This window comes from Myodes glareolus, chromosome 26 (genome assembly GCF_982192425.1).
Source record: "Myodes glareolus chromosome 26, mMyoGla1.1, whole genome shotgun sequence".
Classification (NCBI taxonomy): domain Eukaryota; kingdom Metazoa; phylum Chordata; class Mammalia; order Rodentia; family Cricetidae; genus Myodes; species Myodes glareolus.
The window spans coordinates 1,824,785-1,968,963 of NC_142051.1; the positions used below are offsets into that span (position 1 = coordinate 1,824,785).

At 42.6% G+C, this 144,179-nt stretch overlaps 3 protein-coding genes and 1 long non-coding RNA gene across 6 annotated transcripts in view; 1 reads left to right on the forward strand and 3 right to left on the reverse strand.

Moving 5' to 3' along the window:
• Positions 1-2,180, reverse strand: part of Slc35e3 (solute carrier family 35 member E3) — a 15,802-nt gene extending 13,622 nt beyond the window's left edge. The window contains exons 1-2 of one of the 3 annotated variants that reach the window (XM_048418931.3): positions 1,618-2,178; positions 706-816 (exon numbers count right to left, since the gene is read on the reverse strand). In XM_048418931.3, the coding sequence (XP_048274888.1) occupies positions 706-816; positions 1,618-2,019 (513 nt within the window). In that variant the 5' untranslated portion in view covers positions 2,020-2,178. Of the gene's footprint in view, positions 1-705; positions 817-1,617 lie in introns of all 3 variants that reach the window. The other 2 variants (XM_048418929.3, XM_048418930.3) reach the window with 2 other exon arrangements.
• A 1,867-nt stretch (positions 2,181-4,047) lies between these two features.
• On the reverse strand, positions 4,048-47,780 carry Nup107 (nucleoporin 107). Its single transcript, XM_048418302.3, has 28 exons — positions 47,598-47,780; positions 45,783-45,874; positions 45,275-45,361; positions 44,089-44,204; positions 41,683-41,827; positions 38,096-38,199; positions 35,239-35,366; positions 34,605-34,653; positions 32,064-32,135; positions 31,537-31,625; positions 29,125-29,203; positions 26,547-26,660; positions 25,545-25,638; positions 25,373-25,449; positions 23,702-23,761; positions 22,966-23,111; positions 22,808-22,856; positions 18,567-18,636; positions 18,205-18,323; positions 16,908-16,946; positions 16,279-16,429; positions 14,821-14,933; positions 14,109-14,211; positions 12,957-13,117; positions 11,895-12,020; positions 11,114-11,227; positions 4,901-5,068; positions 4,048-4,352 (listed from the first exon to the last, which is right to left on the reverse strand). Exons 1-28 carry the CDS (start codon positions 47,603-47,605, stop codon positions 4,245-4,247), a joined length of 2,781 nt encoding a protein of 926 aa, XP_048274259.1. The 5' UTR covers positions 47,606-47,780; the 3' UTR covers positions 4,048-4,244.
• A 14,690-nt stretch (positions 47,781-62,470) lies between these two features.
• Positions 62,471-95,664, reverse strand: Rap1b (RAP1B, member of RAS oncogene family). Its single transcript, XM_085683203.2, has 8 exons — positions 95,513-95,664; positions 71,779-71,860; positions 70,132-70,200; positions 68,634-68,690; positions 67,329-67,469; positions 66,521-66,664; positions 65,568-65,684; positions 62,471-63,792 (listed from the first exon to the last, which is right to left on the reverse strand). Exons 2-7 carry the CDS (start codon positions 71,833-71,835, stop codon positions 65,598-65,600), a joined length of 555 nt encoding a protein of 184 aa, XP_085539329.1. The 5' UTR covers positions 71,836-71,860; positions 95,513-95,664; the 3' UTR covers positions 62,471-63,792; positions 65,568-65,597.
• Positions 94,811-110,223, forward strand: LOC125389593 (uncharacterized). The gene is made up of 3 exons (XR_007228494.3): positions 94,811-94,968; positions 106,310-106,438; positions 107,046-110,223. It is a non-coding gene; the product is annotated as an uncharacterized LOC125389593 (long non-coding RNA).
• Positions 110,224-144,179: the final 33,956 nt, after the last annotated feature.

Here is a 144,179-nt window from a genome sequence, read left to right on the forward strand (position 1 = left end):
GACAGAGGTAACGTTGGTTACATTTTGGCTTTGATTCCCCATGCAGGCACACCCTGAATGTCCAGACGGAGGTTTTTAGTATAGAGAACACTGTTTCACTGTTCCCTACGCCCTGCTATTTCTCCCCACTAAACAGGGCACAAAACCCAGCTTGTTGGGAATTTATGGTAATGAAGTGAACCCATGAAAAAAATTTAACCATATCCTGGCTAAAGACAAGGTACTGTGTTTGTACAAGAAGTTAAAAACCTAGAAATCACTCTATTGACCAGACAAGTTATTAAAAGTCAATCAGAGTTGTAACACCAACACTTCTTTTGAGTTTAAAATATTTACACCTGATTTTTTTTCATGTCCAAATGTTTACAAATGTATGCATTTCTTAAGAGCAATGACAAATATAATCAATAAACTTACGAAGCATAGCCTTATTGCTTTTGTAAACACTTCCCTGGAAAAAAACAAAACAATAATAACAAAAAATTGTCCCAAACTCTGATGGTTAAGCATGGATATTGCACACTTACAAAAAGGTATCACATACCCAAGTTTCTGTCTCCTCTTCACCAGAAGTTAAGACAATTTATCAATTGTCTTTCTTCCCAACAGTTTATTGTCTCTGTACTGTATTTTCTAACCTGGGGATAGAGCTTCAAAATTTAAGAAATCTGCTAACAAGGCACATAAAGAAAAAACATTACCAACCACTTGATAAAGGGACGTGACTAACACCCCAAGGGCAGCAAACACCATGCCAAGGGCGTGGAACTTCACGTCGTAGTAAGAATTTAGGATTACACCTACAGTTATAGGGATCTGCAAAGAAAAAGAGGCAAATGCTGTTGAGATTAAATTCAAGAACAGTGTCTTACAAAACTAATGAAACACATCACTGGGAACACTGAACTGTATGTTTTCTTTGTTGGGAAAACTGACAATCCTATGTAAATTAGTGTAATTTCTCTGCAGACATTCACATACAACTCTACATCTGGGAGAAAATCATGAATCCATGCACTGTGCTTTCCAGGGAAATACTATATGCATTTCCAGGTATGTAAATGGACCACCAAACTAGTACTTACAAATGTAAGAGGGAAAGCATTAAGACCTGAAATACTAAGAGCTACTAACCGCTAACGTCATTTTAATGACTTTTATTTAAAGGTACAAGTATCCCAGCAGTATGTTGCTGAAGGCATATTCTGAGATATTTAATGCTACACCATTTCACGGTTATCATACGTGGTTTGACTCCCCGTAGGTAGAAGGACCTTTTTTTTTCCTTTTCAAGTTAAGCTTTCGCAGATATCCTGACACTTTGAACTGTACCATCTAAGGCAGCTTTCCCCCCTCACCATTTAAAAATTTCCATCACATAGTAGTTCTAACCCACAGGAACACACCCTTTTACTAAGAGCCAGAGGAGTGCCAAATGGCTTTTTCCACTCCACTTCTCTCTAAAATAGGCCAGGCAGTCACTATCTTAAAGACTCATGTGGAGTCAAGAGGATGGGAATGAGTCCGGGGCGCCAGGCTTATAAACAAAGTGCCTTCAATTTTCCCGGGAAGCAAGACAACGAGGTAGGTGGCCAGGGCGCTCGCGCAGCTACTCACCATCGTGAGCTGTATTCTGACGGAGAAGCTCTTTTGGTACCAGAAGGTCTGGATGGCTATGATCACCGGCGTGGTCATGGCCTTGGCCAGCTGATAGGTGCCTATAGTGTTGTTTTGAAGAGAAAGGTTGGTGAAGACCACAAAGCCACAGAAGCTGAGGGCCAGGAGGAGGAGCTTGGAGAGAGGCAGACTTTTGGGAGCAAAGAAGTCCAGTTTCTGGCAGATGTATAAGCCCAGCCAGGTGACCACGAAGTGCACCAGGGTCAGGCTCATATTGGGGAAGCCGTGGTGTACATAGATCCATTTGTTGAGGAACACGATGCAGATGGACACCAGCAAGTTGAACAGGAGCCCGGCGGCGATGCGTCCGTTGCCCCGGACCCGGTCGGCCAGCGATGCCATGGTGCTGGCAGTACCCTCGGCCAAGCCCGGGCTGTCCAGCCTCCCGGGTTGTCCGGGCCCTGCACCACCGCGTGCCGCAGCAGCCCGCCTCGCGGTCCGGTCGGAGACAGGCGTGCGCCAGGAGGTCCCGGGCAGCCGCACGGGGCCGTCAGCGGCCGCTCCTGCTGGCCCCGCCCCGAGCGGCCACGTGACCCCCCGCTCGCACTTCCGCCGCGCAGGCGCAGTAGGCGCCGAGCGCTGCCCGCGCTTGCCTCTTTCGGGGTGCAGGGAGGGAAGGGGGTGACATCTGTGGCAGACCACCAGACTTCTAGACAACGTCTCTCGAGCTGGTAGACCCAGCGATGCAGACTCCCGCCAAGTTTACACACCATAGGTGCAGAACGATTTTAATCCTCTGCAGAGGGGAAAGCATCACACACTTAAAGCGCATTTTAAAGTAACTTTAAAGGTCTAAATACACGGAAGAGCGGAGAGACAGTACAGCTGTCATATAATTAGAATGTACTAATTTGAAAACATTTTGGCTTATTTGCCTCGAAAACTTTTTTTTAGGTTTTTTTTCCGATACAGGGTTTCTCTATAGCTTTGGAGCCTGTCCTGGAACTAGCTCTTGTAGTCCAGGCTGGCCTCGAACTCAGAGAACCGCTTGCCTCTGACTCCCAAGTGCTGGGATTAAAGGTAGGTGTGCGCCACCACCGCCTGGCACCTGGAAACACTTTTAAACCACAGATACTACATCTTTCACCCACAAATTCTTTGTAAACCTATGTAAACTAAAAAGCAAATCTTGGTCCAAGATAATTATTTTGCACTGCTAAGAGGTTTATTATGAACCAGGCGGTGGTGGCACACGCCTTTAATCCCAGGATTTGTGCCTGGTCCGCAGAGTAGCGGTTTATTACAACAGCATGTAAGAAGTACAACTTCAAAGGTCTGGAGTTGGAAAGAACTTTTAAGTTTTGTGTGTATTATTATTTGGAAATAAAAAATTTATATTCACTGTCGTTTCTTTTTCTCAGCTGTTACTGATTCCCTGTAGATTTCACATCATGCGTTCCCGATCCTGTTTGCCCGGGCTCAGAGTTCCATAATGACCTGCATGCATACTCGGTTCTTCTGCTATAGTTTTTTCAGCACCATGTAAACCTTTTCTCTTGGAAAAAAATTAAATGTAAAGGGAAGTTGAAAGATTAGTATGATAAACATTCCTTTGCCCTTTAGACTGTTCCTATTTTACCACATTGCTTTTACTGTGTAGATTTTATTTTTAAAGCTAAACTATTTCAAGAAAGTACAGATTTTATGACTTTCAACCCTAAATATTTCAGTGTGCATCTACTGAGGATGAGTGAGGGTACTCCCTACTCTGCCACAACTCCAAGGATCATACCTAAGAAAACTAATATTTGTTAAACAATACTGCTATATAACCTATTTCTAGATTTAAAAAAATATGTATTTTTAATCATGTTGTGCGGGTAAGTGCACATTAAGTGCAGGTGCTCTTGCCAGAGGGGTCAGACCATTCATTTGAAGATGAAGTTACAAGTGAGTGTTTCTCGGCCCATGTGAGTGCTAGGCTAATTTTTCTTTTCTTTTCTTTTCTGTCCCCTCCCTAATTTTTATTTTCATGTGGATTTTTGGCTTGAATGTATCTCTATTCATCATGTGTGCGCCTGGTGCCCACAGACGCCAAAAGAGGGCACCAGATCTTCTGGAACTGGAATTACAGATGGTTGTAAGCCACTCTGAATGCTGGGAAATGAATTCTGGTCCTTTGGAAAGCAGCCAGTGCTCTTAACTGCGGAGCCATCTCTCCAGCTCCATTTTAAAATACTTTTGCTAGATTCGTCTTAACTTTACTATTTAGAAAAATATTAAATTTTTTGATAAATGAGAAATTACTTGCCTGGCATAAAATAAACCTATTCTTTATTCTTTTTAAATTTTAATATGCCAGGAATTTATGATCATAAGAAAAAATAAAATATTAATTCATTTATTCTATTACATAAGAGAAAACTAATATTTGTAGAACAAAAATTTATTTTGTATAATTTCATTTAAAAATACTTAAAGAAATACGTAAAAATAATACAAAATTCAAAAAACCTAAATTTTACATTTTCCCCCACAATGCCAAAGGAAAAACCCATAATTACAAATATGTATATCAAAACCAAACAACCAAGCAGTCCCGTCAAGGGCATCAGAGAGTGGATGAGTTACGACTGAGCTTCATATCCAAGCGGGTCAAGCCCCTGATCTAGAAGCATCAGAGAGGATTCTCTTAACTTCTGCAGCAGTTTCCTTAGTTCTTCCTTAGAAAATACCTGACATTAGGAAAAAAAGAAAAAAAAAATCAAAAACGAGAATATCAACTTTTTAAAATCATAATCAACCTTAAGAAGAAATTTTCCAGGGGGCTGGAGAGATGGCTCAGCGGTTAAGAGCATTGCCTGCTCTTCCAAAGGTCCTGAGTTCAATTCCCAGCAACCATATGGTGGCTCACAACCATCTGTAATGAGGTCTGGTGCCCTCTTCTGGCCTCCAGGTATACATGCAGAAAGAATATTGTATACATAATAAATAAATAAAATAAATAAATATTTAAAAAAAAAAAGAAGAAATTTTCCTTGAAGATCTGTGTGGTTCAGAGACCTCGTGCTGGTTTATAGGACAGAATATATACTTCCATGCATATACAGAGACAGAGTTTACAGGACAGAATATATACTTCCATCATATATAGAGACAGAGCTTTTAAGAAGCACACTAAAACTGGAACATTACTCTATAAAATGGAAACAAGTATTCCCAAACATCATCGTCCAAGCGTATCAACAGGTAACTGGAAACCTCCAGACAGCCCGGCACTCACCAGGTAGAGTCTGTGGCGCTCCGAGGACACCATGTCGGCCAGCTGCAGGCTCTCCTGGTATTGACCAGTGCTATGCAGTACGGTGTGAAGCAGAAAGCACAGCATGGGCAGACAGAGCTTTCTGAGCAAAGCCATCTGGTGTGTTCTCTCAGGGTCTTCCTCGGCATCCTACAGACAGACACCAAGCCATCACTCCACAACTACACAGGTATGTATGGAGGCTCACACCCGTGACTCCAAACTCCAGCACTCAGGATGACAAGGCAGGAGCCTAAGTGCAAGTTCAGGGCAAACCTGATGGACACTGTGTGCCAGGCTGCTACAGAGACCCTGTCTCAAAAATATAAAACAACACCACCACCAAAACCAAAAAGTAAGCCATGTTGGGAGCCAATAGATTTAATGAACAACAAAAGGAAAATATTTGGGGGGAAAGTCGCATCTGTACTAAACATGTATACATTCTGTTCTTGTTATAACAATTGTTTAGACAGCATTTACACTAAATGGGTAGAGATGATCTGAAGAATATTTACCAGACAGGAGGGTGTGTGAGGATTACATGCAAATATCATGCATGCCATTTTATGTAATGGAAGGGGGCAATCTTGTATCTCTCAGGTCCTAGAATCAATGCCACAGGAACGCTGAGGGTTGACTACTGAGTCGAAACCAGAACAGGAAAACACGAAATTTCTTTTTCTAAAGCTTATCACTCCTATTTTTTTAAATGTATGTGTATATTTTTATATGCGTGCTGGTACACATGTGTATAGGGGCATGCATGAGTGTGTGCCCAAGTACTGAGGCCAGAGAATAACCCTGAGCAACATCCCAGAACACCAGCTCCTTGGTCTGGAGCTCTCCTTTAGGCTAGACACCTGATTGACAAGCGCCAGGGCTCCTGCCGCTCCCTCCTTGGTGCTAGCACTACAAGGGTAGCTTCTGGGGACCAAACACAGGACCCCGTGCTTCACAGGCCTGAGCTTTACTGACTGAGCCATCACGTGAGCCCTCATCAAGCCACCAAAAATTAAAACAAGCTAGCTTCGATCATAATATTATCTAGTCTACTAGACTAGATTTTCTTCTTTTTTTTGGAAATACGATTTTAAGGCTAAAGACACGAAGATGAACTTTTAAGATATACTAGAGGAGACAGTATGGAAGTAAAATGCTGCTGAGTGTGTTTCTGATGCATCTAGACTAACAGCACACAAAAGAATCAGACTTAATACCAATCTGGGTAAAGAAACACAGAAAATAATTACCACTGATTTCCCTCCATACATGTAGACATCACCACATGTATCTAAGATCTGAGAGGGCTTACCAACCTGACTGCGGTCAAGCCAGGGACGGTTGAGTAAGAACTTGTAAACTTCTAAGAGAACAAATAATTTTTTTTGTATAGTCAGAAATTGGTGGAGGTGGGAATTATAAGAACCCGAGGACTTGAGTAACACAGAAGAGAGGAGGCGAGAGGAGAGGAGGGTAGGGGAGGGGAAGGGAGATCATGGCTTAGCTCTTAGGAGCACGGGCTACTCTGATGCCCAGCACCCACTGAGTGTCTAATAACTGTCTGTAACTCCAGTGCCAGGCAACACATTCACACACATAAAATTAAATATAAAAGCTACTTTTAGTAGGGCATGGTAGAACATGATAGCACATGCCTTTAATTCCAGCACTCAGGTGGCAGAGACATGTGGATTTCTGAGTTAGAGATCAGTATGGTCTACAGAGAGTTTCTAGGGCAGTCAGGGCTACAGATAACCTGGTCTCAAACACAGATATGCACGCATACATGCGAGAGAGAGAGAGAGAGAGAGAGAGAGAGAGAGAGAGAGAGAGAGAGAGAGAGAGAGAGAGAAAGAGGGGGGGAGGATCTGAAGCCATTTTGTTATAGCAAAAAGTGTCTCCAAATACAAATGGAATCTTTCTAAAAAATTATCATCTGGTCATGCCAGGCGGTGGTGGCACACGCCTTTAATTCCAGCACTCGGGAGGCAGAGGGAGGCGAATCTCCATGAGTTTGAGGCCAGGCTGGTCTATAAGAGCTAGTTCTAGGACAGGCACCAAAAACTAGAGAGAAACCCTGTTTCAAAAATAAAAATAAAAAAAAGAAAAGAGAAAAAAAGAATTATCTGGTCAGTAAAAAACAGAAAAACCACTAGCCTTTCTATTTCTGCTACATTTTCTTGTAACAAATGGGAAAATTAAACTCATTAAAATAAGTTTTAAAGCCAGGTGGTTGTGGCACATGCCTTTAATGCCAGCCCTTGGGAGGCAGAGGCAGGTGGATCTCTGTGAGTTCGAGGCCAGCCTGGTCTATAAGAGTTAGTTTGGACAGGCTCCAAACCCTGTCTTGAAAAACAAAGAAACAAAACAAAACAAAACAAAATTTTAAAAGACACTCAAACACTACAATTCCTGAAATAATCTTTAAAACAGGGGGCTGTCTCATAGGTAGAGAGCACATACTACTGCTGGGGAGGACCCATGATGGGCAGCTCACAAGCACCCCGTTCCGAGAGGTCCAATACTCTCCCCTCTGGCTTCCAGGGACAACTACATTCAAATGGACACAACACCATACAGACAGAAACACACACACATAAACAGTTTAAATGAAAAAACTTTTTTTTAAGGAAGCACTGGGTGTTAACTCAGGGGTAGACACTACCAATCATGTGCAAGGCCCTGAGTTTAATCCACAGAGCACACGGTGCAAAGGGGAACAGATCAGCAGCAGCCAATAAACCCTAGTTAACAAATTTAAGGCAGGCACAGTGGAATGGCTGAAACTGCAGCCCCTGAAGGCAGAAGGAAGCAAGAGGATTAGGATATCACATCAAGTCCTGACTCAGTTGGCAGGGGAGGGAGGAAGAGAATTCCCTTCTTGTGTAAGGCATTAAACGACGTGTGAAACACTTCTCAGGGACAGATACTGGAGGAACACAAAGGATGTGGTGATCCCACCACTAACAGCCAACCCTTTAATATTGTTTAGAGGTACAAATACATAAAACTAAATATTAAAATGCATACCTCATACACTTTTTAGCTTTAAAATGGAAGCACTTCTATTTTCTCAAGATAAGATAGGACTATCTTCAGAGACAGACTTGAGACCTTTTCCAGCTTGGGGGTTCGAAGTGGAGACCTTTAAGACCAACTGGACGACTGCTCCCTGGGCCTTCCTTTCCCTGTGCACCGTCTTCTAGCTCCCAGACTCCTTCCTGCCTCTAAGAGGTGCACGGGGATGTGCTGTATAAGTATATAAAGACAGCCAGCCAAGCAGGCAATGGAGCTGAAATCTGAGCTGAACTTCAGTCTACTGTGGTGTGGGAGAATTGTCTGTATTCTGTCAATCATATTTTAATAAAACGCTGATTGGCCAGACAAGCAGTATAGGCGGGAAAGCCAGACAGGAAGTAGGGGTGGAGCAAAGAGACTGGGAGTATTCTGGGAAGCAGGAAGCTCCCTCCGCCATTCCTGCCCAGACCACCGAAGAGGCAACATGTGAGCTGCCCGCTGAGAAAGGTACTGAGCCGTGTGGCTAACATAGATAATGATAATGGATTAATATAAGTTACAAGGACTAATAAAAAGCCTGACCTAATGGGCCAATCAGTTTATAACCTTATGGAGTCCTGTGTGTGATTTTCTTTGGGATTTGCCGGTTGTGGGGTACCAGGCGGGACAGAAACCCCAACAAGCTGGACCCTCATGTTACACTACTGGTCATGTACACATGACATGACTATACCTGTGTAAAGAAAGGGGTGCACTTTTCTAAGTAGGCAGGCAGGAACTACAGGCAGGGTGACTAGAACAGGAGAATTCTGGGAAGAGGAAAAGCTCAGTCTGCAATTATTACCCAGATGCAGAGGAAGCAAGATGAAAATGCCTCACTGATAAAAGGCACCAAGTCACGTGGCTAACACAGACAAGAATTATGGTCTAAGATGTAAGAGTTATTTAATAAGACAACTGAACTAATAGGCCAACTAGTTTTGTAATTAATGTAGATCTCTGTGTGTTTCTTTGGGACCGAATGTCTGTGGGACCGGGCAAGACAGAAACCTCTGTCAACAGTACACTGATGGCTGAGGATGGAATTCAGTGGTACCGCACATGCTAGCATGTGTGAGGCCTGGGCTCAATCCTAATACCATGAACAAATAAACAAAAACTCAGAAGTGGACCTAACAATCCTGTTATCAGTAGCAGCATTCCCTGTTAATATTCATTTCCTGGCAGGAAAGAGAAGCTAGAGGTAGGAAAATGTAGCAACTAAGCTGCTTAAAGAAAAGACATAACTGTGACATGAGGGCTGGCAGAGGGAACCCCAGTGCACACACACAACCTGACATCCCAACTATCCAAGACACAGGGCTCCGGGTCACCATTCTGTCACATCTCAGGATCAGACTTGCTGTGGTTTGAGTGTAAAATGTCCCTCCTAAGTTCCCCAGAGGGTAGAGCTGTTTAGGAATGTTCTGGAAGCTTTAGGGAGGTGGAAACTTGTTGAAGTAGGTAATAGGGTGGGCGAGGGCTTGAGGTTTTATAGTCTGATTACACTTCTTCCTTTCTAACTGCAGACATACAAGCTGCCTCTTACCCCTGATACCCAAGACTGTACCCTCAAGACCTCAAGCCCAACCAAGCCCACCTTACTCTAAGTTGTTTCTTACTAGGCATTTGGTCACACACCAAAGGAATGAGACTAAATACCATTGGAGTGAAAGTTATTAGGGAAAATATGTAGTTTCTCTGGAAGGAGAAAAGGCGGGGTTTATGTATCTGCAGACGGTCCTGAGGTTTGAGAGAACATACCAACCTGACAATAAGTGAGAAGGATCAGGTAGGGGAGGGGTAAACAGGAGAGGAAATGGATCATTTTCTTACGCAAGTTAAAAATGGAAAACTATATACAGGAGGATATGAGGGACGGCAGAAGAAAAGACAGCAGAAACACTACCAAGAAGAGGAGGTGACACCGGCCTCAGTGCCCTCCCTTCTCACAGTCACCACTTCCTTGGCTCCACATCCCACCTGCATCTCTTAGCATTCTGTCCAGATCCCTTCCAAGTAAAAGCAAACTTCTTTTTCCTTTACTGATATGCTGTGGCCCCATCATGCTAGGCATGTGCGCTATTAAAGTGATCTCTTCCTCTGGACTCACAACAGATCCACTGTGTTTTCTTTCTGCGTTAATTCTCTTGTGGGGAGGGACAGCTGAGGCTGTCCGTGACTCCTAATCCTCTTGCTTCAGCCCCCTAAATGCTGGGGTCACACACATTGGTTTGTGCTACTTAATACTTCTGCAGCTCATTCTTACTCTGGAAGCCTGCATTTAAGAACATGCTGAGTCATGTAAATGGGTGGCTCAGAGGGATGCTGCTGGTTTATGTCTCACAGTATTAGACTCACCTATTTCTAAGTTAAATACACACATCAAAGCTTAGACTCAGGTTTGGTGGCATGTATCTGCAAACCAGCAGTCAGGGGAATTTCAAGTTCCAGGGCAGCTGGCACACAGCGAGTTCAAAGTACGCTTCTATTATATAGTAAGGCCCTAACTAACTCAACAACGAGGAAACAAATGAAATTTAGATCTAGAATTTTGAAAAATTACATTTTAGTTTCCAAGGTAGCATTTTCAAGCTTAAAACACGGGGAGGTTTAGTTATAACTACCAACTTTATATATAAAAAAATCTGTAGATGTTCTTATTTAGAGAAAGAACATTAGAAGATACAGTGTGTATGGTTTTTGTTACTGTTGTGGGCTTGTTTTTTAATTGTTTAAGAAAGGGGCTGGAGGAATGGCTCAGATCTAAGAAAAAAGAGAAAAGTGGAAAAAAAGTGGAAAAGCACTTGTTGCTTTTCCAACAGACCCGAGCTGGAACCCAGCACCCACATGGCTGCTCACATCCATCTCTAACCCTACTGTCGGGAATAGGTGCCCTCTTCTGTTCTCCATGGGCACCGGGCACACACATGGTGCACAGACTGGGTGCTCACATGTGGGTCTGCATGTCAAGGTCAGAGAGCGACTCACAGAAGCCGGGGTTTTTCCCAACCATTTGAACCCTAGGGACTGAAACCAGGTCGCTAGGTTTGGTGGCGAGTGCCTTTACTGGCTGAGCCATCTCTCTGTTTGTTAATCTAATTTTTAAAGCTATAAATAAAACGTATAACTTACCTCTCTGACATCTACCATCCACCCTCCATCAACAAACAACAAGACGTTGTACATTTTCTCCTTTACATCAGCAGTTAGGGCATCTAAATGTCCTTTCCAAATACTATGATCCATCTGCAGAACAAACATACACAGATATAAAGGACTGAACAATAGTCATCCCTTTATTTATGTATTTATTTGTCTTCTTGAGACAGGGTCTCTCTGTGTAACAGCTCTGACTTTCATTGGAACTTGCTCTATAGACCAGACTGGCCTTGAACTCAGAGATCCACCTGTCTCTTCCTCCCAAGTGCTGGGATTAAAGGTGTGCACGACCACCACTCCTCAACAAGAACATCAGTCTTAAGACTTGGTAATTCAGCCAGATATGTATATAAAGAAAAACTATTAACCAATAGGAGATAGATGAAATACTAAAATATTAATTTAGCAAATGAATACTAATGTCAAAAGGCCTTCCTTCTTTTCTTTTTCTTATTTTTTTTTTTTTTTTTTTTTGCTGAGACAGGCTCTGGCCGGCCTGGAATTGAGGATATAAAACAGGCTGGCCTTGAATTCACAGAAATCTGCTTGATTGTGGCTCTGAAGTGCTGAGATTAAGCACTGCCACCATGTTCTGCAGCATTTTTCAGGATTAATTAATAACCTACATAAAAGTAATCATGATTCAAAGTAGAATGTGAAGCAGGAAAATCCTACTCCAATCAGAACATAAACGCTAAGAAGACCCTCTGAATAAAAGATAAAAGAGGCTCACCTCAGACTCCCTTTAACTTACTTCATATTTCTTTTCTTTGTGTTCAAAAGCCACTTTCTCTGTGAAAGTTGGTTGAGATATCAATGTAGGTTTTTGAGGAGCTGAATTCATATGCTTAAACCACTCATTGAAGGTTTCATGGGCTTCCTAAAACACAAAGTTAAACAAAATGAAATACATGCTTTTACATTTTGCTTTGAGACGGGGTCTTCTTCTTTAGACCAGGTTAGTCTGAAACTCACTAAGAAGCCCAGACTGATCTCAGATTCATGACAATCCTCCTGCCTCAGTTTCCTGAGTGTTGAGATTACACAAAGTTTTTTCACTTTTATCGCTCAAAAGGCATTTAAAAGTTCTAGTTCTTAGAAGTAATTCTTACTCAAAAATTATGAATAAGCAAACGTTCTGTGAAGTGACAAATACCGACAAAGTACTTTGTGTTGTTTTCGGCAGCGACTCTTACCCCTAGCACCACATATGCCCATGTGTATCTTGCATCACTCTCTGTGAGGCGGGCATGCGCATTCATCTTCTTCATTAGCCTGCTCCACGTTACAGCTAAAGACAGAATTCTGTTCTCAAACTGAGCCCTACTATGTGTCCACAGCAATCACTTATTTGCTGAATAAAGCTTGACTGAGATATGTTGTTAATTTACACACGTGCACAGCAATCTTAGCGAAGCTCCAGGCATCACACACTGCTCCTGCCGCCAGCAAGGGACAGATGCACGCCAATGACAGGGTCATGACAGCAACCCCTCTCAGTCAGCACCGGCACAGGGAGCTTAGATGGCTCAATCACCACTCTTGGAAAAAGTTCAAGGGCTAGAGAGATGGTTCAGCGTTTAAGAACATTTGCTGCTCTTCCAGAGAACCTGGTTCAGTTCCCAGCACCCACAACAAGCAGCTCACAACAGTCTGTGACTCCAGTTCCAGGGATTCAGATGCCTCTGGTCTCCACAGGACCTACATTCACGTGCATATACCCATCTGCAGACACATACCTACACAAAATTAAAGATGAAAAATTGTACATACAATCGTTTCGTGAGCATGACTGCAGTTTTCTTTGCAGACTCACCAGATAGGCTCTGATACACAAATGCTCTCGGATAGCGTTGTCGTCCTCAGCAGGAAGTGGGCCCTCCATGCCTTGCTGCTCCCACTGATTGTAGATTTCTGCAATGGAATCCTGAGGAATTTTCACAAACACTTCTTTTGCAGCTTCATGTTTTTTTGATGCTGTGGGGAAAAAAAACAAAAACATTCAAAATATATGGACTTCTATGTACTTCTGTCCTGGAATTCACCATGTAGATCAGGCTGGACTGGTAGTTAAGAGATCTGCCTGCCTCTGCCTCCCAAGTGCTGGGATTAAGTGTCAGCACACCTAATCTGTATACTGGTGCCTTATAGTACCAAATCACTGACTTTAAGTTTTACATTTCAGATCCCACACTTCTCCAAAGGTCTTGGAGATCCCTCGAGTGGGCTGGTTCTTTCCCAGTATAAGGTAATACAAAGGCAGTTTCTCTCTCTCTCTCTCTCTCTCACACACACACACACACACACACACCTACACCTTAAAGAAATCATATTTTCCTAAGTCTGAGAATATGGCATTATATACAAAGCTGATTACTATAGTAAACATTTACTTTTAAATGGGTTTGGTTTTGCAATACAAAGCCTGATAGAACAGCTGATTCTATCCCCTTTGGTGTGAACATCAAAAGAAATGAGTAGGTTCGTGTGTTCTGTCTGAGGCACTGGCCATGGCAGGCAGCTGACTAGAAACTGCAGACTGCGCCTTCTCCCAGCACTGGGCAAGTCAGTTTTTCAAGGCTTAACTAGTGATATGGCAAATTCAGAAGTGCCCCTGGCCCATTATGGATGGTTGTGAGCTGCCACGTAGGTGGTAGGAATTGAACTTGGTTCTTCTAAAGAGTAGCAGCTCTCCTACCTATGAGGTCTTTGCAGCCCCAGTAAACAGTTAATGAATGGACGACTACTCAGTGCTACAGAGGGTGGATAAGTGGGCCACTAGGCCGCTGAGGGCGCACAGGTGAGAACAACTGACTGCCCAAGAGCACCTGTTCCCCAGAACTGATGGAAGCTTAAAGTCCTTACCAAGTGTCCTACCTTCCCACTTATTTATGAACTAAATGAAATGTTCTGCAAGAATAAAAGTTAAAACTTACAGATCTGATAAAAACGCAAGAATCCAACCCACCTAGGAACTTCCTCATGATGGCGTTGCCCTGCTTCAGAGCTTCTGCCCTCTGCGCTGGGTCAAACACCAGCCAGTCAATCACATCCACCTTCACACGGTCCTCCTAGTCATTGAAAGCACGGAATAGCCATTTTATTTCAGTTACTTTGCAAATGAGCGGAACTTATAATGCACTCTAAATGAAAAACATTTTCTCCTCATCATATAAAATTATGAAAAAAGTCAACTTTCCCCAGTTTGTTCTACTTAACAGATCTCCACTAAATTATTGAAAAAACTCACTGGCCTATGAATGTGGAATCATTCATTGTCTGTCTTGCCAAGCAATCCAGGAAATAACCCTAGGGCACACAAATGCTGGGTGAGCCCTCCGTCACTGAGCCACACTCCCAGCCCCAAGTTGTTGCCCTTCTGAAATTTCATCTTCTGTCTTCCTAAAGACAGAAGTCAGCAGCTTTTAAAGTATCCGGTGGAACCTGATAAGCAAAAAGCCAATCCTTATGTCTGTTGTATAAGAGAATCCTTTGTAGAATATTCCTTTAACATTGTATGAATATATGTCACTGTGATTGGTTTAAAGGCCTGTATATATATATATATATATATATATATATATATATATATATATATATATATAAAATTAAAAGACAGTCAGAAGACAGATTATAAGTAACACAAAACTCTCACCCCCCTCACCCTCAGCACTACTCACCTCAGTGGTGCCAGTGTCTAAGGACGGAGCCAGGTCATGGTGACTAAATTCACCGTTATCTTTCTTTCGAATATTCTCAACTACAGTTTTTGTTATTGTTGCAACATCCAAATCTAAGGAATTTTTGAAAATGACAAAACAAAAACCAAAGAGTAGTTATTAATATGATTATTATCTAAATAGTTACAACAATTTGATAACATTGAAACAATTCTTTCTCTTATTTTTGTCACTGAGGATTGAACTGACAGCTTTACAGATGTTGGATAAGCATCCTGCCACTGAGTTTCATCCTTAGACTCTAAAACAACTTCTTAAAGACATAATCCCTAGGGCCAGTGAGATGGCTCAGCAAATGAAGGTGCTGGCCACCAAGTCTGATGACCTGAGTTCAATTCCCACATAGCAGAAGAAAAGCAACCGAATGCTGTCTTCTGATCTCCACATGAGCACCACGGGACCTGAACATGCTAAAAGTTTATTTAATACAATACACACATTGAAAAATACTATAGAAAAATATACTAACTAAAAATATTTTAGGCTGGGTGTGGTGACTTATGCCTGTCATCTCAGCAATTGGTAGAGGAGTCAGAGGACCACAGAATCTGAGCTAGCCTGGGCAAGTTTCAGGCCAACTTGGGCTATATAGTAAGAATTTTTCTCCAAAAAACAAAACCAAAAACAGAAACAAAATTTTTATACAAGTTAAAGTTATTTTCATTCTCCAAAAGAATTTAACTGAGACGTTTACTCCTGTTTTTCTCCCTCAAAAAAAAAAAAAAAAAAAAAAAAAAAAAAAAAAAAAAAGACTTAATACTAAGACACATGCCAAAATGACAATCTGCCCAAAGCCAATTAGGGAGCTGGCTCGTGTGGCAAGAAAACAGATGCTGCCTAAAATAGGGTGGAAGGTGGGGACCGACACCTAAGCGTGTTCTCTGACTCCACACCTGTGCTGTGGCATGCATGTTCTGGTATGTGCATATCTCCCCCTTTACTTTTAGATTTATTTCTTTTCTTTATGTACACTGGTGTTTTGCCTGCATGTATGTCTGTTCAAGGATGCCCAATCCCTGGAAGCAGAGTTACAGACAGTTGTAAGCTGCCATATGGTGCTAGAAATTGAACCTGGGTCCTCTGAAAGAGCAGCCAGTGCTATTAACCACTGAGCCATCTCTCCAGCCACCCTGTCCTTTCTTATATACACAAACATATTTTTTATATGAATAGATATGTAATAAATATACTCATTTGAAAATGTCACAACAAAACTCATTATTTTATACATTATACCTAAAAAGAAATAATAGATGAAATTCTTTATTTTGGTTTTTCGAAATAGGGTTTCCCTATGTAGCCCTGGCTGTTCTTGGACTCAGAGATCCGCCGGCTTCTGCTGGGATTAAAGGTGTGTGCTACCATCACCGGCAACAGATGAAATGCTTTACATTTTACCTGCTTCTTTAGCCAGTTCCAGGCACTGATGCCGTTGCTCAAACTCTGTAACACCTTCCAAAAACAATGCGTACTGGGCAACAGCAAGGTCTTGAGGCAAACGACAGGTGTAAAATGCAATGAGGTTTGTGTGCTTCTCACTTATTAGAAGCTAAGAAACACAAAAATCAAAGTAAACCAGACAAGTTAACAGTGCTTTGAAAAAATTTTGCTTTAAAATTTCAAATATATTTAGGAAAGACTCTTAGATATGTGCTTCATATCAAAATACTTTCAAATTCTAGAAATGTATTTAGAATAATTTAAGATCTCTATGGAGCCTGGTGGCTTCCAGACCACAGGGTATTAAAATAGTATCACTGAGGAGCTAGGGAGATGGTTCTGCAGTTAAGAGCGCCTGTTGCTCTTGTAGAGGACCCAGCTTGGCTCCCGGCACCCACACGATGGTTCACAACCACTCCTCCAGCACCCTCTTCTGTTCTAGCACCAGACACACATGCTGCACATAGAAACATGCAGGCAAAACGTTCATATACATAAATTTAAAAATCTTTAAAAAAAAAGGACCATTTTAATTTTGTTTTCATTAAAATAGAAAAAAAATCAAATTATAGATTCTAAAAGCTTACCTGTATGTATGTCTTTAAAACTTCAATGGAAACTTCTTCCTTCATAGAAAAAAACATACTCCAGTTATTAACACAACTTCTTATAGGTAGGTACAATAATATAGTTTCTAATAAAAATTCTACTTAAAAAGTATTTTAAGGAATTTAATATTTACACTAAGTGGTAAGTACCCTAGCTACATGCTTACCAAAGCTCATGTAGTGTAACACTACTCTTTTTTTCTACTTAAAATAAAACAAAACCTTTTTTTAAAACATTATTTATTGTGTATACACTTGTAGGGTTCAGTTCTCTTGTTCCATTATATGGGTTCCAGTGATTGATCAAGTCATGAGACTTGGTGGCAAATGCTTTATCTGCTGAGACAGGTAACTGGTCCTCTCACCATAACTTTATGGGTAGACACTGTCCACGCTTCACAGAGGAAAGAAAGAATTCTTACATACCTGGGTAGATACTGCCCACACTTTATAGAGGACGGAAGGAGTTCTTACATACCTGGGTAGATACTGCCCACACTTTATAGAGGAAGGAAGGAGTTCTTATATACCTGGGTAGACACTGCCCACACTTTATAAAGGAAGGAAGGAGTTCTTATATACCTAGGTAGATACTACCCACACTTTATAGAGGAAGGAAGGAGTTCTTATATACCTGGGTAGACACTGCCCACACTTTATAAAGGAAGGAAGGAGTTCTTATATACCTAGGTAGATACTACCCACACTTTATAGAGGAAGGAAGGAGTTCTTATATACCTGGGTAGATACTGCCCACACTTTACAGAGGAAGGAAGGAGTTCTTATATACCTGGGTAGATACTGCCCACACTTTATAGAGGAAGGAAGGCGTTCTTATATACCTGGGTAGACACTGTCCATGCTTCAGAGAATGAAAGGAGTTCTTAGACACCTAGACTCACACAGCTAGAAGTTACTGAGTAAGGATATGAATTCAAGACTCTCAACTCCAAAGCCCAAGTTTGCCAACTGTCATATTACTATGTTGTTGTATATGCTAACATCAAAATGTCACCAAACATTTAGAAGAATGAAAAACAGAAAGAAAAAGAAAGAATTTTAATTCCCACAGAATTTTGGTTCCATTAGCTTAGCTGGGTACCAACAAGGACCAAATTCTTCAAAATTGGGCAAGTATCAGCATTCTGTGGCCACAGGCCAGACCCTAACCAGTCACTGACAAGGCGTTACCAGTAGGTGACCAAGTGGGACGGTCCTGACAACAGGTAGCTACCGCAGGCGCGCAGGGCAGAAGACGCCGCTCACTTTTACTTACTTTGGTCTGCAGTCCCAGGGTGCGGAAAAACAAAATAAGGTGAGTCATAAATCGGAGCAGGTGTCCAGGTAGATTGCTTCTGCTCTTGGAAAGCCATTTGCTGAATTCATCCATCAGACCTACAAGACGTCAGAGGCTCGACAGTGAGAGCACAATCGGAGAAACAGTATTGCAAGGACACCCCAGGACACCTACAGTTTCTGGTCTCACTGCCAACACCCACTGTGGAAAACTCTCCACCTCGAGACACCGAGGTTCAGCTCAGATTTGGCCTTGTACACTTGAGGAGGTGGATGTCAGTGAGTCAGGACAAAGATGACTCCCAGAACGAAGAACTCGGGCAAAGGAGAAATGCACCTTACCGTCGATGTCTCCCAGGATGAGGAACTTCTGGACTATATGATAATGCTCTTGATTTTCTTCCAGAACTCTCTGAAAAAGTTTTACATTGCCATAAGTTTTTTGTGTTCACTTTGAAGAATGTATTCACTGCTACGCTGAAAATGTCAAATTTTGAAGGGACATATATGAAGCTAAAAATGAAGGCTTTAGGAAGATCAAAAAACCACGGAAGAATGCTGCCTTTGGAACATATTCATGGCGCACAAACCTAAAACTGAACAGCATCTTCCAGAAGACAATCTACTATTAGGGATTGCTATTCTATTTATTATCTTCTTAAAATATCTATTTATTCATCCTGTGTGTGTACACGTGCCTGTGTGCCATAGTCCCACTCGTGATCAAAGGACAACTTGTAGGAGTCCACTGTGTCCATCCACCATGAGGGTCCTAGAGAGAAAACTCAGCAGTCAGGCCCAGCTGGAGTCTTTCCCTGCTGAGGCACCTGCGGGTCCCAAACTTACGATTTTTAACATTTTTTTTTTTTTTACCTTGGCATACCTCAGGAAACTAGAAAAGAGCCAAGGGGCTTAGGCAAAACCAACTACAGGATACTCTTTCAATACAAGCGACACCATTCAGAATCATTCTGAAGCTGTTGTCTCCTACACGTCACCGAGTAACAGAACACAGTGGTAGGCAGACACAGATGAGTGAGCGTGACAGCCGGCCTGTGCTTTGTTTTTTTGAAAAGTAGGTCATTATGATTTTTTTTGCCAAATATAGTTTAATTTTTTTTATCTGTCAATTGCTTTTAAATGTTTTTTTTTTTTTTGGTATATTCAAAACATTCCCTGTCTAGTGTTTAGCTCAACTGCATGGCATTAGTCAAAGCTGTTTCCTTCTGGATGGAAGGCCAATTCTGTCAGGACCATTATCTTATACAATCACTCCGTTTCCTGGGAAGTGGGAGGTCAGACCTGCCACCTCTCAGGCGCACACACGTGTTTGCTCTAATTTAGACCTCTGGGTCACTGATCTGTGTAGCCCACTCAGACGCTGCACTGTGCTGCTGTGTGCTCCCCGGGTGAGGAAGTGCCCTGCTGCTGTTTCAGAATGTTTTGGCCATTCTTATTTATGCTTCTACTTACCGTTTTACCTTTTTTAATAACACAAAAACAATCTCTCCAAATTATTAGAGTCCTATGTCGATTTTAGAAAGACTGATATTTTCACGTCTTCTCATTCAGATTTATGTTTTATCTATTTTTCTCGTATCTTTATGTCTTCCAACAGAATTCTACTGTTTTCTTTGTGAGAGTACCGAAACCCTGATTAACTCCATTTCTAGCCTTTGTTGCACTTACACAGGACTGTGTGTGAGCAGGGTGCTGCCCCTCTAAGTAGCAATAACAAGACAGACGCTGTGTGACTCTAAGCTCGCCCAGCTACTCTGACCCTAGCAACTCCTTCAGTCTTCAGTGGCCAGGATTGTATCTCGTTGTATGTAATGTCCTCTACCCTTGAGACACTTACTTCTATTCCTGACTTGGTTTTATCTACTCATAGAATTTCCAAAGTATTTTCCAAAGGACATAAGTCCTTGGCAGAAAAAGCATTAATTTTACTTACTGTACAAAGTATAGTCTACCCAATAATAAAGAAAAATAAAAACCAATAGATAATTGTAATGAGATATAACAGGAATTCATAAACAAATGGGCCAAAGAGACAGCTCAGCAGCTAAGAGCAAAGGCGGTTCTTTCAGAGAACCTGGGTTTGATTCTCAGCACTAAGATGGCAGCTAATAACTGTTTGTAACCTGAGTACCAAGGGGTCTGATGCCCTCTTCTGGCCTCCACAGGCACTGTATTCATGTGGTGCACAGACACAGATGCAGGGAAAACACCAATAAACATAAAATACAAAATAAATAAAAAAATTAAGAGACATTTAAAAATAAAGGGAAGCACACTCAGCCCTGTTTCCTATACTGATAGGCTGGCAAAAGATACCAAGTGTGCTGTTCAAGAGAGAAACAAATGCAAAATTAAAGAAATTACTAGCCAGGTGGTGGTGGCACACACCTTTAATCCCAGCACTCGGAGGCAGAGGCAGGTGGATCTCTGAGTTCAAGGCCAGCCTGGTCTACAAGAGCTAGTTCCAGGACAGGATCCAAAGCTACAGAGAAACCCTGTCTCACAACAACAACAACAACAACAACAACAACAACAACGAAAAGAGAAATTACTGCAGCAGTGCTCATCACTAGAACCAACACTTTCCTGTTGTCATGTTTCACTTTCATTTACCTTTAATTATGTAGCTTGAAAGTATACCCTATGTATGGTAACCGTCAGTAATTTAGAAACCCAGACAATGTAGCTACACATACGAAGGACACATTTGTGTTTTTTAACCCAGCAACCCTGTCAACACTGTTAAGAAACAAGTGTTAAAGAGACTGCAACAGCAGGAAGTTCCTGCATCTTCACACCCACAGATGTTCTCTACAGCACCAGAACCAGACTGAGCACCCACAGATGTTCTCTACAGCACCAGATCCAGACTGAGCACACGCAGATGTTCTCTACAGCACCAGATCCAGACTGAGCACCCACAGATGTTCTCTACAGCACCAGATCCAGACTGAGCACCTACAGATGTTCTCTACAGCACCAGAACCAGACTGAGCACCCACAGATGTTCTCTACAGCACCGGAACCAGACTGAGCACACACAGATGTTCTCTACAGCACCAGAGCCAGACTGAGCACACACAGATGTTCTCTACAGCACCAGATCCAGACTGAGCACCCATAGATGTTCTCTACAGCACCAGATCCAGACTGAGCACCTACAGATGTTCTCTACAGCACCAGATCCAGACTGAGCACCTACAGATGTTCTCTACAGCACCGGAACCAGACTGAGCACCTACAGATGTTCTCTACAGCACCGGAACCAGACTGAGCACACACAGATGTTCTCTACAGCACCAGAACCAGACTGAGCACACACAGATGTTCTCTACAGCACCAGATCCAGACTGAGCACCCATAGATGTTCTCTACAGCACCAGATCCAGACTGAGCACCCACAGATGTTCTCTACAGCACCAGACCTAGACTGAGCACCTACAGATGTTCTCTACAGCACCAGAACCAGACTGAGCACACGCAGATGTTCTCTACCGCACCGGAACCAGACTGAGCACACGCAGATGTTCTCTACAGCACCAGCACCAGAACCAGACTGAGCACACACAGATGTTCTCTACAGCACCGGAACCAGACTGAGCACACACAGATGTTCTCTACAGCACCGGAACCAGACTGAGTACCTTCTAAAGGAAACAAAACAAAACCAAAAACCTCTACAGCCAATTCTACAGAACATTATACATCTATTGAAAAGAACAATGGAAGGAGAATGACTAAGCACAAAGAATAATGACATATATATGAGGAGACGACAATAAAATCCACCACTTTGAATGCTAAGCTAGAGAAAAAACATATTTTTTAATATAAAGAGAACAGTAAAGTCAGGTATGATGGCACACACCTGAAATTTCAGCACTTGGGTGTCTGAGACCAGTCTGGGCTTTAATTGTAGTTAGTTAGTTAGCAGGTAGTTAGAGCTATTCAGTAAGATCATAATTCTCTTAAAACAAACAAACCCAAACAAAAAATAAAAAACTAAAAATCTGGCTAAAATACAGCAATTAACTGGGAGAGCAGCATTAAGTGGAAAACAAGTGTGGCGGAAGGTGACCTGGAAAAGACCAGCACCGAGCTGCACATCTGCACCACTTACACTTATCTGAGAGGCCTGGAGAGGCTACCGGGTACGTGCTGGTGTGGTTTACTGTCTGAGGAAATAAAGATAAGGGTGTTGGAAGGAGTTACATAGGTCGTACCGGTAGACACTAGGATGGTTTTAGAATTGCGAGTACATATACACTACTTTAGTTATGAGGAAAAAAGTACTAAGAAAGTGTTTTTCTTTTTGTTTTGAGACGGTCTCACTATGTAGCCCAACCATTCCTCAAACTCATAATGATGTCTTGTCTCAGCCTTCTGAGTGCTACTATTATGCCCTATCCAATAAATATTATTTTTAAGGTCTCCTATTTTGATAACAGTGAAGAAAAAAATGAGAAAGGAATACTCCAAATTCTCCCCCTTTCAACTACAGTGTACAACTATATAACATTAATTTCATATACTACATGTAAGAGGGTTATATTAACATTTACCTTTTTATCAGTGGCTTGAAGTTCTTCAAAAACCTTTTCTAAGGTCCAACTTCAAAAGAGAAAAAACAAAAAGGGACAGAGATGGTAACATAAGTGTTGCAGAAGAGAACTTCGGAGCCACTGGGACCACCTGACCCAGATCACGCTGCCACACTCACTTGGCTTCCGTGTACTCTCTCGGGAGCTCTTCAGTTTCATCCAGTGTCACCACAGATGTCCGAATCTCCTGTTCAACCAGGCTGTCCACCATCACCCGGAAGTAGGCCCACACTGTGTCCTCCCAGGTGTCACAGACAGGAAGAAGCTTTTCATTCATTTCAAAACAGAAACACAGACACAATTAACAAAACAGAAAAGGAAACCAATTATATCCATGGATAAAGACTTTAAAACTATCTTCTAATGACAGAAAACACTATGGAATTAAAAAATTACATCAAATAACCCTCTTTCTCCTAAACTTAAAGACCCACCTGGCTCTGCCCCCACGTGCTGGGATTAAAAGTGTGCACAACCACCACCTGGTCTGGCTTCATTTATGTAATCATCATGTAAGAGCCAGGTGCAGGCCTATAATCCCAGCACTGAGGAGCGTGGTCTACAAAGCAGGACCCTAGCTTCAAAATTCAAACAAACCTAAACAGCAAAAAAGTATGAGGCTAGACTAAGCTATATATCAAGCAAAATAACAACAAAAACAAGCAACCAATAAAAAAAGCACAGAAACAAACAGCTGAAAACCATGCGTGCATGGGAAGCGTCAGACAAGCAGGTGGGCACCGCCCTGCTTTCGGACGATCTCTGGCTCGGCTGCTGCAGAAAGCAGCTCAAGTCTGCAACGTGAATTCCAAGACTATTAAGCATGTGGTTCATTCATATCACACCAGTGCATACCTGCTTGAGATTCCCGCTCAGTGATGCATAAATTGCTCTTTCGTATTTATTAAAAAGTTCCTAAAAGACAATGAATAAAAGGATTGGATAGTATTCCTTTCCCCAGCATGTTAGTTTTCGTCATAGTTCTTCTAGATTGAACCTGGTCACTTAGTCCCTAAGCTTCAGTGACAGAGCAAGGGGAGCAGGCAGGAAGGACTTTTAGTTTGATGAATTAACTCCAAAATCGTCAGAAAAAAAAAAAATCAAACATTTAAATACCAAATGAAAGCAAGGCCAACTCCGATAGTATTTTAAATATTTATAGTAAAATGTTCATCTACACAGAACCTAAGCAGGTATTGCTCCAGTTTCTTGGTACCAACCCTCCTGCTGCTGGCCAGGGGCCATCAGTGTGTAGCCATCCCAAGAAAGCTGCACTCATCACTTTACTCTGCTTTAAGGGCTTTGTCAATGGCATTTCAAGATTTCTTGCCATCAAACGAGACACTCAGGAGACTCCCCTTTCTGCTACTACTACGACCATCATAGGCAGGCCCTCAGCAGTGAAGAAGTCTCACAGGCTCATCACTTCTGCGACTCCAGACCTATCAGGTCAGGTTACACGGCCACGGCACTGCTCTCAATCACCTGTGCTCAGCTTTCTAAAACCAATTCAACACGCAAATTCCAGTTCTTTCCCAAAACAGGTGCCCAATTTATGGTACTACTATATTTACTTATCTTTATTAACTCTCTGACAGGTGGGAAACGCCTCTAAAACAGCTTAGCTCTCATCGTTAATATTCTGTGGAGAGCGTGTGTGATGCACACGCTACAGTGCGACATGTGTGGAGGTCGGTCCTCTCCCACTTCTAGGGAGGTTCCAGGTACCAAATAAGGGCTGTCAAGCCTGCTCAGCAAGTGCCCGCATCTGCGGAGCCATCTCTCCAGTTCTCATTTTTGTTCACCACCGATGACATTTTAATGTATTTTTGTAAGCCCATTCTCCCATAAAGCCTGAGATTCCCTGTCCAGCCGTGCAGCCTGTGGTGACTTTAGGAATGAGCTCACCATGTCCCAGCAGCACTGGCACTTCACTTCCTTTATGAACTTTCTATTCCGTTTCAGACCTCCCATCCTATGAATTTACCTCCAACTCCTTCCTCGAGTTTCCACTCCCAAATCTATTTATTAAGTTTTAAAGAGTTAAATGGAGGGCTGGAGAGATGGCTCAGAGGTTAAGAGCATTGCCTGCTCTTCCAAAGGTCTTGAGTTCAATTCCCAGCAACCACATGGTGGCTCACAGCCATCTGTAATGAGATCTGGCGCCCTCTTCTGGCCTGCAGGCAGAATACCCAGAATACTGTACACATAATAAATAAATAAATAAATCTTTCTTTCTTAAAAAAAAAAAAAAGTTAAATGGAGAAGTCCTCTGATAAGCCAGCTTTCAGCTTTAGCCCCCTAATCTTCTCTAAGCTGATGGGGTCCATCCTTTATGCTTCTGTCTCAGCAATGCTAATTCTTAGCACCCAGTGTCTGAACAATCTGCTACGTCACCAGGCCTATTGCTAACGTGACTAAAACTTCTCCCAATACAGAGACCCTAGTCATACGTTACACTGCTCCTCAGTACACCTTTGTTTAATAAAAACAAAGTGAGTCTCAATGCATATTTCATTATCTTACATCTTCCGCCATTCTCCAGCAACTAATCTTCCAAATCCGTCTGTATGGATTCCCTTCAACAGGCTCTAGTTCTGTTCCTACAAAACAGTTAAAGAAAATTCATCATTTAAAATGAAACATGTCAGCCACTTCTACACAGAAAGGCTACCATTCACTAGGTGACCTAACGTACCGCTTCCATTAACATTAGGGTCATGATATAGCTTCCAGCCTTCCAGTGTGGCAGCTCGCCATGCTTGCCCACAACGTTTACAGAGCCGTTGTGCCTTGGGAAACAAAAAAGGACAGAAGTGAAAAGCACCATGCTCTTTAATAAAGCAAACCCAGTATCACAAGACCAGCTTTCAAGTGACAAACACAACTGGTAATGGCATTCCACTTTCCCCACAAGCCAGTACTGTCTGTGGCTTTCCTTTCTTGTTTTGGCTAGGCTGGGGGAGCGGGGTCAAACCCAGGACTTCATACGTGAGGTAATCACTTCATCAACTGAGCCTTATCCCAAGCCCCTTAGTTTTCTAGTAATTTTTCTTTCTTCATTTTAGCCTTGCTACTAAAGTACCAGGGTACTCACTCACTAACATGGAATTTAAAATAAATAAAAATAAATAGATTTGATGACCTTTGATTTTTGGAATACAAAATTATTATTAAAAAGTCTATAAGCTGGGCAGTGTGGCGCACATCTTTATTCCAAGCACTCAGGTCAGGAGGCAGAGGCAAGCAAATCTCTGAGTTCGAGGACAATCTGGTATACAGAGTGAGTTTCAGGACAGCCAAGAAACTCTTGTCTTGAAAAACAAAAACAAAACAAAACAAAAAAACCCTTAAATGTCTCTGTCTATAATGAGAAGAGAGCTATCATTCAATTAGTCCATTGGTATTTCCTTAAATTCAACATAACCAAGGAGAAATGACAGAACCAATGTAGCCTACAGTGCAACGGAGTAAGGCAAAGCTTGGCTTGTTGAAGAATTGGCTAAGAGTTCTGGAAACCAGAATAAACTGCTCTCTCCAGCCTCACAGCCACGTGCTTTTCTGGGCATGCTCCATGGAGGCAGAAACAGCACACTGGATGGGATCACAGCACAGAAGCATGGCCAGGGCCGTGAAGACTCTTCTAACTTTAGGTCTATGGCACCTGGAACCCGAGCAAGCAGGGAATCACATGACTCACCTCTTCTGTCATTCCAGCACGAATTAGAGTGAAAAGGTACTTGAGTAACCTAACTTCATCTTCTCTGTCCAGATCATCAAGTGGCATTTTCTGTCTAATAGGAGCATCAGGGTCCTATAAAAAAAAAAAAAAACAAAAAACCTCACCACTAACTGTAGATATTTGGAACCTACATACATTTAAGTTTTTTGTTTGTTCATTTGCTTATACCTTAGTCAGTCATGTATATGGTGCCAGGGACCAAACTCAAGGCTCTAATGCTAAGCGTGTAAGCTACAAAAACCTGACCCTATATACATTTACATACACGTTTTTAAAATCATGACACGATGAAGCTATATGGTAGTTACATAAGAAATAAATTCCTGGGAGCTAGAGAGATGGCTCAGTGGTTAAGAGCACTGACTATTCTTCCAGAGGACCCGGGTTCAATTCCCAGCACCCACATGGCAGTTCACAACTGTCTGAAGATCCAGTTGCAGGGGATCTGACACCTTCACACCAATGCACATAAAATAAAGTTAAATAAACCACAAAAATATTAAAAAAAGAAAAAGAAATAAATTCCTTTAAAATCTAGTTAATAAAGAAATTAAGTATTATAAGGGTTCCGAATTTGTTTGCTGCCCCCGCCTCTGGCCCAACATGGTGTATGCCTACCTAGTGAGCCAAGCATAGACTACCACTATCCCAGTCCAGTACAGCCAGCTAACACTACATTATCTGAGCTTATTCCATAACTGTCCTTAGACGAGATCTAGAGCATGGACAAACATGTAGGAAGAAAGAGCTCTAGTCTGACTAGAAAGCATGAACTTCCTTAGAACACAGGGCAAGAGCTTACCAAGTACTCCCTGTGAGGGACTGCTAAGTGCTCCCTGTGATTACTAAGTACTCCCTGTGATGGACTGCTAAGTGTTTCCTGTGATTACTAAGTGCTCCCTGGGTTACTAAGTACTCCCTGTGATTACTAAGTGCTCCCTGGGTTACTAAGTACTCCCTGTGATTACTAAGTGCTCCCTGGGTTACTAAGTACTCCCTGTGATTACTAAGTGCTCCCTGGGTTACTAAGTGCTCCCTGTGGTTACTAGGTGCTCCCTGGGTTACTAAGTGCTCCCTGTGGTTACTAAGTGCATCCTGTGATTACCCCCATATTAAGCACAACAGGAGCTGGAGGCATAGCTCAGTGGTAGGGAGGTTACCGAGTATGCACATGGGCTCAATCCTCAGTAGTGTAAAACAAAACAACCAAATACAACATCTACCCCTTCAAATAAAAAAAAACCCTAAACACTAGTTACTAATAAATAAGTAAAATTTTTCCAGAACACTCAGAAAGAGGGGGAAGGGCCTCGAGTTCAAAGTCAGCCTGAGTCATAGAAAGATCCTGTTTCAAGGGGGAAAAAAAAACCCAGACCAAAAATGGGGCTGGAAAGATGGCTTACCAGTTAACTGGCAGTTCTGTTGAGTTTGGTTCCCAGCACCCAGGCTGAGCATCTCACAACTTCCTACAACTCCAGGTGACTGTCCCGGTCTCTGCAGGCACGCAGGCACGCGCACTCACAGGGTCACACAACACACACAGACACACAGACACGCAGGCACGCGCACTCACAGGGTCACACAACACACACAGACACACAGATGTATAAATAAAACAAATATTTACAAACAAACAAAAATCTACAAACTTCTAAAAGTATCATTCCTACTTATCACAACATTTGTGTTTTTGAACATTTAGCATTAATACAGACTTCACTTTAGCAGTAAATAGCACACACAATCACGATGAATTTCAAACAAAAATCATTTTAATGTCACTTAGGAAATATCACTTTTTTTGTTTGTTTTTTTCAAGACGGAGTTTCTCTGTGTAACAGTCCTGACTGTCCTGGAACTCAGACCTTGAACTCACACAGATCTGCCTGCCTCTGCCTTCCAAGTGCTGGAATCAAAAGCCTGTGCTGGCCACCACCGCTCAGGCTTGATAACATTTATCTTTAAAGACAACCTTCATTTCCAAGAACACTTCCTGTTCTGGTAGTTTTATCTCAATTTGAGACACAACCTAGAGTTATCCAAAAGGTGGGAACCTCAATTGAGAAAATGCTTCCAGAAGATACAGCTGAAGGTTGGGCGGTGGCAGCACACACCTTTATTCCCAGCACTCCGGAAGCAGAGACAGGCAGATCTCTGAGTCTGAGGCCAGCCTGGCCTATGGAGTGAGTTTCAGGACAGAAACTACAGAGAAACTCTGTCCTGAGCCCCCCCCCCCCAAGGTACAGTTTTGGGGCATTTTCTTAATTAGTGATTGATGGGTGAGGACCTAGACATTGCGGCATCCCTGGGCTGGTGGTCCTGGGTTCTATAAGAAAGCAGGCTGAACAAGCCATAGGGAGTAAGTCAGAAAGCAGCATCTCTCCATGGCCACTGCATCAGCTCCTGCCTCCAGGATCCTGCCCTGACTTCCTTTGATGTGAGCAGTGATGTGGAAGCGGAAGCCAAATAAACCCATTCTCCCGAGTTGCTCTGTCACGGTGTTTTGTCTCAGGCTGTCACCCTACCTGGAACTCACCAGTTCAGTGACAAGAGGACGGACACTTCCTATGTAAGACAGTAGCTGTCGTTGTTTTAAGGTGTGGAGGGTATTCTCCCTGGAAGAAGAAATATCAGTTTCTAAAGGAGCAATCTGAAGACTATTTTTTTTGTAGATAGCAACAACAAACCCCACTTCCCTGCCCCCAAGTACACCTGTGTGTTCAAAACAAGGAAAAGACAACAATGTAGAGAACTGCACAAAGTCCTTAACACAGAAAGGCAGTTTGAGTGACGGGGAACTGTTTTCAAGCCTGCTTGAGGCTTATGTTTAAGTCCTTTCACTGTGGTATCTATGTAGTCCTGGATGACCTACAGCTCATGTAGACCAGCGGGCGCCCTCCTACCTACCAGTTCTCATTTCTTTATTATAAGTATGTATACCATATATAAATCAGAGTCCCTTTGGACTGGAGTTACAGGTGGTTTTAAGTCATCTGTGGTGGTTTGAAAGAAAATGCCCCCCAAAGGGATTGGCACTATTAGAAGGTGTGGCCTTGTTGGAGGAAGTGTGTCACCGTGGAGGCAGGCTTTGAGGTCTCATATATGCTCAAGCCACACTCAGTGTCTCGGACCACTTCCTGTTGCCTTCAGATCAAGAGGTAGAATTCTCAGCTACTTCTCCAGCACTACGTCTTCCATGCTCTCCGCCATGCAGATAATGGACTAAATCTCTAAAACTGTAAGCTGCCACCTCAATTAAATGTTCTGTTCTGAACCCTAAGACGTCACCCAACATGGGTAGATTAACTCAGGTGTTCTGAAAGAGCACATGTGCTCTGACTTCTGATCAGAGTCATCTCTCCGGATCCCCACTTATTAATAGTCTCTCTCTTTCTATTGAGACAGGGTCTCACTATGCAGCCTTGAATGGCCCAGAGTTCATTGTGTAGGCCAGGCTGGTCTTGAACTCAGAGAAATCTGTCTGACTTTGCCACTGCTTCTCATGTGTTGGAATTAAAGGCATGCACTACCACACCCATTGTGTGTTTAAATGAGAGGTTTCCAATCTTTTTTCCTGAAAATTTATTTATTGTGTATACAGTGTTTTGCCTGCAAGGCAGAAAAGGGCACCAGATCTTATGGTAGATGATTTGAGCCACCATGTGGTTGCTGGAACTGAACTCAGGACCTCTGGAAGAGAAGCCAGTACTCTTAACCTCTGAACTATCTCTCTAGCCTGGAGGTTTCCAATTTAGAATAATATCTTCCTGTTTTCTATCTAAAGCATCTTGAATTGCTTTTAAATTCAGAACTATAACCTATGTTAAATTTATGGTTGGCATAATGCAAAGTGATTCTTTTTGAACATGTTTTTCTGCAGTTTGTTAACACAGTCCAGCTCCCCAGCTGTGATGTCTTGGTAAAAAACAAACGATCTCATAAGTTTAGGGCCTGTTTAGGGTTCTGTATCACTAAAGCTTTAAGAAATGGAGACCAGCTCATGAAAAAAGTCTTTATCAGGTAAATTTGCCCTCCTCTCAACTTCTCTTTCAGAAAAAAACAATTACTAAACTATTTCTTCTCCCTGTTTTTGAGAGGGAATTTCAGTAGCCCGTCTGACCTTGAATTGAGTGTCTTTCTGCCTCAACCTCCTGAGCTGTGAATACTAGAGATTGACACCCGCCTTCTCTTTATGCAAACACTTTACTTTTTCAGGAATTTTGTGCTGTTCTTATTTGGAATATGTGTACATCAGATTTTTTTCCTGGTGTGCCCCTTTGATCTCTTTCCTTCTTTTGTCCTTCCTCCTTTCTTCAGACAGGCATTTGCTATGCTGGCCAGGCTTGCCTTAACTCTGGGGCTCAGGTCCTTTGCTTGAGCATCCCAAGCAGCTAGGTCTACAGGCGACAAACCAGACCAGGTCTCCTCTGTCTCTTAAGTCTCTTGCCGCTTACTTCCTTTTTAAAGAGGCCCAGTCTGCCCAAAGATAGGACTCATTATCATCTTCCATTCATTAATTTTTCCCCTAAGTTAGGGCTTTATTATGGAACCAGGCCGGCCTCAAACTCACAGAATTCACTTGCCTCTGCCTCCCGAGTGCTGAGATTAATGGCATGTGCCACGATGCCTGGCTTATTCATTAAGTTTTATTAACAATTTCCCCAAAGATCTTATTTCCTCCAATTCTCAGTACATGCATGAAATTGTCAAAGAATAAAATGCATTCTTTTTGATGTTGGTTTTATTTAATTTTTTTTATTTGCTCTTTTTTTGCAGGGGGGGAGAAAGGGTCTCACTATGTAGCTCTGGCTGTCCTGGAACTCCCTCTATAGACCAGGCTAAACTCAAACACAGCAATCCATCTGCCTCTGCCTCCCAAGGAATCAAGGCATGTGCCACAACATCTGGCATAAAAAATGTTCTTAAAACTAAATGCTTAGTTACTCACCAATATACTGATTTTGCATAAAACTCAATATTATCAGAAAATTCTCCAATTTCATCTTTGGCAATACTTTCTAACCAATCTACCACGAGCTACGAAAGAAACAAAAAAAAAATAAAAATCATTTTAACTCTAAAATCTGTTTTAATAGTACTTCCACCCCTTAATCTGAAGTTTTGGTATCAAATAATAGCTTTACCCAACCACCATTTTTATTTTTTAAGATAAACATCCAATGATAGTACTTCCTATAGGAATAATGCTATTTTTAATAGTCTGTCCCTGGAAACACAAAGGTTGTTATTTAAAACTTGCATACCAGTATCCCAGATTTCTTTTAATCACACTTAAAAAAAAATCAAGTAGAAAGGATATTAATTAAAGAGGTAAGCTAAGAAACAGAACTGCAATGCTCTGTGTGTCACTGCCTTTCCTCCATGTTTCCAGGATATTAATTAAAGAGGTAAGCTAAGAAACAGAACTGCAGTGCTCTGTGTGTCACTGCCTTTCCTCCATGTTTCCAGGCGCACCTGACTCTGTCGGACCAGTGAGTCCCTCTGAAACAGCGCTTCCACAACTGTCTTCTCGCTGGCGTTGACAGCCTGGGACAGAAAGTTACAGGAGGGGAGAGATGAGGGTGTGCAAGACTTCAGAAAGAAGGTCAGCTACAAATAAGTGCATTTACCTCAGCTCTACAGGGTTTTCCTTTCGCTTTCAGACATGGTCTCTCAGTGTAGGCCTGGCTGACCTGGAGCTCACTGTGGAGATCTGACTGCTTCTGTCTCCCAAGTGCTATATCAAAGGCATGAATCACCATGCCTGACTTTATATGTATTCTTAAAAAATATTACTTTTATTTTATTTATTTATTTAGGTTTTTCAAGACAGGGTTTCTGGGGTAGCCCTGCTATCTTAGAACTTGATCTGTAGACCAGGCTGACTTTCGACTCAAGAGATCTGCATTCCTCTGACTCCTGAGGGCTGGGACTAAAGGTGTGCATCACCACCTTCTGGCTCCCTAAAAGTTATTTATAAAAAAAATTTAAACTATACACAGTTTACTTCTTTTTTAACCTGAAAATTTAGTTATACTTGAAATTTTAAAATTCTGTCTCTGAGCTGGGACATGGTATTTTAGGAAAAAGCACACACAGACGTTCATGGAAAGAAAAGGTTGCTGGTCACTTTGCAGTACGTCTATGATCGCAGCAGCCAGGAGGCGGAAGCAGGAGTTAGCCAAGAATTCAAGGCTATCCAAGCTTACAAGAAAGACCTGTTCTCAAACAAAACAGCTCCTCTCCTCAAATTATATGAAGAGCTGATTGTAGTCATGTCCCCACATCAGAAAACGAGTATTTCAGAACTTTGAAGTATTTCCATTTAGAGCAGCTGAAGTTAATAGGTAATAAAACCTAAGTGCTACCCAAGGCTGTTGAAGCCGACGAGGGGACACAGCTGCAGTCCGGGTCCTCGGGAGCTGTGGCAGGAGGATCAGGGGATAAACTACGCTGCACAGTAAAACCTGACTAAAAAGAAAATCAGAGGCTGGAGCGACGCCTCGGCAGTTGAGAGAACCTGCTGCTCTTGCCGAGGACTGGGGTTCAATTCCCAGCCTCCACATGGGGATCACAACTTAACTCCAGTTCCAGCGGAATCCAGCACCCTCTTCTGACCTCAGCAGGCACCAGACACACAGGCGGTACACAGACATATGGTAGGCAAATGCATAAAATAAAAATAAATCTCAACACTTTTAATTGAACGAAAAGGATGACACCGATGTAATAGGTTAGCTGGTTAAACCAAATGCCTGATAAACACAACACTTGCTTTAAATCTAGAATCCAGGGTCTGGAGAGACGGCTCAGCAGTTACAGGGCCTCCATGGTGGCTCCTAACTGTCCAGAACGCCAGTTTCCGGGAATCCTCAGGCACACGTAGTGCACAGAAAAGTATGCAGGTAAAAATGCATAAAATTATAAAATAATTTAAAGTATTTGTAGCCTGGGCTACAATAACTATACTTTATCTCAAAAGTAAAAACAAAAACAGAGGCTGGAGCTGTAGCTCTGGGGTAGGTAGAGGAAAAGCAGCAGCAGATCTGATCCCTAAACACATACCGAAAAAAAACAAAACCATATCCAGTCCCCTTTCAACTATTAGCAGACCACTGACTGTACCTAGTCCCCATTCAAACTGTTAGCAAACAAAACTTCCCTCTTACCAGTGACTGAGAACTCACATATTAAAATGAGGTATTTTCCTCTGGAGAAGTAAAATATCTCAAACAGTTATGATACATTTATATCTTTACATACAAATAAAAATAAGAGGTTAAGGGACAGAAAAAAGATAGCGCCATATAAAATTATTAGAAGTAGCACAGAAATTTATTATTAACAAATTTTTCAAAAGCAAACAAAAGAACTGTGGGCTGGGATGTGATGCAGTGCGGCTGGGAGGGCGCTTGCTGAGCAGGTGTAAGGCCTGGGTCTGGCTGATGCCTAGCATGTGTAAGGCCAGGGTCTGGCTGGGGCTACAGGGCTCCCTATGGTCCCAGCAGTTCTGAGCTGGGACCAAGATCAGTTCAAGGTCCCCTAGACAGTTCTATGCCAGCCTATACTTTAGAGACTGTCTCAAAAATGCTCACTAATAAAGAAGTAACTAAAATTAAAACAATACAAGGCTATATGGTGTGGTGTTGCACACCTACAATCTCAACACTCGAGAAGTAGAGACAAAAGGATGGTGACTTTGAGGCCATCTAGACTATAAAACTACACCTTGTCTCAAAAAAAGCAAAACAAAAACCAAACCAAATTACACATGAGTAGTTTGATTAAAATTATGTACAGAAAACATATGACAGACACAAACCAAGTTATGATGTCAAAGAATTAAAGGGATAAAAAAGAACTTTTACCTTTACCCACAGATCTGAATATTTGATTACTTTGAGTGTCTTTTACGTACTTGTAAATTTTCTAAGTGGGAAATGCAAAAGGAGGGTTGAAAATCCAATCTTCTAACTATAAGCACTCCTAATGGAAAAAAATTAATGAAAAACTTACAGCAACTGCAAACATGTTTTCCTCTTCTAATGAAGACTGTATTCTGTCTCTGAGGAAAATGATACAAAATGAAAAAGCTTTATTTTACACATATGTATGAAATTGCCTTTTAATCTGTTCCACACTCTACTAGGCAGAAACAAATAAGTTGCCAAATAACTTAATCACCACATTTAATTTACTAGATGTAGTAGTAAACATGATTAACCTAATCGCGACAAAACCATAGCTACTACTGTAGCCTTTAATGGCACCTTCTAAGGCCATATGGTAAAGTTAATCATGATTTTCTTTCAGTATTTCATAATATAACCAAAGCCACCAAGTCTCTCCCTGTTTTCTGCGTTAGTTCCGACGTGTCTCAAACTTTCAATCCTTCTGCCTTGGCCTCCTGAGATTACAGGAGTATATTACTTTGTATGGCTGAAGACTGATTTATTCTGTAGCTACCACCTTTATGTCCTGACAGGTCCCCTTCTCATAATGACTCTCGATATCTAAAGTATTAGAAATGATAAATCTCAAGATTAGCAAACCTATTCAAAACATATCTCTCACTAAATTTAAGTTACTTTGCCTAACTGGCTCGTTTTACCCTATGCTTCTTTCACTTATGAGCTCCACACAACTTTACCTATACAAAGACGCAAGCAGCCTCCACGTGACCATCTCTTGTTGAAGAAGCCAGAGCATACTGGCTGTCTTTGAAAACTTCTGCAGTCCAGGGGTTGCTCGGCTCACTATTTTACTCAGTATATTCACCTAAATTAAAAACACAGATGCAAAAAGACTGTTTTTTCTATAATGCAAGTTACTAGTATCTTTGTGTTTAAGTACAGAATGCTAACAGGAATGCTATGCAGTGTAACCCCAGGTATATGTTTTTTTTTCTCTCCACATATCTACCCAGAGGATAAGTTAAATTTATACTTTACAAAATCATATAAACCAAGAAACACTTTTTTTTAATGATTGGTACCAAAACATGTTATTTCTTAACAAAACTTTGAAAGTTCCTCCTTCTCTAACTGGTGATTAGAACCCATTCTGGAACCGAGGCAGAAGAGAATTAATAAAAACTATACAAATATTTCCCCAGAAAGACACAAAATTGTTTGAGGGAGGTGAAGGCCTGGAAGTGAAGGAGCCCCGTGTAAAGTGGTGAGTGATCCATGAAGGCGCACTGAGAATCAGGGCATCCTCACTAGGACACAGAATCACACTGACTTACCTGTCCTTTAGGAAAAGGATCATCTGTAGACTATTCATTTATTGACCCCTCAACTGAGGGCTCATTGAGACGGGTGGTCTATTTGGAAACGGTGTTTGACACCAAGCCTACCTGCTTGACCCACACAGTGGGAAAACTGACTCCTACAAGTCGTCCTTTGACCTCCACACAAATGCCCCCTTTCATAAAATAAAAGAATGTTTGAAACTACTAAATGTTAAAAGATATATTGGCTACTATTATTCTGACTTTAGGAGTACAGGTGTGTGTGTTATATATTTCCATGTTTGTGCAGGTGGAGGTCGAGTCGATTTAGAGTGTCTCTAACATTCTCACTTTATTTACTCAGGCAGGGTCTCAGTTGTAACCCTGACTGGCCTTGAGCTCACAGATCAGCTTGCCTCTATCTCCCAAGTGCTGGAATTAACAGTGTGTGTCACCAGACCCAGTTTTCCACCATAATTTTTGAGAAGACTCTTCCTGAACCGAGAGCTCACTGCCCGGCATCCTCTTCACACCACACCTCTGCCGTGTGCTGAACTCAGGGCCTCACACTGGCACGACAAGCACTTTATTGGCTGGGCTGTTTCCCATGCCAACATTCCATTTTTTGAAGTATTTTCTTGTTTATGAAACCGAACAAAAGCTAGGGAACCCGTTACTGCTCCCACATTGCAAGACTACCTCATTATCAGCATCTTGCAATGAGGGGGTGCATCTAATACCATCAGTCAGTCAATCTCTTGGCCCAAAGTTCATTGTTTACATTAGGACTCACATATGGTGGCATCCATGGGCTTTGAGACATGTCTGTTGAGATGCATCCACTATTACAGTACCACAGAGAACAGCTTCAGTACCCTAAAAATCCCCCTCTAGTCATCTCTCCTTCCTGCCTCGCTAAACCCTTGGCAGCCGCCAATCCTGACACTATCTTCTTGTGCCTTTCCAGACTATCACAGTTCGAATCACATGTCATACAGCTTTTCAGACAGGCTTCTTTGACTTAACAGCATGTATTTAAGGTTTCTGTGTCTCTTCATGACTAGAGAGCTCACGTCTCCATGGAATGAAATTCCATTTTCTGGATGTTTGATTCATTCACAACTAAAGGACATCCTGGTAGCACCTACGTTTGTGTGAACAGAGCTGCCACCAATCCGCATACTTTAAATTCACTGGAGTAAATACCAAAGATTATACTGGTGTCGCTTTATGTTCTAAGGCCACATTTAACTTTGCAAGAAGCCAACTGACAGTTTTCCCTTATGGCTGTACCACCATGCATTCCCATGGAAGAGTGGGAATTCCTGCTGCTTCACACGCTCACTACCCTTGGGTGGTATATTTTGGACTGTTTTCCAAGGATTAATTTGGGTGTATGTGTGTGTGCGTGCTGCTGTGAGTTTATGGGCACCACCTGTACATAGGTGCTAAAGGAGGGCAGAGGCTATTAGATCCTTTAGAGCTATAGTTACAGGCAGTTGTGTGACACCATGGAGGTGCTGAGAAATGAACTTCAGTTCTCTAAGAACAGCCAGTGCTCTTAACTGCTGAGCCATCTCTCCAGGCCTATCTTCAAGAGTTTCACCATTTTAAAAGGCTGCAGCTTCCCCCTTGCTATTTAACGACATAAACATTCTCTGCACACGCTTATCTGGTGTTTATGTTTCTTCTTTGTTTAGCTGTCTAAATATTGTATGGTTGAATTTTAAGAGTTCTTTATACATTGTGGACTTTTTTTTTTTTTTTGCTGTGTGTGCACATGTGTACGTGGGGGTACTCACCTGTGTATGTGTGGCTGTGCTCATGTGTGAGTGTATATGTGGTGTGTGTGTGTGTAGAGGGTAATAACAGGCCTCTTCATTGTTCTATCTTATTTAGTGAGACAGGGTCTTTACTGAACCTGGAGCTGCTCTTTGGCTATACTTGATGGCCAGCAAGCCTCCGGGGTGTGTCTGTCTCTCCTCGTTGCTCTCCACAGCTAAGTGCCACTGGGTGCTGGGGATCTGAACTCAGACCTCCATGATTACAGTCAGCCTTTAACTAACTGAGCTGGCTCTCCAGTCTCAGACTTTTTTTAAAAAGCTGACTTCTCTTTTCCTCCAACTAAATCTTCCATGGACCTGGAATACATAAAAAGCAGAGGTCCTCTGACCGGTTTCCCCGCCCTCCACCAAGCACCCTGGGTAAGCACAGAACAGGAATTAGCAGGATAGCATACAAGACAAGCACTGAACCATGGAATGGAGATAGTTACCTGACTACCACAGATATTTTCATACTCTTCTACAAGATCAAAAACTGTGGTTGAAGAGTGCTTCAAGAAAGACTGCAGGAAATCAGAGAACATACTCATGGACGCTAAAATATGGACAAAAAGGAACAAAGAGTGAGCAACATATTTTAGGGAATCCTATTGGTTTAAAACCATAAAAACAGCTGTTAAGTCTTTTCCCTCCCTCCAACACAACTGTATTTTTAAGAACTAGTGACTTGGGGCTGTAGAGATGGCTCAGTGGTCAGCAGCACTTGCTGTCCTTACAGAGAACCCAGGTTTGGTTTCCAGAACCCACACCACACAGACACTCACAATTATCTGTAATGGCAATGCCCTCTTCTAAACTCCAAGGGCACCAGGCACTCATGTGGTACACATACATACACACAGGCAAAACATTCACACACATACAATTAAAAAAAAATTTACAAGTTTTTAGCTGAGCAGTGGTGGTACACGCCTTTAATCCCAGCATTCAGGAGGCAGAGGCAGGTGGATCTCTGAGTTTAAGACCAGCCTGGTCTACAAAGGGAATTCCAGGACAGCCAGAGTTACACAGAGATACTCTGTCTCAAAAACAAAACAAACAACCAAAACTTTACAAATTTTTTTAAACTATTTTTAAGTGTGTTGTTCAGTGGCCTTAGGTACATTCCCATTTGATGTGGGATTTCCCTCTGTATGCTGTGATTACCATTAATGAATTAAAAAAACCTGCTTTGGACCTATAGCAAGGCAGAACTTAGGTAGGCACTGAAAGCTAGGCTGACTGCTGGGAGAAAGAAGGGCAGAGTCAGAGAGAAGCCATGGAGCCCTGGAAGCAGCAAGACAGAACTGGTAAGCCACAGCCATGTGGCGATATACAGATTAATAGAAATGGGTTAAATTAATATGTAAGAGTTAGCCAATAAGAGGCTAGAACAATGATTTAATTAATACAGTTTCTGTGTGATTATTTCGGGGGGTCTGGGAGGCCAGGAAACGAACAGGTGGCCAAGCAGATTTGTGTGATGCTGCCTCCACCAACACCCATCCATAAAACTCTTCTTTTCACAAAATGTAACTCTGTAACTAAATAATCAGTAGCCCTCCAACCCAGATTTCCCCTGGTAACCATCACTCTACTTAGTCTCTGTAAGTGTAACCACTTTAAGTACCTCATGAAAGTGGAGTAATCCGTCAAGGCAGCATCTCCTGCAGCCCCACACACATAAGAATCCTCCTGCTTCTATCTCTGAAGGGCTGGGTTATAGGAATGTGCTATCCTGCTCAAGGGCCTTGGTATGTTTAGATTTCTCCATTTTTACTAGCAGTTGTTATTTCCTGAGTTTGGTTCACACACACACACACACACACACACACACACACACACACACCACACCACACCACACCACACTTTTTGAGAGAGGTTCACTAGGTAGCTTTGGCTGTCCTGGAACTTTCTATGTAGATCAGTTACTGTGAAGCCTTAAACTCAGATCCACCTCTGCTTCTGTATGCTGGGTGCGCGGATTAAACATGCAGGCCACCACACCCAGCACCGATTTATTATATTTTTGTTGATGGTGTTTAAGTTTCATGTAACCCAAGCTGCCACAATTCTGCTACATAGTCAAGATTTGCCTTAAACTCTTACTTTTGCTTGTCCCTCCTAATGTTGGGGTCACGCAGGGGATTTGATACTGTAGATCTTCATTGCACTGAACTGATGATTTGTTGTTGAGCTAGAAAACCTGTTTTGTGTGTGGGATTCTAAAGTTTCACTCTGTAGCTCATGATAACCTTGAACTCAAGCGATCCTCCCGTCTCAGCATGAAGAGTGCTGGGATTTATAGGTGTGAGCCACACCCAGTTAGGAGTTCTTTATATATTTTGAACATTAACTCCTTATCAAATGTACACATTTTCATCAACTGCCTTTTTACTCCACTCTCATACTGATGTACAAATTTAAATTAATTATATAACCCAGCTTATATACTTTTAATTTTCTTATATCTTCTTAAAGAACCCAAAGCATGTCCTAGAATTTTCTGTATTTTCAATTATTACCAAAAAAAGGGGGGGGGATTCAGAATAACTGAATATATTTTAAGTGTATGACAACAAAGCAACTAAGAGTTAGGAGAGCAGCAAAGCCCGGGAGTGAGGACAGGTACCAAACAGCATGCTCTACTGGGGGGAAGGCAGACATTCTAATATTACCTGTATGATATTTAAAATGAGGACAGGTACCAAACAGCATGCTCTACTGGGGGGAAAGGCAGACATTCTAATATTACCTGTATGATATTTAAAGTCGTATCTTTTAATGGAACTGCTGTATCTTACATATGAAATGGAAACTATTTCTGAGTCATTCAACACATATATTACTTGGACACTGTGGCTACCAGTGTATGCTCTGGAATCACACAGCTTAGTTCCCACCTGGTGTCACCACTGCCTGGCCAAATGCTGTCAAGCAAGTCACCTCTTCGAGTAGCAGTTTCCTTTCTTCTAAAATGGGAATAATTATCCTAACAATTTAATGGCCATGACAGGAATCAGTGTTTATCATCTGTGCTAGTTACGATGAAGGTAAAGATGAAAATGCCACATATTCACGCATAGTATAGACTCTACAAGTAAAAGCATTTCCATGGGGAAGAGGAATAACCAACCCAAACTAGCAAGTTATAGTAACACCTGAAAACCAAAATCATTGCCTCGGATTCAAACATATCAATAATGCTAGCTTTAAATCTAAACAAAAAAATAAAGAGGAGTTCTCCAAGTGACACACAAAATAAAGATGAGAACTGCAGTTCTACAATTTGCATTAAAATGGCAAGATACGGTTCAAAATGAGCACTAGGACAAGGCTCACAGCGGGTGAAGGTGGTTCCGCAGCTAGGAAAGCTGGCTGCTCTTTTATAGGGCCCGGTTCAAGCCCCAGCATCCACACAGCTGCTCATAACCAACCACCTGTATACTCCAGTCCTAGGAAGTAAAATACTCTTTTCTGGCCTCCACAGGTACTAGGCACACAACTGGTGCACAGACATACATGGAGGCAAACCATCCAAACACACTAAAAAAAAAAAGGTACCTATGACTACCTCAACAAAAGTATACAATAGGAAGAGGACCAAGCAAGATGAGGGAGGAAAGGAGCCAAGGAAAGAAGCAGGCCTTAAAAGATCTAATCTTGCAATGCCTTCATTGTAGACTTCTTAGTGTCTAGAATTTTGCAAGACCATATTTGCTTTTTTAAGCTACCTAAATCAAATTAAAACACACACACACACACTTGATGAGACAGAGTTCCTCCACTATGTAGCCCAGGCTGGATTGCTACATAGACTAGGCTAATCTCAAACCCACAGAGATCCACCTGCCTTTGCATGGATTATAGGCCTAAACCACTATGCCCAGCAAAAAAAAAAAAAAACAAAAAAACAAAAAACAAACAAACAAAAAAACCAAAACAAAAAAAACAAAAACATTTTGAAGATATTCAAAAATAGTTTTTCTTGATCTCAGTAAGTAAAATAATAAGCTACTTAAATCTCAAAGCCGTTTACCAGCCTCTCCAGGGTCGTCTTCACGTAACATAACAGCACTTAGGTTTACGTCCTCGCTTACACCGTGGGGCTCCAAGTTTGTGTAGAACCCTGAACGTTGCGATGAGAATGCTGCTGCCCAGTTACTATCATCCAGATTAGTTACCTTAAAAAATAAACAAATAAAGGAATAAGGAATAAACCTACTGTCATTGAATAAGCAAATAATGACTATAGTCCCCTCCCACCTTACATGTTTTTTTAAAAAATATTTATTTATTTATTATGTATACAATATTTTGTCTGTGTGTATGTCTGCAGGCCAGAAGAGGGCACCAGACCCCATGGCTCAGATGGTTGTGAGCTACCATGTGGTTGCTGGGAATTGAACTCAGGACCTTTGGAAGAGTAGGCAATACTCTTAACCTCTGAGCCATCTCTCCAGCCCCCACCTTACATGTTTTTAACTTTAAAAGACTATAATCTTATTAAAGAAGCTACAAGTTTTCTTTACTTTCTATTTTATGTGTTTGGATGTTTTGCCTGCATGCATGTCTATACACCACTTTCATCTGAGCCATCTCCCCATACCAATATCTGAGGATAATTCTTTTAGCTTTTAAAAAATGTTTGTTTAACAATAGGGTTTTTTTTTTGGGAGGGGGGCTTAGGGGATGAGATGGGTTTTCTGTAGCTTTGGAGCCTGTCCTGGAACTAGCTCTTGTGGACCAGGCTGGCCTTGAATTCACAGAGATCCGCCTGCCTCTGCTTCCCAAGTGCTAGGAGTAAAGGTGTGCACCACTGCCGCCTGGCCACAACAACAGGTCTTAGGTAGCTCAAGCCCACCTCCAAGCACTATTTGCTGAGGATGACCTTGAACTTCTGACCCTTTAGTCTCTATCCCCAAAGTGCTGGGATATCAGGCATACACCACCATTGAGACCCTGGCTCTGATTCCCAAAAGGGGGTGGGGTGGGGTGGGGAGGAGATGAGTTTAACTTTTAACAAAGAAAAGCTAAAAGGCAAAAACTACCCTTCAGGAAGTAACTAGTCCAGAAAACTTCATATGTGCATAAAAAATCTCCATGCCTGTTTAATAAACTACAATGCCAAAGATAGAACCATTTTGATTTTGTAATTAAATATGCATCGAGTCCATTAGTATAGCATAGTTGTTGTTTCCCTTTAACACAATGCATATTTCCCTAGCTGGTATATTCAATAACCAGAAGTCACCACACATTATAGTGTATATAACATGTCTTCTGCTGTTTTCATACTGCACCAGAGTGATTCCTAGACATTGTCTCATCCTTCCCTAAAGTGTTCTCTTCTGTCTTGAACAGAAAACCACAGCTTAGCTTCTCTTGTACTTTTACAACACAGACCACTCTGGTCACCAAATGTGGAGAAGTGGATTTTCTTGACAAAAGCCAAGAACCAATTCAGAGGCAGACACAGGTGGGGGTCATTAATTCAGTTCAATTCAGAAACTGCCTACCATCCGAGCCCACAGGCGGATCCTTATTCTTCCTTGTGATGTCTCTCATCTTGTAACAGTCACTTTCCTGTCTTTGGTTTCAGACAGGGCTTCTCTGTGCGGGCCTGCTGTCCTGGAATCACTTCGCAGCTGTCTGTCTCCAGTGCTGGGATTAAAGGCATGACAGCCATTCCCTGGCTCGTCACCTCATTTAAGACAGGTCTCTCACTCAGTCTGCAGCTCACTGCTTTGGCTGCACTGGCTGGCAGGGAATTCCAGGTTCCACTGTCTTCCCACGCACCCACACCCCACAACCTCCAGGTCTAGGGTTACGGTGTTGGCACACACAGCTTTTACTGTGCTGGGGATCTGAACTCAGGTCTGAAGCTTGTGAGGCAAGCAGTTATTATTCCACTGAGCCACCTCTTCAGGTTTCTTTGTAATCTAAAACAGTCGGGCAGTGGTGGCGCACACCTTTAATCCCAGCACTCGGGGTGCAGAGGTAGGTGGGTCTCTGAGTTCAAGGCCAGCCTGGTCTATAAGAGCTAGTTCCAGGACAGGCTTCAAAGCTAACGTCTCACCCCCTACCCCCCAACCCTCCCCCCCCCAAAAAAACAAAACCCTGCTGTTAAACAAAATTTTTTTTTTGAGAGCTGTCTTGGAAAAACAAAACCACCAACCAACAAAACAGGCTTTGGTTTTAAACAGCCATCAACAGTTTTAGAATGCATTTCATTTGGTTAGCAAACAGCCAGATTTAGGTATTTTACCTATATCTAATGTCACTGCTGTCATTTTCCTTCTGGGAAATGACATATCCCAACATTTGATTTTGTTCAAATGTCAACCCAATTATGCCACTTCACACAACCTTTCCTGATGAATATAATCAATTTTCATTAAAAGGCTTTTAAGCCAAGTATTAAAGTACATTTATTTACACATACCATGGACAGATTTCCCAAGAATCCAGAAGACTGTGTGTGCCGGGGCGACCTCCCATCTGTTCCAAGAATGCAGGAAATATCCGGGTGTTTTAGTAAGCTTCGACTTGGTGGGGTAACTACAAGGGAAAGAGCAGGATACCATCAACACAAAGCAAGGAAATGAGCAACAAATATCCTTTTCAGGGCGCTCAGTCAGTAAAGTGCTGAGGGCCTGAGTGTGATCCTTAGCATCCAGGTAAGGTTGGGGAGAGAAGACAGGAAGAAGACCCAGAGTTCCAGTCAGACAGTCTAGATAAATCAGAAAGCCCGGGCGCTGGTGGCACACAGCTTTAATCCCAGGACTCGGGAGGCAGAGGCAGGTGGATCTCTGTGAGTTTGAGGCCAGCCTGGTCTACAAGAGCTTGTTCCAGGACAGGCTCCAAAGCCACAGAGAAACCCTGTCTCGAAAAACCAAAAAAAAAAAAAAAAAAGGCTGGACAGCTCCTGGGGAATAATACCCAAGGTTCAACTACAGGCACACATACTCCCCCAGACACACATAGGAACATGCATATATACATGCACCTATATTACATAAACACAAAACAGCTACACATAAAAATAAAAGGTATTTTCAATATGAATGTAACTGCGCAGACTTAAAATTAGAAAAACCAAGGTGGTGCCAGTCAGCAGGTCCTTCCTTGTCTGGCTTCAGAGAGCACAGCGACGTATACAGTGTAGTGGGCCTGAACTTCAGAGCAAACTGACTGACGTCTGAACTCTGTTTTCATTGTCTAGTAACAGCACACTCTCACACTGGCTTCTCCAGTCCACCTTCTAGCTTGGAAAAGCACGTAACAATATATTATCACTATGTATTGATATAAAATACAGTCCTTGCAGCCGGGCAGCTGTGGCGCATGCATGCCTTTAATCCCAGCACTCAGGAGGCAGAGGCAGGTGGATCTCTGTGAGTTTGAGACCAGCCTGGTCTACATGAGACAGGCTCCAAAGTTACAGAGAAACCCTGTCTTGAAAAAACAACAAATACAGTCCTTGCTCACAAGAGTTCAGATAACTATAATCCTTACTATTTATGCTTACTTCCTGATACTGTAGCTACATATCTTACTATGTAAATTATATAAATGTTAGCTGGTATTATGACTATTAAATAATTTAAAAGCAGAAACAAGAATCTTACAAGGCTGTCGAAATGAGCTTGGAGTTCGAGGAATCATTTGGCTTCTTGGTGTAGTATTACCAAAATTTTCATCTTGGTTAGCCTGGACTTAGGAAGAATTAAGGAAAATTTTTTATGTGGAGGGAAAATATCAGTAATGTTAACCAAAGATTTACTGCACAAGATGCACAAATACCTTTTTTCAAAACCAAAGACTTTTATCGCTACCACCTTTCCTGTGTACACAGCTATTAATTCCCTGTCATTAAATTCCCAGGTCAGAATTAGATTAACATGTACTGACTACTAGTTGGCTACAATGACGTGCTAGTAAGAAACCCAAACATGCTTTCAGAGAAACAGAAACCCTAATGCACTAAGTCCACTGAGAGCATATAGCCATCAAGTAAAACACCCGTGGAGAGCTATCACTGATTTTACCACAGTCAAGTTTCAATGCCTCAAACAAAATTCTGCAACACTGAGTTGCATTCTGCAATTTATAAAATTCTTAAAATACAAAGGATACTTAAGACTCTTTTTTGAGCACTTTGCTTTCTTGCAGTCCGTGTCACTTCTGCCTCCCGGATCACAGGGGACGACATCTCCCCGAAGATACTCCTAAAATGGTATAATTAAGCTCTTAGACGGTATTTACAAAACCTTTATCACTACAGTTAGAGCAAAGGATCCTGAGTCAGTCAGGGGACAGGTCATTCCATCAGCCAAGGGACGGGTCACTCCATCAGTCAAGGGACGGGTCACTCCATCAGTCAAGGGACGGGTCACTCCATCAGTCAGGGGACGGGTCACTTCATCAGTCAGGGGACGGGTCACTCCATCAGTCAAGCCTTAAATGTTTTGGCAGGAATACCCTATTTCTAAGTCTTGATCACTCTACCAAATCCCACTCAGTGCTCAGCCATGAACCCTCTCCTTCACTTTCTAGTACCACAATGGTCTGTTTCCTAGGCAGTTATTTCAGAACCTGAAATCTGTACTACAGCATCTGCTTCATGGAGGCAAATCTTATTTCCTCCTATAGACCAAAGAGCTGCTTAACTGAAGAATTCTCTACAAAGACTTGCGCAGTCTCTAAAACAGTGCTGAGTTAGCTGTGTGACAACCGGTAGGTGTTAGGTCAGACTCGCACCTGCAATCTAAACTGAACTACATAGGAAGTTCCAGGCTAACCTGGATACAGAGTGAGACCACTGAATTACATGCTCAGCCCCTTAACTTGGGTCCTTAACCTCTTCCAGGCTCACTGTTCTCTGACAAAGGATGGCAGTGAGGTCCTCATAGGACTACAATCAAGCCAAATTAAAAGTAAAAGACCAGCTTTACTGGGCAAAGCACTCCAAAGTGACCTTCCAGCGCCCAGAGATGAAGAAGGGGACAGAAGAGAAATCACATAGTCTTTCTTAAGAAGGGGGCTTAATACCCTGTAGGAGCCGGGGTGATGACGTGTCCTCCACAAGCTGGGTTTATGCCCAATTAAAGCTCTTTGGGCAGAAATTGGGGACCTGGCATTCTCAGGGGAGTAGCTGCCGCTTGGCGGTTTTCCTCAGAGGACCGGGTTTGGAGAGGGAGGAGCGGCACAATCAAGCAGGGATGAGCTGGAGATTCCAGCAAAACAAAATGAACCATTTAAATCTTAAGGAACACACCAAAATAAACCTAGCACAATGTTTTCAGTGTTAATTCTTACTCAAATGACCAGCTAGCAAGTTACCTCTGACAGGTTTCCCTGATTCTCCCGTACCAGGAGAATTTCACGTCCCCTTCATTTATTTTCTCGCAGTACAATATAACACAGCGTCTTCACTACCCAATCAACTCCGGATGCCAAGGTATGTGAATAACCCATTTTTGTCGCAGGCTAGCATAATTACCCGATCACATGAGAAAATCAACTACCTGGTGCTGGCCCTTAAAAGTCTAGGCTGATCAATGACATCTACATACGTAAAATCTATATGAATTAATAACCAGAATAAAATCGCTCTTAAAGTCTGTACTGAGATGTCAAGCATTGCTGACTACTGGCTGTGACCTCGGACTGCTCACTTCGCATTTCGAATGCTGTACTGCTGGGAGAGAGCGCCGCACAGACCCCCGGAGCCCGGGCGTGGAACGTGGGGGATCTGCACCTCTGCATCCGGGTTCCCCAACTCCTAGCGGTCTTTCCTCCAGGAGGAGACAAATCCCTGGCCAGGAGAAGGGAGGAGAGAATGGACATCCCTCGGCTCCACCTCCGTTCTCCGCGGAGCTGGTTTCACCTCCGTCGTCCCGCCAACAGGCGAGAGCCACAAGTCTTGGAGGCGTCCCCACCAGGACTGACCTGTCCATGGCTGCGACCTCCTCCACCTAGAAGCTTGCAAACTCGACTGCAACACGGCTACCACGTTTCAGCCTTCCCGCTCTCCGGAAGCAAACCCTTCGACCCGGAAGCATGCCCTGGATAAACCAGCCCCTGCAAAAAGTAGTGGGAAGGCGGAAACAGCGTTCCCACTTGGCGCCTGCGCGATTTCCGTCCACAGCCGCAGGTCCAGTTGGCGCAGGCGCAGAAGTGTGCCAGAGCATGACGGCGTGGCTGGGCGGTGCCGGCAGGGCGGGAAGGGGCGGGGCTTGGCGCGTTGCCCCGGGAGGTTTGTGGGCGTGGTCTGGGTGGGGCGTCGGTCACCTGGATTCTGGTGAAAGATTCTGCCTTAGCTTTCTTACGTGGAGTTCTGCCACACTCCACAGGAGCAGGCCTATTTCGGGGGCTTGTGGTATACTCTCAGTGAACGGATTTTGAAGCTGTTTCCTATCATTGTTATTTATTTTTCCTTTACGGAACTAGCCGTCTTTTTAAAAATCGAAAAGTAGTGCATAAGCTTACTCCTATAATACCAGCATTTGGGAGGCTGAGGCAGGAGGATCACCATGAGTTTGAAGCCAGGCTGGACTAAGAATAAAACTCTGACTTTAATAATAATTATTATAAAATAATAAAATTAATAATGGTAATAATAGTAATTTTAAGGTGTGAAGATACCTGTCCCAGTATTAGGTCTCAGGCCCTCCATATGTCTAGAAATGAGCTCAAGCTGAATGATAGGATTTCTGGCGGTTAGATAAATGCCAGCATCCCAGCCTGGCAGTGGTGGCACACGCCTTTTATCCAAGCGCTCGGGGAGGCAGAGGCAGGAGGATTGCTGTAAGTTCAAGGCCAGCCTGGTCTACAAAACGAGTTCCAGGACAGTTACACAGAAAAACCCTGTCTTGAAAAACACGTGACTCTCATACAAAACAAGGAAAATACACACAAGTCCTGTTAATGAAAGAGTCCCACACTTTCTTTAGTTCTCTGTGACTATAATTCCAGGAGATATCCTGATAGAAATCATCCAAAGTAAGGCATGGTAGGACACTCTGTAATCCCATCACTTAGGAGGGAGAGGCAGGAAAATTGCAATTTTTAGGCAAGGTTGTGAGTTCCTGTCTCAAAAATAAAATAAAATAAAAGCCCGCCATTTGAATGCAGTTAACTGACAGAACTAATTATTATTTATGCCAGCATGTTTAGTGTTGTTTTTTTTTATGTAGTGAAAACAAACTGTAGCGATGCCTTGTACACCATTTCACAAGCTGTTTATTCAATTAACACGAACATCTTTTCATCTCGGAAGCATTCAGCTACATCTCTGGTAACTGGGCTGACTACACCGAGGGTAACATTCCTTTAGTTTCCATTTCCATTTCTCTGGTTTCACCCTATACTGTGAGTGGAAACTGTTCTAGAAGAGGTCACCAAGAGGCCCTGCAGCTTCCTCTGCTTTCCTCCCTGTGGAGTCAATCTGCCTACTTCTATGGTTAGAGACCATGATTGCCTAGTGGTCTTTCCTGCTACCTAGGCTACTCTTGGCCTGTTTTCTCTGTAGTCTGGGGAAGTCTGCCTTTCCCTTAAATACTCCCTTCCAGACAAGCACCAAGCCTTCTTCAGCTCTCTGCTATTTTTGCCTTTAACTGCCACAAGTCTCCAGATAATGCCCTTGATTTGTTTTCCAAACTCACACACACAGCTGCCTATTTGGACATACTGCACACAGTCACCAGACAACATAGTGGCAAACCTACCTCTCCCATAGTTTCCATTTTGACAGATGGTCGGGTCGCGCTAGTCTGTAATGTAACCTCAGTAGAACTGCAAGTCCCTGAGGGCAGAGGTTCTGGCTAGGGCTCTACCCAAATCTCGAAGATGTGTTCCATTGTTACAATGCTCTAGCAGCACCGCCCTGAGCATCAGCCGCCTTCCAGGTTCCTCTGCATCTCAACCTTAGCTTCAGGCTGCTTGATTCTGTTTTTTTTTTGGGGGGTGGGATTTGCCTGGTATCATTTTGGTATCTCTGCCTCTGATTTTAAATTCTATCCAGTCTCAGTCTCATTTCCCCAAACATTCTATGGCCATTTGATACATTTTTGTCCCCTCCTTCCAAAGATAGACAGAAAGAACAGAAAGAGGAAAACTTTGTGGAATCCATTTTGGGGAATTAAACTCTGATCTCCAGGCTTGCCTGACAAGTCCTTTACCCGTGGAACTATCTCGTGCTACTATCATGAATTTCAATGTAAATATCTGTGTTTTCTAATGGTCTTAGGCAACCCCTGTGAAAGGATTGTTTCACCTCATGTTGAGAACCACTGATTTAAAGACCACCCTGATTAGCACAGAAACATACATGGTACTCGATTAATATGTATAACTTTAATGTTTTTACTTATAAGTTAAGTAATTTAGGCCTGACTTGGGGCACATACCTATAATTCCAATTATCAGAAGGCTGAAGTAAAAGGAATATAAATTTTACACCAGCCTGGACTACAGCAGACCCCTCAAAAATAAATTTAAAAAATAATAAAAAGAAAAAACCCAAATAGCTGGCTATGGTGGCATATGCTTGTAATCTTCGTGATTAGGAAGATGAAGCAGGGGGATTCATCAAGGTCAACCTCAGCTACTCAGTGAGACTTCGTCTCAACTTTAAAAAGATTTTAAAAGATTTAATTATTTTTCTCTTTTATTTATTGTTATAAGATATATATTTATATACATATATATATACACATGTGTGTGTGTCATTTGCATGTATATATGTGTGCCACATACATACCTAGTGCCAATGCCAGAAGAGGGCATCAGATTCCCTGGAACTGGAGTTTTAGATGGCTGTGAGCCACCATGTGAGGCTGGGAACCAAGTCTGGGTCCTCTGCAAGATCAGCAACTACTCTTGACCACTGAGTCATATCCAGTTACCTCAACTTAAAAAAAAAATGTATAGAAAAAAAAGAAAAAAAGAAAGGTGTATGTATGTACATTGTATGTGTATGCATGTGTAAATGTGTGCATGTGCATAGAGGCTGGAGACTCTCCTCAGGCACCCCACATGCTCCTTTGAAACAGGGTTTTCTAATGCTTGGAGCTGAGCCGTCAGGCTAGACTCACAGGACAGCGAGCCCTAGAAGTCTTCCTGTCTTCTTTCCCAGCTCTGGGGTCACAGGGCTACAGCTCCTCTCTGCTCCAGGGTGCTGGGCCAGCGTTCAAATCTTCGCCAGCTGAGCCATCGCCACATCTTCCTCAAACCTGTGGCTATCTCCTGTCTCAGCCTTCTTAAGGCCAGGGTTACAAGACTGTCACCATAATTACAAGACTGTCATCAGAATGGTTTTAAAATGTTAATACATGCCAGGCGGTGGTGGTGCACACCTTTAATCCCAGCACTTGGGAGGCAGAGGCAGGCGGATCTCTGTGAGTTCGAGGCCAGCCTGGTCTACAAGAGCTAGTTCCAGGACATGCTCCAAAGCTACAGAGAATCTATCTCAAAAACAAATAAACAAAAAAGTCAATAAACAGTGTGTGTGTGTGTGTGTGTGTGTGTGTGTGTGTGTGTGTATAAAAGCAACTGACATTTGTGCTGATCAAGCTTTTGTCAACTTGACACAAATGTAGACATCTCTGGGAAAAGGAAACTTCAAGCTAAGGGACCATCTCTGTTGGACTGGCCTGTGGGCAAGTCAGGGGCGGGCATTTTCTTGACTGGTGGATGTGGGAGGGCCCAGTCCCACCCCCAGGCAGGTATTCTCAGAGGGTGTAAGAGGCTAGAGTGGTAGGCTCATGGGCTAAGAACACACACATATCGGGGAGGAAAGCACAGACTGCTCCTATAGAGGATTAGAATCTGATTTTTAGCACTGCACCAGGTGGCTCAAAATCACCTGTAACTTCAGTTCCAGGGGGATCCAACACTCTCTTCTGGGAGGCACTACACTCACCCACAAACATAATCAACAAATAAAGAAATAACATTTAACTGAAAAAGAGAGGAGCCAATTGTGCCCAGTGTTTTTCCAAGGTCTCTTTCTGCTGCAGTCTCCTGTCTCCAGGCACTTGCCTTGGCTTCCTTGGGTCACAGACTGGAAGTTGAAACAAACCTTTCGTGCTGGTTAGTTTTGTGTCAGCTGAAAGGAGGGAACTGCAATTGAGAAAATGCCTCCAGAAGACCTGGCTGTAAGGCATTTTCTTAATTAGTGATTGATGGGGGAGGTCCCAGCTATTGTGAGAGGTGCCATCCTTGTGCAGGTGGTCCTGAGCGCTGTAAGAGTGCAGGCTGAGCAAGCTACGGGAAGCAAATCATCACCCCTCCACGGCCTCTGCATCAGCTCCTGCCTCCAGGTTCCAGGCCTGCTTGAGTTCCTGTCCTGACGTCCTTCAGCCATGGACTATGATGTGGATGTGTTTCCAATTTTTGTTCATGCTGTTTTGTCACAGCAGTAGTAACCCTAATACTATTAATACTAACCTAATAGTAACCCTAATAGTAATCCTCCTCCAGCTGCTTTTTTTTTTAAAAGATTTATTTATTATGTACAGTGTTCAGCCTCCATGTATGGCTGCAGGCCAGAAGAGGGCAACAGGTCTCATTATAGATGGTTGTGAGTCACTATGTGGTTGCTGGGAATTGAACTCAGGACCTCCGGAAGAGCAGTCAGTGCTCTTAACCTCTGAGCCATCTCTCCAGCCCACCTCTAGCTGCTTTTAATCAGTGTTTTATCACAGCATAAGAAACCAAACTAGGACAATGTAGACAAACTAGACTTTTAACATGGAATAATAAATGTGAGAATGCTTCTTAGACTTAACCATTAATTCAATCTGATGTTTTTCAATATAGGCACTTTTCAGTCTGTTATTAGCAAGTGTGTGTGAGAGTGTGTGTATGTGACACATGTGTGGAGGTCAGACAACAATCTTCAGAGTTAGGTTTCTCACTGGAGGTTCCTGAGATTGGATTTAAGTTGCCAGAGCACTTGGAGCCATTTGGTAGGGTGGCCAGCCTGGCATTGTCCCTTTTCACCGTGCTTCTGCTTCTCTGCTAGGGCCTTAAGCGTGGTGTGTTTGGGGTGACATTTTTAAGGAAGTGCAAAGCCTCGCCAGACAAGTGAATCATTTGCAGTGACTCCTCTCTACAGACACTGCAGTCATCATCAATAGTGGAAATGATCTTAGGAGCAACTGAGAAACTAAAATCGTTATCCCTGGTTTACACAGGATACTCTGGCGAAACCACAAAACCATTCCTGCAAGCTTAGTACCATTCTTGTCTTTACATTCCTCTTTGCAGATGCAGACATCCTTCACCCAACACATGTTCACATTTCTTTGGGTGCTTTATTATTAAAAAATAGCTTGGCTGTTCTCTTTAATTACGATTGTTATTCTTTTGCTGTCACTTTAAGAACTAACCACACCCATCCCAGCCACTTCTGACCTCCCCCCATCTTTCTCTCTCTTGTGTGTTTGTCTCGTGTTGTGTGTACGTGTCTTTGTTCTATGTTTCTCTTATGCCTCTCTGTTTTTCTCTTCTTTAAGCAACAAATGTCTCCCTCTTCTTTAAATAATACTATGTCCTGTGAGCCTTTTATCTGCCGTAACCGCCCGCCTGACTCCCCCGGCCGCATGGCGCTGCCATCCTGGAGATCTTACAGGGACCCACAGCCACTAGCAGCTGCTCTGCGAGCCGCCCGGGGCATCCCATCATCATCATATTCTTTTTAAAAGAACAATAACGATGACGTTTATTTCATCTAGATTGTATTCTGTGAAGGTGGCTGGCATGATCTTTATACAAATTTAATCAGGAAATAAAAGAAGTCATATTTCTTTCTCCTCTGGTCTCCACTGTTACCACATCCTCATTATGCCTGCTTTGATGGGTAGGGGAGTGTTGAAGGGGTATCTCTCCTCTGATACTTGTAGCAGAAGCTAGAGGGTTCTTTCCCGTGCTCTTAAGAATACAGGTGAAGCTGGGCATGGTGGCAGATGCCTTTGATGCCAGTGTTCAAGAGACAGAGGCAGGAGGATCTCCATGAGTTTAAGGCCAGCCTAGATGACACAGCAAGTTCCAGGCCAACCAGGGGTTACAATGAGACCCTATCTCAAACAAATACACGAACAAAACAGAAAACAAGAAAAACAACAAAACCACAAGTGAAGCCAGAGTGGTGGCATAGGTTTGATATCTCAGCACTCAGGAGGCTGAGGCACGATGGTCACAAGTTCAAAGCCAGCCTAAGCTGCATGAGGAGGGCATCCTAAAACACTCGCACTTGTGAGAAAGGTTTCTCATCTCAGGAGACTCAAAGGATCACAATGGAGGCACAGGCTGGGTGAGATGGATTGGGAGTGAGGTGCAAAAGGAGTTTGTGCAAACACACATTAATGCCTGAATAAGTGATATGATTGATAACTTCAAAGAAGATCTCTTTTTATGTGTGGTGTGCATGCACACGTGTTCAGGTTCCTGTGGAGGCCAGAGGCAGAGTCAGATCCCCTGGAATCGGAGTTACAGGCGGTTCATGGGTACTGAGAATTGAACCTATGTCGTCTGCGAAAGCAGCCAGCTCTCTTTCTCTTACCTGCCACCTATCCTTCCAGGCCTCTGGACAGTAACTTATTCGTTTGTTTTTCAAGACAGGGTTTCTCTGTAGCTTTGGAGCCTGTCCTGGAATTCGCTCTGTGTAGATTAGGCTGGCCTTGAATTCACAGAGATCTGTCTCTGCCTCCCGAGTGCTGGGATTGAAGGGGTGCGCCAACACTGCCTGGTATTAGTAATTTTTTTGAGAAACAATGTCACAAATACTTTGAATAGTCGATGTTACTATACACATATGGTTGTCTTTGTCAATAGCAAAATACCTTCTAGAGAATTCATGAAGATGTATTCTTAGGGACTCAGGGTTTAGAGTATGCCTTCTAGATAATCGGCTCTTAAGGGCCGAGGTCGCAGTCCTGTGTCATAGTGCAGCTCATAACCTGGCTTCAATCCACTTAGTTCATAAATCAAGAGCAGAAATTGACTTGAAAAATACCTTGTGAGTCTATTTTGAGTTGCAAATTTATTGACATCTAACTATGTGGCTTCTAAAAATGGAAGTGTATTTCAAAGCACAAAAAGATGGGAGCTAAATCTTGGCCATTCAAGGATGTTTAGGAAGACTGCTGCGAGCCTCGCCCTTGACGCCCGCAGAAGCTTGACCTGCTCTGCAAAAGGATAGTAAATACAGCATGTGCCTCAAAGTGCATCTGGCTCCCGATTTGCAATTGAAAATGATTGAGTTTAATCTTAGGAAAAGCTCACACTCCTAAGGGACTGTTTTTGCTTCTCAGTCCTTCACAAGATCAACCTGAGTTCTTTTTTTTTTGATTTTTTGTTTTTGTTTTGTTCTAGTTTTCGAGCAGGGTTTCACTCTCAACCTCATAGACTTCCAAGATTTTTATTGCTTAAATAAATTTGGAAAGTCATTTTTTTCATGATTGATTATTTTTAAAGATTTATTTATGTATTTATTGACTGATTGTGTATACAGTATTCTGCCTATATGCATGCCTGCAGACCAGAAGAGGGCACCAGATCTCATTACAGATGGTTGTGAGCCACCATGTGGTTGCTGGGAATTGAACTCAGGACCTTTACACAAGCAGGCGGTGCTTTTAACCACTGAGCCATCTCTCTCCAGCCCCATCATAGGTTTTCGTTTTGCATTTTTATTGTGTGTGTGGTGCATGTTTGCCGCAGCCATGTGAGGCCATCAGAGGACGATTTGGTTCTCCCTACTCCAAGAGTGCAGGACATCAGGTCATGCAGGTCCGGCTCATCTTTGGGTTCTTAAAATTTATTACCTTTCCCTTTTAGAGTATAAAAAAAGCAGTGAGCCGGGCGTTGGTGGCACATGCCTTTAATCCCAGCACTCGGGAGGCAGAGGCAGGCAGACCTCTGTGAGTTCTAGATCAGCCTGATCTACAAGAGCTAGGTACAGGACAGGACCCAAAGACACAGAGAAACCCTGTCTCGAAAAACTAAAAAAAAAAAAAAAAAGTTTAAAAAAGTCATGCCATCAATGGTTAATTCCAGTTCCCCAGTGAATTATTAGGAATAATTGAGCAAAAAGCTGACAATCCTGACGGAGGTGGAGAAGGTGGCACTGGAAATGTATCAACATTCCAGGGCTGACATGCTTGATATTATATCCACTAGTTTGAATGACATCCTGAGACCAGTGCTTTCTTTTCTTTTAAACAAGGGCCTGGGGCAATCAAGCCCATAAATCTGCACCCGTCATTAGCCACTTCCTGTCTAGATACCCAGGCTAGAATATCCTGTACTGCTTCAGAGCAAGGGGGGGAAATGCATGGTGGGTGCCACTTCCTCTTCTGAGCAAGTACTCTAAATATTGGTATAATTAGTGGCATGTTAGTGGCTAACAATATTAAAGATATCCTTTTTATTTTTTGAAGGTTTATTTATGTATGAATGCTCTATCTTTATGCACACCTTTGTTTTGAGACAGGGTTTCTCTGTGTAACATCCCTAGCTGTCCTGTAACTCACACGGTAGACCAGGCTGGCCTGCCTGTGCCTCCCAAATGTTGGGATTACTAGGATTAAAGGCTCATGCGCACCTCTATGGTAGAAGATGGCATCAGATCCCAGTGTAGAGGACTGTAAGACACCATGTGGTTGCTGGGAATTGAACTCAGGTACTCTGGAAGAGCATCCACTGCTCTTAACTGCCATCTCCCTAGCCTGCCCCCTCCCCCCTTTAAAGACATGGTTCCACTCTGCAGTCCAGGCCTCCAACTCACAAGAGATCAACTTGCTTCTGCAGTGCTGGGATTAAAGCTGTGCGCGAACACATCTGACTCCAGTTTAGATTTTATTAGGGTCCATGCCATGTTTTCCTGGAGCCTAAATATTCAGCAAAGAAGCAAAAAGCGGGGCTGGAGAGATAGCTCAGAGGTTAAGAGCACTGACTGCTCTTCCAGAGGTCCTGAGTTCAATTCCCAGCAACCATATGGTGGCTCACAACCATCTGTAATGAGGTCTGGTGCCCTCTTCTGGTCTGCACGCATACATGGAAGGAATGCTGTATACATAATAAATAAATGAATATAAAAAAAAAGAAGCAAAAAGCTTTTCTATACTAGCTGATGCCTGAATCATACAATTGGGGGAAACATACCATTACCAGGAGGATTAAAGTTTATTCCAGATATGAGTATAAAAGCAGAAACCCTACCCCTAATGTTGAATGCCTCCCCCATCAGTGGGTTGAATTAAACTGAAACTCGTTCAAATATTCATGGTGCTCGGGATCAAACTCAAGGGCTCACACATGCTAGGAAAGTGATTTATTAATAAACTATATAAAACCCACCAGATGAGATCATTTCATTTTTTTTCCCAGCTAAAGGACAATTTTATTGGTTTAAGAAAAAATTATAGTGAGGGGTAGGTGAAAATCCTGGCACTTGCTAGCAGAGATGGAGGAAAAGTCAGGCATAGAAAAGAGATTATATTAAAAGTATAACCCTCCTCTGCCCACCAACGCCTGAGGCAGGTGGGAGGGCTGCTTCTACTCCCCCCTCCCCCACCAGCTGCAGGACCTGTACCTTGCCTGGGCAGCACTTTGTGAAAGCTGGAGAACTGGCCCCACCCTTTGCTTATTGCTGCAAGGGGGGCAACTAGCCAGGATAGTGCAGGAGAGCTCACCCTGGTGGTGAGACAAGGGAGAGCTGGTGGCTGACCAATCCTGCAGGTCCAGAACCAAGGTTGAGTTGAGCCACCCCAACATCCACCTCATTTATGACCCCCTGGAGCACGTGAACGGACCAGTCCTGTAGACCCAAAGCTGCAGGATCTCCACAACACAGGGCACCATCAGGATAACCAAGGAGTCCCAGTGGGGGCCCAGCATCAACAGTGTAGCAGAAACCGGAGGCCTCAAACCAGACCAATGAATCTTTGCAATGAACACTTGTACATATATGTATATATGTATAAAAGGATTTACTAAATGACTCACTGTGTCATGCTACAGCTTCCGTAAGAAGACTGGTCTTTCTTTTTTTCCTTCTTTTTTCTCTTAAATTTTATTTTTGGAGGAAGTTGCAAGAGCAGAGGGTGGATATGAAGGGATGGAGATGCATAATGTAAAAGACACAAGAGTGAGAGCTAAAAAATAAAAATAAACAAAAACTCCTGAGAATCAAAGTGGGCTGTAAGCTGAGGAAAGAGTTCAAAGCTGAGATCATTTAATTCCTTCACTCCCTCCTTACCATGCCCCTCCCCACCTTTGGAATATTTGCTGAAGATCAATCCTATAGTCTTGGACAAAAGCTTTACCATGGAATGCCCTTTCTCCTTTAAGACAGGTTTTGATGTAGTCAAGGCTGGTGTCTTGTCTCCCCCTCCTGAACACTAAAATTTTAGGCACGTATCACCATACCCGTATTATCTCATTTCTTAAAATAAACCCCCTCTACGCAGCCAGCAGGACAGGGTAGAATTAAAACCTTGCAAATAAACACCACTGTTTAGGCTCAGAAGCACTTTTCTTCTGTGGATCAAATGTCTGCTAGGGTAGTGACTCACCGATGTTTTACCTCATCCTAGGATTGCTCAGAACTCCTGCAGAACAGTTTAAATCCAGGACTGCCTGAGACACTTCTGACCTTTAGGGAGGTCTGCTGACAATGGCCCCCATAGTTATTCTGGCATCGCAAATTACCTTGGATTATCCAGATGGACTTTGAATGACATCACAAATATCTTTAAACGCCCAAGCATGGGCGTTCTGCTAGTGCCTCTAGCCGAGTGTGCAATCCGGCTGAAGGCTTGATTTGGGAACACGAGAGTGCACTTCTCTGGCTTTATTCACATCTATTAGGACACCCCTACTGTTTAGGACACAAATATATTTTCTCCAGAGAATCAGGTATGGTATGGTTCACTATGAAAACCCAGTTAATGATCTATCTCTAAAACATTTCTGACACTGGACCAAAGTATCATTTAAGAATAAAGTGTGTCCATTATTGGGAAGGTGTGTGGAGGAAGCCTGGAGTGCCACATCTGTGCTAGTGGCTTGGACTGGCAGATGTTACACAGATCAACTTGAATGCTTGCTAACAGTAGCCCTGGGGCACTTGGCTGGTGCAGACACGCAAAGGCCTGGTACAAAAACCATGCCATCACTTCCATGAATTAGCAGTCAATTCCTCACCAGGAAGTATATGAGCAGAAACGGCGTGACGTGTATGGTGAGGAATGACATTCACAATTGTCGACACCTCTGCCCATCAATTCACTCGTGTAATCCAGTCCTTACCATCCCAAGTCTGTTTATACCAGGTTTTCACACTTAGCTCTTATGAAAATAAACTTCACCCACATTTCCTAGTAGTAAAGGCAACTGTTCAAACAGCCATTCCAGTCATTCTCAATCACAAACCTAGCTCCAAAAATATTTAATTGTGATTCATAACAGCAGCAAAATTAATTATGAAGTAGCAATGAAAGTAATGTTATGGTTGGGTGGTCCCCACAACATGAGGAACCGTATTAAAGGGTGCAGCATTAGGAAGGTATAGACCCAATTGGTTAATAGTTACCAATTCTCCAGCCACTGTTTTTTTTTTTTTTTTTTTTGGTTCCTCCTCTTACCAGAACAGTATTCCCAAGTTACTTCAGGGTTAAGTCTAACTCAACTCTGGGGCAACTGCAGCAGACTCACGACTGTGGCTGGTCCTTCCCACTGATGAGTAACCTGCTAAACCTGTCAGCGGACACCGGCTTTACCTCATCATTTCTTCCCCAGACCTAGAGCACATTCTAAGTTTGACAGTGATAGTTCCTTATTCTGAAATTTGTACTCCCAGGGGACACAAACTACCACACTATAAATAGAAATCCGAATGGGTAACAGGCAGATGACAAAACCACAAAAGGCCTTTTGTTCTCTGCCTACTAAAAAGCTGCTGTAACCTTTTATCTTCAGGATTACTCACACAGAAATCCTCAAGATGAGCGTGTAGTTTCCAGAGAAGTCAAACACTGAAGATGCTGCAGGGCCAAAGACTGCAGACAGACAATTACCTCACTCATGAACAACAGTGAGGAAGACAAGGCTAACCCAGGTCCATCACAGGTGCCCCGTAACATAACTGATTTTTAAAATAAACTTCTCCTATAAACCACAAAGTTAAAGCACACTGACATTTTGAGAGACCAATTGATAAACGATTACTTTTAAGGTAGTAGGAATATTATAACGTCCATTTCCACATGCCAGTCTTTGTACATGTTAGTCAAGCACACCGCGCCATACCTCCAGCCTTGCTTGGGGTTTGCATTCAATGAAGACACACAGTAAAGTAGCTAAAAAGAACACTTGTACCAATGACATGTTTGTCATCCACATCTAAGATGAGAAGATTAAAGGAAGAAAGTCAAACTAAATTTCCCAAAGGAATTTTTAATGTCAATTCACAGTAAACAGTCTATGTTTATATGTTTAATTGGGAAAACCCCCTGAAATAACGTAAACCCATACAGCTGTTTAGGGCCTGAAGGGAGAGCTCAGGAGGAGGTGCAGGGCTTCCAGGCTGTGGTGGCTGACTGTAACTCAGTGCTCGCAGACGAGCTAGCTCGCCAGCAGGACCTGTGGCTTTGGCTTGATATATAAGCTATGGAATGATTTTGGGGACACAAATCTCTGACCTCCACACATACTGGGACACACCATGTGCTTCCATACACATGCAAACATGCATTACATACCATACACACACATGCAGAAAAACAAACCCACAATTTTTCAACGTTCTTATAAAAGCACATGAAAAAGTGGTTCCTAGAGTCCAGCTTTCCCAGCTGTTCTTGGGAGCATGACCACGGACTCTGTCCCTTGTTCTTTTTCTATCTTCCTATTATTCCAACTACCAGGGAAGCCCATCTACATGTTATTTTCATACCTTGGCTGCAGTTTTTCTGCAGTACATGAGAAATGGTTCTTCATACAACCACAGTCTACTAGAATTAAGCAGCTGGATAAAACCAACCTACAGGGCTGGAGATGGCTCAGCAGTTAAGAGCACTGGCTGCTCTTCTAGAGATCCTGAGTTGAAGTCCCAACAACCACCCGATGGCTTACAACCATCTGTAATGAGATCTGGTACCCTCTTCTGGTCTGCAGACAGAACACTGTATACATAATAAATAAACAAATCTTAAAAAAAAAAAGCAAAACTGACCTACAGGACTACATGAGCATTAATTCCTGCGCATGCTGTTAGCACCCTCACTTAGCAAAGGAAGGCTGTGGGGCTGTAGCCCAGACTGTGGAATGCATGAAGCCCTGGGTTTGAGAGAAAAGGCACCTAACCACACGGTCACACAGAATGGAATTAGAGCGGTAGGATTAGACACCCAGAAATCCTAGCACTGGTTCTTGATCCCATATTCTTCCTTACCATAGTAAAGTGGTCATATTATACTCCTCCACTGGAGCGGTTCTAAACCACAGTGACTTCTGGTTCAGCAGAATGGAAGCACATCTGATGTCTGGATGCCTTCATTCACTATAACCTGGGCGTGGGAGGTGTTATCACCTCTAGTGGGCAGATACCCAGGGATGTTAGCTTAAAACTCGATGATACATAGGGCAACTCCCACAATACAGTACCTAGCACCAAATGTCAACAGTAGTAGGGCTAAGAAATCTTACAGAACGGACTCTAGTAGGGCACTTCAGTTGATCTTGGTTGTTGCTATATCCGTGATCCTAGCAAACCCTAGAACAGTTTATTTTTTTATTTTTTAGGTTTTTCAAGACAGGGTTTCTCTGTAGTTTTTGGTGCCTGTCCTGGAACTAGTTCTTGTAGACCAGGCTGGCTTCGAACTCAAGAGATTCGCCTGCCTCTGCCTCCCGAGTGCTGGGGTTACAGGCGTGCACCACCACCGCCTGGCTTAGAACAGTTCTTGACACTTAAGTTTTATTCGCTGAAGGAGTACTCACTGCTCATGAAGGACAGTGGTACCTTCAATGGATCAACAGAATGCTACACTGAAATAATTTTAGTGTCCCAGTTTTGAGGGCATCCCCAAGTGATTATAAAGAAAACAAGCTTTACTAAAACATGTCTCTCAAGGATAACGAAGTAGGAGTGTCTCTAAGAACATTTACTTTAGGCCTCTTAGTGATAGAACTTGGTGATAAATATATAACGAGTAAGACTGTCTTAAAACGAAAGCCTTTAATGTCCCATTTCAAACAGCATGTGTTGAGGACTGACACACACCTGCAAATTAGAAGGTACCACTTAAGTGACTGCTCCAGAAGCTGGTAAATGCTATGAGAAAGTGTAAGAGCTTCTTTACAAATTTCACAGAATTCAATTATAGCACACAGGAGACAAACACTATTATATAAAAGAAAAGTAGCAAGAGTTAATATCAAAAAATTTTATAACCTTATTAATATTTTAAGCTTAATTGGTGCAAACTTCTGTGTATTAGTTTCTCAAAGATTTGCATTCTGCATAAAAAAAAAAACATAGTGTAGTTCCCAAACTATTTAATCCTTCCTCCTTTTCCCCAGCCCAAAGGGCCACTGAACACCAGCCAAAGGCATCTGTTCATGTGTAATACTGTTTGAATCACAACATTCTTTCTCAAGGAAAAGTTCAAAGGGTAGTTTTATGTGGATAGCCAAACAAATCTAGGGAAAAAACACCCCCAAACCCAAACAAACCAAATCCTGACATCTTGGATTTAAGAGTCTGGTTTACCTGTAAGTTATAAATTATGAAATCACACTGTGTAAAATAACACCTATTACATTTAAAAAGGTAAACCCATATTTATTTACTAGCACTGTTAAAACATTACACAAAACACATTCAAGTGGCAAGTAATTATAATGCAAGCCCTTGCACGGCAATCCAAATTTATTGAACTACGGATGCTAAGTTATACAAAATTGCACCACTTTAATTAAGGCTTTTAGTTTACATTTGGCCACCTCAAAGTCCTTGTAACATCAGGTTGGTCAATTTAAACACTGTGGCTCCCTGTTGGATGGACACACAATCTTTACACTCAAACGTTAATGCACACAAAGCAACAAGGCATTGTTAAATAAAACAGCAGGAGTTACTGCAGTTAGGCCTTGTGACCAATTACACATGATTAAAATTACTTTCCACATTCACATCCACAGTACTCGTCCACCATTTAACATCTCAACCAAAACGTTACACATGAGAAACAATCACTAACAGGCAAAAGCACTACCCCTGTGTATTTGGTATTGCAGACACACGTAGGCATGAGCAAGCAAGGGAGTCACAGTGAGAATCTACAGCTGCAGAAGCCTGGAAATGATTTACAAAATTGTTAAATCATTAAAAAATTGTTTGAAAATATACACTTCTTGTTGTAGACCCCCACTGTACACACAACTATAAACATTGTTCCCTATGTAAACAAAAAAGGAAACATATAATAAGGAGATCTGAAAAGTCTGGACATTTCCTTCCCAACAGATATTAAAGGCAACGTCTTTAATCTAAGACATTATACTGAAAGGACTATCATATTTTAAAGACAAGATCACTGTCTCCACAGGATTTTGAAAAATTAAAAAAACTATATAGCTGTGTTAATCAAAGCGCTTATTTTTGTATAATACAATGATAATGACCTTGAATTTAAAAAAAAATTACAATAAGCTACAAGTATCAAAGAAGCGAAGTTATCTGGAGTAGTCTATATAGGAGCTCTTTGGACTTTCTTTTATTATGCTAAAATAGTGGTGCTTTTAGGATTTACATTATTGTACTCTCCAATACAAAGTATGGGGTGTGGTAAAGTATACAGTACACCATTTTCATACATGTACAACATTGGTGGATGAAGAATGTCTCTTAGCAGTAATACTGGATGTAGCCTCTGGTCTGACCAGCTGCATACTCTAGAACCTATTATAGAAGTAAAAATCTCTTGTGATACTGGAAAGTGATTAGAATGTGCAAACTGATACAGTGGCTTTCATCCGCCTCTCAAGGGCACCACCACAGGAAAGTCCAGTGAAGACGTTGGTAGGTTTACAAAGTTGGAATGCTGGCACTGTTGAATTGGGCAACAGTTCTTCAGACCTGTGGAAGAGAAAGAAATAAATACACTAACTGAAACTGTACAACAAGGAATTAAGGAAACAGTAGACAAAGGCTCTGATTCTAGTCATGAAATTAATGACGGATAAGAAATTTTTTTATCTTTATTCCAAAAAAGATGGCAGTATACATCACTGTCCCCCCGGAAGCCACACAAATGGAAATTCTAGGCCAAAAGCAGAAAAATGCTCTGTATAACTTTCTGCATATTACTTTCCAAAGATTAAAAAGCAAAACAAATTTAAGGCTGGAGAGACACCTCAATGGTAAAGAGCACTGGCTGCTCTTCCAGAGGAGCCTGCACCCACATGGCTGCTCACAAATGCCTGTAACTCCAATTCCAGGGTATCCGACACCCTCTTCTGGTCTCCTTGGACACCAGGCATGCATACAGTACTCATATATACAGCAGGCAAAACACTTGTACACAAAACCCAGAATCTTACAAAATAAGAACAGGTAGCCAGGCAGTGGTGGCCTTTAAACCCAGCACTTGGGAGGCAGAGGCAGGTTTACAGAGTGAGTTCCAGGACAGGCTCCAAAGCTACATAGAGAAACCCTGTCTCAAAAAACCCAAACCAAAACAAACAAAAAAGGAGCAGGCCAAAATCTGCTTACTTGTGTGACTATAAACACATGCCTACGCTGAAATATTTTTTTCCTTTTATTCACTTGAGATGCGCACTTGATATATAGCACAGGCTGCCCTTGAACTTGGCAACCTTTCCTGCCTCAGCAAATAAGACATAACTCAAAATGGAGCCAGCTGTGGTAGTGCATGCCTTTAATCCCAGGCAGGCCGATCTGTGGGAGTTTAAGGCCAGCCTGGTCTGCATAGCCAGTTCCAGAACGGCCAGAGCTATGTAATAAAGAAAGACAAAACAAAACAACAAAATAAAACAAAAAACCCCAAAACTTCTCAAGGTAAAGATATAATGGCACTGCGCTTTAATGCTCACCAAATAGGAGATAATTGCCATGGGCAAACGAGAGAGTAGACAGTGCTTGCCGTGCGACAGACAATGATCTTACTTTATAAGCACCGATCTTACTCAATGACTGTTTTTATAACTTATAAAGAATGTCATGTCCCCATAGTCTTTCTTTGGTTAGACTCCGAGGTTGTGGTTATTTTCTCTGCCGAGGACCCTTCCTCCAGCATTGCCCTTTCCTGTATTCCAATTCTGACAGACTTTCCCTAAACTCTGAGTTAACATACCAGCCTAGCGCCCCGGCTCATGTAACTCTAGAGAACCCAGAACAGCATGGCGGAAACCACGGAGTCAGAAGTGAGGCAATCTACTGAAATCCTGGTTCTGCCAGGGGCACGACCTGTAGAGCTTGCAATGGCTCATAATTCTGGAGTTCAGTACAGACAGAGTGACTCTTTAGCCCAGGCTCTGCATCTGTTTTGCCTCAAAGGCTTGTTCTGAAGTGTCTTCCCTGCTCCTAGGTGAGTGGAGGCATCACAAGCTTAAGTTGCCACACCACACACATTCTAAAACTGTCTTTCTCTTCTATTACATCTCAAATATCTGAGTTCTGATGATAGGTAAAGAAATACAATTTTAGGGGACTGGGCTCAGTGGTCAACAGCACTGGCTGCTCTTCTAGAGGACCCGGGCTCAATTCCCAGCAGCCACATGGTGGCTCACAACCATCTGTTATGAGATCTGGTGCTCTTTCTGGTGTGCAAGCAGAACACTGTATATATAATAAGTAAATAAATTAAAAAAAAAAAAAGGAACATAACATACCTGGCTCAGAGCTACAACACACCCAGGGCATTAAAGCAGCTGGCACGACGACTTTTTGCGGGCCTTGCCAGGCACTGGAGTTTTTCTGTTAATTTGCCGCACTAGGTCGTAAAAGATCTGCAAATACATTATTATTATTACTGTTGTTATTTTTAAGAGGGAAAAACAAGCTCAAAACCTAAAAATAAAAAAGTGAAGCAAAAACAAACAAAATCTCCTGGCAATCCCTACAGCCATAAGGAACCCCAGAAGCCAGTGTTCCTTTGCAGAGCTAGTAAAGCCTGTGCTTTTCAAGTACCAAGTTCTTTTTTTTTTTTTTTTGGGAAAAATTTAAAACTGATTTCCTTAAAGTAAGTTCTTAGTTGAAGGAGCTGCAGAATTCTACTCAATTCAGTTAGATCTCTCCTATCCTACAAAATAGAGAAGAGAGAGAGGAAAAAAAAGCCTCTACTGTCTCAGATCTTTCCGTATGCCTTTGCTCTAAACAGCTTCACTCCCTTCAAGAACCATGTGTGTCTTTCTGCCTTTTCCTTCCAATACTCAATGAATTTAATGTGTTCCCACACTGGCCTTCCACCCAACTTTCCCTTTAACAGTAATTGCATTGCATACATATCACAAAGAACTGAAACACTGCTACTTATTGACATGCACATGCTCATCAAGACTGATCTGCCTGTAAGAGCACATATTAACCTAGAGTTCTACTGCAGCACTTTCCCATTAACTGAACATTCTTTAAGATTCTGTTACACATGTGTCCTCATGAGTTTATTATTATGTGCAAGCAGAGGCCCACACATACACATGATAATATGTTGTCATGTGTGTGGGAACTGCACCTAGGCTTCTCTGTAACAGTAAGCTCTCTCAAATACTCAGGAAGGCCCCTTTTCAGTAATTTAAAATGTTACACTAAATATAAAAAGCTCCCTAAGTCCATGTGCACATACCTCATTAACGTTTATTTTTGATTTTGCAGAAGATTCTAAGAATGCACAGTTGTTCCATTGTCTTGCTAGGTTTTGACCTTGTTCCTTCCCTACAACTCTTTCGTCTTCCAAGTCACATTTATTGCCCACCAGAATCATCGGAACCTACAAAGACATTGGTGAGGGTAAAACAGATACAGCAATAAAGACCCACTCTAAACTGCTTACGAAACAGGGAGAATTATGCCACGATGGACTTAATCACAGCAATCACAAACACCCCTTTAAAGGGGAAGCACAAAGGGCGCTACCCTGAAAAGCCAGCGTATTTCAAACAAAATGTTTAACAGTGTGACTCAACCTCATGGTTTTTTTTTTGGTTTCTGACATACATTTAATGAATCACACAACACAAAAAGGAGAAATTAAGGAGGCCCCTATAGCAGCTTCTATAGCTCCTATAGTGACTTCAGCTTTTCACGGTTTGAGCTGGAACCTCTCACTTTCATATCTATGATGAAATAAATCAACTTAGTAGAAGTCAACATACTTATTAGTGGCATCACGCTGTTTGCATCTCTCTAATGTTTGTAGTTTTCAAAGAGTAGTATAGGGAAAATCATAAACTACTAAAGGCCACTTAAAAATCAGCTCTTAAAGGACTTTTTGGGAGGGGGAAAATTTCAAACAAGGAAAACAAGAATCTAGGTTCCTAAAAGAAACAATCTTTTTTAATAAATACTTTAATCTGATAGAAAAACAGAACTTCACAAGTTCTCAGCTACAGAAGTGTAGGAGATGATGGCATCTACCACAGAGGCATGCTTACATCGTCAGTGTCTTTAACCCGGAGAATCTGCTCTCTCAGGTCTTGTAAGTCATTAAACGTGGACTGCGCTGTGATGGAGTAAACCAAAGCGAAGCCCTGTCCATTCTTCATGTACAAATCTCTCATTGCTGTAAATTGTTCCTACAGAGGAAAGATTAAAAGACAAGGATGTGTTTTGATACCAAATTAGATAATTCTCAAACCTACACATAGCAGCCTATTGAATATTGGAGTATTATGTAACATTCCTTAAAATCACACATTATAGCAAAATACGGTCTGAGAATATCTGCATAACAAAGGTCTTTTAAAAAACGACACCACAGATTTATATATAATACATGCTCAACTGGAAGAAGACATCTTGTCTCTAAAAGAAACTTTGTTTTCTGAGACATGGTTTCTCTGTATAGCCGTGGCTGTCCCTGAACTCACAGATTCACCTGCCTCTACCTCCCAAGTGCTGGGATTAAAGGTGTGCACCACCACCGTCCAGAGTTAAAAGCAATTTCTGAACCTATCACATCGTGATCTCATCATTTCTCTAAACCTCTTCCCTAGGGTGTGGGTATCTGCGCGAAAGAAGCTGATGTGTGCCACACAGTCACACTCTTAGTCATACTCCTTCCCTTACTTTTGGTGTACCACATGGTCACACCCTTTCCCTTACTTTTGGACACCTACAAACTTGTTATAGTGTGGATATAGACTGAGTAGTCCCAAAGTCTTCATGTGCCAAAATTTTACCCTGATTCTGAGGCATCCAGAGGGTAGAAACTTGAGTTTATGAACTGAAGAGGTGAGGTCACTGGAAAGCAGTTAGGATTGGATATGGTGGCTTCTTACAGGTGAAGGGAAGGGGGAAACACAGACATGTATGTTTCTGTGTCTTGTCACTTAATGAGTATTGCCTCAGGCTCTGTCAGGAACAAGCCACCACCAGATTTTGCTCCTAGAACTTGCATCTTCAGAACAAACCATAACAAATCTCCATTCATAAAGTTAGCTGGCCATAGGCATTTCAGGACAGTAATAGAGTTGATGCAGTTATTTAAAAGTACTTTCAAGGACAACTACCAATCAAAACAGTTTATATGGCCAAAGAATAAATGTATATCTAAGCATTGTCAACATTATCTGAAATATTTAACATACTGTCTTATAGGGATCAACACAACCACAGGCCATGAGATTTTCCACTCTGGCATTTAAAAATTTCTCCAATAACTGATCCTTCCATCCATAAAGCGCACCGTTTAAAAACTGACGCACACTGCATATCCTTTGATAATTTAACTTACATACCGTTCCTGCAGTGTCCAGGATTTCAAGCATACACTGCTGTGCATCTACTTCAACTTGCTGAAGAAAAAGTTAAAATAGTTCTTTAGTTTTCATGCATGTAAAACAACCTTAAAATACCCACAACAGTTAAGATTAGAACAGATATAGATTATGGCAACTTTACAGGGTAATACTGAGCAATACTTAGAACTAGCTTAGTCACTGTGGCAGTTTTAATAAGAACGGCCCCGTGGTGATGGCATGTGAGCACTGGGTTCCCACTTTGCATTGCTGTTTGGGAGGTCTGGAGTGGTGGAAGGATAACACAGAGGACCGGCTTTGAAGTTTCAAAGCCACCGTTTGTTCCCAGTTTGCTCTCTGTCCCCGCTGCATGATGGACAAGCTCTACAAGCTGCCTTGCTCCTAGTGTTTATTGCAGCAACTGAACAGTAATGAAGTTCCAAAGCCCCCATTCTAGTCAGCTGCAAATTACATGTACTGAGACGTAACTAAGATTCAGCCACAGTGTGACACACTCAACACTTAATTTTAGAATAGAAATGCTTTCAAAACAGTTTAAGCAGAAAAGCAATGGTTCCAACAGTGTCAGCATTGGTTTTTCCTGTCAGCTTTCCTATAATGCTTTGGGTATGTCTTTATTTCCCTAGACACCTTTTTTTTTTTTTCCCTTTGAGACAGGGTTTCTCTGTGTAACAGCCCTGGCTGTCCTGGAACTTGCTAAGTAGACCAGGCTGGCTTCAAACTCACTGAGATCTGCCTGCCTCTGCTTCCTGAGTGCTGGGATTAAAGGTGTGTGTCACCACCACCCGATCTTCCTAGACACTTTTTGTCATCAACAGACGTAATTTCTGGCGAGAAGGAAGAAGTGTCTTAATTATAAAATAAAGCATCTATCCCTGTTATTCTTTCTACTATTTCCTAGGAATGAAATTTATTTAGAATTAGATCAGAAGGAAAAAGACCACTTCTGCCTCACAGCTGCGGTGCAGGAAGCTTTTCCAGTTTTGTGGTAGGTAAATGGAAAGAGGGAAACACAGTAATTTCAAAATCGGAGGTCCAGATGCTACAGAAAAGCAGATACAACTCTCACACTATTACATTAAAAATGTTTGTACACTGTTTTATCAACACGTGTTGTGCTCACAAACACCGGGACTCATCTCTGCTGTGGCTGTAGGTGGCAAGGGTAGGCACTCACTGTAGGCTATCTTTAGAGAGAACTGCAGGCCACTCTTTCCAGTGAGTGAGGCCTGGGAAAATGGGGCTGCCACTTGAAGTGACAGTCCAATTACAATTCTGGGGTCAGAATACCCTGAAAGTTCTACAAACGAGTGTGTAAACGCTCACAAGTTTCTGGGCAGCGGACAAGGAATGCCAAGGACGAGCATTTCTAATTAACAAGCACCTCGTCATCAGTGTATCTAAAACATTTGATAGCTCCAAACTAAAATTATTTACAATTGTATTAAAATCAAAAGGCTTTTAGAAAGCAACATACCTTTCTATAAGAATCTTCTATCGTAGGATCATACTTTTCAACAAAAATTCCTTGAACAAACTGTACAGTCTGGAAAAAAAATAACATAATATTACATTTCTAAAGAAAAAACAAAGAAACCCAAATATGTAAATTTTATTTATTTACTTGAGACAGGCTATGTATCTCTGGCTAGCCTGGAACTTAAGTTTGTAGACTAAGTTCACCTTGACCTGGTAGTGACCTCTGGCTTCACCCAAGTACTGGATTACAGGCCCAAACTACTAAGCCCAGCTTAAATATGTAGTACTAAACTATTAACTATTTGGATCTGCGGGTTCCATAACCTCAGATCTAAACAACTATGGACCGAAAGTACTTGGGGAAAAGGACAAATCAGACTGTGTGTACACTGAGCAGACACCACATTTTGTCACTGTATCCACCGGTAGTAAACAGTACAACAGCTATTCAAACAGCACGTATGTCTTGTTGGCATCGCAATTTTGTTTGTTTGTTTGTTTGTTTGTTTTGGGGACCGGATTCTCTGTGTAGCCTTGGCTATTCTGGTACTTGCTCTACAGACCAGGCTGGCCTCACAGAGATTTGTCTGCCGTCCCGAGTGCTGCTCCACCACCGCAAGGCTCTGGCACTGTAACTTTAACCCATAAACAAAATAAACGTCTCCCCATCACTGTAGATACAAAAGGCAAAGCAAATGCCACGTTACACTTCTCAGTTTGATATCAGTGTGGACAAGTTCTGCGTTAGGTGGCTATTTTAATGAGCAAGAAAGTCGGTTTCTCTCACTAGGGGTAAAGAGAAAGTCGTTCTGTGCTTGTGTGGACCTCGCTCTAGCCCTGAGCGGGAGTGCAGGCACACACTGCTCAGGTACACTCAAGGTGATCCTGTCTCTCCATTCCCCAGTCCTTGTATCAATCTGCTCGTCTTCCTTGCTAGTGAAAATATGCTCATTAAAATCACGCAAAACCAGATAGTCAAAGATTTGGAAAAGGACTAATTGCAAATGCCTATTTATAAATTTAAAAAAAAGTTGATTTTTATATGGCACTAAAAATGCAAATATACATCTGTACAAATAGGCTGTTACTCTGGAAAGCCTAAACTACGTTCTCATTAACTTAAACACTATTCATCCAGACACAACTAACAATTGTCTAAAACAAGAAAAATCTTGTATTGCTTGTAAAGTTATGGGCTAATTCAATCAGATAAACACAACTAACTACAAGCATATTTTAAAAGAGCTAGATGTGATAGTACACACCTATAATCCCAGAACAAGTGAGGACTGTCACATGTTCAGGGCCAGCCTAGTCTACCTGGCAAACACTGTCTTAGGAAACAGAAAGCATTAACAACAGAAGCTGAGCTGTAGTTCAGATGGTGGAAAGCATTGTCACCTGCATGGAGCTCTGAGTTCTAGCCCTATCATTACAAAAAATGGGATATGGCCTTGGAAAGCTATAACTTTGGCATTCCAGGAGGTGGAGGCAGGAAAATTAAAAATTCAAAGTCAAGATTTCTACTGGCTACACACTAACATGAGAACAAAACAAAAAACAAAACAAAAAACAAAACAAAACACACCTCAGTAGAAGTGAACACCTTAGGATAAAAAACTCCCATTGAGAAAGAATGACTTACCAGAGCTGACTTTCCAACACCTCCTGAGCCAAGAACGACAAGCTTATATTCACGCATGATGCAGATGTGTTACACTTAGTACCTTGGTAAAGAAGAAAAAGAAAAAAAATGTAAGTCTTGGTATTTACATGCTTCTTATAAGCCAGTCAGAACAGCAGATTTACATAAAATTATTACTAGGCTAGGTTACCATGGTATGAACTTCCTACAGAATTAAGAGCTAAGGGTAAGCGTGATGGATCAGTGTGGCACTTGCTGTGCATGCCTGGCAACCTGAGTTTGAGTCTCCAAATCCACGTGAAGGTGGAAGGTAACAGCCACCACTACAAAGTTGCCCTCTGACATTCATGTGTCACGTATGGTACATGTGCCCACACATGCATGTCACACACACACAATAGTAACAAAGTAAAATATAAAGATTTCAGACAGTACTTTCAGCTCTGTCTTAGCAAACAGGTTATTAATTTGTGACATCACGTTGTCTGGGAAATAAACATGCCCTTCTTGATCCTCACCAGCAGGTACTAGGCATGCAGCCCATCCACTAATAAGCCCCAGCATTCTAGGATTCTGCTTGTATATAGCTACATGCACACAAACAATAGAGTAAGTTCCTAAATCTCCCCTAACAACTATCAAGGAGTCTTGTTTGCTGGATAGTTTCTATTCCAATATATTCCTTTACATGTCCAGGAATGGGAACGAGGGAAGATCTGGCCTGAACTAGTTTTGGCACATGTGCAGGAAGGCAAACTGTGCTCAGTGAACTCTTAGAGAATTCCTAGAATACTATCTTATGCTTACCCGTAACTGGGCATTGCGTATTAAAATCAGATGCATTATGGGAATGGACATGGGCTGTGAGCAAAAACTTGCACTACTCACATAATCTAAGCCTGTCAAGCAGAACAGAGAAACTGTCCATGGTATTCCCTTTGCAATCCAATTCTTTCTCTTCCTCCAAGCCCCCATAAAGCATGGCTGGAGACAACTGCCTGGAGGAGCCTCTTAACCCAGAGTCTACTCATTTTTGGTAGCACATCTGACCGGTACTGCTGCTTTGCTTCTGAAACAACCTTGCTACTTTGTCATGTGTGCACTTCTTCAATTCATAGATTAAGACCCAAGAATCTGAATGCACCCACTAACACTAAGTAATTTTTATTAGAATATCCAAAGAAAAAGGAAGAAAAGGAGAGCTGAGAAACATCACCAAGGGCTTTCACATTCACAATAACACGATATATCTACCCCTCTTTCCTCAAGCCATATTAAGACAAGAGGAAGCAAACATCCCAAGCCACCTAGAAGTAGCTGAGTATAGGAATATAGTCAGTGAACAATACAGAGAAAACCCCTGTTCTCATCTGAGAAAATGTCCTAGAAGAATGGAGACTGGAAACACATCAGCCATGGATGACAGTGCACCCTGCAAGCTCAGGACTCAGAACAACTTCATCTGTGTACTGTCCTGGTCATTCCATGTCGCAGCAGAACAGCTAGGTAAATATTTACTGTCTTGTCAATCATGAAGGCAGGTGACTGGTAACTGTAACTAAGCCTGCGCAGGGGTGGGGGTGTCATGGCGGTGCACATCACAACAAATATCTGAATGTCAATTGATCAACAACTGTTCCACCTGAGGCACAGTGCTTCTTCAGCCCACAGTAGTTTACTCCTACCTTTGGAAGGTTGTCAATCTTTAAGTTTCATAATTCCCCTCAAATCATAAAATCAGCAGTTTGCTCTGCCCAGGGAAGGCAGTTTCTGTGCTAAGTAACTAATAATTTCATGTCTATGCTTCCTGTTTCAGATATCTCCTGCCTTCTCATGCTGAAGACTCTTTGGCATCATTTCAAAAAGTTCCTTAGGTCCATGACTCCCTGAGCTCATCTCGCCGATCGCTACCTTGGGACGTGTAACCAAGCAGGTCTTTGCAGATGGCAACTGTTTTTTTTTTTGCATAACACTTTGAACTGCGCCATTTGGTTAGCATTTTTATCATTAGCTTGATTTTTTTAGTTACTTACTTTAACTTCTGTGAAAAGTTTTGTCTCCCATTTGTCTCCCATGTTTTGTTTTGGTCTGGACTGTCTGACTTTCACCCACTACTCTATATGAATGGATGGAGACAGAGGCCCAGGCTATAACCGTCAGTGCTGCAATAACCAGTCCAGGCAGAAGGGGGGGGGGAGGATATATGCTCGAACTCCACTGGCTTACCTACAAGACTCTGATGATGACAACTGTGTTATCAGTTTGCAATCATTTTGTCTTCTAACACCTGCTTGTCAAGGAGCCTCACAATCTTAGCAAACACTTTTTCCCTTTTGGTTATTAGCAGTAAGGTCTCATTCCAGTCTAGGATGACCCTGAACTCAAGGGTGAGTCTTTGTTTCCTCAATGCTGGGTGGATTAGAGGTGTGCGCCACCATGCCTAGCTCAAGGAAAGCATTTATTTATTTTTTAAAACATTCAAGACATTTTAATTTATGGGACTATATTATATCCAGCTAAACATGTAGATCTTAGGTATTACATGCATTTTGCTATATGCCAACATTCATGTAATCCATACCCCCATTAAGACTTAAAGCATTTAATTATTACAAGACACTTTTTCTTGATTGTAGTAAATTTTCATGTCATGAGCACACTGCCAAAGCTACATTTCCTTCTGCCTCAGAAATGGGCTGCAGACTTTAGGAATCTGTCGAGACATGTTCTAGAACACCATAGTTCTACCAACCTAGCTAGCCCCTTATATAACAAAGCTGTTAAAAGCACCAAGATAGGTGATCGATATCATGAGATGTAAATAACCCAACATATTCTCCAAACGGAAACCTATTAAGAAATCTCCCTTAGGGATATACTAGTCACAATTTAAAAATAGCAACTAACTAGCTAGCTAGCTAGCGAACTAACGAATTAACTAACTAACTAACGCCCTTGCTATATAGGCCAGGTTAGCTCTGAACTCACAATCCTATTTAGTCATGCTTGTTGGTATAATAAGGCAGATTTAACCAATTCTTATATCTATCAATAATTTGTTCTTTCTCTTTTTATTTAAAAAGTCTATGGGCTGGGTGTTATTCAAACACTCAGAAAACAGGCAGGCAGATCTCTGTTCAAGGACAATTTGGTCTACACAGAGAGTTCCAAGACAGCACAACTGGCACAAGCACAATTAAAATAAACAGAGGCTAGAAAAATGGCTCAGTAGTTAAGAACATGTACTGTTCTTAAAGGGGATCCGAGTACAGTTCCCAGCACCCTTAGCAATTCCAGTTCCAGGGGATCTGACACCCTCTTTCAGTCTTTCAAGGACACACACACACTTAGACATACAAATACAAGTGGGCTTTGGCTACATAACGAAAGCCTATCTGAAAGCACTCCCCAATATGTTCTTGTGTATTTCTCAAATATTATAGAGATTTTGGGCGCTCAACCAAAGAAAGATACAAAGGTCTATCAACATGTTCTTCTTCCTCTTGGCTTGGTAGCCCACTGATCTCCAAGATGCTTCATACAGAGAAAGCCCTTCTTCTCATTTCAGATCAGGGCATGGGCATTGAGGCTTTCTCAGGAAATACATTTATCTTCAACTTTCACCCCAAATGAAGACACTGGCTGTGTAAGAGGTTACATATATCTAAATGGAATGTACAACACCAGGAAAGTGACTTTCAGTGATTCGGGCTCATAATCCTGGCACTCTGCCAGTGAAAGAGGAGGACCAAAAGTTTAAGTTCACCTATATAGTTAGTTCAAGGACAACCTTGGTTATGTGAGACTTTGACTCAAATAAATAAATAAATCCCCAGATTGTATTGTTTAAAAAATGTGAAACTGTTTTTAAGAACGCTTTCACTAGGGGCTGGAGAGATGTGGTTAAAAGTGTACACTGTTCTTGAAGAGGACCACTTCCGTTCTTAGCACCCACACTGGGCAGCTCACAACCATCTATAGCTCCAGTTCCAAAGGACTGGATTCCCTGAGGACTCCCTGGCAACCTATACAAACACATTCTTTCTTTTTTAAAATTTTTTAAATGCTTATTGTTTTTCCTGCATATGTCCATGTGGGTGCTGAGACTTGAAGCCGGATCCTCTGGAAGAGCAGCCAGTGCTCTTAACCGCTTGAGCCATCTCTTCAGCTCACGCTACATACACACTCAAAAAAAAAAAAAAGAATGCTTTAATTCTGTTTAAGATAGAATGTAGACAAAAGGAATCAGAAAATTATCTTGGAAAGTAAATAAATAGTTTCATCTTTAAAAAAAAAAAGGCAGCTGGACGGTGGTGGCGCATGCCTTTAATCCCAGCACTCGGGAGGCAGAGGCAGGCGAATCTCTGTGAGTTTGAGGCCAGCCTGGTCTACAAGAGCTAGTTCTAGGACAGGCTCCAAAGCTATAAAGAAACCCTGTCTTGAAAAACAACAAAACAAAACAAAACAAAAAACAAAAGAAAAAATAAAGTGAATTAAAAACAAACAAACAAAAAAAGGCTGATCCATGTTTAACTACCATAAACAACACTGTATTTCAAACAACTCCAGTGATATTTTTTGGTACTTCCTTAACAAGGTGAGGCCAGTGAATGAGTCACATGGCTGCTTTTCTTTATATACATTAGACATTCTAATTTCTAGCTCAGAATGGCAGAAAATGAAATGCAGAAATCTGGGGACAAAGAACTGGCTATCTATGTAATTTACCAGAGGGAAGTCACACATGCCGGTACCTTAACTTGTGAAATACAGACTATAACCAATTTCACAGGGTTGATGGACAGATTTTAAACAAGAACCTCATTCCTGATAAAAAGCCTTGACCAAAAGTCATTACCAACACTAACCAGAGGAAACAAAGATCTGGATCACTTTGGTGTTTAAAGGCTGGGGGCACAGTTCAGTAGTACACTGTGTGCTGCAGGACGCTGTGCATCCTTCTATTCTCCACGCCGAGACAGGAGCACAGTGAGTCTGCAGCTTGTCTGGGTCACACAGCTAGAGCCTGTTTCAAAACACCAAACTCAGCAGGACAGCCTGAACTACACAAGAGCATTTCAGGTCAGTCACTCAGTGAGCATGTCTCAAAACAACATAAAACAAAAGAACTAACCAACCAAGAAACTCAACCCAACCTAACCAAAACAATTCCAACAAAGAGACTGTATTGAGGTTTTGAGAAGTTAACCAATTATTTCCCTTTACAGTAGATACACTCCCATTTTGTTCTCATCCAGTATTAAGAGATACCGTGAATCCCAACTGCAGAAACATCACACAGATCTTGGTGTTAAAGACAAAGGTTTTCCATTTGACTTCCAGGAATTAGTCTAGTTGGAAAAGAAACACCCTAAACAGGAACAGTGTTGAAACCAACAGCTTTCATGTTCTCACGTTCTCATGTTCTCAGGTATGTGCAGTACACCCTTACATTCAAATTCACTCTTTAAATTTTAATAATAAATACACCAAGTGGATCAGGAAAAGAATTGAGTCTGAAAACTGAAAAGTAACCATTTAAAAAAATATTTACTATTGTTGTTTATTTATGTAAACGTGTGTGTCTCTATGAGGCCAGAGGAAGCCAGATGCCCTAGAACTGGAGTTAAAGGCAGTTATGAGCTTCCTGGCGTGGGTGCTGAGAACTGAAATCAGGTCCTCTGCAAGAACAGTATGTGTTCCTAACTACTGAGCCATTTCTCCAGCACTGAAAAGCAACATTTTAAAGGTCTGATATTTTCCCAGTAAAAACACTATGTCAAAGAGGCTACAACTAGCTTAGACACACCTTTTCTCCCTGAGAATGCTGGTAACAGCAGTTTTTTTTTATCCTCAATCTGTTTAGTTTTAACTTTCTTCCCTCAATTGAAATTCTGTGATCTTAAATTAGAAGGGCTATGTAAAGCCCTTAACCACTAGTTCCTGAAGCCAAGTGACGCGGCTTCTCCACTGAACAAGGTCTGGACGTGAAGAGCCTGACTTCTTTCCGCCTCCAGTTCCCAAAGTAGCGTCCTCAGTTACAGTGATCACCAAGCTCTCTGCTCACTTCCAAAGACTTTACCTCAACAGTACAACACAGTCTTATTCCTAACCCGCTGGGCATAGTAAGAATTCAGACCTGAGCAGATTTTAAAATTATTTTCAAGGAAAAGAAAGAGGCCCAAATTCTCGTCAAAAAGAAAACTTCTAGCCATGAAATCTCAGCCCTGGGAGGCTGAAGCAAGGAGGACAGGTGTGAGCTTGCGGCTCCTTTGGGCTGCAGAGTGAGGCTGTCTCACAACACAAAACACAACAAACAAATGCTTACAGCATTCTATCTAATCTGACCATTTTAATACTTCAAATAAGGGAGAAAGTCTCCCTTGCCTTTTTTATGGGTATTAATAGTTCCAGCAAATAAAGCTTATCCCAATCGATCCTGCCAAATCTTCCATTGACATATATTCAGTAACAAAATCAACACGTTTTCCAGTTTTATTACAGTAGCTATCTTTTAGCTCAGTATGTGATCATAAGGAATACACTCACCAGAGCACAGCAATTATCAGCAACCTGACAAATACAAAAGGTCAATCTCTTACAGGACTTCTCAGGTGAGTGCTAGGTAAGCCAAGCAGTGACTAAAACCAAACCAACTGAGCAAAAGCAAAAATCTTTTTTTTTTTTTTTTGGTTAGACTCAGCTGTAAATTCTACAGGCAAGCATACTCACTCAAAACATGCTATTTGCGGAGTTTAATTTTGATAACTGGAATATACTTAATTGTATGATATACTGGAACAATGCAGCAACAGTTAAGACCCGACTGTCCGGATTGGGCATGACCTTTGCCACGCTACTTGACCTTTCTCTGTGTATCATTTTCTTATTAGAAAATGGGACTAACAGAATCTCCTCTCTAGAGTTTTAAGATTCAGATGAAATAACTTGCACTGCACAAAATGTTAAGCGAGTGAACAAGGCAGCAAGTAAGTAGTTGGTAAATATTAATTTGCCAGTTTTAGAAATTCTATCTATAGCTGGGCAGTGGTGGCGCACGCCTTTAATTTAATCCCAGCTCTTGGGAAGCAGAGGGAGGCGGATCTCTTTGAGTTCGAGGCCAGCCTGGTCTAGAGAGTGAGTTCCAGGACTGGCTCCAAAACTACTGAGAAACTCTGTCTCGAAAAACGAAAAAGAAAAAAAAAAAAGACTATCTATAGATGGCTGTTTATAGTGCTTGAAACTTGAAACACCTAAGGAACTCTAAAGGCAGAGCTGGGGAGATGGCGTGTGGGTAATTAGGTATGACACATGAGGTTAATTTCCAGAACCCAGGCAAAGGCTGGGAGCTGTAGCTACTACCATCTGTAACCTCAAGACGGAGGAAGCAAAGGACTGCAGGCCAGCTAGTCTGGCACGGGCAGTGGTAATCGACAATGAAATCTTGCCTCAAACAAGATGGAAGGCGAGACTGACACCCAACGCTGCTCTGTGATTTCCCTGTGTCAAGGTGTGCCACACCCATGCCTGAGCTCACACACATGAATACCCACAACATACATGAATTTTTAAAATGCATTATTTTGGCTACAACTGATGTGGTGGCATGCCAGTAATTTCACTAAATAGGAGGCATAGACAGGAAGATTTTGGGTTTAAGGCCAGTATGGATTAGATTATATCTCAAGAAACAAACAAAACAAAAAGCATACAATTCTAAAGAACTAGTCTACAAGGAGGTAATTCTCACTGCTTTTTCCTTCTTTTCCCATTTCTGATTCATTTTGCCTCAGTGTCTTCTATGTTCTCCACCGCACAATCTTGCAAACACTTCTCATTTTCCACAGACAAAGAATGACAGAGGAAAGAAATAAATATACAAGTCTGTTATATACTTGAATTTCTGTACAAAGAGGAGGATAAAATGTTTTTGTGTGAGACAAGTTGACTTGAAACACTCCATCTTCCTGCTTTAGCCTCTGGAGTACTAGGATGACAAGCAGGCACCACCACGCATATTTTTATTTTTGCCCCTTCCTTTCTTTTCTTTCTTTTTTTGTTTTTCAAGACAGGGTTTCTCTGTAGCTTTGGGGCCTGTCCTGGAACTAGCTCTTGTAGACCAGGCTGGCCTAGAACTCAGAGATTCGCCTGCCTCTGCCTCCCGAGTGCTGGGATTAAAGGCATCAACACCTCCTGGCTTGTTTTTGTTTTTTTGAGACAGGGTTTCGCTATGTAGCCCTGCCTGTCCCGGAACTTCCTCTGTAGACCAGGCTGGCCTCAGAACTCAAGAGACTGTCTCTGCCTCTCGAGTGCTGAGATTAAAGATGTTCAACACCATTACCCAGACCTTTTCTCCTCCCTTACAGAGCCTCATGCCTACCCTAGCCTTAAAGTTCTGATCCTCATTATTGCCTTAACCACTCCAGCGCTCTAAGACTACAGGTATAAGTCAGGACACTTGGATCAGTATATTTAAGTGCCGATTCTGCTTCTGACAAGGCTACCAGGTGTGAGCACATGTTGAAGAGCAGTTATGTCCTTCTCAGTCCTTTTCTTTTTCTTCAGGATTTATCATTTTATGTGTATGAATGTTTGCTTGCCTGAGTATATGCACATCACATGGGTTCCTGGTGCCCTGGAACAAGAGTTACATACAGACAGTTGCGAGCTTTCACGTGGATGCTAGGAACTAGACCCAAGTCCTCTCCAAGAACCACAAGTACTTTTAACCACTGAGCTCTCTCTAGTCCCAACTTTGTCTTATCTGCTGATATAATCTGCAAAGGTTTTGTCTGCTAGTTTTTTTCTAAGTCATATATCTGCTAGTGAGGAGTGAAATTAACTTTGTCACTTTATGACTGATACAAAAGAAACACATACAAGGCAAGTCAGGCAAGGGAATGAGTAGGTACAGATTCTCTTATGCACTTACAGTTTCTGTATGCCTATGGCCAATGAATAAGCCACCATGGAGAGAAAGAAGGGGAACTTTCTGGTTGCTTCATACTTGACTGAAGTATCACCTGACAGCTCCCAACTAAGAATTCTGAGGAACAACACTTCCTAGAAAAGCCACCAGAATATATCTAACATGTAAATAGATCATTAAATGGGTGCCCCCTACAGTCAACTACTACTTACTGGGTGTTATACTTCCGTGGAAAGTGTGCTAACAATGACATGTGAAAAAGATGGCTATAGCATAAAAGGAAGTCGATCTTGATAGGCATTTGCTTCATCTTATATTTCTTAATTATAAAGGGGAACAACATACTTGTCCCCAAGAAGCCTTGCAGGAAAAGACAAGAAACACAGAAAATGGTTTGGGGATGTGGTTCACTGTTTTATTATAGTCTAGTGTTAGGGCTCTGAGTTCAAGCCATAGTGCCACCAATGAGGGAGGGGCATATGTTATGAGACACACAAAATCTGATGAGAGTTCAAATGAAAATCAGGAATTGCTTTAAAGAGAAGGTAGCACCAAGAAAAACTAGAGTGTTTCAATTGGAAACAAATCTACCAGTGCCTAGAAGAAAACAAAGGTAGCAAAGGAAGTCCGACATGGAATTAGAACTCTTCAGAGCGCACAGGATGCACAGGAAGAGGAAAGAAACAGCAAAGTATTTACAGGGAGACAGGAAAACTCCCCATGTGAAAAGTGCTCAGGGGCTCTGACTCAGGAGCAACACTAGACATTCTGAGGATAGAGGCCATATTGAGAAAACGGAAGACAATTAAAAACCAAGCTGTCAGTAACAGGAGGCCACGGACACCACACCTAGAGCATTATGTGTTTCTAGTAAGGTTAGTATGTGGGCTGCTTTTAATGTGAGCCTTGGCTGGAAACAAAACCCATTTTATGATGAAAACCAAAATAATGTACCATAAACAATATACCATATAAAAGGAGCCATAAGAAACTGACCTAAGGACAGCTAAGAAAACTGGTGTTTCAACTTTATTCAACAGTATTATTTGGCTTGAGTGCTTATTGTGTACAATGAGCATAACAACACACACACATGTAGGCTATTTTCCTGACACACAGAAGCTGACGGCTAAAGCACACTGAGCTGCGGTGAGTTACACCACAGACCACAGGACCTACTGTACTCGCCTAAGGTCTCACATGCAGTGGCAGGCTTCTCCACCTTATCTAAAGAACTACCTTGGAGGCTAGCCATGGTGGTGCATGATTTTTAATCTAAGCATTCAAAAAGCAGAGGCAGGAGGATCTTTTTCAGTTCCAGGCAGTTAGGACTACATAGTAAGACCCTGTTGCCCAAACAAAACAATGAACTGAATATTGGATAAAATTTCCTTTAGGCTGTGTGTGAGGTGCGTAAACTGTCTTGAATCTGTCCAAATGCACTCAAACAAAGTTAAGACTTAAGTAAATATCCTGTGGCCTAGGATCATGTGTCACATTCATTACTGTATAACCAAAACTTACAGCACACCTGGAACAGAAAAGACACTTCAGGATGGATCCTAGGTAAGCACTCTGCCACTGAACTGCATCTCCAGTAGCTGCTGCTGTGTTTAAAAACAACTTAGCTGGAACACAGTCATGCTCACCAGCGTATCATCTATGATTATCACCAGGCAAAAATGGCAGAACTGAACGGCCTTGATGAGGACAGTATGCCAACAAAGCCTACATCATTATCCTGCCCATTACTGAGGTTTCCCAGACTTAGGCCCTACAGCAGTGGCTCTCAAGCTTCCTAATACTGAGACTCTTTAATATAGTTCCTCATGTTGTAGTGACCCCAACTATAAAGTTATTTTTGTTGCTACTTCATAATTATATTTTTGCTACTGATATGAACTGTAAATATCTGAAATATGTGACACCCCCCCCCAAGGGCTCGCGACCACAGGTTGAGAATCCTTACAGGGTGGGAGACCCTGAATATCCCTGTAGTGGTGGCAAACTGGTGTTAAGCTCAAACGTCTATGTACTGAGTGTATTAATGAGAACAAGTGTGAGAGTAATTCACACTTGAAGGGCCCAAGGGAAGAGTATGGTCTTACTTGGAAGGTCTACTGCGGTTTAGGCAAAGGAACAGCAGGAAGGAAACTTCTGCAAACTAAGATGGAAACTTGTCCAACAGACAGCATCAACTATCATTTTGCTTTGCAAAGAGATAGTCCTAATTCCTCATATTTCCAACCATCAGTTCTTCCGTAACTTAAGTAACCATTTATATTTAAGCTTACATTAAGTCTTGGGGGGGGGGGGAGCCCATTATAGTCCTTGAGGTACCTAATTTAATACTACTGTCAAAGGTGCAGAATTTAAAGTAACTACTCATCCACTATAAAAACATCCTCAGGACATTGGCGAACAGATGTGCACTCACATATTTGAAGCAACTACTACATCCAGTTTGGAGATCCTGGGGGAACATCAGGCTATCAGTACTAATATATTTATGAATTAAGAGTAGGAAGTAGGGATTTTTGAACAAATCACTCACAGTTTTTGAGAATAGAAAACACCACACGAAATTTGCTAATATAAATACCTAGTTTTTACTTCGCACAAGGATAGATAAACTTTTAAGAACACCATTTACAGTCTGTTTCAGCATAAGACTGAACTGAGAAATACAACCAGCATCTTCCACGAGACTAGGAACAGATGGCTACAAAGAATTATTTCATTTCCCATGGCCACCTAACTAGGAGCAAATGGCATGCTTCATATGACGACTGCCCCCAAAGCACCAAGAAGCCAAGAGAATGCCTCGATTTTAGGTTGTGGAGTCATGCCTGCACAATTATACACCACACAAGAAACTTTAAGACCAAGATATTCCTAATGGGAATTCCCTGGTTAAATCTGCCAAAAGTGCAGAAGAGGAAACTAAGAAACAAAAAGCAGAGGAATCAAAAGCACTCTCCACGATTTTCTACTAGTTTCACTGTCATCTAATCGGCAGCTTATGGTGTTCATTTACTGTCCACACTGGCTTGATAAATGTAACACTTCCATATGTCTCAGCTAAGGCCACTTAGAGAAACAAAGGGCATCATATGTCACTGTGGACATAAAGAATGTTTCTCTTCCACTGCCACACAATACCTGCATGCTTACTCACATAATTACTGGTTAGCAAAATGCAGCTTGGGGGATGGAGCTCAGTGCAGAAGAGCCACTTGTCAGCTTGCAGAAGACCAGGCTTAGCTCCCAGCACCGACATGGTAGCTCATAACCATCTGTAACTCTCTTTCTAGAGGATCTGCTTTCCTCTTCTGGCTTCTGAGGGCACCAGGCACATTACACTGTGCACATACATACAGGCCAGCAAACACTCAGACATAAAATAAAAAGAGATGACTCTTTTAAAAGGTATCTTTAAAGTGTCCATTTCCTGCTAAATTTGAGACAAAATTACTATTCTCCCCAGTCACATGGAATATCAGTATATTTTTAATATTAGCGTATTTACCAAGTAAGAAGTCTAGATGTTAATTAGTCTATTAAAGTCAGCAGAACACACTGAGCAAACAGGAAAAGTGGGCAGACACTTGCTGTTAGCAATGCTGAGTTTCAGAGTATCCACTTCAGCTATTGACTTCTTCCTGTCACTATACCAGGTGGTTCCATCAGGGATTTAAAAAAATAAAATCTTTTTTAGATTTACTTATTTATGGTCACAAGTGTTTGCCTTCATAATGCCTTCACCACCTGCATGTCTGGTGCCCAAAGGGGTCAGAAAAGGATATCGGATGCCCTGGAATTAGTTACCAATGGTTGCAAACTATCATGTGGTACTGGGAATTGAATATGGGTCCTTTAATAAGAGCAACAAGCACTTTTAACTGCCAAGCCATTTCTCCAGCCCCACATCGGGGATCTAAGAAAAATTCTTCTACTACACTTACATTTTGTGTGTGTGTGTGCGCACGCACTGCACCTCAAGAGCACACACAACAAGAGTTACATGTGGAGGTCAGAGAACAACTTTAGGGAGAAGTCGGTTCTCACCTTCCTCCATATGGGTCCTCCCTGAGGCAGGAGCACCCTGTGGTTTTCTCTCTGGAGAGGGACGGAGGAAGACACCCATCACTGACTTCTAGTCAGCCAGAGTTTCCAACAGACTGTTTCAGTTGCCTGGAAGTAACAGTTCCATATTCTGATGTCTTTCTCAGAGAAGACATTACTAACAAAAACTTTCTAAGCCATCTTAAAAAATTCTGAATCTGTAAATAATCTAATGAATACTGAGTCTTATATCTGATCCAGTGGAAAACCTGGTTTGTTATAAATTCCTTACACTTACCTGAACGCTGGAGCGAGTCTATTTCTGTGTTTTATTGAACCCGTTTAGTGTGACTGCTCATGCCTCATACGGACAGTGCTTTATCATCCTCACCGCACTAGAAAACAAACACCCACGTCTGAGTGTGAAGAGACCTACCAACAGGGCTATAGGGGAAGGTTAGTATCGTCTTACAATCCATTTCAGAGTCTATTAGAGCAGGGCAGCATCTAACCAGTTCATTTGCTTTGGACTACTACTGTGTCTGGGTATGGAGCCAGAGGACAACTTTCAGGAGTCAGGCTGTCTTGTTGGATCCTACTGTCCATTTCACAAACACCCACCAGAAAAAGCCTGTTGGAGGAACTCTGTATTGTTGCTCACTGTGGCTCACTACTAATCTAAAACCTACCCACCTGATAATACTATGCGTAATTCCTCTTCATCTCTACCATCTTCTCTAGCTATAACAGCTAAGACCTGCCAATTCTGGCTCCAACAACACTTGTATTACTAACTGGGTATTTGTTAACATTTTCGTGATTAATATTCTACCTTTGCTAAAACCTTCTCTGTAAAATTATTTACTTCAATACTAACACGCAAAAACTGTGGATAATCAGCTCTCAATAACACGCAGTCAGATACGTGGAAATAAGGCGTCCAAGCTGGGCGTGGCAATATGCACTTTTAACCCCAGAACTGAGGAAGCTGAAGAGGAGCTCTGTGAGTTCAAGGTCAGCCTGGTTCACGTAGTGAGGTCCACCCAAGGATACATAATGAGAGACTGTCTTAGAAACAACATCAAACATAGTTGAACAATCAGATAAAACGGAGTGCAAGAAGTACCTTATGATGGTCCTCAAAAAAGACAAATCATTAAATTCTTTATATACACCTTTCTCCCCAATTAAAAGCTTTTAAAATGGAGGGCTAGAGAGATGGCTCAGCAGTTAAAAGCCAGGCATTATTACTCTAGCAGAGGACCCAAGTTCTAGCATCTACATTGGGTGGCTCACAACTGTCTGTAATTCCACTCAAAGGACTCTGCTTCCCCCCTCCCCCACCCGTCTTCTGACATCTCCGGTACCTGCACACACATGGTTCACACATATACACACAGGCACATACATATAAATAAATATTAAAACAAAAGATTAGATCTGGTCAACATTAAAACCCTTTGAGAGCCCAGAAAAGGCCTAAGTGAAAAATAAGCTCCCAGAGAAGGGTCAACAACATTTATAGTTCCAAGAGACCTGAAACCTCATACAAATCAACATCAATACCACTAAACCACAGCAGCCAAGTCCATAGGAATGCACATGGCAGGTAAACTGAAGAGTTGAAGGGCAGCCTGGCCTATAGAATAAGGTCCTATCTCAAACCAAACATAAAATCGACCACAACCCAAAACTATAACAATAAAAACAAATGACAGAACCAAAGGTTGACAAGTATCTAAGACACATAACACTTCTGTGACGGCAGCACTGGGGGCAATGATGACGAATGGGCTCAGGCAGGAGGATGACAAGTTGGAGATCAGCCTGGGCTTTGGCTACACAGTGAGACATAGTCTTAATAAACAAAAACAGAAGTATGTAATTTCTCTGATTTATCCTTATACTCCAAGGAATCAGCTAAAACATAAAGGACAATGTGGACACCTGGGTGTTTATGTCCAGGAGGTTCTGCTGGGGAGCAAACGCACTGCCAACTCTACTGTGCAGCGATAAACTCAACACCATCTTCTTAGGCGGCAGAGTTCCTATCTGCACAGGACCCTCGGTGGGAAGTCAAGCAGCGCAGGCTTCACAAGCAACTCTACACCTCTACTGAGGCAGAGCAGCCCCGCCCGCTCACACCACAAGCCTTCTGTACCCTGCTCTCCTAGCACTCCATCCCCCCTCTCCTGCCCTTCCCGGCTAATATCAACACCATCATTTTCTTCTCAATGACACACATCCGTAACCTCAGCACTCAGGAGGCTGAGGCAGGACAGCCATAAATTCAAGGTCAGTAAAGTCTCTTATCATCCCAAAACAAAACGACCAAAACAGTAATATTTCACACCCCAGAGAAATAGTATAAATTCTTTTTCTGTCATTATAAGCTGGCAAAAGGCCTTCCGTGATGGTACACAGCTGTAATTCCATCAGGAATCTGAGGCAGGGGATTTTCAGTTTAAGGCCAGTCTGCCTCAAACCTCAAAAACAAAGTAAACAGCACACACACACACACACACACACCCAAAACAAAAAAGCCACTTAAAACCTTTGATCCAAGTGAGGGAGCTCATGGGGAGAAAACCAAAAATACATAAAAGCTAGCTAAAAATGGAGGAAATTTTACTCAGTTTTTAGTTAATAACTATAAGTGCATGAACAGTATTTAGTGGCAACCTGAGATGAATTTGGACGTCCTGGCTATAAAATATGATCTCAGTATGTTCCCTAGTTCAGAACCGTTAGAACAGCTGAGCAGTTAATTACTTAATTCGAGAAGCACCAAAGCTCCTCGAACTTTCCTCCCCCGCTGGAGGCAGAAGTCCTTTAGCACTTTACCCCTGAAGTGGGCACCACACACCCATTCCTTCTCTAAGCCAACCCCACCCTTTTAAAGAGTGCTGTTCAATAGCTTGGTTTCTCTTCAGATCATGTAAACCTGCCTTCTACTAAAGGTTTCGGGGAAAGGAACAAGGCAGGGTTTTTAACCAATTTATTTTTTAGTTATGTGTCTGTGGTGAGGAAGTATTGCACATGAGTGCTGTGTCTGAGGACCAGGCCAAATCATCAGGTCTCTGAAGCTGGAGTCACAGGCAGCTGCTAGGTCCCTCTACAAGAACAATATCCAGACATATCAGCTGAGCACCTTTTACTAAATTCTAATTTGTGTGTATTTATGCGCATGTGCACATGTGAAGGTCTAAGGACAACTTATAGGAATCAGTGCTCTCCTCCCACCACATGGGCTCTAAGTCTCTTAGTCATCAGGCTTGGTAGACGGTGCTTTAACCATCTTGCTGCCCTATTAATCAGTTTTTTTTTTTTTGAGGCCTTGCATTGGCAAGGTTATTCATGTGGAAAAAAATAAGATACCACTTTCTGTGAAAGCATTGTAGAATAGCCCAGTCTGTTCCTTTGTAGTTTAAATAGACTGCAAGAGGTCAGGATCTTCTATGTGTAACCTTCCCAGGCTAGCCCACCTTACTAGTCAGTAGTCAACTGGCTACAAATCAAGGACATCCTCTGTCCTTCCACTCTAAGATGAGAGTTGAAGATTCTGGATATCTGGATCCTTCTATCTTAGACCTTTGGTTAAGAAGACTGGCTCACGGAGCACTCACCCACCTTTCTACCTACTTTCACGATCTGAAACTAGCTAATAGAGCTTGATCTAGGCTACTCTAAAAATCTAAAATTTTTCACTGTTTAACAAGATTGCTACAATTGTTCTTAAGTGAACAGGAAAAAGAACCAGCATTTTTCCAAAAGGTAATTTGGACATACCAAATAATTATCTAAATTTATGTGATCAAAGATAATGGACTACCTAGAGAAGCCTGCAAAGAAACTACATCTAACCCAATTCTGTATCAGCAAGGATTCAGACACAAGGCCACAGCACTCAAGACTTCTCATGGTATCTAGCGCTGGTCACTTGCACTGCTGTCCTTCCAGAGGACTGGGCTTCAATTCCCAGCACCCAGACTGGTTTGTGACTTCAGTCTCAGGTGCCCTCTTCTGGCCACCATGGGCACTGTACACATGTGGTACACAGACATCAGACACACAAAACAATTAAAATCTTTTAAAAAAGCTTAATACTAATTCTGAATTTGAATATTTATCAAGCATTCCTTTTTTGTTCTTTTCTTCCTTTTTCTTTTCTTTTCTTTTTTTAGATGGGGTTTTTTTTTTCCTCTCTCTCTGCTTAACAGCCCTAGCTATATTGGAGCTCATATATATATAGACCAGGCTGGCCTGGAACTCAAGAGATCCACCTGCCTGCTGGTATTAAAGGCATGTGCCATCAATGCCCAGAATACAGGCATTCTTTTTTTTTTAATTCAAAGTTTCATATTTAATTTTCCACAATATAAGATGTAGGTCAAGACTTTGGGCTTTAAGATAAGTTGTACCTAACTCTCAGCTGGACTGTCTCCTGTGATGAGGAATCTTTTTTTCAAGCCAAACTTTTTCCTTTAAAAAGTGAGTGGTTGCTGAGCGTTGGTGGTGCATGCCTTTAATCCCAGCACTCAGGAGGCAGAGGCAGGAGGATCTCTGTGAGTTTGAGGCCGACCTAGTCTACAAGAGTTAGTTCCAGGACAGGCTTCAAAGTTACAGAGAAACCCTGTCTCGGAAAAGAAAAAAAATGTGAGTGGTTCTGGGAACGGCAGAGATGGCTCAGCAGTAAAAGCACTTACTGCTCTTGCAGAGGACCCAGGTTCAATTCCCAAAACCCAGGTGGCAGCTCACAACCAACCTGCTACAGTTCCAGTTCCAGAAGACCCACCCGCTTCTGACTTCTGAGGGCAGCCTGCACACAAACATGCAGGTAAAACATAATAAAAGTTAATCTAAAAGCAAGTAACTGGTTTGGCTCGTTAGAGTTACTTTTCTTGGGGACAATCACAAGCTTCAGTAGGAAGCCATCATGTTTCAAACATTCTATTTGCCATATTAAAAAGACCTGTACAAGATGAATTAGGAAGGAAGACCTAATTCATCTTTAGAACATAAAGAACATTTAGGTGGAACTTTTTTCTTCCTTTTAAACAGTCAGGGCAGTGAAGGATACTTCCCTCCAGCAGTGCTTGCCACTGGTCTTGCATCATAGAAACAAATGTCAATACAGTAAAAAGGGCAAAGGATGTCTTTGCATTATTAATATAACTAACAGCTTTGTTCCTGCCGACTCCCCAAGCACATCTACAGATCTGGAGAGTCCCTTGGATCATACTTTGAGAGCCACTGAGCTAAACGATTCCTACTGAAAGTCCCTCAAGTCTGGGATGCACATGTCATCTCGGCCACCTCAAAGCTGAAGCAGGAGGACGGCAAGTTTGAGGACAGTAAGACCCTTTCTCAAAAGCAAAACAATGGCTCCACAACCCTTCACTCAGATCTCTTAGAAAATCTTAATACTAGAGAACAGATGCCCTGAAGAATTTGTATGACACAAGTGTGTCCTATGATTTATAAAACATTTACAAATGAGACTTTACTCAACCCTCAAGTCCGACATCTACGTCATCTTGCCAAGGGGAAGCAAGGGAGAAGAGAGCCTCAGAGAGGAACGGCGAGTTTCCCCAGAGCACAGGAGCAGTGCAGAGATTGTATACCATGTTGTTGTTCTTATCCTCTGTATTGCAAATACTGTAACAAAACCTGTAAAGCCAATCTTAGCACTACCAAATGTGCAGCATCTCCAATTTAGAGGCACTCTAAGAGTAGTCCACACAGACCTTGTCCTGACCCCTTTCTACCTGTACGGCAGAGATGCCAGAGCTGTATCACTGAGAAGTTAATTCATTACCTAAAAATCACAGATGTTGTATCAGTAACACAGTAGTGGTTTGTGTCTATATTGTTCCTTTTTTTTTACCAAGACCTGTAATTTTATTAGCTTAGAGAATCCCTGAATTTACTACAAAGTGATTCCAAAGGGCAGGGGATGTAGCTCTGTAGTAGTTTCTCCAACATGCAAAGCCCTAGGTTTGAGTCCTCCACATTCAAAAGTGATGATGATGACTATGAAAAATATATTCTTATGTGTGAGGATAAACTTCAGAAGACAGGCAATTAGAGCCCAATTGTAGCTACTACTTCCTATGTCTGCCCCAAGTCCACTTGAAACTGTAAGTGGACAGAACATGGCTTTCCTATTTTTTCCTATCGTACAAGACAACAAGGAAAACCACAGGCGGGAGAGATAGCCCACCAGTGAGGAGATCAATTCCCTTTTTACTTTTAAAATAGTTATGGCTGAAGTAAAGGAAAACATGCACAGAGACAGTCTAATGTAGCCCAGGTTAGCCTGGAATTTGCTGTGCAGCAAAGGCTGACAGAAGGATTGCCCTTCCTGTGGCCTCCTCAAATACAGGTACAGACCACTACACACAGTTGGAAAAAAACAAGTTTTGTAAATATATAGTTGCTGGGATAAATTTTAGATCTTGTGATGCTTGTAACAGGTGCGCTCTCCCTCTAACGTCCCCAGCAGGCTAATCTATCTGTAACCGCAATCCCTGAAACAGTTCACCCAGCAATTACCTATAAAGTTACTATAAAGATATGAAACACTAGTTAACACCTAGAAGCCTTAGGAATCAGTAAAAAGTCAAACTCAGGCTGTAGTTAGAGAATGATACCCATCACCTAGAAATGAATGTGTGTCCACTATTTAAGCACCTTGAATGGAACCAATTTTAAGTACAATAAATGATATTCCAGAATATTATTATCCTTTTGGTTAATAAAAACAAGAATGAAATTTTGCAATTTGTGTGTTGCAAATATTCTTAGAGAATTTAAATGCAATTTTAAAACCATATACCCTTAAATTTTCATTTCTTTCTTTGTAAGTTTTAGGACTCTCTGGAAACTTAATAAGCTGCTGTGTACCCTCAATCTGAACATTAGGAGTAAGCACAGCAGTGCTCGTGAAGTGTGGGAAATATGTAACATCCTTTATCTTCATGAATTCTAAAATTCTGTTATTTTAAGGTGGCAAAAAAAAATCCTGATTAACTTTACAAACTAGAAACTCTACTGCTAAAGTACTGATCTTAGAATCCAGTCAAGTGAGTTCACACAAAGGACAACAGATTATAAAGCAAGTCACACTTTTACTATAAATGACTAAGTTCCGCCTAGCTTCTCTTTTTCTTCTGTGTGTGTGCCTGACCTTAGGTGTGTGAGCAAGTACACTGGCAGGTGGGCACCTGTGAGTCCAGAAGGGAGGCTGTTGGAGCCCCAGCAGCTAGAGGTACAGGTGGTCGAGAGGTAGCCGATACAGGAGCTTGGGAATCCAATTCAGATGACCCCTGGGCCATCTCCAGCCCTTCATTCTACTCTTTGTTGTTACTGCGTCCACCGTATCCTTGAGATTTCTAAAGAACTAATTTCAAGACTTCAACTCTCAACACTAGTACAAAATATCTATAAGTACTGAAAAGATTAACTTTCAGTATAAGAGACAGCACAATGCTAAATAAAAATTTTGTCTAGTATTACAATGCATCAAGCCACCTTTTAAGACATTGTTCTTATTTTAAAAAGTTCAGTTTGAAAAGACAAATAGCACAAACGTCGGCCTAATCTATGTCCACAAAAGTGAGAAAACAAAGAAAACAAATATAGAAACAAAACAACACACACATCCTTCATAGATAAACCAAATCAAAAAACACAAAAGTATTTAGTTACGACAAGCCTCGGACAACTGAAGAGTAATTGCTATTTTCAGTGAGAGATTGGACCTAGCAACTTGGACACTCCAAGTCACATCCCCAGCAGAAAGATGGATTTATACAGACTTTACAGTGATGACATGACATTATTGCTATAGAGAAATAGCCACTGGCTATTTAGAGCAGAAACGCTAAACTAACCTTGCAGCAGTTCAAATCTAAACATTATATATTAACATCTACCCCTGAAAATATATTTACAGCATGACACGTGAAGTCAGTAACATCTCCTTGACAGTCAACAATAAAACGTCAAATGCAAACCACACACTTTGGGGGAGGAGAGAAGTAAAACTCAGCTAAGTTTTCTCAGATCTAATTTCACAGGTTAATTTCATCCAATACATTTATCAAAGTGCCTAAACAAAAAGCAAAGAAAGCTAAACATGAGATTTCCATCCCAATTTTAGACTTTACACTTAAAACAGCATGTATATGTCATCAATCTCTGCATAGGCAAAGTCTTTCAAAGATCTCCATAAATGTGGATTAAGTTATTTATGTATTTACTTATAGAGAGGTTTCCTTAGTACAGGCTAGCCTTTAATGTATGGCAATCATCCTGCCTCAACCTCTGAACTGCTGGGATTACAGCTGCAAACAGGCTCAGGAGGGAGGGCTCACTCTCTCTGTGTAGGTCAAAAGGAAACACTGGAATCATCATAAATGACCAATGATAAAATGATGATCAATTTGTAAAGTGCGTGAGCCCAAACAAAATGTACAAGTAATTCTTTTTCAAAGTTACACTGTGCTCTTCAGTCTCTTTGAATTTTCCATTAACCTCTAAATTTAAGTCCCGAACATCACTAGTGCTCAGGTAAAATCCAAGGAACTAAGAATACGACAGAATTAATTCCTATCTTTGTGGTGTTTTCATTTAATTCCACTTAACTTCCATTGAGAGAATCTATGTAACAGCAACACGATAGTCATTTGAGGCACACAGAAGACTATATCCTGTCCTTGGACTTTACAGTTTAGTAGAATAGATAAAAATATACAGCAGTAACAGGAGGTAGGAAGTGATACAAACCACTGAGAGGAAGAGTGATAAGTTAGAAAAAGGGGAAAGAGGTGGCAGTCAAGTCCGTGCTCCGGACTACAGACTAAAAACTAAGCCAGTTTAGCACTGGGTCCTTCAGCAGTCTTCTGACACCAGGCACACTAAACCCAAACAGCTTTATGTCCTTCAGCAATTTACTTTGTGGCTTCCACAGATAAGGTTATTAAACTACTGAGAACGTCAACATGAGAGTACAAGGGAACATAATGCACTACAGAGATTAAAAGTGTGGATAAGCTCAAACAAGACAGTCATTAGGGAGTCCATGTCTTTAAGTAAAAATTATTTCCTCCCCAGAGTATCAACTTCCTCTAACCCAAACCTGGGGATGACACCACCCACGCCATTATCCACACTTAGCTAATCAAGACGCTCTGTCTTGGAGAGGAACGGATAATAGGACTAAAAAGATTTGCAAGATGTAACTCACCATTGCATGCCACATTTTGTCCTGTGGGTTCTTTTATTATGGATAGACCACTGCCTAACAAATCAGCAGACTTAGGTTATCTTACCTGTTCTAGGCCTCAGTTTCCTCCTCCACAAAATGACAGGGTGGGACCAGATTTAAATAGTCCCTGTCCAGCCCTTAAAAAGTCCCATGACTCTATAAGGACTCTATAAGTCCCATGACTCTATAAGGACATAGATTCCAAGTTAGCTCTTAGAATAATAAGAGCTTTAAACGAGAAGAATTTCTCCATTCAATTAAGTTACTTCTTGCTAAGATAAATTCCTTTTAAGCAAGACTCAACAACGTTATAATTATACAAAAGAAAACTGAAAAAAATGAATTCACAAGTTAGAAGCACTCGGTCTATATCAATACACACTGCCAGCAAAGCAAACATTCAATAATTTAAATATTAATTTAAAATATTAACAGTCCAGCCTTCACCATAATGTCAACTTTCAACTCAGTAAAAATGCGATTTCCTACTTCTGTAATAAAGAAGTGCTTGTATTGACACCAGTCAGGAGTCGCGGGGCCAAAATGTCTTTCTAAAGTATGGGAGGGTGGGAGGGGGCAAGCGAAAGGAAAGCAAGCCCATCCGCTCAAACTCTGAAGGGAAGATCTTTCTCCCTCCACCCCATGGAAAATTCGGAGGGCCCAGTTCCCTGGGAGTAGTTTCAAAGAAAATTCAGGGCGCTGATAAGTCAGTTTCAGAATCAGACATATCGAGATGGCGAAAAAAGGAGAAGAGGACAGACTTCCTGGATTTTCTCTCTGCAAGAGAGAAGAGAGATTTCCTCTTGCTGACGAAGGGAAAGGCCCCTTTAACATTTTTTTTCTCTGTCTCTACACGGTGGCGGCTGCCAGACTAGGTGGGGCTCGCTCCCTTGCCTTCCTTCTGCCACTTCCCGCAACAAATGAAGTAAGTCAGCCCCGAGCCGGGCAAACTTTTTCTCTGTCAGGCTCGAGCCCGCGGGGCGCCGGGGAGTGGTCCCCCCCCCCCCAACCCCCATCAACGCTACTCCGCCCGGGTCAGAGCTGGGAGAAACCCCGGGTGTCCGCAAAGGACAACTTTCTGGTTTCCGTTCTAACTTCCACCCACCCCGCGGCGGGGATCGGGGATAGGGGCGCGGCGGGGAAGGCTGCGGTGCCGCGGGCGGCGGCTGGGGGTTCCTCGGGCGCTCACTTCCTCCGCCATATTTCAGACATTTGACCCCTTCCGCAAAGCGCGCTGCTCCCCGCCGCGGCTGAGGTTCCTCCCCGGCCGCTCCGAGGCGGCTCGCCCGCTGAAGCGAGGGGGGCGCAGGGGGGGGGACCCCACAGCCACCTGCCGCGCGCCGGGGCTACAGTCGCCGCCGTGCGAGCTCCCCCCGACACCGGCCGCCCCGCCCGGCCCGCGCCGCCCCCCATCGGCTCCCTCCAGCCGGCCCGCGCCAGCCCCGCCGCCACGCACGCGCTCCGCTAACCTCTCGCACTGTCACCGGGTCCCCGTCGTCGCTGTCGCTCCGCGTTCCCTTCGGCTCGCTGCTCCCGGCGCCACGGCGGTCTCTGCCGCCGCCGCCCGCCGCCGCCCGCCGCCGCCCGCCGCCGCCCGCCGCCGCCGCCGCCTCCGCCGCTTAGGCTGCTTTCCACGCCTGACTCTGGGCGAGGTTTGGCGGTGTCGCCTTGACGTCAGGCGTTCAGCCTCGCTCTCGCTTCCGCCCGCGGGCGGGGCGCGCAGGAGCGCAGCCCGGGAAGGGGCGGGGACGTGGGCGGGGCCCGGGCCGAGGAGGCGAGGCCTCTGCGGGCTGTTCCTCGCCCTGGGCCTCGCCTGGTCTCTGGCCGGCCGTTGCTAGCTGTGGTCCCCTTCCCTGCCTGCACCCCCGGGGTGCTCCGATCAGCTTCTCCTCCGCCTGCTGGCTGTCCGACAGAGTCGGGAGTCAGCCTCAACGGAGCGCATCCTCTCGACCCCAGCGGATAACGGGGAACTCAGGGCTTAGAAACCCTCCGAAGCGGTCGCGGGGCCTCCAAGTGCACACTGGAATTCCGTCGCCAACGCCCCCAGGCCGTCGGTGTTCTCGTGGTCCTTTGTGCTGGGGAAAGTAGCAGGAGAAGTAACAGAACTGTAGTCCCCACTCCCAGAGCGCAGTGAAAGAGCCTGTCCAGGGCAGCTTTTCATTTTTCAATTGGCCTTTCTTTGGATTTGACAAGTATTTCAGTCTGCCGTGTCTTAACCAGGGCCAGCTGTCCGAATTACTCTGCAGACGCGGTTCACAAATGGATGATACCCAAGTATGCTTATACCCGGTACCTAAATTAACCCTGTTTATAGAATTAAAATAAGTGGTTCATTGAAGTGCACGCCTGGGGCGCCTTCGTGACTTTATAGATTATTCATAGGTGTAAATCTATGATGTGACTCCGGAAAGCACTGTCCAAAAATATCTAGTACCAAAGAGCACAAGAATTTACATAGACTTAATCATTAGAATGTTTTCTAATATCACCTTTAATGAGAGAACCAGCCCTATCAGAGCTTTGTTTTGAAGAGTTTGTTTCTATTCTTTGTTTTTGAAACAGGGTCTCACCTTATTATGTAGTTCTGACTGGCCTGAATTTGTCATGTAGACCAGGTTGGCTTTGAACTCATGGAGATACACCTGCCTCTACCTCTGGAGTGCTGGGATTAAAGGCGTGAGCCACCAAGGCCAGTTATTGAAAAGGCTCTGATGGGCGAAAAAAAAAAAATTAGAAAAGCACGGAGGGAAGTAGGCAGTTGAGCTGGGCACTGTACAAATTCTGCTGGAAATTTTACTCACTGGAAGAGAAATGGGGAGTATAATGTCACTCCTTTTTAAGAAGTGACAACTAAGATGACCTAGGCTAAGTGAGTGGATCTGAATGAACTGTGTCTGGGCCTCAGGACACAGGCCTGTAAGAGCTGTGTAACAGTCATCCCTTTAGTGCAGCAAAAGGAGAAGCAGCATAATTATGTGTGTGTGTGTGTGTGTGTGTGTGTGTGTATGTGTGTGTGTGTATGTGTGTGTGTGTGTGTATGTGTGTGTGTATATGTGTGTGTGTGTATGTGTGTGTGTATGTGTGTGTGTATATGTGTGTGTGTATGTGTGTGTGTGTATGTGTGTGTGTGTATGTGTGTGTGTGTGTGTGTGTGTGTGTGTACACGTGTGCCCACTCCTTTGTAGGCACAGAGAAGCCAGAGGTCAACCATTTATCTTTTCTCTTTAATTTTTTGAGACGTCTCTCACTGAACCTCACCAATTAGGCTCAAGTAACTGACCAAGAAGCCCCAAGGGTTCTCCGGTCTCCATGCCGATTCTGGGATCACTCTGGATTCTTAGGTGACTGTTGGAGATGGGGACTGAGGCTCTCATGCCTGTGCAGCGAGCACCTTACCCACTGAGCCACCCTCCAATTCCAGAAACAGTTTTTGGTAGCAGTGTTTTCTAGGTGCTTTACAGTAAGTAAACATGTTACCTATTTCAATAATTGTCATTTTCTGAGAACATTTTTTAATGGAAGTTTCAAGGGCAAATTTCAGAACAGTCTGTTGGAATTGTTATCAATTATGAATGAACAAATTGCAAATTCGATTTTGCTATCTTATCAATTATTGATTGAAAATTCGACAAGTCTGAAAGCCTGAAATTTTGAGCAAGAGTGCTTAATAAACTGCCTTTTTTTCCCCTCCTTTTGTTTTTAAATTCTTTGACATTTGGGCAATTCCTTTTTCCTTTTTATTCAGAAAGAGAGTGGAGCCACAGTTTGTAGAAATGCTTATTTTAAGTTTAAGTACTTTTATCATCTCATTAGGCTGGTCATCAATGCAACTTATATTAAATTGTAATTGGTATATAGAGAACAGGAAAACCCTGTGTCTTGTAGTCCTGAATTCGCTTTTGAATTTGAACTCCTTGTCCTATTTTTCTGTCAGACCAGGATATCTTCTACTGGCAACTTCTCTCTAACTTGTGTGCAAACCGGGGCTCATTACCATTGTCACCAAACCAGTTTTGTCTCCTTTTCCTTTGCTAATTGTGTCACCATCTTTTAAATTATCCACTCTTCAAACCTGTCACCTTTTTCTTCCTTCCCTTGAATAACCAACCCATCAACTGGCGCATCTATTAGCAGCAGCTGGACAAGATCTTTCAGGCTCCTCTGGTCCATTTCAACTAAGGACGCACTTGTTTATGTTGACACACTGATTCCTGGACATTTGTAGCCTCCTAGCTTCCAGCTGCCTACTGTGACCCATTTTACACATTGTTGCTAGATAAATTATCTTAAAGCATACTCAGTAAGTCACTCCCTTCCTGAAGAAGCCTTCAATTACTCTCCTCTACAAAGCTGTGTTACACGTTCCCTTTTTGCTTAGAACTGCCTTGCAGTCAAAATGGACTTCTCATCTTACTCACAGGGTACCTTTCCCCCTCCTCTGTTGGACAGAGGCGATCGCCTGTGTTTGGAATGCCCCTGTCCATCCTATCTATTTTCTCTAAGAAATAGTGCGTTTTCCTTTGATATGTCAACCTAAGCGTGTTTCTTTCCCTTTTGAGTCCCATAATGCAGCATTGCTTTCTCTTTCATGAGCTGTGGCTTTCCCTCTAAACAGGAGTTAGTGAACTTTTTCTGCCAAGGGCCAGATAGTAAATATCTGGAACAGAGGGTCTGTGTTGTAGCTGCTGAAGTGAGCAGCTATTCAGTTCTGCAACAGTAACACAAAAGCAGCCATAAACAATACAAAGAGGGCCAGCAAGATGACTCACTACTTACTTACAAATGCTCCTGGCCAAAGCTGATAACCCAGGCCCTATGTGGTGGAGGGAGAGAATTTGACTCCCACAATTTACCCTTTGACCTCTACACTCACAGCACAAGTACACACACCCACACACCCCTCCCCACACACAATAAGTTAATATAAAAAATTGCAAAGAATGGATGTAATTCTAATTTAATAAAATTTTACTTGTGGGTGGGAGCTGGAGAGATAGTTCAGTCTTTAAAAGAGCTTTTTGCTCTTGCAGTGGACCCAAGTTCAATTCCCATCACCCACATGGTGGCTCACAACCATCTGTCATCCCAGTTCCAGGTCAGAAGCCCTCTTCTCATTTCCACAGACATCAGACAAGCATGTAATGCACATCCATACATTCAGGCAAAACATTCACACACATAAACTAAATTTAAAAACAAAACCAAAACTTTAACCAAAACTTTACTCATTGACCTTAGAATGTGGCTTATATGTAATTTTTATCTGTCACAGAGTAATATTTTTGTTTTGTTTGTTTGTTTGTTTTGGTTTTTCGAGACAGGGTTTCTCTATGTAGCTTTGGAGCATGTCCTGAAACTTGCTGTGTAGACCAGGCTGGCCTTGAACTCACAGAGATCCATCTGCCTCTGCCTCCCAAGTGCTGGGATTAAAGGTGCATGCCACCCCAGCCCAGTATACATGGTCTTCTTATCCTTTTCAACCTCTAACTCCTGCCATGGAGGATGGTTGCAAAGGTGCAGAATTTTATATATGTGTGTGTGTATGTCTGTGTGTGTGTGTACATGCATATATATATGTGTGTGTGTATGCATGTATGTATATATGCTCATATTCATACACACACACACACACAGACATACCAAGAGAACAGCCAACAACACACTGTTCTGAAAGGCTCACTTTTCAGTATTCACTTGTGAATGAAGTAACAGAATAAGACCTGGTCAGTACACATTAATGCTTCTGACAAGTTTGGTTGGAAGCTAAATAGTATGAGCCTTGTTTAGACTGATCATTAACTGTTAAGAAAAATAATACAGTTAGGGCATTCATGTTCTTTCCCTTTTTAGAGTCAGGTTCTTGCCATATAGCTCCAGCGAGCCTAGAACTCAATATCCTTCTGCCTCAGCCTGGAACACTGGTATGACCACATTTAGCTGAAAGCTCTTTTTTTAAATCTGCATATTTGAGCCAGGTGTGGTGACTCATGCCTGTCATTCCATCACTTAGGAGACTAAAGTTAGTAGGGAGTACTGTGGGTTCGAGGCCAGCCCGAGCTACATAGCAAGACCTGGTCTCAAAAATATAAATAATAAATAAAATAAAAATCTATTTTCTTATACTTTCCTGTGCTTTGAGATGAAGCTAAAGTAAGTATAGATGTCAAAGTAAAAATTAAAGGAAGCAAAAGCATAAAAGATTAGAAATAATGTGTCAGGCTAAACATAGCAATGGCGATGGGAGAGTACTCTAAAATTTTGCTTTTCCTAAAAGGGGAAAAACTAGCTTTAAGCATCTTATTGTCCTGGGGGCTGAGGCCTTGGTACTTTCTACCCCCTATCTCTATATGGCAAATGCTATTGTCCTTCTGTTACCACATAGAAGAGAAAAGCACCCTGTGTGCAGAATTTACTAACCAGGGTCACTCCGTTCACAGACGGTGACACTGTACCGGCTCCCGTGTCTTCCACTGTCCCACACCACTTTAGAAACAGAATGGACCAGCAAATGTGTCTTGAAAGCCTTTTATTTGGTTAGCCTCATGCCAGGGGCCAACAGTGACAAAGTAAGAAATGCTTCTTGGTCTAGATGTTATATTTGAGTAACACAAGCAGGATCGGCTACATGTCTTTTGAGTCAGTACCAAATGAAAATGCTCATTTCAGTAGAGTAAATAAATAAATAAATAAACTTTAATATCAACATGGTAGCATTAAAACGTTAAACCAGCCCTGAGCCCCTTTTAAGTACAAGGGCTACTACGTGAGTTTCATATCCCCAAAACTGACTCAGTACAGAGCTCAGCAGTGGTTATAAAGGAACCTAACAGCCCAGTGGCAGTGGTACACACCTTTAATCCCAGCACTAAGGAGGCAGAGGCAGGCACTGGGAGTTTGAGGCCAGCCTGGCCTACAGAGCAAGTTCCAGGACAGCCAAGGATACATAGAGAAACTCTATATCAAAAGCAAAACAAAAGAAAAAAAAATCACTTCTTGGATGCAAAAGAGAAAAAAAAAGAAAATCCGGTCTTAAGTCCCCACTCAGTTTCGCACTGTGTTCTTGGTCAGAGATTGTATTCCAAAGTCTACATGGTTGTTTTATAATTGTGTCGTCAGGCCAGGGCACACGAGGCTCTGCTACTGTGGGAAGCATCTCAGAACTCGCAGTCTCCTTGGGTAACTTTGTGTACTTCTAAGATTCTGTTTGGGAAAAGCATGTACTTACAGGAGAGAAAAATGAAGCTTGTATAACAACTATAATAACTGCTTATTTGTCTCCAGTTATATTTCAAATTGTGCCTGAACTGCACTGCAGCAGTGTGGTTTTTACCAACAAACCTACCTATACCACATTAAATAAATCTAGCAGTTCTATAATCTTGTCATTGCTAATGTCTATGATATAACGCACAGATTACACCTAAAATTTCCTCTGCTTGAGCCTTAGCTGAGAAAAGCCATAAAAATGAAAATGACATTCTGAGAGCCATCAGAAAACCACTGCAGAAACCAACTTCATGAAATACACTCTGTCATGAAAATTTCATAAGCAATTTAAAGAGCTGGGCACGGAGCTCCAAGGAAAATGGTTTGAATCCCATGTGTGAGGCCCCGTGTTTCAGCCTCCTAACACCAGGGTGGTGTGGGGGTGGGGTGGAAAGAGGAGTATGAATTAAGAGACTCTTCAAAAACCACGAGTAAGCCCTAGCAGATTCTAGCCTGTCCCTGACTTAAACAGTTAATCCGTGAAAGGTGCTTTAGCGTCAGACATGTCCTGGTACTTTATCATCGGGACAATAATTACTTCCTAGTCCCTGTTTTCTCCAAGTCCTATAGTTAGGTTTTAATGGTCCATCATACAGACGAGAAACCAAAACTTAACCATCCGAAGCTATATAGAAATACTTGGCAGAGCTGAAATCTGTATTCTAGTTTATTTGCTGCCCTCTGGCACCTGGCAGCCCTGTGTGTTCCTTTCTGAATATGGCTTTTCAGCCAGGGGTGGAGGGGGAATCTCTCCTCTCTGTCTGATACTCGTCTAAATCTTACAGTGGTCTCTGGATTTCTCTCATTCCTACTGCACTGTTCATTTGGTGCTCACTGTATGCTGCCTGCCTGAGCTGCTTTTGTGTACCCGCCATACTGAGACCAAATCTCACCCTGTGTATGTGTCATATTGCTGGGTCCATAAATAAGAAGTTAATGCCATTTTATAGGAGTTTCCAATCCTGGCTACAGGCTCTAAAGTAGTCATGGTGGGCCTGTGACCTGTGGCAGTTATTTAACTTTCTTTTTTTAATTATTAAGCTTTAAAATATAGGGCTTTAAAGCAGTGTTTAAAAGAGAAGGTCAGGTATAAAATGGAAGTATGGTATAGCCCCGTGGCAGAGGACAGGCCTACCATTTGTGGCGCCCTGAGGTTGCTCCAATACTGCAGTAAGTAAATGAATAAATAAATTAAACAAAGGAAGGAAGCAGGATGAGCAGTGTGTGGTGGGCGGCCCTGCAGCGACTGTGCGTGTTGGCATCTTGAGGAGTCTGTTTGTAGTTGTTTATTTCTAATATAAGTAGCAACAGTGGAAACTGTGTTCTAGGGTGGTGTGAGATTAAACAATTCAAAGAAGGCAGTGCCCACTGCAGAAGGGGTGCCTGGTAGCTGTTCGCTACCGTCATGTGAAGATCTCAGTGAATGTGGCTTCCGACTGCCTTCTCTGGCACAGTGCTCACGGTGGGAGTCCAACAAATGCTTGCCAAACATTCCCTTTCTTTGTTTTTGACAGTTTTCAGTTAAAACTTGCTTATATCCTGTAGTTTATTTCATGTATGTGTGTGTGTGTGCATGTGTGGTATATGTATGTGCATGTGTGAGTGTGATGCACAAGCACATGTGTGCATGTGTGTGTGGAGGTCATAGGTCAACATTGGATATCTTCCTCACTTTTAATTTAGAGACAGGTATCTCAGTGACCCTGAAACTCACCAATTTGCCTAGCTAGATTGGCAGGCTAGCCAGCTCCATGGATTATTTTGTCTCTGCTTCCACGTGCTTGGATTACAGGCACACTGCTGCACCCAGCTTTTAGGTGGGTGCTGGGGTGCAGGTTCAGCTGGTCTGGACCTAGAGATTCTCCCACTGAGATGAGAGGGTGCACCACCATCACAGCTTCTCTGGTTTCTGTCAGTACTCTGTGCTTGGAATTATGTATTCATCAGAAACAGTACCTTGTTATTTACAGTGTGTGTTCACTAACGAGACTTTGTTTGTTTGAAGTAGAGTCTCACTAAGTAGCTTTGGCTGGCCTTGAGTTCCCTATCAGGATGACCTTGAACTCACAAGAGATTCACCTTTCTCTCTGCCTTCTTAGTGCTAGGATTAAAGCACGTGTCACCGTGCCTGACTCAATGTATCTTTCCAAGGAAGCTCAAAAGTGAGGCCCCTTTTAACCCATAAATACTGAAAGCACAGTTTTGAGAGTTCTCCCTGTCACGCTGTTGTGCATTTATATTATTGATCTCTTGGTTTTTCTGTGTGTCCTCTCTTCTCCTGTACTCCTCCTCGACTGCCTACTCTGCTTCCGTCTCACTCTGGGTTTTAGCTCCCTCAAAGCTGTTCCTGGACCCTCTTCTTGACTACCTTTTTTTTCTGGATAATTTTGTAATTCGACCCTGACTTTCTCTGCCCTCTCAATGCAGTGACCTCCACACACAGCAACCCTGGCTGACCTCTTCCTCCAGGAATCCTCCTACCACTAGACAGCATCAGCTCCCTAACAGACATGTGGCAATCCTTCTTCTTGAGTCCCTGTATCAAATTCATCAAATTGCTATCGATTCTACCTCTGCGCTCACTCAGATCTGACGCCTTGTTTCCCTTCCCGCGGATGATTTAGTTTGTTGATGTTTCTGCTTTCGTCTCCCTTTCCAGCCTTTCTCTGGTTGTAATTATTTCATTTTCTTGTGTTTGTCTGTATGTGGTACATGCATGTAAATATGTTTATATTGTGTACATGTATGTGTGCATGTGTGTGGAGTTTAGAGGTCAACATCAGGTTGTTAGGCTCCATCTTTATTTCTTTTTGAGAAATTTACTCACTGAAGTTGGAGCTCACTGATTGGCTAGGCCAGGGGACAGTAGTCCTCCAGTTCCTCTCTGGAGTTACAGTATGTATGGTCAAACTATGCATTTTACTTGACTGCTGGATATCTGAACTCAGGTCTCAGGCAAGTACTTGATCACTGAGTCATCTCCCTAGACTCCACTAGTCATGATCCTACAGTACCTTTTATTACAGAAGTCTACACATGCGTAAACTGAGAAGACTGATGAACTTGTATGTTGTCGCCAGTCCACTTTGACATTTAATTTCATTTTGTTAATCTCAGAATAAAGAACATTCAAGGACTTATTTTATTCCACTTGTAAGTAATTCAGCATTCATCTTTCACAGATAAGAATAAGTAAGAAATGTAAGCATAAGCTGGGCATAGTGGTATTTGCCTGTAATCTGAGCTCCTTGGGAGGCTGAAATGGGAGACTTGGGAGTTGGAGAGCAGCCTGTGTAACATACTGGAGCAGTAACAGCCCTTCAAAACAAGCAGACACACATAATACCATGCCACCATCACATCTAACAAAGTTAAAAATGATTTTTGAACGCAGTCTAATATCTAGTCCATAGTTAAAATTTCCCAATGACTTTAAAGGTGACTTTGATTGGTTAACTCATGATACAAATAAGTTGAAATGTTTCGCGTAATCATTGTTCCTCTTGACTATTTTTCAATCTGTCTACTACCTCTGTTGAGTAGCTGTGGTGTGTGTGTGTGTGTGTGTGTGAGCGTGTGTGTGGTGTGTGTGTATGTGTGTGGTGTATGTGTATGTGTGTGTGGTGTGTGTGTATGGTGTGTGGTATGTGTGTATGTGTGTGTGGTGCGTGTGATGCGTGTGTGTGTCATGTGTGTGTGTAGTATGTGTGGTACATGTGTGTGTGGTGCGTGTGATGCGTGTGTGTCATGTGTGTGTGTAGTATGTGTGGTACATGTGTGTGTGGTGTGTGTATGTGTGTGTGTGGTGTGTATGTTTGTGTGTGTGATATGCATCATTTCATATTTTTCCAGAGTCTATACAAATGACAGCACATCAGGTCAATCCCTTCATGAGCATTCTGGAATTAAAAAAAAAACTGGCAACTTTTATGCTGCACATTTCATATAAAGTCAAGAGTAAGAAAGTAAACCCCCTCCCCCAATATATACACACATCCTATATGGAGAGAAAATACGCATGACAGTAGAAAACTATTCTCCATTTCCAGCTGAGATGTAGCTGGTTATCAACTGTTGTTACATAAAATCATTGAAAGTGAGCCTTTCAGAAGCCCTTAGAGTGGGAATTAATACTCCTGTTGGAAAGGAGTTGAGGGAAGCCAAGTTAGAAATGTGAGGCAAAGGTCGGAGCAGCCTCTTCCTGGGAGATTCATGCTCTTCCATCTGGCAAGGAAGCGGCAGAAATGTGTGATGTAGTGGCCAATGAAGAAGGACAGCTTCAGTAGGAGAGAAAAGAATCCTACCCACACGAGCTGTGGGGAATAGGCTATTTTGGCTTAAGACAATATGTTTAAGAAAATAACTACTCAGTAGGTTTGGATAAAAGCTTTAATAATTTTAACAGTGGCAGAAAAAAATTAGCCATTTAAGGATACACATCACCCAGTACCCTGCCCTAGCTGGTGCGTTTTCTAGACTGACATGAACATCACCAGGGTGTCTCCACATTTCCTTCCTGCTTTGCAGCAGACCTCAGAACCACAAACTTTTTTTCTCTGGGATCCCTCTTCTCTCGTAACTGACTTTATCTAAACTCTTTAGTAGTTGGTACATCCTTAATGATTAAAAGAAAAAGAAATGTCAAAAGATCATGATATCCAAGGGAAGGAAATTACGTTTAAAATATACTTGGCCAGCAAAATTCTGTTTCACGAGCCAGCCTGCACGTAGCTAGATTAGCCAAGCTGTGAGCCACCCCAGCTTCTTGCTGCACTCCAGGTAGTTGGCGAAGATGACTGATAAGAAACCCCCTAGTTATTTGCAGCTGCAATCGCTTCATAAAGGGGACATCCCACAACAGGCACAGAGATGGAGCATGGCGATCTTTGTAGAGAAAAATGAACGTGCTTAATGCCACAGCCAACTGTGCGCTTAAAAGTGACCAAATTAGTTACTTTGGTTTTGTCTTACCAAAATTTTAAATAAAATGTCTGTGTTAGGACTTTGGGTTCCAGAGTGGATAAGCTGACAATGGGCTGGAACTGGCTTGATGGTCTGAGTTGGATCTTCAGTTCCCACATGGTGGAAGGAGAGAACTAGCTTCTGTTGTCCTCTGTCCTCCACAAGAGGTATGTGATCGGTTTTATGTGTGAGCATGTGTGTGTGTATACATGCATACACACACACACACATATGCACACAATTTTATATATGTATAATATAGAAAATTGTATATAGGAAAAATATTTAAAATTTTTAGAAATAAAAATACAATAAATACAAATATATAATGTATAATATAATCTATATTTAACATGCTAATATAATATATTAATACTAGTATATATTCATATTATTTATAAACACAGTACATATGTAAATTTAGATTCTAGAAACCTAGGCTCAAATGGGGAACTCATTAGAGCTGTGCTAACTCACACCACTTTTTTTAACTTTGAATTTCTTTGCCTAAGGGGAGGGGGACAAAGCTGAGCGTGGTGGCACATACGTATAATCCCAGTATTTAGCTTGAGCCACATGGGAAAGGTGTCTTAAGAAAGAAAATAAGGTAAGAAGGAAAAACCCATCTCAAAAAAAAGGCGTGAGTGAGATTCTTGAACCTCTGCAACTTCTGGTGCCAAGTGTGTGCAGTGCACCTGTGCAGCTGTGGCCGTCCCCGGGGTTTCAGATAGAGATTCTTTCTTCGTGTCTGCCTTTTGTTTCATCAAACATTAGGGGCACCGTGGCACCAGAAGAACACACACAGGAGACTGATCACATGGATTGAATGAGGAAGAATGAAGAACAGCAGCGTGGGAGAAGATAAGGAAAAGATCCAGTGAGGGGAAGCACGGTTTCACCATGCCATAGAAACCTCTGGTGACATGACCAGTCAAGAGTTCAGGCAGGTGATGGATGGCTGCCAGCAAAGTACAAGGGAAGAACGTTCGGGAACATTTACTGTGTCAGATCCCCCAAGTCTGTGGTTTAGAGAGAGAAGAACTTCTGGGGCTCCTCTGAGGAATCAGGGCCAGTGTGGGTCTTGTCCGACTTTTAGAACAACTGAGGTCCTAGAAGGACAGAGGGTTCGGAAGACTGGCAAAGTGGTCCAGAAAAGACTATTCTGTGGGCTAGTCTCAGGTTCGAGGCAATCAGGACTGTGATGGTGGATGGATGGATTATGCTTTTTGTTATATTAAGTACGACAAAAACCTGACTTCAGAAGTCTTCCATTCTTTTGAAACATAGGGTGCAGCCTTGTAAGTCTGATTCGGTCTCTTATGGCTAACACACCACATTTGTGGACATTGCTCAGTAGGAGAAGCCCCTAGTAGAGGTGGTGAGTGTGGAGCCCACGGGTGGCGCAATTATTCCATCCGTCGCATTCTTCCAGCTCGACAAGCCCATCATCTGCTGAATGAGAAGTGATGGTGAGAGAGCGGTCCCCAGAGGTTTGTAGGTTTAACACTTGGTCCCCTCTTGCCAACACTGGGAAGGATTAGGAGGTTTCATCTTCTTGGAAGAGGTATCTTGTGGAATATTAGTTTAATATGCGTTACATTTGTTTATGCTGTGGGATATTTGTTTAATGATGCAAAGATGTGTCACATTCTTTTATGTTGCATTTGTTTAATTCTGTGAAGCTTGTTACTTTGCCTGTCTAAAACTCCTAATTGGTCTAATAAAGAACTGAACAGCCAATAGTGAAGCAGGAGAAAGGATACACAGAGCTGACAGGCAGAGAGTATAAATGGAAGGAGAAATCTGGGCAGAGAGTGAAGAAGGAGAGGATACCTTCTCCAGTCACCAGCTGCACAGCCAACCACGGAGTGAGAAGGAAGGAAAACTGGTTCATCCACTTGGGAAAGCAGTATGGCGATTTCTCAGAAAATTAGGAAACAACCTTCCTCAAGACCCAGCAATACCACTTTTGAGTATGTATCCAAAGGATGCTCAATCATACCACGAGGACATGTGCTCAACTATGTTCATAGCAGCATTTTTTTTGTCATAGCCAGAACCTGGAAGCAACCTAAATGCCCCTCGACCAAAGAATGGATAAGAAAAATGTGATACATTTACACAATGAAGAACTACACAGCAGAAAAAAGTAGTGATATCTTGAAATTTGTGGGCAAATGGATGGATCTAGAAAACATCATTTTGAACAAGGTAGCCCAGTGGTGCAGGAGAATTATCTGTATTCTGTCAATCATGTATTTTAATAAAATGCTGATTGGCCAGGCAGGAAGTATAGGTGAGTCAACCAGACAGGAAGTAGAGGCGGGGCAATGAGAATAGAATAAGGCTATGAAGGAGGAAGGTCCCTCAGTCACTCCTGCGCAGACCACCGAAGAGGCAGCATGTAACTTGCCCAGCTGAGAAAGGTACAGAGCCATGTGCTAACGTAGATAAGGATAATGGGGTAACATAAGTTATAAGAGTTAACAAGAAGCCTGACCTAATGGGCCAATCAGTTTATAACCTAATTTCGGTTGTGGGGTACCGGGCGGGACAGAAACCCCAACAAGCCAGCCGGGCCTCATGTTACAGCCCAGACCCAAATATCATATGTACTCACTCATAAATGATTTTTAGACATAAAGCAAAGAAAATCAGCCTATAATTCACAATCCCAGAGAACCTAGACAACAATCAGAGACATACGTGGATCTGATTAATCTACATGGGAAGTAGAAAAAGACAAGCTCTCCTGAGTAAATGGGGAGCGTGGGGACTGTGGGCAGAGGGGAGAAAGGGAGGGGAGCAGAGAAAAATGTTTAGCTCAATAAAAACAGTTTTAAAAAGTGGAAAAAGAGGAAAGAAAGAAAGACATATAGAATAAAGAAGGATTAAAAGCCCAAAGGCAAAATGTAGTTAAAGAGAAATGGGATAATTTAAGTCAGAAAAACTGGCTATAAACAAGCTAAACTAGGCCATTCTTAAGTAAGAATAAGTCTCCATGTATTTATTTGGGAGCTGAGTGGAGTGCCCCTAAAGATGGGACCAAGTTTGGGTTCTCTCTGCCTCCTGCTTGTAGTTTGAGATGTCAGCCCTCAGCTGTTGCTTAAGCTATGCCTTTGCTCCGACATTACGGACTCTAACCTTCTGAAACTGTAACCCCAACTAAACCCTTGCTTTCATAAGCTGCCTTGGTCACGGTCACAGCAATAGAAAAGTAACAGATACGTAGACAAAAGCAGCGAGAAGCTCAACCATAGTGTTCTAGTAGTTACAGACTTGAAGGGCCAGATTCAGAGACCAATAAATGCTGGCTTGTCAAGAGCATCTGGGGTTCTGAGAAGGGTACAGAAGGCTGCCTGCAAATAACCGTGAGGACAGGAACAGTCACAGTGGAGATGCCGCTGCAGCCAGTTAGCACACTGTGTGAACTGACGGATGGAGGACAGCCTGTCTAGAGGGGTTTTATCTTCACATTAACCAAAACCTTTACTGAGACAAAATACTTGAGTCATGTAGAATCTGAGTTATTATTATTATCTGAATTCTATGACTTTTTTTTTTAACAAGGGTAAAATGTTACTATTTTTTTTAACACTTGTAATCAACAATTTTATAATATTAAAGACTCATGACGTAATTCTAAGCATGGAACTTTCATTTTATTAAAGAATATGTAAAGCTTTTTTGACCTAAACAAACAAACAAACAAACAAACAAACCAAACATATGTTCCATCAATAAGAAAAATACCCGATATTCAAGAGACAGAGGCAGGCTGACCCCCGTGATCTCTGAGTTCTAGGGTAGCTAGTGTTACATAATGAAATCCTATCCAAAAAAGAAAAAGAAGACAAGGCAGAGGAGTGGGAGTTAGGGAGGAGGGCAAGAACAGAGCCTATCGGATGAGCTTAGGAAGGTTAATAAAACATTCTTTTTATAATTACTTGAATACTGCTTTGTCCACAGTCAGTTAATGAATGCTAGCCACTATGATCTTACTGTCATTTACTTCTGTGGGTTTTTCTTTTAAAATTCAGTCCATATCTAGATGCCTTTCTTTCTTTTTTTTTTAAAGGTTGATTTTTATTATTTTTAATGGTGTGTTTGTGCACACGAGTGCAGGTGACCTTGGAGGCCAGTAGAGGGTGTTGGGCCCCAGATCTGGAATTAACAGTGATTGTGAATTGTCCGAGATGGGTGTTGGGAACCAGACTTTGGCTCTCTGTAAGAGCAGCCTTTGTTCCTAACCACTCTGACTCAGCTCTTCTACCGCAGCTACCGAGGTGTCTTATCCCGAGTTCCTGATGAACACGACATTCTGGTGAGTTGATGAAGCTTGCTGGAAACAATAAAGGCATTGGAATAACTATAAAAGTACCCTGCTTTGCTTGGGAAATTAACTGTGCAAAGAGAAATACCAAGACAAATACTGATTTCTGAATGCTCTGAAGCTTCAGGCAGTTTTTCAGTTGCTTGATGCTATTTGCTGGGTAACCTACGCTGCAGCTACTGGAGAATTTCCTCTAGCCTAGATCATGGTTTTCAGTAGAAAGTAGGTGGTCAGTACGTATATGCTGACGAAAGTACTAGCAAGTACTTTCGGAAAAATAATTGCGAAACATATCAGTTGAGTCCTTAGACATATGATGCACTTGACAATCATTTGTGCATGAGAGAGAAAAAGCTAGAAAGAAGTGCAGGCCTGCTGCCTCTTGAAAAAGCTAAGGCCACTAGCCGTGGGCCAGTCAGTGTGCTGGTCACCTCACAGATGAACTGCCCCCTTCCCACAAGGTTGCTGTGATCAGTGGGTCCACTTCTAAGACTGGACAGACTCAGAAACTGTCTGCGTGCTTCAAGCCAGAACCTGGAGAGAAGGTGATGTGGTTCCAAAACCTGAGCCTCGGATCTCAGATCACATACCCCAAGCCAGAATTCCTTGCCACATTTGTTTCTGGTACTGGGGCTGGCATGGCTTTCACAGTTGCTGAGTGCTCCGAAGTCACTTTGGGATTACTCTCGTCACCTATGGATCTTGCGAGGGGGTGGTGGTGGTGGTGGTGGTGGTGGTGGTGGTGGGGTGGGGTGGGGTGGGGTGGTGGTGGTGGTGGTGGGGAAGCTGCAGCGCAGCGGAAGTGAAACACAAAGGTCCCATTGCCCAGAAAGATTCCTTCCTCTCTCTTAGCTACCCTGAAATGGCACTGTTGAAGCTGTTCCTGGTTAGGGAAACAAAAGTGCCGTTGTCATCAGAAAAACCCTCCTCAGAGTATATGCCCTTACTACCTGGGCACGAGAGGAGGGGCTGAGTTCCCTCCAGCCCTCTCATTAGCACAGGTTAGTGTGTCAGATAAGGTAATTGTCTCAGGGGAGGCCTAGAGAGACACTTGAGCAAGGGCCAGCAGCTTGGGAGGAAGGCTCTGTGAGGTCTGATGGTCCTGGAGTCTAAGGAGTGCTGGGGCAAGGCTGTGTAGGACACAGAGTAAGTTTCAGCCATGCTTCCTGCAGCAGGGCGGTTTGTTGCAAGTGACAGATCAGTCAGAGGTATCTTAAGCAGAACAGGACTGTGTTAGGAAAACGCAGATACAGCCCAGGGAACCATGGAACTATTGAGTAGCCAGGCCTCAGAAGGAAGGAGCCAAGGCAAGCCCGGGGACTGGGGCCATGCAGTGATCTGACTCACTGTTTCGGAGCTTGGGGGCCAGTGAGGAGATGATGGGTCCAGTTTCTAGTGCACTTTCCTCAGCAGGAACTTCCCCATATTCAGACAGTGGCGGCAGTGACTCTGTATTAGACAGAAGCCATGTCCCCCATGGTGACGGATCTTATCTGGCAGTCCTTCTTGCGGGGAAATTGCTCAGATGCAGCATAGCACAGTGGTTAGAACTGCAGGCTCGCTTTCGAGCTAGACTGCCTGAGCTCAAATCCCAGCTCAGCCACCCTGGGGGCAGCATATGTATTCCGCTTTGTTAGCTTACCTCCGTGCTGGTGATAATCACAGCTCTGCCACATGAGACCCTTCATATGAAATGAATTAATATCAGGAAAGAACATAAAGCAGCGCCTGGCGGATGGGATGCTGTTGATCAATAACTATTGTCTGCTTTTTGGTGCAGCAGACTATTCACAGACCTCGCTGGATGGGTTCACTTCAGAAAACACCTTTATAACATAGAACTTATAAGAAGGAAGAGGCGATCATGCAAATATTTTACAATGAGATGTTTGTTTAGTTAACAAGCATAAGTATCGATGGCGGCACATTTTAAAAGGCATGTGAAGGTTTATTAAGCAAAAGCAAAGAACAGGAGGAAAACCAAATATAACCCAAAAGGAGCAACCCACTAAAGAAACTGTGATAAATATGACTTCCTCAAATTTCAAAGCATTTGCTCTTCAAAAGGTACAATTAAAATAAAGAAAATACATGCTACAGATTAGGCATTTGCTGGTCTTGTAAGATGGTTCAGTGGATAAAGGCACTCTTCACCAAGGCTGAGGACCCAAGTTCAAGCCCAGGCATGACTGATGGAGGGAAAAAAAAATCAGTTCTTGTAAATTGTCTTCTGACCTGTGTACACGAGCTCTGGGACACCTGTAGGTCACACACCAGAGAGAAAGAAATGTAATCAAATGTCAAAAAAGAAAGGTATTTACAAATTTCATATATGATTAAAAACTTATATCCAGAAAATAAGAAAACCCACAACTCCATAATAATAAGACAAAAAATGGGCTAACACACAGACACACACACACACACACAGACACACACACACACAGACACACACGAACACAGAGCTGGGGACGTGGCTCAGAGGTAGGGTACTTTCTTAACATGTGTATAGTCTTAGGTTGAGTCCCTGTACCACAAATACGACAAGAAAAAAGAAATGATTGAAGATTTGAAAGAGATGTACCAGTGAAGCTATGAGTGGCTCGTAGACACGTGAAAACATCACGATCTTGATGTAAGAAATGCAAATTAAAACTCATAAGGCATTATCATTCATTCACTAAGCCCTCAGTAGAAGTGATCTCCACATTATAAGCATAGGGAGTGCATACATATTTGTGGGGAGAAGGCAAAATGGTACAGCCACTTTGCACTGGCTAACTAGTAGTTTGTTGAGGCACTTATTTATTTACTTGTTAGAATATTTTGTATCTACTCATCAACAATTTCATATATATATATATATATATATATATATATATATATATATATATAGTATCTTAATCAAATTCAACCCAAGTTTCTTCTCACCTTCTCCAGGGTCCTCTAATATTTTCACCTCCCACCTTCCATGGCCCCCTTTTCCTTCACCCCCTCCTCTCTCATAACCCACCTAGCCCAGTTAAGGCTGCTTTTAAGGGCGTGGGTGTGGCACACTGGGGTGTGGGTAGCCTGCAACAGCCACAGCCCCTCTTAACAGCCAGCCATTGCTAACAGCTTCTCCTCTAGGGGTGGGGCCTCATGAGCTCGATCCCATAGGTACATGAATGCTGACTGGCTGATCTTCTGCAGGTGACAACTGCTGACGTGAGTGTTTGAGGACAACAGCCTTGTCATATCCAGAAGACGCATTCCACTGAACTTGGAGGGGTGTGTGTGTGGGGGGGGCACACGGCATGTCCATTTCAGCTAAACATTAGTAGTTGGTTCCTTCCTAGATGTCAAGATCTCCCCCGCCCCCTCTTTTCAAGACGGGGTTTCTCTGTGTAGCTTTGGAATCTGTTCTGGTACTTGCTCTATAGACCAGGCTGGCCTAAAACTCAGAGATACACCTGCCTCTGCCTCTCGAGTGCTGAGATTAAAGGTGTGCTGTCCCGCGCTACTGTCTCGCCAGCAAGAACGATGCAGGGCACGTAGGATCCTTCTGCAGAACAGCTTTTAATGCTTCTTGAGAGCGAGAGCATAAGCCAACATGGCGGAGACCCAGAGCGAGGCGAACCCAGCCCTTTTATAGGAAACAGTCCCCGCCTCGGACGTGTCACTCTCAGATTGGTCAGCTGCCCATCATCCCAGATGACGCCTCGGGAGAGGCAGGGACTACAGCGTTGGAAATTTGCCAACACATGCGCAAATTTCCTGTTCACCGGGTGGGGGAACCGGATGTCAGCGCCATCTTGCAATGGCGAATGTGGTTGCGGTCCTCTACATCTCCCCCTTTTTTTACTTCTTTGCAGAAAGGCAACTCCCTCAGAAGGCAGAGATAGAGGTCGCACTTCCCAAAGTGGAAACATTATAATGGGCTTGCACGGAATCTGCCCCTAGGTTCATGACACCTGGAACTTATCCGGCCTGCCCTCTGCCATTTTTCTGGGAAAGGGAATATACGGCAGGAAACCCTTATGCAGGACGACATATCTCTCAGAGAGGGCCATTCTCTGTGCGATGCTCTTTAGCTCGACAACCTTCAGGGCTAGCTAAGCCAAGCACTCCACCCTGTGCAATGGACAGAGGTGTCCTAGGGGTGCAGGAGCTGGTTGGCATAAACCTTACTGCTTCAGCATAGATAACCACATCAGTAGAGGTTCCCTGTTCCAGGGCAGCCAGCGCTTGTGCAATAACCACACTTTGTCCCTATGACTTTGGGATTTGAGTCAGCAGACCATCCAGAGGAGAAACACTGATCCTCAGCATAGGGCTGTTCCAAACATTCCCACCCCCACCCAATAAGCTTATAAATAGAAGGTAGGGGAGCCCCAGAGTCTTATTGGTTGTAAAATAAAAATAAAAAAAAAAACAAAAAAACGAGGAAACACTGCCACTCTATGGCTGACTGGTGTCGGCTTCAGGAAGGCTGAGAGTATCCCCCATCGCTGCTCCTTCGTAACCGTTGTCATCCATTCGTAAAATGGTAGGAGGAACAGAAGCCAAATCTTCAGGCGAGTCCGCGTGTTGTGGGTCACCCCTCACCATTCGGGTCAGTCTTTCTGGCACCCAGAATGGATTTTCCTGGTCCTGTGGGAACACACAAACAGCTCCCCTGGATCTCAATAGGATGGGATCCGGGCCTTTCCATTCATTAGAAAACACATCTTTCCATATAACCAAATCCTTAGGCCGCTGCGGATCCGAACTATGTCGTGTTGCAGCATTCTGGCCATTATCGTCCAGATTTAAAAAATTTATAGTGAACAGAGCCATGGCAATGGCTACTCTTGGTGTCGGGGGTAATTCCTTCAATATTCCCCCTTTTTGTTTAAGTAGATAAGATTTGAGTGTGCGATGTGCTCGCTCTACAATACCTTGCCTCTGGGGGTTATAAGGCAGGCCTGTAATGTGTGTGACTTGCATCTGCACAAAATTGTTTAAACTTTTGAGAAGTATAGGCAGGCCCATTATCCGTCTTTAAAGATGTGGGCTTGCCCCAAGCACTCCATGCCTCAAGACAATGTTGAATGACATAAGAGGTTTTTTCTCCTGTAAGTGGTGTGGCATGAATAACGCCAGAGCATGTGTCAATTGACACATGCACATACTGAAGTTTTCCAAAGGCAGTGATATGAGTCACATCCATCTGCCATATTTGCAAAGGCGCAATCCCTCTGGGGTTTACGCCAGTGTGTCTGACAGGGAGAAACTGGCAACAATTGTGACATTGGGTCACAATATCACGAGCCTCCTTTCTGGTAAGAGAAAAACGTTTACGCAGGGTTTCAGCTGTAACATGAAAATTATCATGAAAGGTTTTAGCGGTCTGTAACGGGGAGGCAAGAGCTACCGCAGCAAGCTGCGTAGCACGATCAGCCAGATCATTACCTAAACTCATGGGGCCCGGGAGCCCCGAATGTGCTCTTATGTGTGTGATAAAAAATGGAGCTCTCCTATTTAGTAAACAGTCCTGTATCCTCTGGAAAAGAGCTGCCACTGTACTAGTAGGTTTTATAATTCCAGCGGTCTCTAATAATTTAACAGCATTAACCACATAGGCAGAATCAGAAACAATATTAAGAGGACAATGAAATTTTTGAAGAACCTCTAAAACCACCATACATTCCACCACCTGGGGTGAGGTGGCAGAAAAGTTCTTTGTATATATTTTAGAATCCACAACATAGGCTCCCACACCATTTTTGGAGCCATCTGTATACACCATCACCCCGTCTTTTAGCGGGGCAGAAGACGTAACTCGGGGAAACACAATGGGATGACATGCAGCAAACTGCAGCAGAGGGTGTTTGGGATAATGATTATCAATTTTTCCTGAAAAGGTGGTAACCAAAATTGCCCAATCGTCAGAGGTGGCGGCCAAAGTTTGTATCTGAAAGGAGGTATAGGGAACTATCATAACCGCTGGATGCTTACCAAAATGACTAACAGACATTTTAAGGCCTTTAAGGGCAATTTGAGCTATAGCAGCTGGATACCAATCAATACTTTTGTTAGGAGAAGCATGCGGATGGATCCACAGTAACGGTCCATCCTGCCATAACACAGCAGTGGGTAGCTTTCTTGTTTTAAACACACATAGAACAAATGGTTGAGTTTCATCAATACGGCACAGCTGTGCCTCCTTAATGGATTCCTCCACTAGTAATAAGGCTGCTTCTGCTGCCGGCGTCAAGGCCCGAGGGGAGGTAATATGAGTATCCCCTTCCAAGATATCAAACAATGGCTTCAAATCAGCAGAGGGGATTTTTAAAAACGGTCGCAGCCAATTAATATCTCCTAACAACTTTTGGAAATCATTTAATGTTCGCAAATTGTCCCTATAAATTTTTACTTTTTGTGGTAGAATCTTTTCAGGAAGAATAACAGAACTTAAGAATTGGCCAGTGTCTGTAATCTGGACCTTCTCAGCAGCTATTTGAAGACCCCATAGCTGTAAACTCTTAATGAGCAATGGGTAGGCTTCCCTTAGGACCTGTAAGTCCTCATGACACATGAGTACATCATCCATGTAATGAATCACAAGCAAACGTGGGAAACGTTCACGAAGCGGTTCAAGAGCCTCCTGCACAAACATCTGACAAATTGTTGGACTATTGGCCATACCCTGAGGCAAAACTCTCCATTGAAAGCGTTTATCAGGCTCTATATGATTAATTGAAGGAACAGTAAAAGCAAAGCGAGGCCTATCAGCAGGATGCAATGGAATAGAAAAAAAACAATCCTTAATATCTATTATTACCAGACTCCAATTTTTGGGTAAAGCTGAAAGCACTGGGAGTCCTCGCTGCACAGGCCCAAAAAGATGCATTTGTTCATTAATGGCTCTCAAGTCATGCAACAAGCGCCATCTTCCTGATTTTTTTTTTAATGACAAAAATGGGTGTATTCCACGGAGAGGTGGATGGTTCTATGTGCCCCAAAACGAATTGCTCATTAACTAGCTGATTCACTGCTTCCAGTTTTTCAGAGGTAAGTGGCCACTGAGGAACCCATACTGGGGTCTCTGTTTTCCATGGTATGGGCCGTGCTGCCCCAGTGGCACCTAGGAAAAACCCAGACCCTGTTTATTGATATTAGGTTTAGGATTTACTGACTCCCGTATTCCTTGCTCGGAGCGACCCAAGCCCTTTCCTGGCCTATGGCCCATTCTTAACATTATATCTTGGGCCTGAGATGAATATGCATTAGATAAGGTCAATCCCATACCCTGCATTACATCTCTTCCCCATAAGTTGACTGGCAGGGGAAGGACATATGGTATAAAATATCCTGACTGCCCTTCGTCTGTTTCCCAGGTTAATCTGGTGGAGCTAATGGTGGGGTTTGCACTATAGCCCAAGCCCTGTAGGGCATGAGACGACTCAGTAACAGGCCAGGACTGTGGCCACCAGCGCGATGAGATAATACTTTTGTCCGCGCCAGTGTCCAAAATGCCTTCGAAGCATTTACCATTCACCCAAAGGGGCAGTTTGGGTCGATCTTGAAGGCTAACAACCAGGTAGGCCGAATCCTGTCCTGTTGACCCCATTAATTTACTCCCCGGCCTCTGGTGGGTGTCTGCCAGAAGAAACAGTAACTGAGCTATCCTGTCTCCTTTACTGATGGAAAAAACTCCACTAGGACAAGAGCACAGGGCTTGTATCTCAGCAGTGTGCTGACTATCAACAAGACCTGGGTGGACAATCAGTCCCTGCAGGGTAAGCGAGCCACGCCCTAAAAGCAGGCCCACGCTTCCAGGGGGTAGAGGCTCAGGCAGCTGCACAGGGACAGGCTGCACCCCCATTTGGGGCATCAATAGGAAGTCGGTGGAGGCACACAAGTCCATTCTTGTTCTGCCTCCGAGGGTTCCTTGGTCGTTGCCCTGACGAACTTGTTCCCATATTTCTGAGGGCCCTGGGACCGAGGGCCCATCACCCCGTTTTTTGGATCAGTCTGTGGGTTTCCTAATGGTGGGAGGATCTTGCCATGGACATCCCTAACGGAGCGGCAGAGCTCAGCCCTATGATAACCTTTGCCACAGCATGAGCAGAGGGTAGGAGGCGCTCTCTCCTTTTCTGATGACCTACAATCCTTTTTTAAATGTCCTGGCTTCCCACATTTAAAGCAAACTCTTCTGTCTGGCCCTTTAAAAGGGTGTTTTTGTGACTGCATGATGGCTGCAGCCAAACCCGCATTCGTCAGGGGTCCTCCTAGTTCTCTACAGACCCTGAGCCAGTCCTGTAATCCTTTATTTTTCCTGGGGGCTATGGCCACACGGCACTTCTGCGTAGCTTGCTCAAAAATGAGCTGCTCTATGAGTGGCGTGGCCATATCAGTGTCGCCAAAAATGCGTCCTGCTGCCTCAGTCATTCTAGCCACAAAATCTGAAAAAGGCTCCTGAGTCCCTTGTATAATCTTGGTGAGCGGGGTGCTTCCTTCTCCCTTTTTAGACAAAGCTTTCCATGCTCTTATAGCTGTATTGGCTATCTGGCGGTAGGCGTCATAAGGGTAGTCTATCTGGGCAGCGGTGAAGCGCCCTTGCCCAGTCAGGAGGTCAAAAGTCCATTGTTGTTGTTCTGGAGTTAAGGCTTGAACGTTAGCTCTGGCCTGTTCCTGGGCTGCCTCGTGCCACAGTGCTTTCCACTCCAAATATTGACCCATGCTGACAAGCGACGCTTTTGCAACTGTCTCCCAGTCTGCCGGAGTCATGGCACTCAAGGCTAATCTGTCCAATTGGGCTAATGTGAAATTAGCGGTCACTCCATATTTTCTAACTGACTCTGCTAATTCTTTTATTTGGTTGTACTCCACAGGCGCATACACCCGTCCATTTTCCCCTTCGTAAACGGGGAAGGCCAGGTGCAGCTTTCTCTTGACCTTGTCAGGGATAAATGAAAAAGTCTTTGGCCCAAGGTGTTCCTCATAAGGAGGCGCCGAAGGGGCAGTCGGGCGAGGGTGCAGCTCGTAAGGAGGCGGATGGGCCCTTTGGGATGACCTCATGGCCCTACCGCTGGTTAATTCTGCCTCCTCCTCTGTACCTAGTTCTTCTGCCTCTTCTCCTGAGCCAGAACTTCCATGCTCACTTTCATGGTCACTTTCAATTTGCGGAGCTTCAAGCTCCTGCAGAGGATATAAACTACTGTCCTTTCCTTTTTTCTTATTGTTGGTTCCAGAAATCTTTCGACCTTGTAAATCAGTCTTCTCCCCCATTCTTATTTTCTTAAAACCACTGGAGGGTCCTTTTTCCTTATTTGAGACTGTGCGTGCACCTAACCTCTCACTGTACTCAGTTTCTGAAATGCTATCCTGGACTTCCTCCGTTGCAGCAACCGCCTGGCAGGATTCATCTTTTAAGCAGTCTTTGGCGAAAAATAAGAGGACTACTTAAAGAGGTAGCAAGGCCCCTACGAAACCTTCCCAATGCGGAAACAAGTCAAGCCCAAAACCAAAAAATCCAGGAAAAGCCATATCTCTCAGAGTATACAGACCTGCAGTTCTGAATCCTCCTTGTGTCCAAGGGGTCTCCGGCGGTGCGAGCAGTTGTCAGGGTCCCTCAGCGTCCCGAGGGATTCGGCACCAGATGTCCCGCGCTACTGTCTCGCCAGCAAGAACGACGCAGGGCACGTAGGATCCTTCTGCAGAACAGCTTTTAATGCTTCTTGAGAGCGAGAGCATAAGCCAACATGGCGGAGACCCAGAGCGAGGCGAGCCCAGCCCTTATATAGGAAACAGTCCCCGCCTCGGACGTGTCACTCTCAGATTGGTCAGCTGCCCATCATCCCAGATGACTCCTCGGGAGAGGCAGGGACTACAGCGTTGGAAATTTGCCAACACATGCGCAAATTTCCTGTTCACCGGGTGGGGGAACCGGATGTCAGCGCCATCTTGCAATGGCGAATGTGGTTGCGGTCCTCTACAGTGTGCACTACCATTGCTCAGCTTGATGTCAAGATCTTTAAAAGTTCATTATAAGCTGGGTCTAGTGCAGTGGTTCTCAACCTTCCTAATGCTGTGACCCTTGAATACAGTTTCTCATGCTGTGGTGACCCCCAACCATAAAATTATTTTTGTTGCTACATCATAACTGTAATTTTTACTATTGTTATGAATCATCATGTAAAATATGATGATATTTTAGGATAAGACATGTAGGATATCTGATATGTGATCCCCATGAAAGGGTCCTTTGGCCCCCAGAGGGGTCGCCACCTGCAGTTGATAACCACCGGTGTAGTGGTTCACACCTGAAATTTTAGTACTCAGAAAGCTAAGGCAGTATTTAGATTTTGATGTCACACTGGGATGCATAGAGTACCAAGTAAGCCTAAGCTACACAGCAAAATCTTGTCTAAAGAACATAAGCAAACAAATAGGCAAGCAAAAAACCAAATCAAATTCAAGCAAACAAAACACCAAGGTTGTAGCTCTATAGAGGAGCACTTGCTTCTATGAGTCCATTACTTAAAAAAGCTTAAACATAAATTTAGCATATGACCCAGAAATTCATTACTGGATAACCCCCCACAAGAAACATGAAGATATCTGCTGATGAAAAGACTTGTATAAAATGTTTATAAAAGTCATTTTGATAACGGCTAAAAAGAGGACATAATCTAAATGCTTGGTGATTAGTTAGACACAGTGTGATGTTACAAAATGGCATATTATCCAGCAGTATTAAGAAATAAATTACACACACACACACACACACACACCACACACACACAGGATAGGTGACTCTCAAAATTAGTCCACAAAAGAGAAGACAGGCACAAAAATGTCTTACAAGACCCTATGTATACGGCTTTCTTAGAAAAGGGATATCTAGAGGTGTAAAAGGCCGCAGGGTGACTGCCCAGGGCCAGGGCTGCACAGGGCTGCACAGGGCTGCACAGGGCTGCACAGGGCTGCACATTATAACAAAAAAAAATTGGGAAGGGATGACAGAAATGTTTAAAAATGGAACAGTGTATTGTAAATTGGCTGGGTGCCATGCAACATGCCTGTAATCTTGGCATTAGCAAGGGTAAGCAAGGCCAACTTGGTTTATTTAGTTTGAGGTTATCTTGGGCTATATGAGATCTGGTCTCAAAAACAAAACAAAACAAAACAACAAATACAAAACAAGACCAACCAACCAATAAAAATTCCCAACCCAGCAAACCAAACAAAAAATGAAAGTTAAAACCAAACCTTCAAACAAAAATCCTGAATTGCAACAATGTTTGCAAAGCTACATCTCTACCTAAACCATTGAAATATGCACTTAATACTAGAAATGTATAGTATGTAGACTGCACTTCAATACAGCTTTATCCTATGTCAATTATGTGATTTAGTTACCACACCAGAAATAATTGAGAAGGAAAACAAAATATTAATTTGACACTGTAAAACCATTTTTTGGCTGGATTTTCTTTTTTTTTTCTTTTTTTTGGAGACAAGATTTCTCTGTACTTTTTGGAGACTGTCCTAGAACTTGCTCTGTAGATTGGGCTGGCCTCGAACTCACAGAGATCCTCCTGTCTCTGTCTCTCAAGTGCTGGGACTAAAGGCGTGTGTCACTACCGTTCGGCTAGGGAGTTTTCAGAGATATATTATCTCTCTCTCTCTCTCTCTCTCTCTCTCTCTCTCTCTCGATCTCATTAGATAGTCCACACTACACTTGAGCTCTGAAGCCTCTGCCTCAGCCTTAAGGGCTGGAATTGCGGGTATTCTCCAGCACACACAGCTTTCAGTATTTTATGCCTAACATCAGATTTCACCCCCATTTCTCTTGCTAACTCACCCAGAGAATGACCCCTTCCCCCCAGCACTAGGGATCAAACTTAGGGCCTTGCATTTCTTCTATAGCACACACTCCACCCTTGATCTGAATCCTGAGCTGCAGAGTCACTTGTTGGGGTTCTCAGATAATTTAAGTCATAATATCTACATAGAGATAAAGTCTCCGTGAGTAGCAGCGGTTAGCCTACCCATGCCTACTCCTGTTTGATGTTGTGCAGATCTCAGCATTACTGGAAGAGGGAAAGCTACTTTCCAGGGACGTTTCACCAGGATTGATTTTTGCGCTGCCTGCTAATACCCAGGAATTTCTTTGCTCTGCTTTTAGGGGGTCATGCAGCTCTTTACCCTGACAGGAAGAAAACAACTTTCAGGTTGAGTACCACTTCAAAACGTCTTCACTTGGTTTTGACTTCCTGTGTCAAAACTATCAAACCTCCCGAAACTGAAGCCACTTGGGAGTTTGTTGCTTTATACTCATATATTAACAGAAGGCGACTGGAAGGAGCAACATGCATTCATTTGCATATCCATCCATGTGTCCGTCATTCCACACATTCAACAGTGTGTTCTGGAGGAACGCTGTCCCCCACACTAATCTAGTATTTAAGAAGCAGCAATGGGGACACCAGAGACGGCTCAGCAGTTAAGAATATTTGTTGCTGTTATAGAAGATTGGAGTTCCATTTCTAGCACCTGTGTCAGGAAGTTTACAATTTGTAATTCCTGCTCTGGGGGGATCTGAATCCTCCAGTCTCTGCGGGGCTTTGCACTCATATGCACATATCCATATGCACACGCACACACACACCTACGTATGTTAAAAAGTCTCAAAATCCAAAAGACAGAGCAATGATAGGATAATCACGCCTCTGCTCTCACAAAGAGTCTTTTTACAATGATGCAGCAGCGAAGACACATTTTTCAGCTTTCTGGGTTTTCTCCGTTTGGCCTTGACATCTCCTGTGGTTGTATGGCTGATATAGTGACAAAATGGTAGCTCTCATAGTGGAGGCCTGAGCTTCCAAGTCCTCAAGGTGATTTTGATTCATTGGCAACAGTCACTTTGTTAAACTCTAAAGGGACAATATTTAAGATTTATTTTGTTTTCTTTTTTTGAGATAGGGTCTCTCTACAAAGCCCTGGCTATCTTGGAACTCACTGTGTAGATCTGGCTGGCCTTGAACCCACAGAGATCTGCCTGCCTCTGCCTCCCAAGTGCTGGGATTAAAGTTGTTCACCTTCATACTTGGTTAAGATTGACTTTATTTATTTATTTATTTATTTATTTATTTATTTATTTATTTAGTGTGTGCTAGGGTGCCTGAGGAGGCCAGAGGTAGGCACACCATCCCCACAGGAAAGCTACAGTTGATGGTAGCCACCTGACAAGGGTGCCAGGCACCTAATTCAGTTCTTCCGGAAGAGCAGGTATCCCAGGGACATTCTTTTAAAGATTATTATTATTAATATAAAAATTAAATTTAAGTTTAATTATGTCTTTTTATCCCTTCCCTTTTCTCCCTCTAATCCCTTCCTTCCATGTATTCTCTCTCAAATCATGGTCTCTATGTCTTTGTTACTGTTACACACACACATACTCACACACACATACATGCACACATGCATGCATGCACGCATGTATGCACACATGCACACCTAAATATATAAACAGCACCTGCCTAGTCTGTTCAGTGTAACTTTTATGTATTTGATTTCAGGACTGACCACTTGGTACTTCCAGTAGCAATTAACAATTAACAAATAACAATTAGGGAGCTCATCCCTGGTGAAGAAGACTATTTCTCCCATCTCAGTATTCCTTGGCTGTCTGTGGTTCTTTCTTTGCCTATGGGTGGCGGCAGGTGAGATTCCCCTCCACTTCCCCGTTAGCTTGTCTGTTGGTTCTGTACGTCCTCTGGTTTTGTCATTTCTGGGGGATGTCTCACAGCAGATTCCCTGGTCCTATGACTTTTACAATTGTCCCCATCCCTCTTCCAAAATGTCCCCTGGGCCTTAGGTGCAGGAGCTATGCTGCAGATGGATCCAATGGAGCTGGATGCCCCCTCTCCTGAGAAGTTTAAAGTCTCAGCAGAAGCCACAAAATCTTTGGTGGTGGCAGCAATGACTTTGCCATTGTCAGCGGGGCTTCCATTACCTCTGCAGATTACACAGGAGTTAACAGCAAGCTAGAAGAGCTTTTGTGGAAAAGAATGTTCTACACTTACTTAGAAGCACATCAATTCTGCGTTGTAGAACACTTTCGTACCATGATTTCCCCCAAGAAACGAGCATTGTTTCTTAAATATTTCATATTTCTGTGATTACATAGTAAATCAAGATTGCTTTTCAACCCTTGCAGTCTTATCAGCTTGGTTGTACACGGTAGGTAGTCAGTGACAATAAATAACATCGTCTTTAGAGAAAGCAATAGTAAGTGTGTCTAGTTGCAGACTCTGCAGAGGAAGGAAAGCGAACAGTTAGTCAGTTTCTAGTTAGCATCAGAAGATGCAGCTCCAAACCTTTATGCTTACCGAGAGTTAGAATGGCCCAGGACGCCACCTTTGCTGTGCATCTCTTCTCGGCCGTCTAGACAGTCACGTGACACAGTTGGCGGGAGACCACATAGAGGGATACAGTCAGCTGTATCTATCAGTGCTAATGTGCACTGTTCCTTTTCTGCTGTCTGTCTGGAGACTTTTACTGCTCAAGGAATTTCCTGTGAGGTGAGGGATGACAAACCTCTGGTAGCCAGGCCTGGAGCCCAGGGGGGGCCTTAAGACCTTTACCGCCTCTGCAGTCCAGGGCCCCTGGCCAATCAGTTGGAATGAACACAAGACAGAACCTCTTTTGTATCATTGGATTGGGGAACTAAGGCAGACCATGAACTTTACAGACTGTGGTAAAAGACAAACATGATACCTCAGAAGGGAGAAACTGAATTTAGCCAATAGCAAGAGTGCCTTTTTATTTTTATCTGTTTATATACATTTACTTATTTATTTGCTTATTTACTTATTTTGGTCTTTTTGAGACAGGGTTTCTCTGCTTAACCCTGGCTTTTCTGGGACTGGCTCTGTAGACCAGGCTGAAATGGAACTCAGATTTGTTTTGACTCCTTTACCTCCTGAGTGCTGAAATCAAAACCTGACAGCTGCCACACTTTTCTTATTGTTTATTTTAAATCAAATTAATGCTTCCTCCTCGAGAATCAGAAGCGGAAGTTAGAGGAAGATAAGAATGGTTTTAACTAGACCTGGAAGCCTCAGGGCATGGCTAGGCCCCAAGGAAGGAGAGGTGGAAGAAAAGGCAGCCTTGGCTTGCTTCACAGTCCCTGGGCCACGATGCTTCTCCTTGGATAGTCCCTTATTCCAATCCTCAAGGTTTTGGTGAAGAATGACTCAGAATCAGGACTATTAACAGTGAGTCAGTCACCTACCACTTCCTGCGTGCGTGCGTGACCTGGGCTTCTCTGGAAGTCTTTCACTAAATCCTAGTTACGGAAACCCAGCCCCATCCTCCTTGTCACAACCGGCATCTCTTGCTTATGGAGGCTCTGAACAGTGTCCAGCAACCATGGTCCCATTACTTCTAATGAAGTGGAAATGAAGTTTTCAGTGATCACAGAGGCTGTGAGATTTGTGGTTTTTAACACTCAGTGTCCTACAGTCATACGGGCAGTCAGGCAAACTGCGTCCTTCCCCTACAAGCTCTTGGCTAAAGCAGCTTAGTGATGGGTGCTCTCTTGGCCCATTTTATAGAGGACAACGACCATAACTGGGCAACCTCATGGGCCATTATTTTTTTCATTTACCAAGTGATTTGTGGTATATCTTGTCATTTTTCTATTGTCTCATTTGTAAGACAGGTTATTTTTTTTAAAATGTACTTTATTGATTTATATTAATTGCATAAAATAATAGGTTTCAGAAAGATCAGATCCCTTTAAGATGGTATGGCCAGAGACAACATAATGGGTGTGCTGTGACAATTTATTTTATTTATTTTTTTTGAAGATTTTATTTGTGTGTTTGCGATGTACATTCCATGTACATATAGAGGTACCCTTGTGTACCCTCAGATTCCCTGGAGCAGGAGTTATAGGGGTTTTTGAACCACCTGATGTGTATTGGGGACAAATTAGGGCTCTAAACAAGAGCAATTGAGGCAACTCTCCAGCCCTGTGAGAACAACACTTAAAGAAAAGAAAAGGACAAAAGGGAAAACAAGGCTTGGGAAGAGCATCCTAGTGGTAGGGCACTTACGCAGTGAGGGTGAGACCTAGTGCTCAGTCACCAGCACTGCCAGATGATGGCGGCCACCACCGCCACCGGACAAGAAAAGGAAAACGGTAGCAACACACCGAATGTACACTGTGTGGAAGACACTAAAGGTTAATTTTGGGGAGCAATCAAAGATTGATTGAACATAGATAGTCCCATTCTTCCACTGAGGAACAGCAAAGTTGACTCCATGAACTTGGCTATGAAGACAATTATTTTTAAAAAAATGAGGAGGGAATAGCTCAGTGGATAAAATGATTGCTGGACAAACATGAAGGTCGGAGTCCATATTCCCAGTAACTAATTGCATAAGAGCAGGGTGAGGCAGTGAGTATCTATAACACTGGCACTGGGGGCACAGAGATGGGAGTGGGGTGGGCTCCAGGGACTTGGTGGCCAGTAGCCAAACCCAAACAGCAAGCTCCAGGTGAAAGATACCCGATTTGGGTATTTTCCCCTCGGGGACCACGACGCCCAAGAACCAAGACTAGTCCGCACTGGATGCAAAAGCAAGAGGTATTTTTATTTGTTTACATGGGCGCCCATGGACGCTGCAGCTTTTGGGTGGCTGAGCGTGTCGGGGCTAAATTCGGGGCTGGTTATATAGCAAGAAGTGAATTTACAGAAGTGAATGCATTCTCAATGGTTATTTCAGATGACGATGGGATCAGGTCAGGGACAGGTTGTCTATTCATCTTGAATACATGGGAATAAGTTAAGACAGCGCACTCTGGGCTTCCTGAATACATGGGAATAAGTTAAGGCAGCCCACTCTGGGCTTCCTGAATACATGGAAATAAGTTAAGGCAGCCCATTCTGGACTTCCTGCTCCCTTTCTGTCTTCCTATCTGCCGAAGGCTGACCTCCAGGTATCTGACTACAGAGATCCTGTTTTCTCATCATTAGGGACCCATCTGACCTCAGGGCGATTATGCTGGCCTAGGAACAGCTTGACCTGGTTTGGACTATAGCTACAATGGGAATTCCCCGAGGCAGGCGGGTGGGGGCCTTTCACAGGTTTACTGAGAGACCCTGGAAAAAGATAAGGGGGAGCTGGGCAGTGGTGGTGCAAGTCTTTAATCCCAGCACTCAGAAGGCAGAGGCAAGTGGATGTCTGTGAGTTCGAGGCCAGCCTGGGCTACAGAGTGAGTTTCAGGACAAGCTCCAAAGCTACACAGAGAAATCATGTCTTGGAAACCGAAACCAAAACAAAGCAACATGGAGAATTCTAGAGGAAGACATTGACCTTCTCTTCTGGGCTTTGTATGCACCTGCACAGGCAAGCGAACCCATGGAGACACAGACACACACAAGTGTGCGCGCGCGCGCGCACACACACACACACACACACACACACTCACAGGCACACATGCATATACACACACTTATAAAAGAAAAGAAGAAACTGAGGCTATTGGGGTGTGGCTTAGTGGCATAGCCCTCATCCAGCATTGGAGGTACACTGGATTTGAATCCTAGGTCTTGGTGAAAACAATGAAACAAATCCAATAGTGGAGTTCATTGAATATACAATGTGTGTAAGACATTTAGAATTGATCCGGAGAGAATCAAAGATGGAATGAACATAGTGCTGTCATGGAGCTTCTGATTTAGCAATGGATATTAGACTCCAGTAGAAGATGAACAATGCAAGACAGACAAGTAGTTGGCTTTCAAGGGAAACAGAATGGAGGATTAATCCTGACCCCTGTACCAGGTTTCTCACTTTCTGTGACTGGAGCAATGTTTGATAATTTTTCATTTTTTCAGATGTTTTCATTTTTGTTAATAGAAAAATAAGTAGCTGGCCTAGGAATTTTACTGCCTTATACATTGTTCATGGAGGAGAAACCAGTGTGGCTGGGGTAGGGCCCAGTGGTTGAGATGGGCCCTTCCTAGCATGCTCAGAGCCCCCAATTTGAACACACCACAAAATAACCAAAACAAGGAACCAGTAAAGTGTTTGAAATGAGATTAGCAGAAGCAGCACTGGACCAGAAACCTAGGTCAAAGCAGGCCTGAGGTGAGTGAGCCAGAGCCAGAGACCACTGCAGGTCCTGATGTGAATCTGGGACCTTCAAGGGAGTAGACCTAATCCAGGACCCCTGGGAGTCTGGGTGTGAGTCTAGGACCTCCAAGGAACTAGGCCTGAGCCAGGACCTCTGCAGGTCTGGGTGTGAATCTGGGACCTCAAAGGGAATAAGCAGGAACTAGAAACCTTTGCTGGTCCTAGTGTGAGTCTGGGACTTCTGAGGGAGTAAGCCTGAACCAGGTCCTCTGTGGGTCTGGGTGCACCCAAGCCTGGGAACTCTGAGGGAGTAGATTGGAGCCAGAGCCTTTAGAGGACCAACCTCAAACCAGGGACCTCTGCAGGAATGAATTCAGACTAGGGACATTTACAGAAACAGGTATGAGCTGAAAAACCTAGGCTAGAGCAGGACTGAGACAGCAAACTCCAAGGGAGTGGAGCAAAACCTGGGAGCGCTGAGCCACCTCCAGGAACACAGAGTGACCAACGTGGTAACTAAAACCGTGGCACAGACTGTACCACAAGGAACAACCATCTGAGCCTTGGATTTACTGGCACCTAGAAGATTAATCAACAGAATCTCAGACAGCCCCAACCACACCTATTAGAGGAAAAGATGAGTAGACAAGGTAAGAACACACGCAACAAAGAGCAACACAACACCAGTAAAACCTAAAGACCCTACAACAGCAAGACTTGGACAACCAAATATAGATGAAGCAGAAGAAAATGACCTAAAAAATAACTTCAGGAGAATATATGACATTCTTAAAGAGGAAATGAGAAATTCCCTTAAAGAAATGGAGGAAAAGACAAACAAAACTTGGAAGACATCAGAAAATCCCTTAAAGAAAACCAAGAAAAAGCAACCAAACATATGAAAGAAACTATTCAAGACCTGAAAACTGAAATAGAGACAACACAATAAAGAAAACACAGTCAAGAGAATTACAGAGACAGAAATCCTGAGAAAATGATCAGGAACCAGAAACACAAACATAAACAGCAGAATACAAGAGATGGAAGTGAGAATCTCAAGCCCTGAAGATACAATGGAGGACATAGATTCATCAGTCAAAGGAAACATTAAATCTAACAAAAGCTTAACCCAAAATATCCAGGAAATGTGGGACACCCTGAAAAGGCCAAACCTAAGAATAATAGGTATAGAAGAAGGAGAAGAAGTTCAACTCAAAAGCCCATAAAATATATTTAACATAATCATATAAGAAAGCTTTACCAACCTAAAGAAAGATATGTCTATGAAGATATAAGCAGCTTACAGAACACCAAACAAACAGGATCAAAAAAAGTTCCCCCGCCACATAATAATCAAAACATTAAACATAAAGAGTAAAGAAAGAAAATTAAGAGCTGCAAAGGAAAAGGGCCAAGTAATATATAAATGCAGACCTATCAGAATTACACCTGACTTTTCATTAGAGACAATGAAAGTCAGAAGGTTGTGGTCAAGCGTTATGCAGACATTAAGAGATCACAGATGCCAGCCCAGACTACTATACCCAACAAAACTTTCAATCACCAAACAAGGACAAAACAAGATATTACATAAAAAAAACCAGATTTAACCAACACCTAGCCACAAACCAAGCCCTACACAAAATACTAGAAGGAAAACTCCAACCCAAGGAAGTTGACTACATCAAAAAAAAAAAAAACCCACAGACAATTGATGGTCTCATAGCAGTAAATCCCAAAGAACTGAAAAATGCACAGATTAACATTACCAACATTGAAAACTAAATTAACAGGAGATAGCAATTACTGCTCATTAATATCCCTTAACATAAATGGACTCAACTCACCTATAAAAAGGCACAAGCTAACAGATTGGATATGAAAACAGAATCCTTCCTTCTTCTGCACACAAGAAACACACTTGACCCTCAAAGACAGACATCATCTCAGAGTAAAGGGCTGGGAAAAAAATATTCCAAACAAATGGATCTAAGAAACAAGCTGGTGTAGCTATCCTATTATCTAAAATAGACTTCAAACTAAAATCAATCAAAAGAGACAAAGAAGGACATTTCATATTAATCACAGGAAAAATTTATCAAGAGGAAATTTCAATACTGAATATCTATGTCCCAAATACAAGGACACCCTCATATGTAAAAGAAGCACTTCTAAAGCTTAAATCATACATTAAACCCTACACACTAATAGTGGGAGGCTTCAACACTCCACTCTCACCACTGGACAGGTCAGTCAGACAAAAAATGAACAGAGAAATGAGGGAACTAACAGATGTTAATGACTCAAATGGACTTAACAGACATCTATAAAATATTCCACCCAAACAGAAAAGAATATACCTTCCCTCAGCACCTCAGGGAACCTTCTCAAAAGTTGACCACATACTCAGTAACAAAACAAACCTCAACAAATAAAAAAAATTGGAATAACCCCATGTATCTTATCAGATCACCCTGGTTTAAAACTAGAAGTCAACAGCAATACTAATTCCATAAGCCCACAAACACATGAAAATGAAACAATGCTCACCTGAATCATCAATGGGTCAAGAAAGAAACAATGGGAGAAATTAAAGACTTCCTAAAATTCAATGAAAATGACCACCCAACATACCCAAATTTATGGGACTCAATGAAAGCAGTGTTAAGAGGAAAGTTCATAGTACTAAATGTCTACATAAAGAAGCTGGAAAAATTCCACAGTAATGAATTAACAGAACATTTGAAAGCTTTAGAACAAAAAGAAGCAAACTCACCTAAAAGAACTAGACGGAAGGAAATAATAAAATTGAGAGCTAAAATCAACAAAATAGAAACAAAGAAAACAATACAAAGAATCAATGAGACAAAGAGATGGTTCTTTGAGAAAAATCAACAAAATAGACAAACCTTTATCCAAATTAATCAGAAGGCAGAGAGAGAATATCCAAATTAATAAAATCAAAAATGAAAAAGGGGACATAACAACAGATATGGAGGAAATCCAGAGAATCATCAGGTCATATTTCAAAAACCTGTACTCCACAAAACTGGAAAACATGAAGGAAATGGACAACTTTTTGGATAAATATAACTTACCAAAATTAAATCAAGCTGGGTGGTGGTGGCGCACGCCTTTAATCCCAGCACTCGGGAGGCAGAGGCAGGCGAATCTCTGTGAGTCTGAGGCCAGCCTGGTCTACGAGAGCTAGTTCCAGGACAGGCTACAAAGCTACAGAGAAACCCTGTCTCGAAAAATAAACAAAACAAAGCAAACAAAATTAAATCAAGACCATATAAGGAAATTAAATAGACCTATAACTGCTAAAGAAATAGAAACAGTCATCAAAAGTCTCCCAATGGAAAAAAAAGCCCAGAACCAGATGGTTCCAGCTCAGAAATCTACAAGATTTTCAAAGAAGAACTAATACCAATACTCCCCAAAGAATTCCACACAATAGAAACAGAAGGGACATTGCAAAACTCTTTTTATGAGGCTGTAATTACCCTGATACCCAAAGCACATAAAGACATTTCTAAGAAAGAGAATTATGGACCAATCTCACTCATGAACATTGATGCAAAAATACTAAATAAAATACTGGCAAATCGAATCCAAGAACACATCAGAAACATCATCAACCATCATCAAGTTGGCTTCACCCTAGAGATGCAGGGATGGTTCAGCATACAAAAATCTGTCAATGTAATCCACCATATAAACAAACTGAAAAATAAAAACCACATGATCATCTCATTAGATGCCGAAAAAGCTTTTGACAAAATACAACATCCCTTTATGATAAAGGTCTTGGAGAGAGCAGGGATACAAGGAACATACCTAAACATAATAAAGGCAATATATAGCAAGCCAACAGCAAATATCAAACTAAATGGAGAGAAACTTGCAGCCATCCTGCTGAAGTCAGGAACAAGACAAGGTTGTCTACTATCTCCATATCTATTCAATATAGTTCTTGGGGTCCCAGCTAGAGCAATAAGACATAAAAAGGAAATCAAGGGAACACAAATCAGAAAAGAAGTCAAACTCTCATTATTTGCTGATGATATGATAGTTTACATAAGTGATCCCCAAAATTCTACCAATGAACTTCTACAACTCATAAACACATTCAGTAATGTAGCAGGATACAAGATTAACTAAAAAAAAAAAATCAGTATTCCTCCTATACATAGATGATGAATGGGCTGAGAAAGAAATTAGAGAAATATCACCCTTTACAATAGTCACAAATAGCATAAAATATCTCAGAGTAACTCTAACCAAACAAGTGGAAGACTTGTATAATGAGAACTTTAAATCTTTGAAGAAAGGAATCAAAGAAGACACCAGAAAGTGGAAAGATCTCCCATGCTCTTGGGTAGGTAGAATTAACATAGTAAAAATGGCAATCTTACCAAAAGCAATCTACAGATTCAATGCAATGCCCATCAAAATCCCAGTAAAATTTTTCAAAGACCTTGAAAGAACAGTACTCAACTTCATAGCTGAGATGCATGCTAAGTGAACTTACCTGAAGCACATTGATAGCAAATTAAGTCAAGTAGAAACATCACTGCTATTTCATTCAAATTGCGTTAAAAATTGAAACTTTAAGCACATAGGTTGGGTTTGGTGGCAGGGTTGTAGATTTGAAGCCAGCTTGGGTTATACGCCTAGTCCAAGAACAGCCTGGGTTTTAGAGCAAGATTGTGCCTCAACAAATAAAATAAAAACAAGGAAAAACAAAATTTAAACATACAACATAGCCTTTTATGGATATATCACGAGACCTATTACAATCTTAATATTTTTTTAACTTTGTGGAAACAGTCTTTTCTTTTCTTTTCTTTTCTTTTCTTTTCTTTTCTTTTCCTTTCTTTTCTTTTCTTTTCTTTTCTTTTCTTTTCTTTTCTTTCTTTCTTTTTTTTTTTCCCAGTCTGGCCTCAAACATGCTATGTAGCCAAAGAAGACTTTGAATGGTTGATCCTGACTAATGTAGTACTGGGGACCCAAGTCAAGGTTTCTTGCATCTAAGCAAGTATTCTACCAGCTGAGCCACCTTTCCAGCTCATCTTCATTTTAAGACGATATAGATCGAGGGAAGATAATTGACACAAGACAAAGGACAGCGCTTGGCAGACGGGGAGGGTGAGTGGCAGCGGCAACAATGACGTCATTACGGAGTGTGTCCAGAGGAATGCTTTCTTTAGTCTTTTGCTCAATATTCTTCTCCAGTGTGGAGATGTAGTATCTGTCCCTTCCAGGCTTCCCTGGAGGGGTGAGGCTTTCTCTGGAGCTGGGTGATTTCATTTGTCCTGGAGAATTGAAAGTGGGCGTGAACTTTCTTGAGAAAAACTCCTGAAGCAGCCTAGAGTTTACTTAATTTGTCTTAAACCACATAGTAGCTTGAGTAGCAGGCTGAAACTAAGCCCAGAACTGTCAATTCTCGCCTACAAGGGACAGCCCTGTCTCACCATGCATGCCATTACATCACACTGCCTATCTGGTTTTCCACCTCCACAAACTTGTGGACTCCTTTTTTATTTCCTATTAAGTGTATTTTGTTTCCTGTAAAACCACTCATTTCCCGCTGTCATCTGTAGAACTAGACTGGTTTATTCTTTCATCCTGAAAGCCGCAGAGTATACCCACAAGATTCAGTACTTAGAGCAAATGTGTGACCAGTGTGTTCTTCCTTCAGGAAGATGTTTCATTTCTTTTTATCCCTCCCTCCCTACCTTGTAGAAAGAGTCTTACTCTGTAGCTTGGGCTGGTCTTGAACTTGAGATCTTTCTATTTTCGCCTACTGAGTGCTGGGATTATGGGCACATGCCATCATATGAGGCAATTAATGTTTTTGTTCATTTGTTTTTGTTTTTCAAGAGAGGGTTTCTCTGTAGCTGTTTGGTGCCTGTCCTGGAACTCACTGTAGACCAGGCTGGCCTTGAACTCACAGAGACCCGCCTGACTCTGCCACCCAGCTACCTCTTAGAAAGGAGATTACGGCTCTAACCCCTTGCTTGAGCTTGAAGCCTTTTTCTTTCTCCTTCCCTTCCCACGATCATCAGGTCCCCACTCCTCACTCCCCCCGCCCCCGCTTCATTTTTTCCTCTCTTTTCTTCTTACAGTTTCCCTTCCTTTCATTTGTAAGATTAACATCTTCTGATAAATATCAAATGACAAAGGAAGAAACTCAGGCAGGGTCTCAAACGCCTAAACACATCTCCCTTAAAATAGGCTCAATCTGGCTTCAGAGTGCTCTCCAGCTGCATAGTCAGGTCTATGGAAAACCACTGGATACTGAGGACAAAGGCATCAGCAATCGCCTGCTTACCAGATGTCAAAAGAACAAACCGGCCAGTGAGCTACCCCTTCCTCACACTCAGCTCACTTGACAAATGGTTAGCAGTTTCTGTGGCAGGCACTCTAGGGCATGCTATTTAAAACAGACCTTATTTAAAGCCTCTCAGTGGGAAGTGGGTCATTGCTCACTTCCCAGCGTTCAGATCCAGCGCTCTGTACGAAATTTATGACTTCCAAAATCGAAAATTAAATTCACCTCAGCAAGCAACGGTGCTGACCATTATTCCATCTCAGCACAAATCTCTTAAAACATGGATAGAGGTGAAGGAGAAGTTTGGTTTCCAGGCTTGGAGCATCCCTTTGGGACAACAGACTGCACCTGGAAGCTACACTGCACAGCCACTTGTGACCTGGGGACCCGGCCAGTCACTCAATCTTGCTCTACATAGTTCTATCATCTGTAAAATGGGAATCATACCAGGACTTGGTTCCCATGCAGTTAGTCAGATAATGGAAGAATTATTCAGTGTACTCGCTGACTCTGAATCAGCGTTTTATAAATGTCACCTTACTCTTCCAGCTCTCTGCATGTGCGCTAGGTCCCTTTGAGCCGGTCGTTGTTGCCTCTGTTTAATGGGGAATAAACCCGTGGATTAGTTACTTTCCCATGAGCAAACACTGGACAAGAAGCAACATAAGGAAGCAGTGGTCAGTTTGAGTCACACCTGAAGAAGGGACACAGTCGTTTGTTGTGGGGATGCTGTGGTGGCAGCAGCCTGGCAGTAGCTGTCACAGTGACCTGCAGTCAGGAAGCAGAGAGACATGGAACTGGTGCTCAGCTCACTTCCTCCTTTTTCTCCAGACCAGGACCCCCGTTCTTGGAATAATGCTGTTCTCATTTGGGGTAGGTCTTTCTTCCTCAATTACACCTCTCTGGAAACCCTCCTAGATATACCCAGAGATGTGTTTCCATGGTGATCCTAAATCGACTCAAGGCTGTGATGAAGATTAACCGTCTTTTGGCTGGGAGGATGGCTCAGCTGGTAAAGTGTTTGGCAGGCAACAATAAGGACCCGAGCACCACTCCCAAACTCACATAAAAAGCCAGGTGCTATGGTGCACGCCAACCCATTAATGGTGAAGTTTGCTACCTGTGTCCCAGGTCACAGAGTTTACAACAGCAGCTGAGGCATGACACCATCTGCTCAGATCCAAAGCCCACACACCGCCCTAGACTGACGCCTCTGTGTGTAGATGATAAATCACTCCAGAATACGCCTATGATATCTTTGGCTTTCAGAATAAATCAGAAAACTTCAATTTATCAGGTATTAAAATTGCCAATTAATTTCAATAACGAGAAATATCGGCAGCCATTTACATTTTTTATTTCATGAGAAAGAGATTATTAAAAATCAATTGATAAGGAAGCTTAGCTGAAGGAGGAAGAGAAGAAAAATAAAGAGAAACATGAAGATAAAACACACACAGACACACAAATACCCTCATGTACACACACCCTCATACACACACCCTGATATACACACACCTTCACACATACACCCTCATGCACACACACCCTCACACACACCCTGATATACACATACCTTCACATACCTTCACACACACACCCTCATATACACACACCCTCACACACACACACACCCTGATAGACACACATACCCTCACACACCCTTACACACATACATCCCCACACACCCCCTCATATACACACACCTTCACATACCTTCACATACACACCCTCATATACACACACCCTGATATACACATAACCTCACACACCCTTACATACACACCCTGATATACACACATATCCTCACACACCCTTACACACATACACCCCCACACCCCCCCTCATATACACACACCTTCACATACCTTCACACACACACCCTCATATACACACACCCTGATATACACACACCCTCACACACCCTCACATACACACCCTGATATACACACATACCCTCACACACCCTTACACACACACACACCCTCACATACACACCTTTACATACACACACCCTCACACACACACCTTCACACAGCATTCATATATGTACACACACTCTCACACACACCCTCATACTCACCCTCACACAACCCTCATACACACACCTTCACACACACATTCACACACTTACCCTTATATATACACCTTCATACACAACCTTCACATGGACACACACATATACATTCATATACACAAATATACCCTCATACACACACCCTTAGACACACACACCTATACCCTCATACATACACACACACACACACACACTCATATACATGTCTTCATATAGAACACACACACACTCACCCTCATATATATGCACACAGACACACCCTCTCACACACACATGCATGTTTTCATGTGGAACACACACTCTCACACACCCTCCCACCCACAGAGATACACCCTCTCACATACACACACACCCTCATACACACACACCCTCATACACACATATCCTCTCACACAGCAGACACACACCCTCTCTCTCACATACACATACACATATAGTTAAGAACAATAAAAATAAATAATTTTTTAAGCAAGAGAACACAAACAGTGGAACTGAACAGGGCCTAGCTATTTGAATTCCAGCTCTGCTGAGTGGGAACTCCAGGCCTCAGTTTCCTTTAGTGTAATACTAGAATAGCATGATTTACTTTAGCATGCTTCCCTTGTTCAGAGGTGAAATCATACCATGATTGTGAAATGTTTAGGATAAGTATGGCTACGAGAAAGGCTAGTGTAGCGCTGTGTGACTAGTCTTTTCTAGGATCGTTTTAAAGGTGCCGGAGAACCCAGCAGCAGCAGCAGCAGCAGCAGCAGCAGCAGCAGCAGCAGCAGCAGCAGCAGCGTGATTTGAGGAATTTTAGAGTTGGAGAATAAACTAGGGCTTTCTAGTTCTATAAGTTCATCTTAGGTGTCAGGAAAGTGAGATGCAGAGAGGCCGAGGCACTGGCTAAGCTCACATGGCTAATTACGGTAAGAGTTGGGGCTAGAACTTGGCCTCTTAACGATTTCCCTAATTTTTAAAAAATTGCCCATGACTAGACAAAGAATGAAGTGTGAGTGTGTGTGAACAGAGTTGAGGGGTCCAGGCGAACGCCATGCCTTATAAAACCAGACATCATATTTGATGGCCCCCATCCTCACTGTGCTGCATGATAAGGCTGGCTGCACTGCACGCGGTTCAGTGGTGCAAGTCAGTGTCACTGTAATTATTTTTTACGACAAAGAATGGGAAAAATAAATTGAAGATGAGATGTCTCTGGAGGCTTTTAAAGGCTCTTGACGCTGCTGCTGCTGTGTGTCATAGGAGCTGGGTTTTTCCGCAAGAAATAAAAGGCTGAGAAGTGGTTTTGGTGGGGAAAGGTAGTTACTGCTTGCCTCCTTCCCTTCAAAGGGAGGAATCAGGTGCTGTTCTCTCTCTCCATCAAATTCTTGCCTGGACCAAGAAATTTCAACAACAAAAATGCAGTCCTCAACAGACGATGCCAGAGGCAACGCCCAGAGCAGAGTGAGAATAGCTTTGCTTTTAGCAGAACTGACCCCAGTTTTCCACTGTCACTGGGCTCTGATTTCTAATACTTCCTGGCCATTGGCCTGGTACGGGAGGGCAGAGAGCAGCTGGTTCACAATGTCTGCCCCTGGTCACTCCAGGCAGGTGCACAGATGAGCTACATAACTGCGCCTTTTGTCTTTGGAGAAAATCCTAGGTTTGTGGTTCTTCCTTCTTTTGCTCCCAGCAGGAGCAACTAGCAACCCTTTTCCTCCCTCCCTCCCTCCCTCCCTCCCTCCCTCCCTCCCTCCCTCCCTCCCTCCCTCCCTCCCTTCCTCCATTCCTCCCTCCCTCCCTCCTTTCCTCTTTCTTTCTTTCCTTGCTTCTTTCTTTCCACCTGTCTGTCCATCCGTCTGTCTATCCATCCATCCAGCTATCTAGCATCTATCTATACCTATCTGTCTATCTACTCACCCATCCACCCATCCATCCATTGAGACTTCTTCAGGAACAGCTCAATGTGTGATGGAGGGAGATGATGACTCAGAGACATTTTCCCACAACACACGGTTCTTATGGGATTTAGATCTGATGGGTTCCCAGAAATAGAAAATCTTCCTTTATAATTGGTATATGTTAGATTAGCTGGATTTCTTGTTTTAATATTTAAGCTAAAAAGACTCTGAGGAGGAAGGGTAGAGGGAGGGCTGAGAACTGTGAAGAGGTGCGCCGTGAGTGATGGGGGTTCTGAGGTCCCTCTTACTGGATCTCTGCTGCAGAATTTTGGTTTGATAGGAGGAGAGAGAAAATGCGCCATGAGAAGATGAGGTAAAACACAAGAGAAGGTCTCTCTCTCTCTCTCTCTCTCTCTCTCTCTCTCTCTCTCTCTCTCTCTCTCTCCTGAGACCTAGTCTCTTGTGTTCTGGGACAGCCTCACTATTCACTGGGTGGCTGATAATGACCTTGACCTTCTGATCTTCTTGCCTCCACCTCCTGAGAGTTTGGATTACAGGCACATGCCACCATACCAGGTTTCTGTGGTGCTGGGAATTGAACTTACACTTTGAGCATGCTAGGCAAGTGCTCTACCAAATGGGCTCCATCGTTAGTCCTAAGCGGAGGTATGAGTCTGATGAGAAACGTCACGGGTGTCTGAGTCTTTCTTGTACCTCAGCCTTTCTGTCCTTTGCTTCTCTCCCTATTGCATCTCTGGAAATGCTGGTGTTTAAACGTGCTCAAGTCTTAGGTGTGCCTCTTTCCTGGAGGGGAGGCTGTACAGCTCACTCATGTATGGGTGATCTATGCAGATGTCTTTGCAGGGACAGTTCCAATTACTTTGGGGCAGAGGGTACACCTCATAAAGAGAGCATGAATACTGCCTATGCCTGAAACAGTTGAGTTGGTGCCCAGCCACCAGCGATATTTACTCTGTGCGATGATGCTTGGGTCTAATTGACACTTCCATTCGCTGATAGATCTGTCTTCTTTATCCAGGCCACTAGTTCATGTGTGTACCTGAGTGGGCAGTGGAGAATGGGGAGCTGGCATCCGTTCTGGCCTGGACCTCTAGTCTGCACTACTCCAGTGGCAAGCACAGCTTTCCCCACAGCTGTGCTGATTCTCTTACTCTCCCAGCTATCCAAATTTTTCTGTCACTTGGTGGCCATCTATCATTGTTCTTATTTTATTCCTCGTTTTCTTGTCACCACCAGCTCTAATGTCCATGACTATTTTTTTTTCTGGTGTGTGTGTACTAGGAATCAAACCCAGCAGTTCATACACGTGAGACATAATGTGTGGAGCCGTAGTTGAAGTGGGGGATAGAAAAGCCTTTTGGAGCAGAGAGATCTTGGGTTTGCTTGAATTTATCCCTAGCTTTCCTACTTAGTCACCTGTTGACTTCATGTGAGTTTACTTAAAATTCGGTGCTTGCTTACTTACAAGTTGGAGATCACAATGGCTTCCTCACATAGTTTGTAAGACATAGGTGATACTTGGCATGTGCCACGCATTTAGTTAATGGTGACTGAGTTCATTGTTTACACAGTCATGATGCTTTTGGTCACCCTGAGATAGCTAGCTCAGAAACTTGTGTGGGTGTGGAAACCAGAGCACTTCCCGTGACCTTCTTATGAGTGGCTTCCCAGGGATACAGTAGGTTGGAACTCTTATCCCTGGCACCATATATAATGGATTTTATGGAAAAGTTTTCTCTTCATTATAAATCGCCAAACCTTTGGATTTTTCTTTTTTTAATGTTATTTTATTGTGTATGTGCATATGTGTGTGTGTGCGTGTGTGTGTCTGCCACGTGTGGGAGGGTGCCTAGAATAGGGCCTCAGATTTCCCGGGGTGGTGTTGGGCCACCTGATGAGGGTACTGGGAACAACAGTTGAGTCCTCTGGAAGAATAGAAAGTGCCCTTAACTGCTAAGCCATCTCTCTAGCTCCTCCATTCCAGTGAGCCTAACATGGGTGCAGAAGGACCTGTCTGTCTTTCCTTTCTCTTATTACGAGCATCCAGTCTGGTGGCAAGGATCAAAGGAAGGTAGTGTGACTGTCAGGTAAGATTTTGCATGGCCAGTAGGCAAGGACATGAATGTTGAGGAATGGTAGTAGGTCTGGGGCTGTGACCACACACCTTTGCAAATGCTGACTCATATTCCACTTTCAAGACTGTCATTGCTCCAGGAAATATGTTGGTTCCCAGTCCTCGTTACTTCCCTCTAGGCCTCTTCCTCTTCCTGGCAGTGGTGAGGCTTGACTCTAAGTCCCACACTTGCTAAGTGCATGCTCTACCCCTGAGCTACACACCAGGCCTCTTTCCTTCTTAGCAATATAGCAGGAAAGAAGTTTCTCAGAGCAACAGCATTTTTAAGACAGGCATCTGGGCATGCGTAAAGCCATATTTAGTGATACCAGTCCTGAAATCACAAAGCCAATACCCATGCACTAAAACAACATTATGTTAATGCTATCATCAGCACGACTTCCAATATTTTTAGACATCACTCAATATTGATGCTGCTATTTCTGATGCTAGCATTTATTAAGTACATACCAGGCACAATGCCAAGAACCTTGTAGGTCATATCATGTCTAGTCTTTATAAGAATTCTTTGATGACAAAAGATGAAGTGCTTAGTGTATATCGGGTCTAGTCATTTCCTTAAATTGTTCTTCTTCCTCCTCCTCTTCTTTTTCTTTTAGAGATACGGTAGCCCTGGCTCTCCTGGAACTTACTTTGTAGACAATGGTAACATTGTCGAACTCACAGAGCTCCGTCAGCCTCTGCCTCCCTAGTGCTGGGATTAAAGATGTGCACCTGTCCACCTTAAATTCTTGTAAGAGAATTGATATAGGTGCACTTCCCATGGATGAAGATCAGAGAGGTTCAGTAACTCATCCAGCCTCACACAGTTGGATGTGTGCAGACCAAAAGTTTAAAGTCTCCCCCACCCCTACTTCCCAACTCTGGTGTAACATGTGTTCAGAGTTGCGATTGTAAACCTCCCATATGACTCCTACATCTGCTGGTGAAGACTCTCATAGTCTACTCCCTGAATAAAACGCGTCTTGTTTTGTTTTGTTTTACTTTAGGACAGGGTCTCATGTAGCCAAGGCTGGATCCTTTAGCCTCATTCTTCCAAGTGCTAAGATTACAGGTATTGATCACCCTTCCTGGGCTTAGAAGGTTTCTTGCTATAAGAAGATGATCTTATCTTCAAATTTAGCTTGAAAGTGTATTTTAAAACTCAGGATTATTTTACTTTTTCTTAATTTCACTGATCTGATTTGAAGATAGGTTTCAAAAATGGTTCCAAGGCTGGCTTAGAGCCTATTGTTAGGAATAACCATCAGACTATCTTTAATGTCTTTGAAAAACAATTCAAAACATATTCTACATGAAAAAATTCTTCACCTTATTTTATTTGTGCATGTCTCTTTAATAGTAGACAATGACAGCAGACCTATTTCCTTAAATTGTTCTTACCAAGCACTGTTTTATTGTACAAATGTCTTTCACTAAATTGGATTTAGGGGAGAGCTAAGAGCTTAATGCTTATGGGAGAATTTCAAAGGAATTTGGATTTATTATTTTTTAATTTCATATTGGATTTTAGTGTTCAGAGAGATGTTCTATATAGGGCCTTTGAGACTAAAGCTTTTTATCTCCAGAGTGGTCAAAATCTAATATGTACAGATTCAAACATGGAAGTTTCCCTGGATCTCATTCTTCTAAGATGATGTTAACGATCATAGTTCATTTTCCCCTTATGATATTCTATTCTATTTATTTCTAGACAGGATCTCACAGTGTAGTTCAGACTTGGTGCCGGAGAATTATCTGTATTCTGTCAATCATGTATTTTAATAAAATGCTGATTGGCCAGGCAGGAAGTATAGGCGGGTCAACCAGACAGGAAGTAGAGGCGGAGTAAGAAGAATAGGATAAGGCTAGGGAGAAGAAAGGTTCCTCTGTCACTCCTGTGCAGACCACCGAAGAGGCAACATGTAAGCTGTCACATTGAGAAAGGTACTGAGCCCGTGTGGCTAACATAGATCAGAATAATGGGTTAAGATAAGTCATAAGAACTAATAAGTAGCCTGACCTAATGGGCCAATCAGTTTATAACCTTATGGAGTCTTGTGTGTGATTTTCTTTGTTGCTTGCCAGCTGTTGGGGTACTTGGAGGGATGGAAACCCCAACAAGCCGGCCCCTTCATGTTACACAGAATGGCATCAAACTCATGGCAAACTCCCTCTGCCTCAGCTTCAGGAGAACTGAAGTTACAGGTTCGAGCCAACACATCTAGTTTCCATTTGTTCCTTAATCTTTACTCTGGTTACTTTTCATGTTCATTTCACAACACGGGCCTTTCCGGAGGGCAATGACTGGAATCAGAGATCCAGTGCATCATAGCTTTTGCCAGACCACTACGCTCTGAAAGGTGCTAAATTGAAGTTCTATCTGGCTTGGCATCTAATTATGTTCTAGGCAGAACTCCTATGAGGTCTCTGATGGAATGCAGGGGTCATGGGGATTCTTTGATGATTTAAGAAGGGGTCTTAATCTGTCAGTCTGCACTTAGAGTTGAGAGGTCTGAAAGGACCAATGAAGAAAAAATCCTGGATTTATTTTCATAATCACTGCTTGAAATTTAGTATTTCCTTTCATTGAAAATGTTGATGACAACAATCCACAGTTGAGTTAACGTTATCCCTGGCTCTATCTTTAGAAGAAATCACAGCATTTCCTTTAACTTGACAGTCATTACATGCCTCAAAAAGTCGTCTATCCTCATTTCTACTTTAAGATCATGATAATTATTAGACCTACCATGACATCTTGAAAATGAATGTCTTAGTAAAAAAAGCACATATTATAATATATTACACAGATATTTTGAAAGGTGTATTTCAATATAATTGGTTTGCAATTTCAAGTGTTTTATTTTTACAGGTAAAAACATTTTTTTCCCTGAAAGCGGATCATCACCCGACTTCTGTAGGGGTGCACAGCACAGAATAAGTTATGACTCCTGAGGAGTTTATGGAAAGATGTGTGGGCAGAGGAAAGTTTGGACCAACACAGTGTGATGTCCAGAGCACTGG

Coding starts and splice junctions, on each gene's coding strand:
- Rap1b (XM_085683203.2), bottom strand. CDS start 71,835: ATGCGTGAATATAAGCTTGTCGTTCTTGGCTCAGGAGGTGTTGGAAAG. Junction 67,470..68,633: donor TCCTGGACACTGCAGGAACG/GTATGTAAGTTA, acceptor TTTCCTCTGTAG/GAACAATTTACAGCAATGAG. Junction 66,665..67,328: donor GGGTTAAAGACACTGACGAT/GTAAGCATGCCT, acceptor ATGTCTTTGTAG/GTTCCGATGATTCTGGTGGG.
- Nup107 (XM_048418302.3), bottom strand. Junction 18,637..22,807: donor TTCAAGCCACTGATAAAAAG/GTAAATGTTAAT, acceptor AAACTTTTTCAG/AGAGTTCTGGAAGAAAATCA. Junction 14,934..16,278: donor GGAACTGGCTAAAGAAGCAG/GTAAAATGTAAA, acceptor AAAATTCCTTAG/ATTTGGATGTTGCAACAATA.